Here is a 144,179-nt window from a genome sequence, read left to right as displayed (position 1 = left end):
ATAGTTCTATCCAGAGAGCCCACTATTTGACACGAAGTTGAGTGTGAGCAATCCCTGGAAATTATTTTTTATTATCATTCTGCTTTTAATAATATAAAGCAGGCATACACCATTGCTGAAACTGCTGTGTGAGTAAAATAATTATATGTACAGTACCATGTTTTAAAAGCACTCATCATTTGGTTATTGTTTACTTTCTGTGGTATTTCCCGAATAAAAGCATGATTGCAATAAGCTAGAATCATGCAAATTGCAATCATGCTTTTATTCAGAAAGTACCACAGAAACATCATTGCTGACAACTCATGAAACACCCACCTGAATTATTGTTAAGAAAATAATCTTGCATTTCATTTGGAATTGCATTTTGGTTGAAGTTGTTAATCTTACTAAAAAACCTTTATAGTCAGAATTCTGTGGGTGCATTGAATATTGAATCAACTCAATCAAGGATGTCTGGGACAGCAATTACGGAAAGGGTGAGAGATTATATTCACCCTTTAACAACTATGTACATGTATACTCTGCAAAAAGGTCAGTCTTGGAGTTGTTTCTGTATATATCCAGTTTGAATGCATTTTGGGACAGAGAGAGAACCCTGACTTTTCCTGTATTTTTCATGTATATTATTGCCATTTTCTGTCTTCCGAGTGTTCTGGAGAACAGTGACAGTTTAAGTTCATGATTTCTGGCGATTTGTGTTAGTGCTAATCATTTCCTGATGAAATGTATTAAATTAGTGGAATAACTCTCCAACCCTTACCCCCCACCCGAATGCTACATGTAACCCTAAAAAAATATTGGATGGCTCCTGTAAATTGATCTTGGAAAGATTGATGGGAAAAACAAAATAAATGTTGAATCACATTTACACAATGCTTTCTGTTAAAAGTTTCTAGAGATCTAGTTCTATATATACACATTGTGGGTGAGACTGGTCTTGAGGGAGACATGCTGCCTGCAAAGGAATATTATCCCCATTTTTACTGTTAGATCAGGGCAACATGGCCCTTTTGTAAATGTAAAGGGCAGCAATTTCAATGTTCGCCGAAAGTAGAATCAGTCAGTGTAATGTGTAATTCAAGCTCTTTAATAATTCATGTCCATTTCCCATTACTTTATTCATGTATAGAAATGTATTCCTGACAGTTGTCACGCCATTCAGTACTGCACACACAATATTGTGATTGGATCAAAATCAGCTGAAATTATGGATATTTTTATCATGGAGCAATTCATTAGAGGTGCACAGTGACAGTGGAAAGATGATTGATCTCATTTGTGTGTATCGGGGGGGGGGGGGGTAACTATGAATACATCATATGCCTAAGTTGCCTATTATTATATTGTGCTCATTGATAATACAGCTGAACTGTGGAGGGGGGGGGGGGCGTTTCATTAATGGACTTATTGGACGTTTTTTCCGACAAATCTCATTTATCTGACAGTTACCATAGTAACAGTACTTCTCAGCCAATCAAGATCAGGGAAAGATATCAGATCTGACAACTAGTCGTATGAAAATGTAGATGAGACGCTCCCTCGGTTCTATTGTGACATTATTGAATGTTGAATAATCAATGAGAAAAATGTGTTTATAATATATCTTGTCTTCAGAATGGCTCTTGAAGGTAAGAATATAAGATATTACATGTACAGTATATGAAGGTTCACAGCAGCTGCTATGTACAACACAAGTACCTCTTGAAACTCATTTCATATCTTCATGAGATTACTATCTGCTGTGTGGCATCTTGTTTGTATAATTTCTGTTTCCACGTGCAGCAATGGAAATACAGAGTTTTCATCTTTCATAAGCAATCCATCTGCATCGCAGCGTCTTGCGTGTTGTGCACAGTTGCACATCGAGATGGAAAGAGCTCTGCATGTATGTATTCTTGGCAATGTTAGTAAGCATTCTTTGGACAGCATGACTTGGTGCCTCTGATGTCATCTCTTGCTGTGATACTCCAAAGTGGATGGTTTTGATGGTTGCTCCCATGCTGGGAAAAAGGGATGCAGGAATGTGATGTGAGACCAGAGGTCAGGTAGAGGACGATAATGATTATGAATGACGATGGTGATGATGATGGTGATGATGATAGCAATAATGGTATTGTTTTACAGAGCACACACACTATCCAAAGGTGCTCATGGATAACTATGACACCAGTAATGCTGTTGATGATGACGGTGATGATGATGACAGTGATGATGATGACGATGCTGTTGATGATGGTGATGATGATGCTTATGTTGATGATGATTGATGAAGATGATGTTTTGATGATGATGATAGGGATGATTATGATATTTATAAGATGGTGATGGTGATGATGATGATGATAATGAGGATGATGATGATGCTTATGGTGATGATACATGTAATGCTTATGATGATGATGATGATGATTTGATGATGTATATGATGATAGGGATGATAACAATATTGATATTAAAGATGGTGATGATGATGATTTTGGATGACATCAATGGCAAATTGGCAATGATGATTATGGTGTTGGTGGTGATGATGATGCTGCTGAATGATGGTAACGTTGAAGATGGGAAATGTGGTGATGATGATAGCGATGTCATTGTTGCTGCTGCTGCTGATGAAGATGATGGTGAGGATTGCTTTATTATTGACTTGGGGGAGAAAATGGAAGTTTTATCTGTCAATGATCAGAACAAAAGGAGGACCAATTTCCATTCTGCATACATGTTAAGAGATCCTCTCTGTGATGGATTAGGGCAAGAGAGAAGACATTTCATCTTCTTAAGGATGAGGGAGAAGATGGTTCATTCTTAAAGAGGAATTAGAGATGGATGGGAGGCAGTGAAGGATGAAGGCTGTGATGTTAAAAGGGGGCACCTGATCCAGTAAGAGGGTGCATGTACATGTAGCTATGTAAATTGGACCACCTCTATAGATGCACAATATGTGATAAAGGGGAAGTTCATCATGACTATGGTATCAAAGATTGTCTGATAAAAGCATAAATTTCAGACATGACATGATTTCCTTCAGCATGAAATTTATCCACATTGTGCTACACTACACCCAGGTGTGTTTAATGGGCGTCTGGCAGGAATTTTTTCCTTCAAACACTTGAGTGTGTAACAGAAGCGCTGCTAACGCCAGGGTAATTACAGTATGCTGCATGTACTGGAGGCTACTGTAGTATAGATGAGTAGAGCTCCTACAAATTGCCTCACAAATTGTTACATACATGTATGCCTACATGTACATGTTCAAGCATTTGATGGAATTTCGCATTGCATGGCATATGGCGGGAGCTGCTTGAATATGTGTCGTCATAAACTTAATCCTTAAATCGGCCACTCAGATATTCATTTCTTATGTCACTGGTCATTTTATTTTGAAATACCCTGTAGAATCCAATTACCATACCCGTCTTGATGGGGAATGATATTTATCAATCCCCAAATCAGAGTCAGATATGCTGATTTTAGATAGCATGCATTCCAGTGGAATCAAGTTCAACCCCAACGGACGAGTACCCTTCTGATGATAGGAAACTGTCTGGAGTTTTGTTTATGGTAGCATGTTTGGAGTCAGAAGCCTTTAGTAGGGAACTATTCAGAAGGGCCTTCTGCACCATCCCGAGTTTTCAAATTAGCGCACTATTTCTGATCCGGCAAATTATCCCGATCTGAGCAACCTCAAGATTATTTGCAATGGAGACGCAATTATCGCGCTAGTTCGTAGGATTAATCTCGAGATTGCAATCCCAAGTCAACTTGGGATTATTTGCAAAATAGCACACTATTTTACGAATTATCGCGCTAATTCGCAGGTGCAGACGCACTCAGGATTATTTATTCACGGCGTCAGACCATAATGCATCGAAGCCATCGATGCCTCGCTCGAGCAGGAATCGCTCCTCTTGCGATGGTGGAGATGGGGTTTCTTGAATCTTGAGATTAACCGCGAAGAGGGCCGATTGGTCGAAAATCTTGAGATTGGGTAAACTCGGCATGGTGCAGCACTGCCTAGAGTGTCTTTCGAATACCTTAAAACACCATTCAAACTTCAGGTGTCTGTTATTGCGTTATGAAACCTTCAGTAATTTGATACAGATAAATGTAGTTGCCCTCTATGAAAAAAGCTAGTTAGTGTAGGGTTCATTTCATGGTTTCAAAATGCTATGAAATTAACCGAATAAAATAATTGTACATTCATGTTTTCATCAAGAATCAGATCAAAATACAATATAATTATGTAGATTATCAAGTGTTCAGAAAAATGTACAATCTGTTGACTAAATATTAGGCCTGGGATATTTATCAAATTGACTAAATTATATTTATCAAGTTGTTTTTAGAAATTTTTGAATATTTCTACATGTATCAGTAATGAGCGAAAATGTATGAGGGGCCAGACATGGCAGTCTGTGTTAGCCTTCATTTGAAATATGAAAAAATACCCCAATATGTTGATGATAAAATATTTGATCGTAAAATAATTTCAGATTGGTAGATAGCAAGTAACAATTGAAAATAAATATACTGGTACCAGCATAAAATGACTGTAGGCTATATATAGAGTAATGTTGGACTATATACTCCTACTCCAAGGCAAGTACATGTAATGTAAATCCTGTCTTTTATTGTTATTTATACTTTGGTCACATTTGCTCTATGGCGGCCGTATACGGCGAGTCGAAAACAGCCGTTTTTATTCATTTTTATTCAAACCCCACTGCATGCAGCTGGTACAGAAAATTTAAAACGGCTGTTTTCGACTTGCCGTATGGCCGCCGTAGAGCAAATGTGACCGAGTTATTAGTGTCTGCATCACTGTTTCTGAGAGCAGTGTGTAATTGGTCTGCCATTTTTGATAGATACATGGTTTTGAAAGATTTTCATATTTGAACACCCCCTTATGTCACTTTTCAAAAGCAGAAAATTAGAAAACATAATGAAGTGGTAAAAATTCATTATCCGGTGATATATTTTTTATATGGGGGGGGGCTGGGGAGGGGTAGCTGATGCACGAGCTACTCACCATGCTGTTTAAAGTATCATTAATTCCATAAATCTCAAAATATTTTTTGACCCATGGAAATCTGTATTTTTTTATATGATCCCTTTATAATCCTGAAATAAAAAAAAACCTTTGTTTCCTTAGGCTTAACATTTGTGTCTTGACCATGTTTAATTGTGACAGAATGTCATTGTTGTAACATAAAAAAGATAATGAATTTAAACAATGTGACCTGACAACAATGTAGGGCCTATGTCTGGAGTATTGTTTTTGATTGACACTATTAAAATAATGAATGTTTTTTTTAATTGATATTGAATTATTGATAGTATTTGATGTACATGTATTCCCAATATTGTGAATCATTTTAATGAAGCTGGTCATTTGCTGATACATGTGTAAGAGATAGGAGCTCGGTATATTTGCATGATTTTTTTGCATCAATAAAAAAATTGCAAATAAAAGTTGTGAGTTTTGTTCTTGCTACCAGGACACAGCACTTAAATTTTGCATAGTGTAAAAGTGGCATTTGGTGGAAGATTGACTTGTCAAGTTAGATAGATGGGTTGATAACTCATGGGTGACAGGCCCAGATTTGTAGGGTTGATCAAGGTAATCACTGAAAGCATGATGCCATGTCAACAGCCAAGCTTGGTTACCAGTCACCAGCCAATCTCATTATCACACTTCACTAGAGTGCATATTGCCATGGGCGGGAAGGAGGAGACCCATTTCCATGTTTTTCAAAGTTTCGTCCATGAGCGTCGTAAACATTTGTAATACACATTTTCCTTTGATGCGAGCCCAAGATCTTGTGCAAACCACTGTATTGCTGGTATGACATTCTGACATTGGGTTTGATTCAAAAATTCATTTGTTATTTTAGGGGCTACTTTTCAAAATTTACGGCCTAAAATCTCCAACAATGGATAATGTTTAACATTGCAATGAATGGGGATCTTCCAGGGCTTCTTTTTTATGGTGGTGGGGGGGGGGGGGCTGGAGCCCTAGTGTAATTTTTTCCCTCCTGGAGACCCTATCCATATTTGTATGAAAGTGTACCTTTTCAGCTTTAATAATAGATTTTTTTCTCGCTTTATTAAGTACATGTATATTTACCATTTTTTCATGAATTTCTCAAATGGCAGAAAAATATGAAAAAAATCCTTTGCCATTGATATCGCCAGCTTCCTGCATGTCTCATGTCAAGGTGGCATGTTAATAAAGGAACCTATTCTTCACCCTCAAGTGAGCTGTAACGCACAACAAACAGAGGTTAATTGCTTTTCTCACTTATCAAATATAAGTTAATTGCGAGGAACCAGACAAATGAATAAAATAAATTTAACCTTTTTTGTTGTACATGTGAGTGCATGAAAGTACAAATTACAAAACATGTTCATGTACATGTATACAAGGTATTTGTCAAACCTTTACATGGAATATTTTTGTGAGGGTGTTTGGTGGGGTAAAGGAAAAAATATAAATGAAAATCAAAAAGTGATTCAATGGCATATAAAGCTGGGGTGTTCAAATTAAACCTGAGGATGGTTTAATAGCATTTGTCTTTGTAATTGGTTGTGTCTAGTGGCAATTACTTGACTTTTCCAGTGCATGTTTACCGGAAATTAAACATTTTTTACAGTGGATGTGAATGAAAACAATGTAGGCCTAACGTTTCCCATTTATGCAAGGCTTTAACATGGCCCTGGAACCATTTTTTTTGCTGGAGGTGCTGAAGAAAATTTGACAAGACCCCCCTCATAAAATGATTTTCACTATGAACTGAAGGTTGTTTTGGTCACAAGAGATTTGACAAGCAAAAGAGAGGGGGGGGGGGGTGTAAATTGTCAGAGTATTCATTTATTCAGATTAACTAATTATATGCCAAATCCAGTGCTATGATTTGCTCAGACGTCCCATGACGTCAGAAGCGAGAAATCTTCAGTGACAATTTTGGCCTTGTCGCTTGGAGGCGCTGTGTAATCTGAGCAGTAAGAATTGACACGTGTGTTGATAAACATAATCACGATAATTCCATAGATTCACCGCTATTTTGTCGTATTTTGATGAGCCAATGTTGTAAGTAAATAATTATGAGTTGAATTTGAGGTTTCATTTATCATGTGTATGAGAGACAATGAATTATGCTGTTTTTAAACACTATTAATTTGAGTACAAAAATTACAGCTCATTCTAGGTTTCAGAACTAGGTGTGAGTTCGCTCGTAATAATGTAGCCTATTGGGAGAGTGCCTAAATGAAAGTGTTAATTAGTTCCCCGTACGTTGTACAGTAAATATAGAAAGGTTTATACATGCACAGAAACGTAATTTCTGAGTATTTATGAACACTTATGAGCCAGCCTGTAAATGCTGGACATATAAATGTATTATTCATATTACATATGTCAAGGATGCCAGTTTCTAGGCAAACAAAGCCTGAATTTATGTTGATAAACAAAGCTTAGCCAGATATTTTTTATGCCATATTTTAGGCTGTTTGGGGTTTGAAAACCATACAAGCTATATGGCCAACTGTCTTTTTAGGCACACATTAATTTTAACTGGCAACCCTGATATGTGTAAGCATGAATTTATAAGTTGTAATTTAGGACAAGAATGTGTCATTTTAGTGCATGAATGATAATTATCACAGCATGTATATTTAATGAGGTCAGTAAAGATAGGCCAGTGTGCACTAAGCATACAATGTATTGTGGTTGTTGTTTTTGTGCACACAGTGCGTTGTGCTGGTGGTTTTTTATTTTTATTGCCAAACCTAAAGATGATATGAGGATTTAATAGTTGACACATTAGTTTATTGACTTGCTTATTGTGAGACATTTCATAGAAATTATTAGGATTACTGATGGAATCTAAAAGAGTGTTTCATCAGGTTAGATTATAGAACTCAGCACACAAAATGACACCAAACTGAAGACTTATATCATATGCATATGCAAAGGCATTTATTGATGATATAATGAAACTGATGAAGTAACTGAAACTGATGTAGCTGATATAGCTTTATGCAAATGAGGTTATTTAAAGGGACAACAAAGGATAAAGAGTTGATATTTGTTTGATACAAAAGAATGATTTTTTATTTATACCTGCAATTTATATTCATGTGACATAACATGCTACTGAGAAGTTGACTCACATGTATGTATGTATACAAGATAATTTATGATTCTTTATTTTATATCTTATTAAATTGCAGGTTGAACCTTGCTACTTGCATCTTTATATTGGACGCATGGTCTCACAACTCTGGTTTATTGTTGTCACGGTGGTCTGTGGGGAAATTAGTTAACGTCACCTACAGTTCAACAACAACGCTTATGCGTTAGTCACCCTACCATATGTCACCCTGATTATTGACACCCTTTATCTGAATGTGAATCAGGATGTGTGCTGCAAAATCAGATGGTAAACCGGATGGTAAACGAAATGTCAAACCAGACGTCAAATCAGTCACCAAGCCGGACGTCAAACTGGACATCAAACCGGAAGACTCTGTCAGCCAATGTGGGAGCAAGACTTCCGCAGCTACCTCGACTTCTAGTTCGAGTACCCATTTACGAGCCAAGGCAATGGCCAAGCGTGCAGCCCTTGCAGCAGCGGCTAAGGGATTGCAACTTCAGCAAGAACTAGAGGCAGAGCAACTTCGATTAAAGCAGAAGCAGGCACTTTTGGAACTCCAGACTAAACTTGAGATTGCAAAGGCTGAAGAGATGATCTACAATGAACTCTATGAAGAGAATGATGATAAGAAGCCACAAACAAGTCACACCAAGAATACCACTCAAGAACACACTGAGTCTGGCTTAGATACTAACCCTCAAGGTCAAGGTAAAGGTCACGTTAAATTGGAACCAAATCTAGATGACACAATTCCTTATCCAATTTCAGCAAGATCGCCCTCATTCGGGCAAGCTGAAGGACAATACCAGATGCCAGATAACTTCCAACAGATGTCCCAGGCTCAACTCAACAATCAACGTCTTCTAGAGGCCATAAGTTTGTCCAACGCAGATGTCTTCAAGTTCAATGGGGACCCATTAAGATACTTTGAATTTGTCCGATCTTTCGACAACCTCATTGGACGTTCAGCACTCGACAATGGTGCTAAACTCTTGAGGCTGTTTAACAGTTGCGAAGGAGAACCGAAGAAGATCGTTCAGTGCTGCATGATTATGGACCCTGCTGTTGGATATCACAAGGCCAGGACACTCTTAGAAGACAGATTTGGGAGTAGATTTAAGATCAGTCAAGCATGGGTGAGAAAGGTCACAAGCGGACCAAACTTGAGACCTACTGACAAATCAGGACTACAGAGATTTTCTGATGACCTCAAGATCTGCAACACCACCCTTCAAGCATTGGGAATGATGTCTGAGATGAGCAACCAACAACATATGATGAAGATCATTGAGAGGTTGCCGTATTACTTGAAGAGTAGATGGCTACGAGTCGTGAAGGACATTCGTCACCATGGACGTGCACCAAACATCACTGACGTGGTTAACTTTGTCTCGGATGCAGCTGAAGAGGTAAATGACCCTGTGTTTGGAGCCTTGGTTGAGGTGAAGAGAGAATATCCTCCCTCTAGACAGCCTGTTAAGCAGAAGACTACTACTAGTTCCTTCACAACATCTGCAGATGACAATAACAACAAGACATTCAAGCGCAAATGTTATTTGTGCAAAGCGGAACACAGTCTCTTTGGATGTGATACGTTCAAGAAGATGACTCCTGCTGAAAGATTGCAGTTTGCGAAGAAGGCTGGTGTCTGCTTCAATTGCCTGGTCAAAGGTCACATGACAAAGGATTGTTATTTGAAGAGGACTTGTACAGTTGACGGATGTGGCAGGAAACACACAAAGTTCCTTCACATAGCTCCTGGTAAACAACAGCAATCAGGAAATTCCCAACAACCAGCTCAGTTTGATTCTCAAGCCCAGCCTGATCAGCAACCTCTTGGTACACAAAGTCACGTCACAGGGGCCGGTAAATTGAAGGTGGCTCTTCCCATTCTACCAGTACGGGTCTATTCATCTGAGGATGACTTTACTGTTGACACATTTGCCATGCTTGATCCAGGTTCGACGACCTCCTTCTGTACAGAAGACTTACGCAAAAGACTTCATGCTACCGGGAAGAAAAGAACACTTTCTCTGTCAACTCTGGAGCATGCAAACAATCAGTTGGAATGCCTGGAAATTAGTCTTACAGTTCAGGCCCATGATACAGATGAACTCGTCACCCTTCCTCATGTTTACACCAAGAAGGCTATCAATATAAGCTGCAACAATGTAAGTCAAGAAGACATATCAAGATTTCCTCATCTCAAGGATTTGAATATCTTAGATTCTACCAGCTTCGTGAAGGTCGACTTATTGATTGGCCAAGACACCCCTGAGGCATTGATTCCTTTGGAAGTACGACGAGGGGAAGATGGTCCTTTTGCCATCAAGACAAAGCTTGGCTGGACACTCAACGGACCTTTGGTAAACATAGATGAAGGAAACACACAGGCATCTTCAAGTTTCATATCCAATGATGATAGTTTGGAAACCCAGCTGAAACTGTTCTGGTCTATGGAAACTGTGAAGGGTCCAGAAGATGCAAGAGGAATGTCCGTCAATGACAGAAGGGCATTACAAGTTTGGGACAATTCTGTTTGTCTTAAGGAAGGACACTATGAACTCTCCATCCCTTTCAAGGAGGACCCTCCTAGACTACCAGATAGCCGTCCTATGGCTGAATCAAGATTGCAGTCACTTGGTAAAAGGTTGGCAAAGGATGAACGACTGCACACCAAATACAAGGAGGGAATTGCAGATTTGCTCCAACAAAACTTTGCAGAAGAGGTCCCAGATCAGGAAGAAGACAGCAATTGTCCTACTTGGTATCTGCCCCATCATCCTGTGTTTAACCCCAAGAAGCCAGACAAAACAAGAATTGTTTTTGACTGTGCTGCAAAGTCTCAGGGACGGTCTTTGAATGATGCTGTTATGCAAGGCCCAGACATGACAAACAAGCTGCTTGGAGTTCTCCTGCGCTTTAGACAAGAACCTGCCGCCATGATGGCTGATATCCAAGCCATGTTCCACCAAGTCCGTGTACCACAAGCAGAGCGTGATGTGCTCAGATTCCTCTGGTGGCCAGAAGGTAACTTGGAACTACAACCCAAGCTATTTCGAATGTGTGTGCATCTATTTGGTGGAACATGGAGCCCCAGTGTTTGCAGTTACGCTCTGAAGAGGACGGCAGAGGACCATCAGGAAGAATACAGCCCTGAAGCAGTGACAGCTGTTGCGCATAACTTCTATGTTGACGATTGCCTTATTTCCTGTGAAAATGAAGAAAAGGCAATAACTGTTGCAGCAGAGTTAAGGAACCTACTGGAAAAGGGTGGTTTCAAGTTGACGAAGTGGGCAAGCAATAGCTCGAAAGTCCTTACATCAATTCCTGAGGAAGACAGAGCCAAGCAAGTTAAAGGTTTGGATCTCAACTGTGACACCCTGCCTATTGAGAGGGCCCTTGGAGTTGAATGGAATACTGAACTGGACTGCTTTAGCTATAAGATCACTCCCAAGGATAAACCATTGACTCGTCGAGGATTGTTAAGTGAAGTAGCGTCTGTGTATGATCCGTATGGATTTGCTGGCCCGTTCATCTTGTATGCCAAAGGATTGCTACAGGGACTGACAGCCATGAAATTGGGATGGGATGATCCCATTCCAGATGAATATCGGGTCAGATGGCAAAAATGGAAGGCTGAGCTATCTCAGATGGAAGATGTAAAAATCAATCGATGCTACAAGCCTTATGACTTTGAACAAGTGGTGGAAAATCAACTTCATCATTTTTGTGATGCTTCAGAGAAAGCATATGGGGTAGTGACGTATCTACGCATGAAGAATGAGAAAGGAGAAGTCGACTGCAACATCGTCTTGGCCAAATCTCGTCTAACCCCCCTCAAGAAAGTGACACTTCCTAGATTGGAACTCATGGCTGCAACCTTGGCAGTAACGATGGATGGAATGATCAGACATGAGCTTGATCTTCAGCTCAAGGAATCAGTCTTCTGGACAGACAGTGCCATTGTACTGCATTACATCAGCAATGAAGACAAGAGATTTCATACTTTCGTCGCTAATAGAATTGCCGCCATAAGAGAGGGATCAAATCCAAAGCAGTGGAGACATGTGAGCTCTGACCTGAACCCTGCAGATGACATCACTAGAGGACTGACACCAAGAGAATTGAATGGCAGATGGCTAACAGGACCAGATTTCCTGTATGCTGATGAAGAAGAATGGCCAAGATGTCTTGAACTTCAAGGACACAAATTGAACAATGACCCAGAGGTCAAACAAGGTCAAACTCAAGGAGTATTTTCTTCTACGCACTCAGAAGATGTCATTGAAGCTCTGATAAGAAGGTATTCATCATGGTTTTGCCTGAAGAAAGCTGTAGTGTATATGCTGAGACTCAGAAGCTATTTGAGATGGAAAGCAGGTCACAAGGTCAATTTTGAAGGATCTCAAATGAATCACCCTTTGTTTTTGTCAGAGATGAAGAAAGCAGAAGAAGCTGTCATACACTATGTGCAAAAAACACATTTCAAGACTGAGTATGAATACCTTGAAGGAATGCCCCAAATCAACAAAGAAAATGACAAGTCAGTGAAGTCAAAGGAAAGAAAGGTAATGAAATCAAGTTCCTTGTCAAAACTCAACCCAGAAATGAATGAAAACGGACTCATTTGTGTAGGAGGCCGACTGCAGCATAGTACTCTGAATGAAGGACTCAAGCATCCACTAATTCTTCCCAGGAAACATCATGTCGTTGAGCTGCTTGTAAGACATTTCCATGAACTCACTGGACATTCTGGACAGGAACATGTCTTAGCACGCTTGAGAGAACGCTATTGGATAATTGGAGGACGTTCTGCAGTAAAGGAAGTACTACGCAAATGTTTTGTTTGCAGACGGCAATCATCACAGCCCATGGAACAGAAGATGTCTGATCTGCCTCGAGAGAGAATCACCCCTGATAAGCCTCCATTCACTAATGTGGGGGTAGACTGCTTTGGACCATTTACTGTAAAACAGGGACGAAAGGACGTCAAGAGATATGGATGCATATTTACATGTTTGGTTCTGAGAGCCATCCATATTGAGGTTCTTCATGCTATGGACACAGACTCGTTCATCAATGGTCTGGAAAGATTCATCTCGAGACGAGGAAGACCAGAGGTTATCTGGTCAGATAATGGCAGTAACTTTGTTGGGGCTGAGAGAGAATTGAGAGAAGGAATCAAATGCTGGAATCAACGCCAAATTCATCAATTCCTACTTCAGAGGGAAATCACCTGGAAATTCAACCCACCTACAGCATCTCATATGGGAGGTGCTTGGGAGCGCCAGATAAGAACTGTACGCAAAGTCTTGGGTGCTCTCATGATGCAGCAAAGTCTCCACGATGAAGGACTGACTACGCTAATGTGCAAGGTGGAGGCGATTGTCAACGGGCGCCCGCTGACTGTGGTGTCTGCAGATCGGAGGGATCCTGAACCTCTGACGCCTAATCACCTCCTTTTGATTAGGCCGAATGCTGAGCTACCTCCAGGGGTATTCGACCAGAGTGATCTCTACTCACGCAGAAGGTGGAGACAGGTGCAGTACCTCGCTGATGTATTTTGGAGGAGATGGACGAAGGAGTATCTGCCAACATTACAACACCGCCAGAAGTGGGTCAAAGAAAGAAGAAATCTCGACGTGGATGACGTCGTTCTCGTCGTCGATGACATGCCTCGTAACAAATGGTTGCTGGGCAGAGTGGTTGAAATCTACCCCGGCAAGGATAAGCTTGTGCGGTCAGCAAAGGTGAAAGTGGTCACAGGAGAATTGACAAGACCGATTCACAAATTGTGCTTGTTGGAATCCGTGGAAAGTGATGAAAAGTAATGCCATTTGTTTGAATAATCTATTTGAAATTTCCTGAATTTGAGAGAAGAATATTCAACATATCTTGGGAGCGTTGGAGAATGTGATTTATGCATACAAAATATGTGAAATAATGTTTTTTGATGGAAGAAATTTCATATTGCAAATACATGTAATTCAAATATGAAAGTTTGATCATATGCAAAATTTGTGTTCTAACGATTTGGAGCAAATTGGATGTAGATTCGCGAATTTGAATTTTGGATCATGGAGATATGCATAATTTTGAGCTTGGATCCGCACATTCAGCATATCCGACCCCGGATTGATTCGCGAAATCAGCGAAGGATTCATGAACATTGTTGATATCGCGATTCGCGAAGCTTATGGATGAGACTTCAGCCAAGAGATGAAATCAGAGCGGTTTCAATATTTGAAAGAAAGGAAGAACAATGCAGCAAGATTATTTAATGATGAGATGAAAATGATATTCAGACTCTAAAGAAACTTGCAGACTCTAAATAAATCTTGCAAAACTTTAAAATCACAGAAACATTACATTTTCTGAGACTGTGAACATTGACTCTGAACTCAGAACTTTGAAAACAACTTTCAGACACTCAGATGGTTGAAACAACTGAACTTTTGAACTTTCGCGATTTGAGGAATGTCTTATATTCTTGAGTTGAATTTATGCCTGTATGCATTTTATGCCTTTATTCATGTGTGAAAATGCATTCAATAAGACAGTTAAAGAAATTTGAAGTGAAATACATAATTTTTCTTTGATTTTCTTAGTAAGTTAGTGTCATACAAAAAAAACAAAAAAGCAAAAAAATACATGACGCCACTTTTGATATTTTGAACATTGAATATATGCAAGAGGAACAAATTGAATGCCTTTTCACTATTTGACATAATATAGACATGATTTTTGCATGAAATGTCATTTGTGTCATTTTTTATTTGATGAGTATGAATTTTCTGCAATTTTTTTTTTTTTTTTTAACCTGAATATTTGTGATACAGAAATCTGTGCAGTTTGACAAATATTTTTTGTTTGATTTATTCTTACAACTCCAGAATGATATGTGGAGTACAGATAAATTTCTTTCAATTGAGGAAATTTGTATTTCAAGTCCAGATAATTTTAGGTTTATTTCTGCAGAATTGAAGATGTCATATTAACAGAGGTTATATATTTCTTCATTAGTTTGTACACTTCTTTTGAATGACGTGCAATTATTGTCAGGTAGTAGCAAAATGTGTTTCTCTTCAAATTTAAAGGAGTGAATCAAGCAGATTCTCATTCTAGAAATACATTTGTAGCTTAAGAAACTATGTGCAATATTTATATAATGCTTATAATCAAAGGCAATGTAGGTTACACAAGTTGAGGCTCATTTAAGACTAGAGTGATGTTTAAAGGCACTCATATGAATATTTATCAAAAACGATACTATTTTTGATGTATTTATTTTGGTCTGTCAATTTACTTAAAGAAAATGTGGTAAATGTTCAGTGATTTGAACTTCTCATTTAAGGGGCCGGGATGTAAATTGTCAGAGTATTCATTTATTCAGATTAACTAATTATATGCCAAATCCAGTGCTATGATTTGCTCAGACGTCCCATGACGTCAGAAGCGAGAAATCTTCAGTGACAATTTTGGCCTTGTCGCTTGGAGGCGCTGTGTAATCTGAGCAGCAAGAATTGACACGTGTGTTGATAAACATAATCACGATAATTCCATAGATTCACCGCTATTTTGTCGTATTTTGATGAGCCAATGTTGTAAGTAAATAATTATGAGTTGAATTTGAGGTTTCATTTATCATGTGTATGAGAGACAATGAATTATGCTGTTTTTAAACACTATTAATTTGAGTACAAAAATTACAGCTCATTCTAGGTTTCAGAACTAGGTGTGAGTTCGCTCGTAATAATGTAGCCTATTGGGAGAGTGCCTAAATGAAAGTGTTAATTAGTTCCCCGTACGTTGTACAGTAAATATAGAAAGGTTTATACATGCACAGAAACGTAATTTCTGAGTATTTATGAACACTTATGAGCCAGCCTGTAAATGCTGGACATATAAATGTATTATTCATATTACATATGTCAAGGATGCCAGTTTCTAGGCAAACAAAGCCTGAATTTATGTTGATAAACAAAGCTTAGCCAGATATTTTTTATGCCATATTTTAGGCTGTTTGGGGTTTGAAAACCATACAAGCTATATGGCCAACTGTCTTTTTAGGCACACATTAATTTTAACTGGCAACCCTGATATGTGTAAGCATGAATTTATAAGTTGTAATTTAGGACAAGAATGTGTCATTTTAGTGCATGAATGATAATTATCACAGCATGTATATTTAATGAGGTCAGTAAAGATAGGCCAGTGTGCACTAAGCATACAATGTATTGTGGTTGTTGTTTTTGTGCACACAGTGCGTTGTGCTGGTGGTTTTTTATTTTTATTGCCAAACCTAAAGATGATATGAGGATTTAATAGTTGACACATTAGTTTATTGACTTGCTTATTGTGAGACATTTCATAGAAATTATTAGGATTACTGATGGAATCTAAAAGAGTGTTTCATCAGGTTAGATTATAGAACTCAGCACACAAAATGACACCAAACTGAAGACTTATATCATATGCATATGCAAAGGCATTTATTGATGATATAATGAAACTGATGAAGTAACTGAAACTGATGTAGCTGATATAGCTTTATGCAAATGAGGTTATTTAAAGGGACAACAAAGGATAAAGAGTTGATATTTGTTTGATACAAAAGAATGATTTTTTATTTATACCTGCAATTTATATTCATGTGACATAACATGCTACTGAGAAGTTGACTCACATGTATGTATGTATACAAGATAATTTATGATTCTTTATTTTATATCTTATTAAATTGCAGGTTGAACCTTGCTACTTGCATCTTTATATTGGACGCATGGTCTCACAACTCTGGTTTATTGTTGTCACGGTGGTCTGTGGGGAAATTGGTTAACGTCACCTACAGGGTTCGCTAAAAAATGAATGTAATTTTTGTCCCCAAAAATTTTGACAAGCAAAAAATAGGGTTTAAAAACAAAATGTATGTAATTTTCCATACATTTCTCAAATTTGACACACCTACTAGAATTCCAGGGGATGCTGCCTCTGGAGAATAATAGATGCAGCAACCCCAGGGTGAGAGTAATACCTTGGTCACATTTGCTCTACGGCGAGTCGAAAACAGCCGTTTAAATATTTTTTTTGTATCAACTACATATAGGTGGCTTCAATCAAAATCAATAAAACAGCTGTTTTTGACTCACTGTATGGCCGCCGTAGAGCAAATGTGACCAAGGTATAAGTCAGCAGCCCCTTCCTCGGGCCATGGGCTTTAAACTTGAACCTGTGTTCAGTATAGCATTCAGTCAATTATCTTGATTTCTCTCAAGGACAATTGGTACCCATATCTGTACAGTGCCTGCCCCCAACTCACCAGAGTCCTGTCCTGTACAAAAGCAGTTCTTTGCTAAGCTGTTATCAAGTGTGAAAGGTACATCTCTAGGCGGTTTCAAACCGCCTCGATCACAAGAATCCCCGTTAAATTACGAGAACTTTTTAGGCTGAAAAATACCGGTTAATTATTCCTGCATTCACACCGCCCTGAAACATACCCTTCGGGATAAGTTCCTGAAGTTACGAGCATGCGCAGTATGGTCTGATAAGCAGGCAAGGCGCGAGATTCAAAATCACTAGCCCAGCAGCCACCCACATCTCCCGCGCCCAACGACACGCTGGGCTAAAAGTTCCTGTAATTTGCTTTCACATCGCCAAAATACCTGCGACCTTGGAAAAATCCCCGCGAAAGTTCTTGTAATTTCGCCAAGTACGTACTATTTAGCGGGTATTTTCTTTCGGGGAGATTACGCGTAGTTTGCTTTCACATTACCAAAATACCTGGTATTTTCTGATCGGGGTAAATTTCCCGATCAGAGAATACCTGGAACTGGCGAACTTCGAGGCGGTCTGAAACCACCTTATTTCTACAATAGGTACTTTAGAGAATGCATGGAGATAGTAGTCTATTTTTAATGACCCATTCTTAATCCTATCAAGGAGGTACCTCACTCTCTTTTCTTATTGTCCTTTTATACATCAGAAAAGAAAAGTTTTTAGTCACTTCTTTCAGACTGTAGAGGTTAAAATACAACCAATCGGCCTGAAATAAGTGGATTCTTTTTGCAAGTTTTTTTTAGGTATTGTTGAAAAAGGTTGAATCTTTATGTATTTGACTTTACTGATATTTGACATGACTGAAATTACAACCTCTCAGTTGCATGATGTTTTGATGGCTTCTACAACCCATCTCAAACTACTAAATCATGATGCTTATTTATTTTTTATTGACCTTGCCTTCATGATTTTTTACAAATTTGTTTTTATGGTTTATGACGACAATATATTTTCCATTGAAACATAATTATACAAGTGCAGTGGACAGAATTTTTTATGAGGTGATAGATTAAATGATTGATAAATTCAAAGAAGGCATAGCCAAGTTGAATTAATCATTTCATCTTGCTTGGAAATATTATGTCGATTGCCTGAATGCAAAAAATATTTATTATTTGTTTTATATGACACTTGAAGATAGATCCTTGTCATTTGACATTTATGAATTGGGACAAAAAAAGTAAGTGCATGCAATGTATGCAGCTGAGAAAGCATGGGATTGCATGTTGCATAAATGTAAAACATGCCAACAAGTGTTTTTATGTGTAATGCTGATGGCGTTGTAAAATGGGCTAAATTATCAATATCAACTTTCAAACAACCAATCAAATGAGAAGGATCTATCCCGGTGTCAGAATAAAAGGTCTGATGAGCACACTTACAAGTAAAATCATTTTGATTTTTTTTGTTGAGAAAAATCATACATGTATTTTATCACACAACGGTGATAGGCAAATAGTGTAGAAAGAGGCTTCGCAGCTCATATAATATCTTGAGCGAATAATCTAAACTACTAAAAACAAAACAGAACGACTGAAGCTTACAATGTATGTTTGTCTCACTTCTTTTGGAGGAAACAAGAGGCGAGAAGACTTGAGTACAGGTCAGTTTGTATCAATTCATGCATACATTATTTCGTCTATTTTGAGACAGAAGGCTATTAAAGGAATACTTTATTTAACAAACAAATATCACCTCTTTAGTTTGTACCTCCCAAATTCACCTTTTCATGCTTCTATGGTCCATTTGCTTCTTATTTCCACAGTATACATGTAGAGCTTAATGGGGTATTTCACCCTATAAAAAAATGAATTGAAAAGAAAATCAAGCATGCATAATGTTACATGTAACAATTCATCAATATTGGATGTAAAATAAAAAGTCATGAAGTTTCAAATTTGTGCTTATTTTTCTTAAATCAGTTACATGTTTGCACAACAGTGATATGCAAATGCGAGTCAATCATGTCACTCAATCTTTTTTTTTGTCCTATGCAGTATTGTATGTTATATCAATTTTTGCAGATTTGATGAGATGAATCTTCATTTAATCAGGTAACAGTTAAAAATCCATATGTTGAGGGAGCAATTAAACTTTGCTTGTTTCAAATCATAATAAGGAGAAAATTAATATAGTTCACAGTATATATAAGAATTAGTGAATGGCTAATGCTATCCCTTTTTTGTACCCCTCCCTCAACATCCATAAAGATGCTTTTCTCTCTTCTCTTTCTACATTCATAATGATGCTATCCCTACCCCTCTCTCACCATCCATAATGATGCTATCCCCACCCCTCTCTCAACATCCATAATGATGCTATCCCCACCCCTCTCTCAACATTCATAAAGATGCTATCCCCACCCCTCTCAACATCTATAATGATGCTATCCCCACCCCTTCTCAACATCCATAATGATGTTATCCCCACCCCTCTCTCAACATCCATAATGATGCTATCCCTACCCCTCTCTCACCATCCATAATGATGCTATCCCTACCCCTCTCTCAACATCCATAATGATGCTATCCCTACCCCTCTCTCAACATTCATAAAGATGCTATCCCCACCCCTCTCAACATCTATAATGATGCTATCCCCACCCCTTCTCAACATCCATAATGATGCTATCCCTACCCCTCTCAACATCCATAATGATGCTATCCCCATCCCTCTCTCAACATCCAAAATGATGCTATCCCCACCCCTCTCTCAACATCCATAATGATGCTATCCCCACCCCTCTCTCAACATCCATAATGATGCTATCCCCACCCCTCTCTCAACATCCATAATGATGCTATCCCACCCCTCTCTCAACATCCATAATGATGCTATCCCCACCCCTCTCTCATCATCCATAATGATGTTATCCCACCCCTCTCTCAACATCCATAATGATGTTATCCCCACCCCTCTCTCAACATCCATAATGATGCTATCCCACCCCTCTCTCAACATCCATAATGATGCTTTCCCCACTCCTCTCTCAACATCAGAACCATCTTCAAGTTAGGAAGACTGCTAGAATGACACATTTATTCCTCTGACCCCCTCCATCGTCATAGCAACCATATCAGTTTCCTATGGAGCATCACCCCCTTATCTTCTCCTATCCTGATATCAGTGTATTGATACAGTTACAGTACATACATGTACATGAACATGTAGTTCATTCCTATATTAAAGCATGGAGGTAGATAGAAAGTAAGGGATGAGTTTTATACCTTGCTTTATTATACTTTGTTCCTTATCCAGAAATGTGTATATGGGACTGCATTCAAATGTTTATTATGCTTCTTTTTTTTAAAAGTTTTTTTCTTTATAGTTATGAATATGCATGCAGTCATTAGTCTTAGAGTAGCAAAGTGTAATGGGTATTTTGATCTACATGTGTAAAGGTCTACCTTTCCACAAAAGGATTTGTTTCTTAAAGGAGTAGTTTAAATTGCCCCGTTTTCATATCATGAAGCTTCTAATATACCAAGGTAGGAACTTTATGGTTGTATGTGTTATACATTTTCCTATTTTGAGGGCTCTGTAACACGAAGGTTTGCGATGAATTTCAAATATTTAAGAACCGCACTGATTGGTTCCTGGTCAGAATTTTAAACCAAATGTGCATGTAACAGTGACATTGATCGGTCAGTTCATGTCACGACTGATCACTAATCTTTGTGTAAGGGAGCCCAGATCTAATTAAATAAGTGCAATTGAATTCTGCTGCATATTTGCACAGATATTCAAACCAACAAAAAAAATATGTCAGGCAGATTTTACATTTCAAGCGCCACTGTGCATCAGCATTGGAAGAGAAATACACTTCTGAACTACGTGTATGTTGTATTGATTAATTTCTCTTCTTGGAAGAAAGCTTAAAGCTAAATAGAATAATAAAGAGGATATAATGATTGATGTTTTCTTGGATCAATTCAACATCAACCAACCTGAAAAAAAGGTGAAAGGATTTTATTGATGAATGTCTGGGCTCATCTCTCATTCTATAAGAAGGAAGGTCACAGAGCAGAATGTCTTCACTTCAATAAGTACTTCTCAATTTGCAATCTTCACTAGTGGTTTGTGTTATGTTTTAACATCATACAAAGTTGAGTCTATGGAGTGCAGCAAATTATGGTTTGAGTGACTGCAGTGATCGTATGGAATTTCCATTATAGTACAGTAACTTGTGATTGATTAATGAACTTCTTATTAAATCTGCATAATTGATATATTTCATATTAATAAAGAGAGATTTTGTGATATCATTGACTCAATTTTACATGCAGCCCATTTTGTGCAATCAAGCGAAAGTTTGAAATGTTATAATTTCTATTTTACATTCAGTTTTATGAATTGTATATTTGAATCTTAATGTCAAGCTATTTTTAGTGAAGTTCTGGACAAAGAATTAAGAAAAATGGACTTTATTATTATTGCCCTTTTTCTCAGCTGTTTCGACTTTACAATTTCTATTTATCCCTATTTGTATTCACAGCACAGAACCGTTATCACGTTTCTAGTCAGGGGAGGGAATGAGATGCATAGACGTTTTAATATTATGCTGCATGTAGGCCCGTGTCAAGGCACTTGAGTCATTCTCTGAAGGGATACATTTGCCATGGCATACTTGTAGATGAATTGCAAATTTATGGAAAAAATCTTCACTGATCCTCTGGAGATATGTGATTAATGACCATCTAATGATGTTATGAGCATGGAGAATGGAGAGAGAGAGGGTAGGGAGGGGGGGGGGGGGGGGAGGAGGGGAAGGGAGAGGGAGATGGAAAGTTTGGAGGATAGCGGATAAAGGGGAGTAAATGTAAGGAGGATGGGAGTTGATGTTAGGAGGGGAGGAACGGATGACAGATGAAGATTCAGAAGTGGTATAAAATGGAGGGAATGCATTTGGTAAAAAGAGCATAAGATAAACCACTGAACCCTGGGTAAAATTTATACTCACTTTATTCCCATTGAAACAACGAAAAAGAAATTGGTGGAGGTGATCTGTTGCTGTCATGGGTGGAATGTATGAAGAGCCTAGAAGGGACACAATCTTCTCCCCTGTGTGTTGGTATGGGATTTGTCCCGGCATACCTCTATACACCTCATCTCAGTAGGTCCATGGTCCAATGAAAAGCCCCCCTGTGCTTCTGGGGGAGAGTGGAATGCCTCATTCAGGCCCACTATCATCCATGTATTGGAGGAGTGAGTGAGTTAGGGAGAAAAATATCTCCATGGTGTATGAATGCATACATGTCTAAATCTATTGGATTTGGGGCAGCAGGGTTACTACAACTGGAACAAGCTTCTGCTTTCTGGTAAATAGAGTGAAGGAAAGGCATCTCTAGTGAGTATTGAATGAAAAATACCATACATAACTAACAAGAATATTTCTTTGTGGTTAGTTTTCAATCATTGTGCTAATGAGCAGTACTGTCCAGGCCAGTGGTATAGGCTCTTGTCACCAGAGTGGGATACTATATCTATGAAAAATAATGATGGGGGATGTTGGGGAAATGAGTGTTGACTTTGACGCCAGCAGCAGCTTCTTTTGTTTTCAAGGAGATTACACATCCTTACAAAACAAGGGTTATTTTCTCCAATTTTTCCTTTTCCCCTCGATTTTTTGTGCATTCTGAAAGTGATGACCAGTTGACCATCCATTTGCTGACAGTCACACAAGGGCATTCTTTCACGTAGTCCTCACTATCATATTTGTGAGTTATCCATGAGTATACACCAAGACACATTTGCATATATGATCCCTGTAATGTCGATACTGATTATCTTTTTATTTTCAACTGATTTGTGCCATCATTGTCACCTACACTCCATGTGTTGTATAGATTGAAGCACTTTTTCCTTCTTGTATGTAGATGCAAATTAGACCCATTCTGTTCAGCAGTAGAATGCAGGATGGAATGTCACTTAAATTTTATAATTTCAGCTGGAATGATGTGGACGCAGTGCTTTTAAATACAGGGTTCCCCAAGTCTCATAGCATTGAAAACCAACTAGGCTGTAGTGTATGGACTCGCAGACACCACTAGTGTTGAGGTATGGGATCGTGTAGAGTAAATTTTGAGGCCGCTTCGACCGTTTTCACTATGCGTTAAACTAGTTTCTATTAAACTAATTTCCAGTTTCCTAGTTTTAGGGAGGTAGTGAGAATGGTGTCTTTGTATTGTATGATTGTGTGCATGTTGGGTCATAATCTTCCGTTTTGTGCTTTTCTTCACACTACATTGTAGGCCTATATTGTGTAGTCCATGAGTAAACTCCAAAGAGGACAGAGGTCTTTGAACAATTCCCTGATTGAAATATGGTCACAAGACACAATGTCTGGCATGTACTTCACTTTGGCATTTGTTAGGGGATCATGTTTCTCTGGACATTGTTTGGAGAGGATTGTCTTGGTATCACTCTGTCTGTTCCCACATCATGACTTACGACTTTTGAGAGTAGCCTGCATGCTGCACAGTTGGTAAACTGTACTCGGCAACACCATATACTGATGCAGTTGTTCTCCCGATTTGTGCGAATTCAGGTTCTACTTTTCAGTGTCTTTAAAAGAAAATAGTTCAGTTTCTTCACACCATCTGTCATTTTCAGGCTTGAGTACCTACCCTTCTATCCTTAATTGGTTGCCTTGCTACATAATATAGGCCTGTGTGTTTTTTCATACGTTTTTAAGCCAGGGATTCAACCAGAGGTGAGCTACACGATGTTTCGAAAAGACATTTCTTCAGCAACCATGAAATAAATATAGACACATTTCCAGTTTGTACAGTCAGAGTCAGATCTAAGCATCAATTGTTCTTACAGTATTTATTTTCACAATTTTTCTTTTTTCTCCTCAATATGCAGGAATACAGAGTTCAACCATGATCTGTAGTTATGGAATTCTGAGCTTGATGTAGATCTTGATTTTTGGAATAAATACTGAGGATTATACACCTTGCCATCATGTCTTCTTCACCTTATCATGGTAAGTGGATATTAATTGGTCTTGTAACAACTTGATTAAAACTAAAAAGTAGTTATTTAGGCTCATATTTTTCATGAGATCTCATCAAAGGGGAAGTTTATTTCACAGGATAAATTTTTATCAGGGTTTTGGTAGGCCTATGTCTTGCATGCATAGCAGAAGTGAGATATACTAGTGCCGCTATTTAAAGGTATCGTTTAACTTTGTGAGCAGCTGATTTAAAAAATTCTCAAACCAAGATGAAACATGTGTACAAGTGCATGTATTAGAACTACTAAACCCTGAAAACAACCATTATTGAGAATGAAAATCTAAAACTACAAGGCAAACCCCGATTTTGTAAATAGGCGTCTTATAGACGCCTAAATAGTACACATAAGTGTATGGGATGAAATGAAGATGGTGTTTCCGGTCACTTTATATTTCAATTTCTGAAGCACTAAATAATCATTTTCGAACACAATTTTTCTGGGCTTCATTTTTGTAACATATCACAGACACAGGTGACAAGTATGACCTTCTAGCTCAGATTTTTTAAAAGTCAAACCAATGTTAACCAATCACTTTAACAGTGATCACGGCAGCATCGAGATTAAACTCTTAACCAAAGTTTAAACTTGAAATGAAAAATATGTATGAATTCAAAGTATGCCTTTAAAGAGAAATACCAGTAGTTGCAGTAAACACTGATTTCACGAGAAAGTCTGTAAAACAAGGCTTAATTGTCAGTATATCATCGAGGATCTAGATCTGGTACAGTTACATAAACTGAACATTGTGAAATCTTGAAATCTATGCTGAAAAATGTTCAGACTAGAGATCCCCAACACAGATAAGCGCACGTGGGACAGTGTATAATTATTGCTTTGAATGTCTGGCCCGACGCTCTACCCGAATCCTGTGCTTATTTGCTGATTTCTCAGCAAAAAATACACAATTTCTTCCAGAATCCTTTGGCACATATGTTTTATTTATACAAACAGACACTTAGGTGGTCATTTCATTGGATTCTGTACGAACTCAGTTTGATATCGTAACCAAAACTAGCATTTACCTTTAAATCTAAATGTAAAAGGTTTATTTTACTTGCATATCGATTCTCCTACTCTTTTTCAATATTTTTTTATGAAAATTATTGTAGAATCTCTGATATAAAGTGAGCATCATATTGAAGAGATGTAATGATGATTTTTCTTACGTATACTTGAAATATATAATCTTCATAATCCTCATGGTCGGGTTCCCCATCTGCGAAATAAAGATCCTTCAGAGTTGACTGTGGTCAGTGTGGTCAAGACTGGGGTATCAAACACTTTTAATCATTGGTATCAATTCAATTTACAATTCATTTACCCCCCCCCTCCCCCATCTTCTCAAATTTTACCAGAGGAAAGGGACTTTGTTTCGTGGCTCCTGGGAGATTGTTGGTCTATACCAAAAAAAAAATTGACCGGAAGCAGTCTGGTGGTTTCTGAAAAGCAAAACTCTTTGTATATTGGCCTGAATATAATTCTCATTTCCTCTTTTTTGCTTTTTTCTTTGTGAAATCTAACATTCTGCTATTAACTTGAACTTTCTTGCATCAACCTGTAGGAATCTTCAAACTCTTTAGGAAATACATACTTGATTTTGAACCCATGCAGTTCTCCCTTGATTGCACTTCTGATCATTCTGAATTACCAATTTCCTTTTTCATTTCCATATCCCCTGAGTTTAAAGCTCACTGATCAATCTTTTTATGCTCCAAAAGAAATATGCTTTTCATGTTTGAATTAATCAGACCACTTGCCACTCACTCAGCAAAGTAATGTTTACATTGCAAGAATTTAAGGGCCTTTTCAGACAAGACTTAAAAAAAAAACTTCATTCGATTTAAAAGTATGGAAGTGAATTAGAATGACATGGGGACTCACATTCTGATATTATAATGTGTCATCCAGGAGGAAACTATTGAGTAATGAAGTAGGTAATTGTTAAAATTGTTATTCTTTTATCATGATTTCAGGGGCAGAGCTTCTTTGAAAAAAGTCCTTTCATACTTTTTCATCACAGCAATCACATAAGCCCCATGCATCTTTTATCTGCAAATATACACAAGGACTATGTTTCATCGATTTAAAAAAATCCTGAAATTTTGAAACTTATGTAATGCGATTGATGGATAAAATGTCTCTCCTATTGGAAACTCAAATAGGAAGTAATTGTAATCATCTTTAAAAGTTCTATGTGAAAGCACTTTTTAACAATTCCTGTGTAGTTGACACACAAGTTTAACATCAATCATAGGGGATCAAATTCTTTATGTTTGCATGTTAGCGAACAGCTTCGAGAACCCATAATGTTGTTTTTCTTTTGTGCGTGCCTAATAAAGTAAAAAGCAAGTCTGATTTCATTTCATCAAAGATAAACATACAGTGATCTGTTCAGGTATTTTAGTTGTGGAAGAAACTGTCTTGAAATTATTTTGAAATAAGTAGGCCTATGTATAGAGGGCCTTTTTGAAGGATGTTTAAGATAAGTATTTAGCTAAATAAAAAAGAAAATTCTCACAAAGAATTAGCGAATAAAAAAAGATTGTTTGATGATATTCATATGATTTGAATTTGTTAACCTTTATCAAAACTTTATTCAGCTCTGTGACTTGTACCATTCTTTCTTGTATTGAATTTTTTAGACTTTGTGCAATTAGTCAGTTAATGTATTCACTTAAAATACACAATAGACATGATGGAGCGAAGTTGCCGACAGATTAAATCTCCTATCATTTATAAATTTAGTAAACTCAACCTTTTTATGGGGATGTAGTTTATTTTTTCAGGTGTTTCAGTATAAAGATATATTAAGATAAAAATGTTTCAGATGCTAAACCTTCCCAGGATGAGATTTTGCATTTTTTTGAGTTGATGTGAAAGGGTAACACTCACAAGAAGGATAGCATATAAACTATCAGTGACCCAGTACACTTGAAAAAAACATAAACTAAGGTTGACCTCAGATGAACTTTTGACCTCTTGACAGATCCTCTGAATCAAGACACATGTTGTCTGGTCTGTGTGTTACCCATGGAAAACAAGTTAAAGGGGATGTTCACCCTGACGAAAATTTGATGTAAACATAGCAGAAAATGATGAAATATATTGCCAAAGCAGGTTTGAGGAGAATTCATCAAAGACTAAATAGTTATTAGAATTATTTGATTTGTGATGTCATATGCAAGCAGCTTTCCCTCATTTCGTATGGTAAAAAAATCAATGACATGTCTTTTTCTCAGAAAAATTGAAAACATTTTTTTACTGTACCTTCAGTATATCAATAGACAAATAATTTCACACCTGTTTCTAAAAAACGAAAATAATAAGTCATCACAAACCATTAAAAATATTGAAATTCATGCACTTTATATTACATAACAATATGTGGCACCTGATCGGTTCTGACATCACAAATCCAAAACTTGAAATTCTAATAACTTTTTAATCTTTAATGGATATTCCGCAAAGCTTTTCCAATATTTTTTATTGTTTTTTCTGCTATTTTTAAAACAAACTTTTCTTACGGGTGAACTTCCCCTTCAAATAGAGTTACAAAAACATTCTCTAGAGTGAAGCGTAGATTAAATATTGCTATCATACATTAACCATTTGGATGTTATAATTATCATAAATAATCAACAATCTTTTCATTTCTATAGGCCTTTAATAAATGATAATTCTCCTAAATACCCAGTCAGACAAGACAGGAATATTGATGTGAAGTGACATGAGATAGATGGATGAAGGAGTCGAGATGATTTCTTCACTCATATATTTTGCGGGATTTCATTTTGAAGATTATAACTCTACCTTGATTTACCTTGCTATTCGGCATGAAGTAAAAAAATAGTAATGTGCCCCTTTGCATCATTATTTCCATTTATTTCATGGTGTGACTGACTGAAAAATGTGGTGGATTTCATTCAAGACTGATCACCTATCCAATCTTGTTTATGTCCCACTTTTGAGACACACAAATCGATCACTGAGATACGACACCAGTCTTGATTTCAATCTAGTTTCAGAGTGCATTTCCCCACAGGGTCAAACCAGAGTAGTACCATTCCCTCTTCAGTATCAGAATGATAATACACACTTCTACTGTCAGCATCTTAAAGGGGGATTCCACCCTTTGTTTTTAAAACCAATCCCCCCCTCCCAAAAATGGATTTGTGAAAAATCCTTTCAAGAATTGTAAGGTTGAGAAATTATATGTTTTGAGGTAGAAAATAAAGTTCTAAGTCAGCAAACTCAATTATCAAACTGAAGGGGAAATAGTGAAACTAAGACGCAAATAAAGAGAACTGTAACCGGGATAAGCCCGTCAGTCATAAGGACCATAAGTCATAATACTAACTGGTCATAAGGACCGCTAGTCATAACGTGTAAAATCCTATACCCAAAAGCTCGCTAGTCATAATAGGCAAAAGGGGTCGCTAGTCATAAGGTCATAAGGACCATGGGTCATAAGGTCCGATTTTCATAATGCAAGATAAGGGTTGCTATTCATAATGGACCATAAGGGTAATTGATCATAAGGATCGCCAGTCATAATCAACAATGAGGGTCGGAATTCATAATACTAGATGAGGGTCGCTAGTCATAAAAAGGAAGAGGCTACATTGATCATAAGGGTCGCCAGTCATAATAGGGGATGAGGGTCGCCAGTCATAATGGTAGAAGGGGTTCGCCAGTCATAATAATGGATGAGGGTCGCCAGTCATAATAATGGATGAGGGTCGCCAGTCATAATAGGAGAAGGGGTTCGCCAGTCATAATGATAGATGAGGGTCGCCAGTCATAATAGTAGAAGGGGTTCGCCAGTCATAATGGTAGATGAGGGTCGCTATTCATAATAATGGATGAGGGTCGCCAGTCATAATAGTAGAAGGGGTTCGCCAGTCATAATAATGGATGAGGGTCGTCAGTCATAATAATGGATGAGGGTCGCCAGTCATAACAATGGATGAGGGTCGCCAGTCATAATGGTAGAAGGGGTTCGCCAGTCATAATAGTGGATGAAGGTCGCTATTCATAATAGAACAAAGGGTTCGCCAGTCATAATAATGGATGAGGGTCGCCAGTCATAATAGTAGAAGGGGTTCGCCAGTCATAATGGTAGATGAGGGTCGCTATTCATAATAGTAGAAAGGGTTCGCCAGTCATAATGATAGATGAGGGTCGCCAGTCATAATAGTAGAAGCTAGGGGTTCGCCAGTCATAATGGTAGATGAGGGTCGCCAGTCATAATAGTAGAAGGGGTTCGCCAGTCATAATGGTGGATGAGGGTCGCTATTCATAATAGTAGAAAGGGTTCGCCAGTCATAATGATAGATGAGGGTCGCCAGTCATAATAGTAGAAGGGGTTCGCCAGTCATAATGGTAGATGAGGGTCGCCAGTCATAATAGTAGAAGGGGTTCGCCAGTCATAATGGTAGATGAGGGTCGCTATTCATAATAATGGATGTGGGTCGCCAGTCATAATAGTAGAAGGGGTTCGCCAGTCATAATGGTAGATGAGGGTCGCTATTCATAATAGTAGAAAGGGTTCGCCAGTCATAATAATAGATGAGGTTCGCCAGTCATAATAGTGGATGAGGGTCGCTATTCATAATAGTAGAAGGGGTTCGCCAGTCATAATAATGGATGAGGGTCGCTAGTCATAATAATAGATGAGGTTCGCCAGTCATAATAGTGGATGAGGGTCGCTATTCATAATAGTAGCAGGGGTTCGCCAGTCATAATGGTAGATGAGGGTCGCTATTCATAATAGTAGAAAGGGTTCGCCAGTCATAATGATAGATGAGGGTCACCAGTCATAATAGTAGGAGGGGTTCGCCAGTCATAATAATGGATGAGGGTCGCCAGTCATAATAGTAGAAGGGGTTCGCCAGTCATAATGGTAGATGAGGGTCGCTATTCATAATAGTAGAAGGGGTTCGCCAGTCATAATAATGGATGAGGGTCGCTAGTCATAATAATAGATGAGGTTCGCCAGTCATAATAGTGGATGAGGGTCGCTATTCATAATAGTAGGAGGGGTTCGCCAGTCATAATAATGGATGAGGGTCGCCAGTCATAATAGTAGAAGGGGTTCGCCAGTCATAATGGTAGATGAGGGTCGCTATTCATAATAGTAGAAAGGGTTCGCCAGTCATAATAATGGATGAGGGTCGCTAGTCATAATAATAGATGAGGTTCGCCAGTCATAATAGTGGATAAGGGTCGCTATTCATAATAGTAGCAGGGGTTCGCCAGTCATAATGATAGATGAGGGTCGCCAGTCATAATAGTAGAAGGGGTTCGCCAGTCATAATGGTAGATGAGGGTCGCTATTCATAATAGGAGAAAGGGTTCGCCAGTCATAATGATAGATGAGGGTCGCCAGTCATAATAGTAGAAGGGGTTCGCCAGTCATAATAATGGATGAGGGTCGCCAGTCATAATGGATGAGGGTCGCCAGTCATAATAGTAGAAGGGGTTCGCCAGTCATAATGGTAGATGAGGGTCGCTATTCATAATAGGAGAAAGGGTTCGCCAGTCATAATGATAGATGAGGGTCGCCAGTCATAATAGTAGAAGGGGTTCGCCAGTCATAATAATGGATGAGGGTCGCCAGTCATAATGGATGAGGGTCGCCAGTCATAATAGAAGAAGGGGTTCGCCAGTCATAATAGTGGATGAGGGTCGCTATTCATAATAGAAGAAAGGGTTCGCCAGTCATAATAATGGATGGGGGTCGCCATTCATAATAGTAGCAGGGGTTCGCCAGTCATAATGATAGATGAGGGTCGCCAGTCATAATAGTAGAAGGGGTTCGCCAGTCATAATAATGGATGAGGGTCGCTAGTCATAATAGTAGATGGGGTTCGCCAGTCATAATAGTGGATGAGGGTCGCTATTCATAATAGAACAAAGGGTTCGCCAGTCATAATAATGGATGAGGGTCGCCAGTCATAATAGTAGAAGGGGTTCGCCAGTCATAATGGTAGATGAGGGTCGCTATTCATAATAGTAGAAAGGGTTCGCCAGTCATAATGATAGATGAGGGTCGCCAGTCATAATAGTAGAAGGGGTTCGCCAGTCATAATGGTAGATGAGGGTCGCCAGTCATAATAGTAGAAGGGGTTCGCCAGTCATAATGGTAGATGAGGGTCGCTATTCATAATAATGGATGAGGGTCGCCAGTCATAATAGTAGAAGGGGTTCGCCAGTCATAATGGTAGATGAGGGTCGCTATTCATAATAGTAGAAAGGGTTCGCCAGTCATAATAATAGATGAGGTTCGCCAGTCATAATAGTGGATGAGGGTCGCTATTCATAATAGTAGAAGGGGTTCGCCAGTCATAATAATGGGTGAGGGTCGCTAGTCATAATAATAGATGAGGTTCGCCAGTCATAATAGTGGATGAGGGTCGCTATTCATAATAGTAGCAGGGGTTCGCCAGTCATAATGATAGATGAGGGTCGCCAGTCATAATAGTAGAAGGGGTTCGCCAGTCATAATGGTAGATGAGGGTCGCTATTCATAATAGGAGAAAGGGTTCGCCAGTCATAATGATAGATGAGGTTCGCCAGTCATAATAGTAGAAGGGGTTCGCCAGTCATAATAATGGATGAGGGTCGCCAGTCATAATAGTAGAAGGGGTTCGCCAGTCATAATGGTAGATGAGGGTCGCTATTCATAATAGTAGAAGGGGTTCGCCAGTCATAATAATGGATGAGGGTCGCTAGTCATAATAATAGATGAGGTTCGCCAGTCATAATAGTGGATGAGGGTCGCTATTCATAATAGTAGCAGGGGTTCGCCAGTCATAATGATAGATGAGGGTCGCCAGTCATAATAGTAGAAGGGGTTCGCCAGTCATAATGGTAGATGAGGGTCGCTATTCATAATAGGCGAAAGGGTTCGCCAGTCATAATGATAGATGAGGGTCGCCAGTCATAATAGTAGAAGGGGTTCGCCAGTCATAATAGTGGATGAGGGTCGCTAGTCATAATAGTAGATGGGGTTCGCCAGTCATAATACTGGATGAGGGTTGCTATTCATAATAATGGATGAGGGTCGCCAGTCATAATAGTGGAAGAGGGTCGCCAGTCATAATAGTAGAAGGGGTTCGCCAGTCATAATAATGGATGAGGGTCGTCAGTCATAATAATGGATGAGGGTCGCCAGTCATAACAATGGATGAGGGTCGCCAGTCATAATGGTAGAAGGGGTTCGCCAGTCATAATAGTGGATGAAGGTCGCTATTCATAATAGAACAAAGGGTTCGCCAGTCATAATAATGGATGAGGGTCGCCAGTCATAATAGTAGAAGGGGTTCGCCAGTCATAATGGTAGATGAGGGTCGCTATTCATAATAGTAGAAAGGGTTCGCCAGTCATAATGATAGATGAGGGTCGCCAGTCATAATAGTAGAAGGGGGTCGCCAGTCATAATGGTAGATGAGGGTCGCTATTCATAATAGTAGAAAGGGTTCGCCAGTCATAATATGGATGAGGGTCGCCAGTCATAATAGTAGAAGGGGTTCGCCAGTCATAATAATGGATGAGGGTCGCTAGTCATAATAATAGATGAGGTTCGCCAGTCATAATAGTGGATGAGGGTCGCTATTCATAATAGTAGCAGGGGTTCGCCAGTCATAATGATAGATGAGGGTCGCCAGTCATAATAGTAGAAGGGGTTCGCCAGTCATAATGTTAGATGAGGGTCGCTATTCATAATAGTAGAAAGGGTTCGCCAGTCATAATAATGGATGAGGGTCGCCAGTCATAATAGTGGATGAGGGTCGCTATTCATAATAGAAGAAAGGGTTCGCCAGTCATAATAATTGATGGGGGTCGCCATTCATAATAGTAGCAGGGGTTCGCCAGTCATAATGATAGATGAGGGTCGCCAGTCATAATAGTAGAAGGGGTTCGCCAGTCATAATAATGGATGAGGGTCGCTAGTCATAATAGTAGATGGGGTCCGCCAGTCATAATACTGGATGAGGGTCGCTATTCATAATAATGGATGAGGGTCGCCAGTCATAATAGTGGAAGAGGGTCGCCAGTCATAATAGTAGAAGGGGTTCGCCAGTCATAATGGTAGATGAAGGTCGCTAGTCATAATAGTAGATGGGGTTCGCCAGTCATAATAATGGATGAGGGTCGCTAGTCATAATAGTAGATGGGGTTCGCGGGTCATTTATAATGGATGAGGATCTACAGTCATAATAGTACATTGTAAAAAATGAGGTGCTAATCTAGCGCTTACAGTGCTTCTATAGTGACTGCACTGGGAGTGTTGATTTTCTAGTTTAAATGTGAACTAGAAAATCAGCACTACTAGTGCAGTCACTATACAAGCACTGTAAGTGCTGAATTAGCAATTCATTTTTACAGTGTTGTAGGGGTTTGCTAGTCATAATAGTAGATGAGGGTCGCTAGTCTTATTAGTAGAAGAGGGTTGCTAGCCATGATAGTGGAAGTGGTTCGCATGTCAGTAGAAGGGAACTTTGCTACATAATAGCTGAGGTGGGCGCAAAGCGTGAGAACACAAAAAAGGTGATTTTCAAGCCTAATATGTATTATGTTGTAGTTCAAGAAGGGTATTTAATTTCGAATAAGAGCACATTTTTATTTTGAAAAATGGGATTTTTTTTTAATCATAACCAGCAGGAGCTATTAAAAATGACACCCTTTAAAAAGATAGATTATCTCATGTTATTGACATTACTTTTGTGACCATCCTGAAATGTTTTATGTTGGACTTCAAGAACAGTATTTAGTTTTGAAAAAAGCGCACTTTTCATTTCGCCAAAAGGCTTTTTACTTTTGAAAAAGGGCATTTTTTTTTACCTACGGCGATTTTTTTTTTCATCATAACCAGCAGAAGTTGTTAGAAATGATACCCTCCCCTAAAAAATCAAATTATCTTTAGGCGAAAAGGTGTAGATTGTGAATAATTCCAATAACAAGGAAATCTTCTTTGAATATATGCATTTAAGATAGTGTTGACCTAAACCTGTACCACAGTACTTTCTAAAAGCCTTTTTTTCAATAGAGGTTGGTTTTTTTTACAGAAAAATGTCTTTTCTATCTATATTATACTTTTTTTTAGTTGATGTTGAATATGATATGAGCATGAAATTATTCCTTCATATTATATATTTCATTTTTTGAAAAGGAAAAAAACCCAAATATTTATTGTTTACAGGACACTCATTTTGTAAAGGATTTGGAAGAAAACATATTAAAGGAGTGGGAGGAAGGTTTTTTCTCATATAAATCATCTAATGCAATGCTATATTATTTGATAAAAACATACAACTTATTATTAAGAGAGTAAAATGCGATACTGATGGAAACTATGTTGCTTATTTCATTGATATCATTGTATAGGCAAAATGACCCTAAATTTTTTAGATGTATAGAAAATATCTTATTGGACTATGATGATCCTCATAAAATCCTATGTGGTGATTGGAACCTGGTCCAAAGTTTTGAGTCAGTGAGTTAATTTAGTTGATCCATGGCGTCAGTTAAATCCAAATTCAAAATGTTATACTTGGAGACAGTCCACACCATTGAAGCAAAGTAGAAAACATTATTTTTTGATATCTTCAGATATTATTTCTTTGGTTAGAAAATGTGATATTGATTTAGGATATCGTACCGATCACACAATGATCAGTTTAGAGACTGTGTTAGATGAATGTTTTTACAGTATCTTGATATTGATTGTCTTCATGATAAAGCTTTTGAAACTGTTAGAAAAGAGAAACTCAGATTTATTATTGAATATCAGTTGTTTTGTTTATACACTGTTCATAGGCGGATCTAGGGGGCCCGAGGGGCCCACCCCCCCCCAAAAAAAAAAAGTAAAAGGGGTAAGAAAGAAAGAAAGAAAGAAAGAAAGAAAAGAAAGAAAGAAAGAAAGAAAAAGAAGGGAAAAGAGAGGAGAAAAAAGAAGGGGAAACACAAGAAGAGGAAGACGAGTGAATAAAATAAGATGAGGGGAAGCCTAGAAAAATGATTTTTAAAATCCTTAATGTCACTATAAAAAAAAATCGCTTGCGCTTCGCGCCCGCATTGCATGTTAGGTGATTTACATATCAATATGGAGATTGAAATATCAAATTTTGAAGTCAACATAGAAAACATATTTCAGCTCAGAAATCGTACTTTCATTATTTTGTTTGATTTACAAATTGATTTTTAAAAAGTGCTCTGCAAAACTTTTTGTTTTATGGTCTGAATTTTTTAAAATTTCGGCTCGCGATTCGCGCTCGCATTGATTGTTGAAAATCTATCAACTCACGCATCTTCTTCATAAATCATAAATACAAAAGTGCTTTAAATGTACAGTTTTCAGGCCATAATATTGATAGATTTCACGCTCTCACATTAGGCTTATTAGGTTAATAAATAAGATATTAATTCAAGAATCAAATTGTCCCTTTTTCAGAATGCAATATCGACAAGTTTTATCTTGCATTCAGGAAGAGAAATAAGAAGATATAGTCATAATTTTAATATGATGACATAATGCTCTTGGAATGTCCTGGTCCTATGTCAAAACTCAAAGTAATAATAATGAAACTTTTGAATGAAATTAAAATAATGAAACTCTTTTTTTTTTAATGTCATCCATACACACCTCACAATTTTTCCTACAAAGTGCTTGAAATACAGAGCTTAAATTGACCCTTTTCAGATCGGAATATCAAATGTTTTAAGCTCCCGCTTCGCGCTCACTTTATCGATTTTAACGATCAAAAAAGGTATTTAGAATGCCCACTCAGATTCTAGGTCTAAATCTGAAACACGCGCGCGTTTATTCAGATACGCAGCTTGTGCTCTGTATAAATCATTATCCAGTTTTAATCCACAATATAAAAATTTGTGCTCGCGCTTTGCGCTCGCAATATCGATGTAGAAAGATATCCAATTACTCATCCTTTTCACGATTTACAAAACATGAATGGAGTGTCCCGTTTTTAGGTGTAAACAGCGGCGTAACAGGGGTCGGTGGCCAAGGGGGGGGGGGGGGCAAGAGCCAAAAATTTCCCGGTCATATCATGGTATAAACAGGCGCAATGGTGTAATTAGGCGACGATTTCGAAAGGGCAAGACATTGTGTATCAGGCAGAATTTATCTTTTAAAAAAAAGTTGCGAGAGAGCGATGCGAGCGAGCGATCAAAAATTTTGACATTTTTAATACAAAAATCCAATTTTGTGATAGATTTTGACATGATATCCAGAGAATATATTTCACTCTTCTCTCTTTCCATCCCTTTTTTGTGATCTGTACGCCACTGTTAACAGGATTATTTGCGGCAGTAGCGTGCAGAGTAAACAAAACAAAAATCAAGGGGCGCAGTATGGCGCATGTGCTAAAAAGCTGTTTAATATAAGTCCCGAGCGAGCGAAGCGAGAAAAAATCACCTTTTCATGAGAATCTAACTTTGAGATATCTTTTTTTACATGGTAAAACTTTTGGGGACCATGGCCCAACCCTTCCATACTCATATACGGCAGTGCTATGCGGTTGGGGTCTGGGGCGGAGCCCCCGGAACTTCTTGATCTCAAAGCCATTTAAACCTCGCAGATTGCCGCTATTTAATCAAATTGCGGGTATATACAGAATATAGCTTTTACACAACACATTTATTCAACCCAGTTGAACCAAATATTTTGAGGGGGCAAAACATAGCAATGTGGGGGGGGGGGAGTCGCAAGCGAGCAAAGCTAGCTGGAAAAAAATTGCCTATTGAAATTAAATTCTAATTATGTGATAAATTTCTCCATTATATTCAGCAAATAACACATTTCATTGTTTCCATTCATTTCATTATACGTTGTCTCCCATAAATTCTTTTATTTCCTCTTGGGTGTTGAACCAAGACCCCCCCCCCCGCGCCTGTACGCCAGTGATTGAACGTAAAGCTTAATGTAGGAAGGGTCCCTAAGGGGGGGGGGGGGGCGTAATAGAGCCATTTGAAGGTCATAGATGAAGAGCCCCTACTGCTTGGGGTCTGGGGCAAAGCCCCGGTAGCTTTTTTTGAATAAAATTTAGCAAGCTAATAGCACAATGTTGTAAGCAGTTCCTCTTTCTTCCCGCTCTTTATTTTCTATCCTCGTCAGCCCGGTCGTGTTATTAAGTTTTTATTTCTTGTCCCTTTTCTCTTTGTTTTCCAATTTAGCTTTGGACTAATTCCATTCTACCTTCATTTCCCGCTATTGTTTGCCATCTTTTAATTTATTTCCCATCATGCTATTGCACTCTATAGGTCTATTTCAGAATGATTTGTTCTTTCTCAAATGTTTTTCTTTCGTTCTTCTTCCCGCTTTCCTTCCTTTTCTATTTCAAAAAATACATTTTTCCTTGTTTTCTTTCCACTTTTCCCTTTCTCTTTCCTTTTCCTCCTTTCCTTTCTCTCTTTCCTTCCCTTTCCCTTTCTTTCTCCATCCCTTTTATTTTTCCCGTTTTTTTTATTTTCCCGGTGAAATCCGCCGGGGGGCAGCTTGCCCGCTGCCCCCCCCCCCCGCCTGTTACGCCACTGGTGTAAATCTCGAATTTTTCCGCTTGCACTTCGCGCTCGCATCAATTGTTTAGTTACATACTTATCCTTTTTACGATGACAAAAAGTGCTCAGAATTTCGTTTTTCAGGTAGAAATGTCAAAATTTTTAGCTCGCGCTTCGCGCTCGCATTATTTGATTATTGAAATATATAACGTTCTTAGGCTAACTGCAAGCAGCCGTTAACAGATCATTTTTTATTACATCAAAACGTATATATTAAAAATTTCTGCTCGCGCTTTGCGCTCGCTATATTAAAGGTCAAGTCCACCTCAGAAAAATGTTGATTTAAATCAATAGAGAATAATCAGGCAAGCACAATGATGAAAATTTCATCAAAATCGGATGTAAAATAAAAAAGTTATGACATTTCAAAGTTTCGCTTATTTTCAACAAAATAGTTATATGAACGAGCCAGTTACATCCAAATGAGAGAGTCGATGATGTCACTCACTCACTATTTCTTTTGTTTTTTATCGTTTGAATTATACAATATTTCAATTTTTTCGAATTTGACGATTAGGACCTCCTTGCGTGAAGCACAAAATGTTAAAATAATGGAATTCCACGTGTTCAGGGAGGAATGAAACTTCATTTTCACAGACAATGACGACAAAATAAAAATATTTCATATTTCATTTAACAAAATACAAAAGAAATAGTGAGGAGGTCAGGAGGTGATAATGTGAAATATGTAAAATAAAGGGGAAAATCTGAAAATATGTGTACAAAACAAATGGAGAGTTGTCCACAAAATCAGCCATTCAGTCATTTCTGCTCGTGCTTCACGTTTGTAGTAGTTATTCATTTGCATGCACATCTTTTTCAGAAAAAATACAAAAGATTTCCCAAAAAATTAGCTCGCGCTTCGCGCTCACATTATATAAATAAAGATATGATATTGTCTATAAATGTTTATTCATAGGAATAAAGCTAAGAAGTGAGTATTAGGATTACCCCTTCAAAGAAACCAAAAATCATCTTCGAGTGGCCGATCGGGGAAAATATGTCTGAAAAAAATCCGCCCCCCCCCCACTATTGGCGAAGGCTAGATCCGCCCCTGCTGTTGATGGAGTTGAGAGCAGCGACTATATTGTATGTAATAAGAGAGAAGAGAAAAGAAGAAAGTGTAGAAAAAAACCTCGAAATTGAAATACTTAACTTAGAAAAACTTCTAGACCAAAATATAAATACTAGAGAAAATTTACAAAAAATTAGGCAACTTAGGAAATAATTAGAACAATTTAGATAAGACTTCAAATAATGCAATATGGAGAAAACCGTCTAAATATTTTTTTATCTTGAAAAGCAGAGGATAGCAGAAATAAACATTTGTTGAATTGATTCATGATAATGGTACAGTATTGCAAAACAAACAGACATTTTAAGAGAAATTGGCTCATATAATGAACAGTTATATAAATATGCAAATAGTGATGCTGAAGAACTTTTTTTTATCTTATTAGAGAAGAGAGTTTCCATAGTCTTACAGAGGAAGACGATTCTTCTTAAGGAGAAATATCTTACAGTGAAGTTGATTTAGCATTAAAAAAATATGAAAAATAATAAGCCTCCTGGACGAGATGGATTTTCAACTGATTTTTTTTAAGCATTCTTTCAGGACTTAGGTATATTCTTGGTACGAAGTATGAATTTTGCTTATATTTCTGGAAAATTATCCATCTCACAAACAATAATGGCTTGATAACATTAATTCCTTAAGGTGACAAAGTAAGACATTTCATCAAAAATTAGAGATCAATTTCATTGTTGAATGTTGTTTATAAACTGTTGTAAAGTTGTATTGCTCACAGACTTTAAAAAGTATTACCATATAATTATTCATAATAATTATTATGACTGGCGAACCCCTTCTACTATTATGACTGGCGACCCTCATCTATTACTATGACTGGCGAACCCTTTCTACTATTATGAATAGCGACCCTCATCTACCATTATGACTGGCGAACCCCTTCTACTATTATGAATAGCGACCCTCATCTACCATTATGACTGGCGAACCCCTTCTACTTTTATGACTGGCGAACCCCTTTTAGTATTATGACTGGCGACCCTCATCCATTATTATGACTGGCGAACCCTTTCTTCTATTATGACTGGCGACCCTCATTCATTACTATGACTGGCGAACCCTTTCTACTATTATGACTAGCGACCCTCATCTACCATTATGACTGGAGAACCCCTTCTACTTTTATGACTGGCGAACCCCTTTTAGTATTATGACTGGCGACCCTCATCCATTATTATGACTGGCGAACCCTTTCTTCTATTATGACTGGCGACCCTCATTCATTATTATGACTGGCGAACCCTTTCTACTATTATGAATAGCGACCCTAATCAACCATTATGACTGGCGAACCCCTTCTACTTTTATGACTGGCGAACCCCTTTTAGTATTATGACTGGCGACCCTCATCCACTATTATGACTGGCGAACCCTTTCTTCTATTATGACTGGCGACCCTCATTCATTATTATGACTGGCGAACCCTTTCTACTATTATGAATAGCGACCCTCATCGACCATTATGACTGGCGAACCCCTTCTACTATTATGACTGGCGACCCTCATCCATTATTATGACTGGCGACCCTCATCCACTATTATGAATGGCGACCCTTATGATCAACGAACCTTTTTCCTCCTTATGACTGGCGACCCTCATCCATTATTATGACTGGCGAACCCCTTCTACTATTATGACTGGCGACCCTCATCCACTATTATGACTAGCGATCCCCATCCATTATTATGAATAGCGACCCTCATCCATTATTATGACTGGCGACCCTCATCCATTATTATGACTGGCGAACCCCTTCTACTATTATGACTGGCGACCCTCATCCACTATTATGACTGGCGACCCTCATCCATTATTATGACTGGCGACCCTCATCCATTATTATGAATAGCGACCCTCATCCATTATTATGACTGGCGACCCTCATCCACTATTATGACTGGCGAACCCCTTCTACTATTATGACTGGCGAACCCCTTCTACTATTATGACTGGCGAACCCCTTCTACTATTATGACTGGCGACCCTCATCCACTATTATGACTAGCGATCCCCATCCATTATTATGAATAGCGACCCTCATCCATTATTATGACTGGCGACCCTCATCCATTATTATGACTGGCGAACCCCTTCTACTATTATGACTGGCGACCCTCATCCACTATTATGACTGGCGACCCTCATCCATTATTATGACTGGCGACCCTCATCCATTATTATGAATAGCGACCCTCATCCATTATTATGACTGGCGACCCTCATCCACTATTATGACTGGCGAACCCCTTCTACTATTATGACTGGCGAACCCCTTCTACTATTATGACTGGCGACCCTCATCCACTATTATGACTGGCGACCCTCATCCATTATTATGAATAGCGACCCTCATTCATTATTATGACTGGCGAACCCTTTCTACTATTATGAATAGCGACCCTCATCTACCATTATGACTGGCGAACCCCTTCTACTATTATGACTGGCGACCCTCATCCATTATTATGACTGGCGAACCCTTTCTCCTATTATGACTGGCGACCCTCATTCATTACTATGACTGGCGAACCCTTACTACTATTATGACTAGCGACCCTCATCTACCATTATGACTGGAGAACCCCTTCTACTATTATGACTGGCGACCCTCATCTATTATTATGACTGGCGAACCCTTTCTACTATTATGAATAGCGACCCTCATCTACCATTATGACTGGCGAACCCCTTCTACTTTTATGACTGGCGACCCCTTTTAGTATTATGACTGGCGACCCTCATCCATTATTATGACTGGCGAACCCTTTCTTCTATTATGACTGGCGACCCTCATTCATTATTATGACTGGCGAACCCTTTCTACTATTATGAATAGCGACCCTCATCGACCATTATGACTGGCGAACCCCTTCTACTATTATGACTGGCGACCCTCATCCATTATTATGACTGGCGACCCTCATCCATTATTATGACTGGCGAACCCTTTCTCCTATTATGACTGGCGACCCTCATCCATTATTATGACTGGCGAACCCTTTCTCCTATTATGACTGGCGACCCTCATTCATTATTATGACTGGCGAACCCTTTCTACTATTATGACTAGCGACCCTCATCTACCATTATGACTGGCGAACCCCTTCTACTATTATGACTGGCGACCCTCATCTATTATTATGACTGGCGAACCCTTTCTACTATTATGAATAGCGACCCTAATCAACCGTTATGACTGGCGAACCCCTTTCACTATTATGACTGGCGACGCTCATCTATTATTATGACTGGCGAACCCTTTCTACTAATATGAATAGCGACCCTCATCTACCATTATGACTGGCGACCCTCATCCATTATTATGACTGGCGAACCCTTTCTCCTATTATGACTGGCGACCCTCATTCATTATTATGACTGGCGAACCCTTTCTACTATTATGACTAGCGACCCTCATCTACCATTATGACTGGCGAACCCCTTCTACTATTATGACTGGCGACCCTCATCTATTATTATGACTGGCGAACCCTTTCTACTATTATGAATAGCGACCCTCATCTACCATTATGACTGGCGAACCCCTTCTACTATTATGAATAGCGACCCTCATCTACCATTATGACTGGCGAACCCCTTCTACTTTTATGACTGGCGAACCCCTTTTAGTATTATGACTGGCGACCCTCATCCATTATTATGACTGGCGAACCCTTTCTTCTATTATGACTGGCGACCCTCATTCATTATTATGACTGGCGAACCCTTTCTACTATTATGAATAGCGACCCTCATCGACCATTATGACTGGCGAACCCCTTCTACTATTATGACTGGCGACCCTCATCCATTATTATGACTGGCGACCCTCATCCACTATTATGAATGGCGACCCTTATGATCAACGAACCTTTTTCCTCCTTATGACTGGCGACCCTCATCCATTATTATGACTGGCGAACCCCTTCTACTATTATGACTGGCGACCCTCATCCACTATTATGACTAGCGATCCCCATCCATTATTATGAATAGCGACCCTCATCCATTATTATGACTGGCGACCCTCATCCATTATTATGACTGGCGAACCCCTTCTACTATTATGACTGGCGACCCTCATCCATTATTATGACTGGCGACCCTCATCCATTATTATGACTGGCGAACCCTTTCTCCTATTATGACTGGCGACCCTCATCCATTATTATGACTGGCGAACCCTTTCTCCTATTATGACTGGCGACCCTCATTCATTATTATGACTGGCGAACCCTTTCTACTATTATGACTAGCGACCCTCATCTACCATTATGACTGGCGAACCCCTTCTACTATTATGACTGGCGACCCTCATCTATTATTATGACTGGCGAACCCTTTCTACTATTATGAATAGCGACCCTCATCAACCATTATGACTGGCGAACCCCTTTTACTATTATGACTGGCGACGCTCATCTATTATTATGACTGGCGAACCCTTTCTACTAATATGAATAGCGACCCTCATCTACCATTATGACTGGCGACCCTCATCCATTATTATGACTGGCGAACCCTTTCTCCTATTATGACTGGCGACCCTCATTCATTATTATGACTGGCGAACCCTTTCTACTATTATGACTAGCGACCCTCATCTACCATTATGACTGGCGAACCCCTTCTACTATTATGACTGGCGACCCTCATCTATTATTATGACTGGCGAACCCTTTCTACTATTATGAATAGCGACCCTCATCTACCATTATGACTGGCGAACCCCTTCTACTATTATGAATAGCGACCCTCATCTACCATTATGACTGGCGAACCCCTTCTACTTTTATGACTGGCGAACCCCTTTTAGTATTATGACTGGCGACCCTCATCCATTATTATGACTGGCGAACCCTTTCTTCTATTATGACTGGCGACCCTCATTCATTATTATGACTGGCGAACCCTTTCTACTATTATGAATAGCGACCCTCATCGACCATTATGACTGGCGAACCCCTTCTACTATTATGACTGGCGACCCTCATCCATTATGACTGGCGACCCTCATCCACTATTATGAATGGCGACCCTTATGATCAACGAACCTTTTTCCTCCTTATGACTGGCGACCCTCATCCATTATTATGACTGGCGAACCCCTTCTACTATTATGACTGGCGACCCTCATCCACTATTATGACTAGCGATCCCCATCCATTATTATGAATAGCGACCCTCATCCATTATTATGACTGGCGACCCTCATCCATTATTATGACTGGCGAACCCCTTCTACTATTATGACTGGCGACCCTCATCCACTATTATGACTGGCGACCCTCATCCATTATTATGACTGGCGACCCTCATCCATTATTATGACTGGCGAACCCCTTCTACTATTATGACTGGCGACCCTCATCCACTATTATGACTGGCGACCCTCATCCATTATTATGACTGGCGACCCTCATCCATTATTATGAATAGCGACCCTCATCCATTATTATGACTGGCGACCCTCATCCATTATTATGACTGGCGACCCTCATCCACTATTATGACTGGCGAACCCCTTCTACTATTATGACTGGCGAACCCCTTCTACTATTATGACTGGCGAACCCCTTCTACTATTATGACTGGCGACCCTCATCCACTATTATGACTGGCGACCCTCATCCATTATTATGAATAGCGACCCTCATTCATTATTATGACTGGCGAACCCTTTCTACTATTATGAATAGCGACCCTCATCGACCATTATGACTGGCGAACCCCTTCTACTATTATGACTGGCGAACCCCTTCTACTATTATGACTGGCGACCCTCATCCACTATTATGACTGGCGACCCTCATCCATTATTATGACTGGCGACCCTCATCCATTATTATGACTGGCGACCCTCATCCACTATTATGAATGGCGACCCTTATGATCAACGAACCTTTTTCCTCCTTATGACTGGCGACCCTCTTCCTTTATTATGACTAGCGACCCTCATGTTTGATTATGAATGGCGACCCCCATCGTTGATTATGACTAGCGACCTCTATGAACAAAGCCCCTTATGAATAGCGACCCTTATGACTATTATGACTAGCGGTCCTTATAACTAGCGGGTATTATGACCAGTGGTCCTTATGACTGGCGGGTGGACCCCCTGTAACCGAAGAAGTCTGGTAGTGCACTGTTTAATATCTGGGCTGCTTTGCCTCAGCTAAAATCAAATCATTCTATAATTTACATAAATATTTAAATCAGAAATAACAACCAATCAAAGTAAAGAAAATGGAAGGATCGAACTAATATGTAAGAACCCAATTCATAAGATAAACCAATAAGGAATGAGATGAGATGACAAAGATGTCTGGTGATTATGTAATAATGGAAGTAGAAACTAAGGAGTCAGGTGAGGGATGGAATGAGTGGAACACCTGAAGAGAGAATAGAGAAGGAATGAAGATGACAAAAGAGAAGGAATGAAGATGACAAAAGAGAGGGAAAGGCATTCAGAGAAGAATGAATGAATGACAACTGAATATCATTAAACTCAAATAACCTAAGTTCAGACTGCAAGGGCAGTGCTGAAAAGAAATGCAAATGAACTAAGTCTAGACAGAACAGAAATGTACAACAGCTGAAGAATAAAGGAAATAAACAAAATGGCAAAATGGCAAAATAACCATCCTACATAAACTTTCTCCTTACAAAAAATTGTCCTCAATTTTTAAAAATCAAGAGTAAACTGAATATCAGTTTCTGCAAAACCAGATTTTAAAAATTTTAACATTTAACATTATTTACATTAAATTCAAACAAAAATCACATAATAATAACATTCAATATTTACAATGCATAAATACAAAACCAGGAGAGAATGAGAGAATTTGAAGAAAAAAATAATGTAGTAAAATTTTGACCTTTTCATTTTTGGCATGATATGCTTAACTTCATTAAAAAAATTACTACATGCTTCAGTAAAAAAAATAAATGAACATGCAAATAATTTCAATGTATCTTTACTTGCATGCAATGAAATGAAATACTGTTTTAAGGAAAAAAAAATAACTTTTTGTTTTATTTCAGAAAAGATAAAATTTGTTATAATCAATGAATTATATATTTCAAATTTAATCTAAAATTTCCTCTTTGGTTAAAAGAAAATTATGCATGTCTTGCCAACTTGAAAAAAAAATCATGTCTCCTGGACTTTTTTATTTATTTATTTTTTTAAAGCATATGAGAGCACTACAAGACAAATGAAATAATTGTGACAGCTCAAATGAATAGTGAATATTAAAAAGTACAAGATAAAATACTACTGAAATTTGACATTGAAGTTGATCAAATAAACTAAAAATTACTGCAGAATAAAAATTCATATAGATAACAGAGTGGGTGTGGCAAATATGTAATTACGTTTACTTTACCAATTTTACTTTTAAAAGACAATTGAGAATTTTGTAACTTTGAGATACATGTATAAGCACAAATGTTTTCTAAACTTTTCAAAAGTGAATGCTTCAATAAACTTGTTTAATGAGCTGTAATGAAGGTAAAAATAGACGATAGTAATTTTGAAAATAAAAAAACAATTTTTTTGATGTCCCTTTTTTTTTGGGGGGGGACAAATTCAAAACTTCGTAATGACTGTATCACAAAGTTGAAATTCTCTGTTAAAGTTTTTTTTTTTTAAATAATGCCCTTGTAAAAGGTTCTTGAAGCATTTTGAGAACATTAAAAAAATACACTCAAGATACATGTATATTTGCGTTCAGAGTAAAACACACATAAACGCACATGAAATGCTTGGCACCTTCTGAAAAGGTTCTTAAGCAATAGGTTTTCTTTTGAAATTGCACATATATAGTTCCGAAATCATACCAAAGATCATTAAGACTTTAAAAAAGTTTGCAAATGGCATAAGAGCACCGAGTTCAAAGAGTTTCTCATTTCAAGAGTAATTGTTCAAACTGGGGAATGTTCATGAAAGGAATGACGATAGGTATACCTGCATGGAAGATGAGTCTCTAGTTCTATCAGGTGAGTTGGTGTAGCAGTCTTTCCATCTATCAGGTGAGTTGATGGCATGGTTCTCAGGATACAGTTCTCTTGAAGGTGAGTAATCTCGGTATCTTGGTGGCGAATGATAGTGGTGATGGTCCCTTGTATGAGGTGATCGCGAACGGTAGTCTCTTGGCGATGAGGATGTACTGTGATCTTGATGAGCGAAATAAGAGCGCATGCGAGAGAAATCTTTCCAGGGGTTCTCTGGTGATGGCGGATGGTGAACTCTCGGAGGTGAACATGGTGGCTGGAGATCTGCTGGTGGTTTGCGAAAGTTGTTGTGCCGATTCTTTCGATGTTGTTTCCCCTGGCAAAATGACAAAATAACCATCCTACAGAATAATATAGTTGTGAGCAGCACAACCAGTGCTAAAGTGGCGTGCTATGCACCTCTTTAGAAATAGTGTCAGAAGGATATTAAACATTTCAAGCACCAAGCCCTGCCTCGTCAACAGATTTTGGAAAGTTAGCTTGCTTTTTCACTACCATTTCCTCAGCAATAACCACTTGTACCCTTTTTACACACGCTAAAATTTCCTTAACCCCGTACTATAGGTTGGGCTAAATTGCCATTTAGTCCCACCTATAGTACAGGGTTAAGCTTAGCCCACTTTCTTTTTACACAGCATTTTTGCAAAGTGGGCTAACCCCACCTTTAGTACGGGATTATTTGGCCCTGCAAAAAAGTAGGGTTATCCCAGCAATTGCGGTGCTAAGAGCTATAGTACGGGGTTAAGATCGCTAGTGTAAAACGAAAGTGGGCTAAGCTTAACCCCGTACTATAGGTGGGGCTAAATAGCAATATAGCCCCACCTATAATACGGGGTTAAGGAAATTTTAGCGCGTGTAAAAAGTGTACGAGTTTAGTTCTTGTCTTGATCGACAAAAACCACTAGTCCGGGGTTAGTGAGTTTCGTGTGTAAAAAGCAAGCATTCCTTATCCGGGGTTAGCAATAACAATTTGGCATGTGTGAAAAGGAAAAAAAGTAGTACGGGGTTAAGGATAGTACGGGGTTAGCGATAGTCTGGGGTTAAGAAAATCCTGTGTAAAAAGGGTATTGGAGTAGCCTTTTCTGTCTGGGCAAGTCATTTTGGTATTTTTGAGTCAGCTTGACATGGATGGGTACAGGGTAATAGCATGCCATGAGGAATTGAGGATAGTGACCCTTCCACTTTCCTTTTGATAATATGAATATTTTTATGCAATATTTATATAGGCCTAGCACTTCTAGGCATATACATGTAAGGGCCTAGCACTGCAAGGCATATAAAGGCCACCGTACAATACGATTGGTCTGCGACCAGATTTTGAATGACATGTAGTAGGATTTGATGCTGATATTGAAACATGGAATATTTTACTGCGTAATGTTCTAAATCATCATAAAAATACATATGTTCAAATTTGTGACTATGCTATCATCCTGACTAGAATAAAAGCGAATTTAATATCTTATTGTAATGATATCAAAGCAATCGTACAATTCGCTACGATTTGAAACTAATTTATCCTTTACTCCACAATAAAGACTTGCAGTCATCCAGAGTTGTTAAATTAGTATTCTTTTATTTAATTTGAACCTATTATAAAAAGATACTTTACATTCACATTTTCAGGAAATGAGCAAAATGCGATTTTGTTCCAAAATGGAATCATGGAATAGTCATAAGGTGCGCGGTGGGCTTTATTACCCTGAGCTCAAGCACAGCTGCCATGAACAATCTCCCATGTTGGAATTTCTGCCTACATGTACAAGGCATCCATTTACTGCTCCTGGATTGAGAGTGAAAAATGTACATTCATGCCTTGCCATAGAACCTGAATGCGAGTGCTGCAGTGGAATTTGAATCCTAGACCTTGTTCAAATTTTTGAGATCTGTCCGCTCTTTGCCATAACTAATGTATTATCATATTTAACATCTTTACTCCTATTATTCCATGCCCTTTTCTCACCATTTTCCCCATTAGTTGTCTCTTTCTTCTGCCAGTCTTCCAGTCATCTCCTTCATGTTTTCTTCCTGCTTCTTATCATTTTCCCCCTGAGGACTTGTGGGCCTTGAACCCTTAAATATAGACATCTGTAAACAAGAGACCCATTTACACTGCTCCTAAAATTCAGGTTTAATTCAAAGTATGGTTTAAGGTTGTGGTTTAACTGTGGAGAGCCAATTGTGACACAAATCTGTAACACAGGAGAAGTTCAGCTTTTGTGAGATATAGACCTAGCCTCTAGCGAAGCTTAAAGATAAATACCAGTTGTGGTAATGATCTCAAAATGAGTTCGATCAGAATCCAATAAAATTCCCACCAAGTGTTTGTATGCATGTGCCAAGTGGCTCTGGAAGAAAATGTTTTTTTCTGAGAAATGTGCAATGTAAGCGCGAAATTCCATAAAATGTTGGGTATTTTCTGATTAATATTAATACACTGTCCTTCAAAAGCTTTTCTGTGTTAGTGATCATCTTCACAAAGATAATTTTACATTAATGTACCAAATCTAGATCTATGATAATATGGTGACAATTAACCTTGATTTTAAAGACTTTCTCATGACATAATTGTTTGCCGCAACTAGTATTCATTTGCCTTTAAAGAAAAATTCCAGTAGTTGCAGTAAACACTGATTTCATGAGAAAGTCTGTAAAACAAGGCTTAATTGTCAGTATATCATTGAGGATCTAGATCTGGTACAGTTACATTAACTGAACTTTGTGAAATCTTGAAATCTACGCTGAAAAATGTTCACACCGAAGATCCCCAGCACAGATAAGCGCACATGGGACAATGTATAATTATTAATAGAGCGTCGGGCCCGTCACCCTACCCGAATCTTGTGCTTATTTGCTGATTCCTCAGCAATTACACAATTTCTTCCAGAATCCTTTGGCACATGCGTTTTATTTTATACAAACAGACAATTTGGTGGTCATTTCATTGGATTCTGTACGAACTCATTTTGATATCGTTACCAAAACTAGCATTTACCTTTAAGACAGGTTTTGGATTTTTATGCAGTCACCCCCTCGCTTGTTTTGCTCAGAGTAATAATTAGGTCAATGACCTAAATTGACCTCTGAGGGAAGAATGGAAGGACATGTCCTAGTGAATTACTTCCTCTTTGGATCATAAATAACACATTTCGTCTCTCACCCCACCCCCTATAAAAAAAACCCTTGCAGATATTGCACTTGCACTTTCAAGGTGCAAAGTGAAATGTATTTTATTACTACCAAATGTGACTGCTTTCACCATCATGTTGTAGTATAGCAGAAGTATGAGCCAGTTGCCCAACATTATTCACATTGCAGCATGCAAAAGTAAGGGATTTTCCAAAATTGCCCCCAAAACATTGTAGTGAATTACTTTTTAGGGGTTATTTTTCTATTTTCGAGAGATCTCTTTTGAGCTTTTCGGAGGCAAAATTGCCCCAATTTTTTGCCCTTTCATCAGTTGCATTGTTGTAGTGTGAAAAGAAACAAAGTTTAATTCTGGCTTGGTTCATTGGATTTGTCCTAGAAAGTTTGAATTGGGTCATGGAACGATACAGAAAGACTGATAGAAAGACAAGGAACAGACAGATAGACATGGTAAGGGACAGACAGACAGGCAGATAGACAACATGGAAAGAGACAGACAGACAGACGATTTAATTTGAATTTAGTCAATATTATTTTTTCCCCCAATTTTTATTAGTAATTTGTAATGAATACCTTTATTGGAAACCACATCTTAATTCAATCTGTACTAAAATTTATTGATCTATTGGAGTTATTTCTAAACTTATGCAGTTTGTTCCCCATACACAATTCTGATTACTCTATGATCACTGTATGGGGTCATACCTTCAAAGCTCATTTAGATCAAAGCTCATCCTACCCCCTTTTTCTAATAAGATTTTTGCCTTTATTAATTTTTGTCATCATTTGATCTAACCTTGTCATATTTGATTGTGTTTTTATGATAAATAATGTTATTTCTATTTTTTGATTATATTATTTGTAATGTTTTCATGTCTTATGGTGACACCTCTTTATAAGCATCGCTTCTCAAGGGTGTCTGAGCCATATTTGCTTTTTTTTTTCAAACCGCCTCGATCACAAGAATCCCCGTTAAATTACGAGAACTTTTTAAGGCTAAAAAATACCTGTTAATTATTCCTGCATTCACACCGCCCCGAAACACATCCTTCGGGATAAGTTCCCGAAGTTACGAGCATGCGCATTGTGGTCTGATAAGCAGGCAAGGCGGGAGATTCAAAATCACTAGCCCAGCAGCCACCCACGCCGCCGCGCCCAACGACACGCTGGGATAAAAGTTCCCGTAATTTGCTTTTACATCGCCAAAATACCTGCGACCTTGGAAAAATCCCCACGAAAGTTCTCGTAATTTCGCCAAGTACCTACTATTTAGCGGGTATTTTCTTTCGGGGAAATTACGCGTAGTTTGCTTTCACATTACCAAAATACCTGGTATTTTCTGATCGGGGTAAATTTCCCGATCAGAGAATACCTGGAACTGGCGAACTTCGAGGCGGTCTGAAACCGCCTACTGTGAATCTTTTATCTCGTTATGTTTATACTTTAGATTTTGATGGTTGAATAAATATCAACCATCCCTTTCTACTTCATATAAAAACTCATCTTAGTATTCCTTGACCTCTTTTAAAAGTACTGGTTGCAATAAAATAGGTTGTTTGGTTACTCATTCAATCAATGACCTCATTTATGAATTAGGATTGCCGCAATAATCACAATTCATCCTTCACAGAATCACAAGGACAGTTGGCAAAGTTGATAATGTGCAATTTTTTCAGCCAAAAAAAAAAGGTTTTAAATCCATGTGTCCTGAATGAATTATAGACCTTTCTGGCTCTAAGCTGCTTGATTTGGGATGAAGCCATAGCCTCCAAGCATAAAATGACAATAATTACCAAACAGGATTGAGGTAATAGGATGTTATGGACAGTTCCACAGTATTGGTAAAGGATACAGGATTCAGTCATAGTCCTCAATAAATGATTTGACACTAATCTCACTGGTCAAATCATAGCTTCAAATGAATATAAAAATACATTCAACTTTACAGACTTTGCTTCTGTATCAACAGGAGGAGATGTAATATTTATCTAAAATAATTTTATTTTTTTTAAATAGTACTATTTACATGTAAATGAAATGGGATAGAATCTTAAATGGAAAGATTGATTTTATTATCATATTCATTCTACTTATCATAATTATAAGGGCACATTTTTTGTGGCTCCCATTGAAGAACAGAGAGAATTCAGTGTAAAGTTAATTTTGCTGACTACAATTGTTGGTACAATTTGTTGTTTCTCTAATTGCAATTCAAGCATTAAATGTATACTAATAAAATAGACCTTCTGGTTTGTTGTACTTTTAAACCACAAGCTTTTGTTGTATGCTGTCCACTTAGAAAGGAAATCTCCCTGTGATGACAAACAATCATTTGAAAATATTTGGGGTCTTTATTAAGCTTTTTCATGTTTGCATTGGCACAGCTCTAACCTTGATTTTGTGTTACAACAGTATTGCCAAATATTGCTTCTCTGATTAATTTCCTTTAGTAATATTAATGATGTTCATGTGTGGTTGGATGTGGTTGTGTGTGTGTGCATATATTTGTGTGTTTGTAATAGTTTTTCCATTCTATTTTTAGCATCTTAACCTTATTATAATTTTTTCTCTCTCCTTTGTATCTTGTAGATTAGTATATCCTATGTTTTATGTTAATAATCATAAGTATTTCAGTGCCCTACTCACAAGCTTTGCTTTTAAAGGGGTCCTAAAACCAATTCATGTATGCTATAGTCTGATTGATGTTCATGTACTCATTTATGTTGTATGTACATCTATTTTGATTATGATGTGATGTTTTTGGTTTTGAATAAATAAACTTGAACTTGAACTTGAAACTTGAACTTGAACTTGAACTTGTACATGGGTACACTATCTTTCATTAGTTACATAATATCCTCAGGGCTCAAATTAATCCAAGGCCATCCAAGGCCATGGCCTTAGATGCCCTCAGAAATGGCCTTTTCAAATATTTGTAGACTTAAGGCCAAAATAACCGCCCTTTTTTGCTGTGGCCTTGGTGCCCTGCGTTAATCCAGTGCATGTGCCCCATTGAAAAGTGCATTTATTATTGATGCCCTTTTTTGGTGGCCTTGGATGTCCCATAAAATGAAAACTGCCTGCCCTTTCCCTTAAGTGCCCTTTTAAAAAATGGCCTTGCCCCTTTAAATTCTTAATTCGAGCCCTGTATCCTGTATAGTGTGTGGAGATATGTGCTCCATCCACCTTCAGATAACATTGCTGAAAAGTCCCCCCCCCCATAAAAAGGTTGATTTAAATCAGGAGATAAAATAAAAAAATCAAACTCTCTCATTTGCATATTGGCCTGTTTTGTAAAATTTTACATTCGATTTTTGATAAAAGCTTTCAGTGATATACTTGTTCATTATTTCTCTCTTTACTCAAACCAGATTTTTGTTGGGGTAGACTTGCGCTTTAATGTGCTATGAATATTCACGATTAGGAATCGTGGAATGAGCATGGAGTTGTCCCAATTTACACTGTCTGGAACATGTCCACAGTATTATATACCTTATGCATATTCATGTGAGGGATTACAAGAGAGCCTGTCATGCACAAGGGGACAAACATTCCATTCAGTATTACAGACAAGTGTTTACCGTAGGATAGGTTTACTGCTAGTCTGGTTCTCTACTGTAAACATGAGAACATCAAAGGTAAATAATTCAGCTGTAACAATTACCACTCCAAGAAGAAGAGGCCTTGCTCAACTGCAAGCAATAGATACATTAGAGAACCTGATGGTGAAGGGATAGAGACAGGTGTAAATCACTCCATGGGGGGCTAAACAAGGATGTGGTAAAACCATTGGGGGAAGAGCACGCTCCAACCCATTTAACCCTGGCTGTGAACTTGAACTGAAGCTTAGAACATTTGCGACACAGCGACGACGACTCATCCACGGTGAGGGGTTCCATGCCTGACTCCTCTGGCTGGCTCGCACACGGCACCAACTCTATTTAGCAGTCTGTTTTTGGACTTTAAACCCGGTACCTCTGTTGTCATTTTTTTGTTACATGATGGGGATCTGTTTGTGAGCGTGTCAGTATACTTTTGTAACCCATTGAGGAAGTATCAGAACTACGCCTCTCTCTCTCTCTGGCTCATTCCATCTGTTTATCTCGTTCTAAAGAGGTTTCCTTCACATCCAGTCTTCATTATGATTAATCATTGACAATTAGAGAGAATGACCTCTTGATTTCACCTATTGAAGGAGAAGGCTTTTGAAGAGGAACTCCAAGCTGTCAACAGGACAATTAAGTAGTCATGAGAGATTTTCATATTGACAAATTACCTTGTTGCCTATAGTGGTGAATCATTTTGCTTTGCTAGTTTTTCAGTAACACCCTTGCCTCTGATCATCATCATACTTCCCTTGAGCTATTGGAATAAGTTGGAAAACAAGTCAAACGTCAAGGATCTGGACATAGGACCTAGGACTCCCGAATTTGATGTTAACAGTGAAAACTATCCTGCAAGGTAGCGCAATCATCTCATGAAAACATCTGAACATCCATGGTCGGAATCAGATTGAGCTAGTTTACTTCTCTTGGATGAGAGTTTGATGAGATAGGAAGCTTGATTGGATGCAATTGACATTGAATCAGGACTTGATGATCATTGATCACCATCATGTATGCGAATGGTACTATGACATTGGGAAGAATGAGAGCAAGACCTACGCACTCCCAGTATAGCACCTACATACAGTCAAATCCTCCACCACAACAACATGGTAAGAAAATAGTTTTTAATTCGGTGTAGCAAGAACTGCCTTAAAGGACAAGTTCACCCTGATTTGAAGTTGATTTAAAAAGAAAAAAATAAAAGTATTGGTGAAGATTTGGGAAAAATCCATTTTGGCAAAAATCCAATCCAAGATTAATTTAGTTACAGAGTTTTAAATCATTGTTTTTGTGACGTCATCTCCCCAATTGGTTATTACAATGTGATAAAATTCCATAAAATATTGAGTTTTTTTTAAAGAAAATTTGAAATGTATTTACATGTGTATTATCAGACAAATTGTTCCATATCTTAATTCTTAAGAAACATGTTTTCAGTGGTGTTGAACCATTTTATATCAGGAATATGATTTGAATTAACAAACCCTAGTTTGACGCCAATTTGTTCAGTAGATAAATCATGTCTCGTCACATGCTCACATGATCATTAATAATCCTTTGGTAATGGCTCAATAGACTTGGCTTTCAACAGTTCAGAAAGAAGGATTATTGATTTTATTTTCTAGGGCACAAGATAACTTCCAAGATGGAAGAGATTTCTTGAACTAAATTACAGGCTTTTTATTTTCCCCCTAGAGTCAATGGAAAGATGCTCAGGATATTTGTACACCTGTTTTCCTGTGTATAATGCGTATAGAGCCAAGCATCTCTCATTCCCTCTTTCTACCCTTTTCTTTCTCACTCCCACTCTTTCTCTCTTTATGTCTTTCTTTGTGTGTTTCTCTGTCTATCTGCCTGTGTGTGTGTGTGTCAGTCTGTCTCTCTCTCTCTCTCTACCCCGTCCCTTCCTCTGTGTCTGTCCATCTATCTACCCTCCTCTATCTGCCTTTCCGGCTTTCTTTCTCTTTCTCTCCCAGTGCTGACTCTTTCAGCTACATTTCGCAGACTTTCATGTGAAAATGGCAAAAATAGCCACAAGGCAAATCAATATATTCAAATTTATTCAATTATTTTGAGAGGATGTAAGCTATCACTGCCTTGGGCTTAAGCAAGAATGAGAGAATCAATTTGTCAAGAAGATCATTTTATCAAGCCACAGTAACTTTAAGGAAGTCAGTCAGCTGTCGTTTCTTGAAATGCCAAGTCTACCCCACCAGCAAGTCTATTGGATCATGGACCCTACCACCATGATTGGATAAATAGCAAAAAATCAAACTCGCATAATTCTATAAAAATATAGATTTGGAGGTCATTTTTTTATAGTCTCAGTAACCATACTCAAACAACATGGGTGATAAGTTCAATCAGAAAGCATATTATCATTTCCCACACTTGCTATGAAAACCATATTTAATTATTTGAATTGTCATTTATGTAGGGCCTACCTCACCCCCCCCCCCCAATTAATGTAGTAGGCCTACATTGAAACAAAATAAGAAATCTGTTCTTCATTAATAATTCTTTTCATATCGCGTTCTATAAATTTCTTTGAATGCAAATTGGGGCTTTATGTCGATAGATACAGATGTTTTCCTTTGGCCTCAAATGTCTAGCATAAACCTACCTTTAGGTCTAGGATGAATAGAAACGTTTCCATGTTGAAAAGAAAGTAACATAGTGTGGGAAAGGCTGTTTGAGTCAAAGGAGAAAATGGAGCGTTCAAAAAGGATTTATCAAACTACACGCTCCGGGATACTTAATGAGATATTGAAGAAAAATCTCCCATATAATGCACATTAATGTTCATACCATCAGATACAGTCTGCCACAAAAAATGGAGATTAAAGCCACTATAATAATTGAGTGTTTTTTTTAATTTTGTGATCAACATAATAAATAAAGAGAGAAGAGCACTGCTGCAATCAGCATGAATTATATAATGGTACTACACTACATCACTACTACTACTACTACTACTACTACTACTACTACTACTTCTACTATTACTGCTACTACAACTACTACAACTACTACTTCTACTACTACCACTACCATGGCCATATGTAATGGGGGGGGGGGGGGGTAAGGGGGAGTTAGCCCTAGAAGTTTGTTTTCCCTAGAGGTCGACACTCGAGGTGTTAACGGTTTGACACCCTTGATATTGAATAGTACACTAATCAGAGTGTAAAAATAACAGTTGACACCAACAAATTAATACTTGAGTAAAATGATTAGTGTGATCTTAACAGCAAATTGCACTGCAGATTTTGCTGTTTATCTTTCATGCTTTCTGACAGATAATGCATTTTCATGAACAGTGCTTGGTATGAAAAGAAAAGTGCCTTTTTATTTATGAATCAGCCTTCTACAATATAGTTTGAAAGCCTCCCATCTCTGATTTCATTTCATTGGTATTGATAGAGTGAAAGGGTTGGTTATTTGGCAAAGTTCTCCCTTTTTTTTCAGTTTGATGGGACTTTCTAAAGCAAGGAAGAGTGATGTGAAAGTAAATCTGGGGTACCCAGGCTACCCTGGAATATTGTTACACACTTTCATTGTAATAATAAGTGCTTCTTGTTTTCCCAAAGGTTAGTCATCTTTTGTACAGCTTCTGTTACCCCCCCCCCCCCTGTAGATCAGACCGAATTCAGACTACCAAAATTCAACAGTATAACTACTTTTATGTAGGCCTACCAGTAAATGAATGCCATTTAAATTATGCTTCTAATACCCTTTTCTACATGTCAGTTTCCCAACCTCGGACTATTCTTAATTTCGTACTATAATTTCCTGTTTGCACAGGCCAGATTGTCTGCCTATGACCCCGGCTCTGGAAACACTTGCTGTTCGCACACATATTTTATGCACCCTGGGCTACAGCGCTGGCCTTGTGTCTTGGGCATGCATTGAACACCACTCTTGGCTTAGCCTGGTTCTTGTTCTTATAAAACCTTTAATATGCTTTTCACACTGCATTTCCTTAACCCCATACTATCCTTAACCTTTTTTTTTTTTATTCACACTGTCTTTCTTAACCCCATACTATTTGCTTAGCTGGGGTTAACGCCTTAACCCTTGGCAATCACACAGCTCATAAATATTGATGATTTTGCCATACAGAGCACGTTTAAAATGCAATTTCTAATTGTGATTGGCTAATGCTTAGACCTGTTTCGTTTCGCACTGCATCTCTTAGCCGGCTAACCCTGCTTTTTTGCAGGGCCAGATAGTACCGTACTATTTACCGTGCTAGCCCACTTTGCTAAAACGTAGTGTGAAAACGAAGTGGGCTAAGCTTAACCCGGGAAATTGCTTAACCCCGGGAAATTGGTGGGGCTAAGACCCCCCTAAGCCTCACCAATTTCCTCGGGTTAAGTGAAAAAAGTGCACTGTGAAAAGCATATTAGTCCCCCCTTTTTATGCCCGGCTAACCCTACAATTGCCTAGCTTACCCTTCTATTTTGCAGGGCAACAGAGACCTGTAGTTGGTGTAGTTAAATCACTTTGCAAAATGTTGTGAGAACAGATACTAGACTAAGCTTATCACCTTAGAATATAGGTGGGGCTAAATTGCCATTTAGCCCCACCTATAGTGCAAGGCTAAGTAAAAATTGGCTCGTTAGTAAAGTACTGTCATTAAAAGGTGGACAATTTGCACAGACTTTCTAAATGTACCCTGAACATGTATTACTTTGATTTCAGAGTACCATAAACAATTAGGACCTATGCTATTGTGTCATGTTTTATATACCTCATATGGAATGCCTAAAAAATGCCTCAAATGTTAATTTTAAATAGTATAGGGACATGACTGTAGTTCCGTTATTGGCAATTTCGATACACGTTTTATTCTTTTTTTTGTCATCAAATACTACTTTTACATGCTTTTGTTAATGAGCACGGTGTCCACCTTGCCTCCCCATCCCTGTCTTTTCCAGACTCTCCCCTCTATTTCTGTCTCCCTCCTATTTTCCCCATCTCCTATAACCCCCCCCATCTTACTTTTCCCCTCTCACATTTTTGGTATAAAGCCCTTTTGATAATCCTGCATGCAACACGATGCCTATCCTTTAGCTTCTTGTGATCCATTTCAATGGGTTCTCTACCAAGTTCAGTATCCAAGAACACATGAAATATGATCTCCCTGGCATCAAATATTAAAGAGAGGGATTTGAGGATGAGTCATCCTCGTCAGGTTTCCACCATTTTTAATCCTGCATTGTCATCTTAATTAAAGAGCAAAATACACGATTGGAATGCTTGTCATTTTATTAGCAGTCAAATTACCAAAATTTGCACCGTTGTACATGTATCACCAGCCGCATCATTACACCATGGACCTACCTAAAAAGGGATAAACAACACATGTGGTGACTCACAGATAGGCAAAGAAAAAGATGATGAAAAGTGATGATTTCAAAATTATGTGAAAATAAAAATCTGTTTGCTTGAGTGCCAAAGTGTAATGCCCTTTACAACATCACACACACAAGGAGATATATTAGTAAGAATATATTAGATTTAAAGCTCATAAAAAGCAATCATGAATTCATATGCCAAAGCATCAGTCACTACTGAATTAATTTAATTTCACCCTTGTTGCTAGTCTATAATTGTATAGTCTGGTGGGGGGGAGGGGTGATTTCGCTTTACATGGACGTGATTTAGTGATGGAAAATATAATTAAAGCACAACAGTTATAAAGAAGCTGTATCAATGACTCACGAGGCAGCACATTTACACTTATCCTTTCACCCTCTTCAAATGCAGTCTGTGATCTTCCTAGTCGTCCCTGTTAAGATTTTGACCCGAATTAGAAGCGCTAATCGTGGTAGCCCTAAGGGTACCGTGCCCCATCACCAGTCTTTTCGTGCCAAATTGGCCATGCTTTGCAGCTTTGTCTGTTATGAGATAGGTTCACACGACATATTTTGAAAATAATGCAGACTATTTTTGAATTTATGAATGTAATTTAGTTCCGTATTCTGAGCCACATCCAATCCCAACTTTTTAGGACAATTTCATGAAAGGGGTATAAGTTAATGTGCAAACTTGGTAATAACTTGATACTATACATACTATAGGTAGTTAGCACTGAACTTCCGGTTTTGATATGAAATAAATGATATTTTTCTAATTTTCATAAATCAGTTGATAACTACAAGTAGTATAGTATCCTCACTTGAAATTACTGAGCCAGTCGAACAATGTTTACAAATAATCCCATTGGAATGAAGAAATCATATTGATTACTTATCTCCCCTTGTATTACATGTATATGGATCACTCATTTCTGCATCATGTTAACCTTTAGACTCTTTAAAAAAAACACCTTTAGACTCTTTGTAAATGTTATCTTTGTGAATCATATCAAACATGTATCCCGTGTGAACATAGCTACTGTTTTCTGCCCTATTCTCAGATCAGGTAGAGGTGCGTTTAGGAATATTGCCCCGAGCTCTTCCATGTAGCTATCAAGTATTCTGCTCTCATTCACCGTGGAATACAAACTACCTAGTATTTTAATCTGTGCTCCTACTGCAGTACATGAATAAGCTTTTGAAATGAGCAATTAGGGAAAGGGGGATGATCTTTTTCAATCTCTGCACTTTGCAGATTGGATTTAAAATTGCCTAAAAAATATTTTGTCACATCTTTGACTGAAAATTGTTTTTTTTCTTCAGACTTAATTGCAGTGGGGCTGAAAGTATCATGGAAATAAACAAGAGGGATGGGGGTGCAATAGAATATAGATGTTTTTCTTCCATTTTTCTGAGAGTGTATTGTTTGGCAATTGGCACTATCCCTGTTTATACATCAGACCAAGGAGATATCACCTCCTTGATCAGACATAGGCCTTTGTAGTCAGTTCGGGAACGATGGATCTTGAAATGAGCACAACTTCAGTTATGAGTAACATTGCAATTAATCTAGGAAAGTATGCCAAGTTATTTATTGAAAGCCAGAAGGGCAAGAAGAGCATTCCTTAAATAAAAGAGTTACAAAGAGAGCTGATATTAAACCATATTTACAACGCTCATTGACTGATAAACTATGGAGCAATATTTCTATTTCAATCTCAGCATCTCAAGTATGGGTATGTTTCCACAGCCGGGAATACTCCATAAAAGCACTGTATAACCATGGAGCTAACATGGTATAACACATCAATATGTTTATTTTGGTAGTATAGGTCAGGACTAGGTCTATTTTCATAATTATAACACAGACTGTTACAGTTTGACCCTTATATTTCTGAATTTGAATAAAATGTGACTAATTATTTTATGGTCATGAGCATGTTAGCTTTTTAATATCGCAAGTTGTTTCACCATACTCCAGGGTTTTACACTGTAACTGATGCACTGTTCTGAGACTTGCGTGTTTTGTAATAATGAAAATAATATTTTTTTAGTTGTTGGCTTTGTTTCTACATGGAACCTACCTCCATGGTTTTTATGTCAACCATGATTAGTGATTTGAGCCTTTGTCAAGTAGGCCTATACATAATCTATTAAAGTACAGTGCCCTGTTCAGTACAAACTCTCAAATTTCAATTATAGTTAATTGTGATTGCATCAGTTACCATGGTAACTGGGCTCAGAAGCCAATCAAGATCAAGGTTACCATGGTAATACCATAAGTGCAAAATTACTTCAATATTCTTCAAGGGTAAATAAAGTTACCCTGACGATAGTTGGTTTTTTATAAAAGCAGGAAAAATTACAGAAAATAATGGTATTGTGTTTGATGAAAATCCATCAAAGAATGAGAGAGTTATGAAATATTGAATTTTTGAGTAGGCCTATATCTCCCATTTGTTAGGAAATATAAAATCCATAAAATCACATATTTTTAATAGTTAATCATAATGATGACTGAAAGTATTTTATTAGTATTAGAAGCAGGTATGGTATGATGGGGTTGATAATGTATATGCACAGCTAAAATCACTTTCATTTCAAAGAAAATGATATTTTATTGCATTTATATCAAGTAACACATGGGGGCACTACTTTCATGATGATGTCACAACTTAAGTCAGATTGAAAATATTTATATCTGTAATTCTAATTATGATTGATTTTTGTGAAACCTTCACCAATATGTTTTTTTTCCCGCTGTTATTAAAACAAACTTTACTGCACATCAGAGTGAACTTCCCCTTTAATGAGGATGTGCAGAGCTTCATGTACAGATGAAGAGGCTTGGTCAGTGGGAACAGGCCCTACTCATCGTATAGTGATGAATGATCCAGGCCAGACATTTAGATGAGGATGTTTTCTTTCCTAATTAAACTATCATAAATCATGAGTCAGGCATCTAGACATGTTACTAATCAGCTCCCAATTGGAATGGATAATTTGATGTTTATCATTGTCATGAAAGATGCCATCTTCAGAAATTTTTAAAAGCCATACCTTTGTGTATGTATTGTATTTGTATTGTAGTACATGTACATGTATATCATATATTTATGTCCATACTCCCATCCTCTTTGTGTTGATCAATCTGTGTTTTCACATTCAGTTCTATTAATGATTATGATTCAAGATTCAAAATATTTATTGTCTGTAAAAAAAACATTCTTGTTTTCACACTGACAAAATGCTTTTTTAGTACCCTGTGAATGGGGTAGATCATCAGGCTATATTAAATTAGAGAATACCAGATATTCTCAGTTTACATGTCTGAAAACAGGGTCCCGCAGATCAAAAACTGAAACCGGTGAACTTTTCACCTGACAATACCCTCAATAGTATACACATCAGACAATGCCTGGTCTAGGAAAGACTCGGCATTGCATGATAAATTTGAGAATAAGAAAAAAATGTGACAATAGGAGCCCATTGGTGAGAAAATAGCTAAACTTAATAGTCTTGAATAGGTGTTGAATGGATCCCTTTTATTTCATGTTGTATCAATGCATCTCTAGTAATTCTATGATTAAAATAAACTTGAATAGACTTTATTGATTCAATTTATTTACCTGTGCTGATTTTAGTGAGAATTTTCCCAGCATATGGGAGTCAAAGTATTATTTTACATGTAGGTACAAATTGATAAGGATACTGCACTTTTTACTTTAAAAAATATCAAAATAAACAGAACTATTTTTAAAAGCTTTTTTTTCAAAACTTGGTTCTAAAAAAAATTGAAAATAATATGGTTATGAGTGAATGATGGTAGTAAAAGGTTGAAAATGATATGGCTAGGAGTGAATGATGGTAGTTTATACTAGTTTTGTATCTTGTAGGGGGAATTAAGATTCCCTGTATATTCCTGTGTGTCCAGTGAACTTCTCATTTAAATTGAGACGATGTCTGACAATAGGTGGTTTCAGACCGCCACGAAGTTCGCCAGTTCCAGTTATTCTCTGATCGGAAAATTTACCCCGATCAGAAAATACCAGGTATTTTGGAAATGTGAAAGCAAACTACGCGTAATCTCCCCGAAAGAAAATACCTGCTAAATGGTAGGTACTTGGCGAAATTACGAGAACTTTCGCGGGGATTTTTCCAAGGTCGCAGGTATTTTGGCGATGTGAAAGCAAATTACGGGAACTTTTAGCCCAGCGTGTCGTTGGTCGTCGTTGGGCGCGGGAGCTGTGGGTGGCTGCTGGGCTAGTGATTTTGAATCTCGCGCCTTGCCTGCTTATCAGACCATACTGCGCATGCTCGTAACTTCAGGAACTTATCCCGAAGGGTATGTTTCAGGGCGGTGTGAATGCAGGAATAATTAACGGGTATTTTTCAGCCTAAAAAAGTTCTCGTAATTTAACGGGGATTCTTGTGATCGAGCGGTTTGAAACCACCTAATGAGTCCATCAAAGTGAGCCAGATTGGCCGATCAGGCTACTAAATCAGCTTCTGGACCTTCATAGATGGAAGGCAATGAAGAATATACTGGCGCCATTTGTCCTTTTGCAGACAGAGATGAATTTGAAGGGCTTTGGATTGTGTTGTTTTCCTCTTTTGTGAATGACTATGCTGCAGTGTAGGAAGTGATTAGTCCAGATTGGGGAATTAAAATATCCGGTATTAGGGTTGAGCCTGGGTCAGGATTGCGGTTGTTGGTATCTGGATGGATGAGATAAATAGGAATGTGATGTCTTCATCTTTATCATGGTCATATCTTTGTTTTCAATTTAAAAAATGAAATAAATTACATTGTTTCATTTATCCCTTGAATGCTTTTGCAGCTCAGCTAGAGCTGGGGTAATAATATGATACTAATACCAAGTGAGCCTACATGTATCAAGCACAGTAGAGTATCCATATAGTTACTGCACAATGAAATGGACTGTATTATTATTTGTTTTGTTTGTTTTATTCTAATTTCTGCATTCACAATACATTATCTAAAATATTTACATTGTTTTCAATATACAAAATAATCCATAATGTATACATTATAAACATAATACATAATTAGAAAAAAAAGATGGTGAGAGAATTTACTTCACATTTTAATAATAATAAAAAGCAATTATTATCATTGTTATAAAAAAATCATCTTTTTCAGTGGAAGAATATTAGTATAAAGTTCTTGTTCTCTTGTATTGTTTCAGGGAGTCCTACAAGGATGGCGTTTCATCTTGAAATAGATGTATGGCTTCAGACGCTAGAGCTAGAGGAATACACTCCTCTCTTTCAGTCATACAATAATGTCAAGGTAAGATATAAAACTTTCTCCTAAATCTCATTTTTTAAAGGTCAAGTTCACCCCAAAAAAATGTTGATTTGAATAAATAAAGAAACATCAAACTAGCATTACGCTAAAAATTTCATCAAAATCTGATGTTAAATAAGAAAGTTATGACATTTTAAAGTTTCACTTATTTTTCACAAAACTATGATATGCACAACTCAGTGACATGCAAATGAGACAGTCAATGATGTCCATCACTCACTATTTCTTTTGTCTTTTATTGTTTGTATTATAAAATATTTCATTTTTTTACAGATTTGACAATAGGGACCAACTCGACTGCATCATATAGTTTTTAGCAATGCTCGTTCCAATTGTTCATGGAGGAATCAGTGTTGTTTCACTTGACAATGAGGAGAAAATTAGAATATTTTATATAATAGAATACAAAAGAAAGAGTGAGTGGATGACATCATCAGTCTCCTCATTTGTATACCGACCAGGATGTGCATAGAACTGCTTTGTGGAATTAAGCAAAACTTTAAAGTGTCATAACTTTCTTATTTTACATCCGATTTTGATGAAATTTTCAGTGTTATGTTTGTTGGATTTTTCTCTTTTTATTCAAATCAACTTAAAAAAAAAAACTCTTTTGTACTCAGAAGATGAAGCAGGAGGACTGGTTGAATGGAGTCATGGTCAAGCAGAAAACTTTTAATCTGTAGGTGTCGTATTTGGTTGCCTCGTGGCTTTTGTGTGAAGGAGAAATAATGAAAATGTCAGCCTCCTCAAATTTCAGTAGATTGAATTGATTAGTGAAGACAGCTCAGTGAGGGTATTGTATTTTCAGGATCCCCACAACCAACAATATACTCACCCCACATTAAACATTTATTTTGACAAACATAGGAGCAATGAGACACTTTGTTTGCACTGTACTTTATGTCTTTAGAACATGTAAGCCTCCGTATGAAATGGAAGAATACAACACATTATTTGTGAAGTTCAGCCCCCCCACAAAGTTTGTGCACTGTACAATTCAAATGTGAGAGGTGTACTGACCCAATATCAATAAATGAAGAGAAAATGCCATCGAGTTGCTGAGAAAATGTTTATTCAATCAAATATAAAAATATTTATGTTAACTTCTGAAGGTTTCCATGGCGAAGAGTGAATTGGTATTAGAGATTCCTGGTTCACCTTGTATATTCTCTTTAGTTTTGAAAAGGATCGCCCAAACACAATTTTCTGACAAGTATGTCCCGGCATTCTTTTCCTGAAGAATAAATATCAGTAAGATCATGAACTCTAATTATTGTGTTTTACTTATTGGTGCATTAAATCTTGTCATATTGTAATTAGTTTTAGTGATTGGTTTTATGTGCATGTATGTAATAGTTTTATGATGGAATTAATAAAACACCTAATGATATAAAAAAATAGATTCTTAACTAGATGTATATATGATAATGTTACTTTGTAGTACATGTTGATTGTTGTCTTTGGAGACAGACCGACTTTTTAAAGGCAGTTGAATCACTTCCTCTCTTGATTCTCGATCAATTTTGCTTGCATGATGCGTGGCTTTATCAACAATTCATCGTCAATGTTGGAAACAACCACATTATGTTGTTACCTCAATCCAGGGTGGGTAGGGGTTGAACATGGAAATGTCATGAAGTACCTTGCATACCAATGACATGATGTAATTGTCTTGGAATGATCAGGGTGTCGAGTGCAGAAGGATGTAACTGTAAGCCATTGATTTACGAATGCCTTTTTGACTCTCATTGTATCATTTGCAACTTTGCATCTTCCTTTATACTGAATAAAGAGTAAAGGATTGCCACATTTCCAGATTTCAAAACTTGCAAATACCCATCTCTCAAAACTCGTAAAATATTGTGTTAACGGATTATTAAAGAGAAATACAAGTCTAAAAAGACAAAAACAAATGCATTGGGAAGGGGGCATAGGTTGCCCCCTCAGACTTTATTTGAGGTCTTGTCGGTTTCTTGTTTGTTCTGTTTGGCAAGGGTCTACATTCTTGTGGCTGTGTTGTGGTTGATGATATACAGTCTTGTATATATATGTATATATGGAGCATTGAGAAAGTGAAATGAACATATTTTTCTTCTAAATATCAGTATCTTGACAATTGCTGAAAGATATGATTGATAGGAACAACAATGAAACACATTAGTCTTAAGGACAAATGCTGATGTTAGATCTGGTAATGGAATGAAATTGTGGAAGAATCTCAGGATGATTGAGGATTGTTTAAAGGTCAAGTCCACCTCAGAAAAATGTTGATTTGAATCAATAGAGAAAAATCAGACAGCACAATGCTGAAAATTTCATCAAAATCGGATGTAAAATAAGAAAGTTATGACATTTCAAAGTTTCGCTTATTTTTTAACAAATAGTTATATGAACGAGCCAGTTACATCCAAATGAGAGAGTCGATGATGTCACTCACTATTTCTTTTGTTTTTTATTGTTTGAATTATACTATATTTCATTTTTTACGAATTTGACGATTAGGACCTCCTTGCCTGAAGCACAAAATGTTAAAATAATGGAATTCCACGTGTTCAGGGAGGAATGAAACTTTATTTCACATGACAATGACAAGAAAATACAAATAAAATACCAAAGAAATACTGAGTGAGTGATGTCATCGACTCTCTCATTTGGATGTAACTGGCTCTTTAAAACTATTTTGTTAAAATTAGAGAGTCAAAAGGGGCCTAAGCTTTCGATCCTAGCAGAATCTTCGTCGGAGGCAAAATGACATTTTGCCTCCGACGAAGATTCTGCTAGGATCGAAAGCTTAGGCCCCTTTTGACTCTCTAATTTACTCCATTGGCTCTTTTTTTTTTTAGATAAGCAGTTTTCAGCAGCTTCTTTTTGCCTTTTATTTTGTTAAAAATAAGCGAAACTTTAAAATGTCATAACTTTCTTATTTTACATCCGATTTTGATGAAATTTTCAGTATTTTGCTTGTTAAATTTTTCTCTTTTTATTGAAATCAAGTTTTTGTTGGGGTGGACTTGTCCTTTAAATGTTGTTAGTTACAATGTACATGCCTAAGATTTGTGAATCATTAGTATTCAAGAGGGCAAAATAGAAAAAAAACTAAAATTCAACAAATATACAGAAATGGTCAAGGATATCCCTGACAGCCTTTAATTTTACCAGGCACTAACAATTCCCCCACCTCTATTTATCAAAACTTGTTTCTTCCATGAGAATAATGGACCAATATGATTTCATACCCAAGGATATCTGTCAATTGATAACATTATACTTCTCTTGGTGATGATTGGTCGTTATCCAATTACCTTGTCAATTATGAGCTGAGTAGCTCTGGCTTGTTGAAGTGTCTGTCTCCTAATCTAATGATGAAAACATTGACCTGCCATGACCTCTCACATGATCTGAGAGGAATTACAAGTACTTATGATGTACAGGAATCTTAATTGATATAACGCTACAGGATGTGACAGGTAGCAATCCAGCAACTTTATCTCCACTGGAACAAAATGAAATTGTCATTTGGCTGGCAGAAGGACTTTCAGATTTATGTGTAATTCTTATTCATGTTTGTCTGGCAGAAGGATGTTAGGATTTGATTATTTCTGAACAAATTTAGCCAAAGAAATGTCACCTGTGTTTAGTATTCATAATGTAGTGCTCATTCAGTCATTATTAGTTGGTACAACTAGTTATTGAATGCCAACTGATAACATGGTGAAATATCAAAAATGCAATTTCTTCCAAATCTTTCTTTGATCGATTTCAACAAAAAGTGTTGATTCAGTCATGTATCCTAGTTATTTGTCACAATATTTTTCATCCAGACTGTAAAAGTAAGAGGTCTCATTTTTATACATGGCCATCTTTTGAAAAAAAAAACACAAATCAAACTAATTCAAATTTCAAAGATTTTCTGGTGAAAAATAACCATTGCAATTAGTATGAATTTGAATCCCTTTTAAGTAAGGTAGAGCTTATGATTGAACCTTATATTAGTGCTCAGTAAATTGCATCTTGAATTTGAAATATAGATGTTAATTGTTTTTTATAGATTCCTTGACATTTAAACTTCCATATGATTGTTTATGCCTCACTGCAATCAAAGAAGGAAATACAGAGATGCGTGCAAGTGCATGAATTCAAATATTCGGGTATTGTTTACATTATATGAATGAAGTAATGATCATGCCTCTTCTTGAGCACAGACGATTCAATAATTGAACAACAGATCAGCCATTCTTTAATTCCTAAATTCAATCATGTAATAGCTGAAAGTCAAGATTCTGAAAACCAGGGATGATAATGACTGTAACAGCTTTGCAGTCTCCTCTGTGGTCCCATCCCATATTTGTCACATCGGTGGACCCTGTTGGGAAATCATCTCCAAATTAGGTAGCCCTCCCTCGCACGCTGGCTGACTGAACATTTTTCCTTTCTCTGCTTTCAAACTGTTCAGGCCATAAACTCAGCGCTGTTTTCATCATGAACTGCGGGACTGTTTACTCAGGAACATACTTCCTGTGTGTACTGTGAATGCAGCATGCACTCTTTTAACGCTCTGGTTCAACATTCATGAAAACATTTTAAAGGACAAGTCCACCCAAACAAAAACTTTATTTGAATAAAAAGAGAAAAATGCAACAAGCATAACACTGAAAATTTCATCAAAATCGGATGTAAAATAAGAAAGTTATGGCATTTTAAAGTTTCGCTTCATTTCACAAAACAGTTATATGCACATCTTGGCCGGTATGCAAATGAGGAACTGATGACATCACTCACTCACTATTTCTTTTGTATTTTATTATATGAAATATTTTATTTTCTCGTCATTGTCACGTGAAATGAAGTTTCATTCCTCCCTAAACATGTGGAAGTCCATTATTTTAATATTTTGTGCTTCAGGCAAGGAGGTTATAATCATCAAATTCGTAAAAATTGAAATATTGTATAATTCAAACAATAAAAAACAAAAGAAATAGTGAGTGAGTGACAACATCGACTCTCTCATTTGGATGTAACTGGCTCGTTCATATAACTATTTTGTTAAAAATAAGCGAAACTTTGAAATGTCATAACTTTCTTATTTTACATCCGATTTTGATTAAATTTTTAGCATTGTGCTTGTCTGATTTTTCTCTATTGATTCAAATCAACATTTTTTTGAGGTGGACTTGACCTTTAAGTCATGATTATTGCAGGCTCAGTTTATGAAGTAGGCCCACATCTATGTGTATATATTAGAATGTACTGCAGGGAATTTGTTTCATTTTCATTCTTTTTACTTTGCTTCATTAAATAAGTAAATTATAAATACTGAAGAAAAATGTGTAATTTTGATATTCCAGATGAAGAAAATCATGAATCAGGATTGAGTTCATCATATGACTATCATAAAATTAATTTTGAGATTTCTGTGTGAACTCCACAAAATTCAAACAGTTTGGGTATTATACATTTTTTATTCTGTGAGCCCCCTGAATTCTAGGATACCAACATTTAGTTACCATTTAATGCAAACAGTGGCATACAGATGGGGTGGGGGCTTGAGACTAAAAAAAAAAATCTTCACGACCAAGAAAAAGAAAAGAAAAGTAAAGAGAGAAAGGTGAAATATATTATTTTCTGAATATTATGTCAAATCTATCACAATATTGGATTTTTGTAATAAAAATGTCAAAGATTTTGCTCACTTGCAACTTTTCATAAAGTTTGCCCAAAATGCCATATTTGACCTGCCCCCTTATAAATTCTTGGCTCATTATGCCACTTTATGCACATGCTCTAAATGCAACTATTAACCTTCTTGAATTGTAAAGTTTCCAGAAATAAAGCTTACGTGTATTGTCACATGCGACATTATTTTAGTCTTATTACAAATAAAGCTGTTTCTTCTCCACCATTTTGTGTTGGGTATCTTTCATATTTTCATGCTCCCCCAGTGCTACACTTCTTGGAAAAATAATTGCTTCAGCATACATTTGCTTTGTTGGCATAAAGTTCAATGCCATTCAAACTACACTGTACATGCAATTTTGTTATTGACATTCAGGCCTTTATTATTTGCTCAATACATGAAGGTGTGTTTGAATACAAAATGAAACTAATTACGAGGAAGTTATTATGTATGTAGGATAATGAAATTTTAAAGATAATATGTTTGTATTCCATGGTTGACTACTAAGGGAATATTCAAACTGTTAGACTACTCTAACTCTATTTTCATAATAAACTATTATAAACAATCTTGAATTCTATCTCTTACATAATTGTTTGAAAATCTATGTGGATAACTGGCATTCATGTGAATAACATATACTCTTATAAATTTTAAACGAAACTATATAAAGTTGGTTCAAATGGCTAGCATTCAAATTGCATGCGAAATGATTTGGGATTTTTAACCAACAGTCAGTCTGTCCATATTTAACCAACTGCTGGGTTGCTTATAAATCTTAGAGTGTACAGTAATATCAGACCTTTCTTTTTAAAGCTTGTTACTTGCACGATATTTGCACTATCGATGAAAGACACAAAAGAAGAGCATTCATCCTTTTCCAAGTTTGCAATGGAGTGTGACCCTCTTCAGTGACGTAGGATCATCAACTTCAAAGACAATCCTATTAGCCTACATTCCATCAGGGACAATTGATCATAAAGGAAAGGCGATGAAGTCATTACAAAAGTAAATACATCTGGCCATGACTTCTGTTCTATTGAACAGGAAGGTGGTTTATGGCAAACAATCTGAACTATGAAGCAAGTATGATATCAAGGAAGTATATCACACATGAGGTGGGATAAACAATCGAGGGAACAAAAGAAATATGCTGTAGAGTTTGAAAATACAAATAATCATCGCGAGAGTTTGTAGACTTTAAGTTGTTCATTTTGAGATTTGAATATGCATTACAGATCAAGATAAGAGGAAAAATTAGAGAAAAATGTTGGTTAATGATTGATGAAAATTTGTCAAAGAATAGAATATATATACATCTATAGTTTTTAATTGGTGATAGGCCTATTGTATGTGAGCAGCTCCCCAATACCATGTATGCCTAATATAGATTATATAAATTCCAGTGTTTTAATGGAAGATGATGAATAAAAATAAGTTTTCTTATAGAATAGGGTATGAACAAGGCGTATGATGATACAAATTTAATTGTTGACATTTTTCAAAGAACTTTATATCACACAACATACTATATGGAGGAGCTGCTCATGTGTGGCATCATAAAACTAGTTTTTAAAAATTTGTAAACCTGTTATTATTTGATGTACCTTAAACCAATATTTTTTATTTTTTCTGCTTTTCATTGAAACCAACATAGGTGAATCCCCCTTTAAGGAACCTCCTTGCTGAGGAGACAACATTCCTGTCTGTATCAACAATATCAATTACAATCCAAGATGAAAATACTGTTTTTGGCTCCTCAAAATCCATTAAAAAACCTCCCTGAGGAGACCAATGAAGCTGGATCTATTTTCTTAACAGATAGTCTTGTGGTTCATACCTTAGTTGAGCACTTAGAGACGTTGTTAGTATGTATAAAGCACTGTATAAATATTATCATTATAAGTAGTACTTAGTATCGTATATTAAAGTGAAAGGCCAGAGCCTGTTTACCAATTTGGCAGTCTATGGTAGGATTGTGATCAAGTCATCACCAGTGACTTGAGCAGTAGGCCTATTTTATGACCTGGTGGGTGTTTCATAAAGCTGTTCGTAAGTTAAGAGCGACCTTAACGACTGGTGATCCTTTCTTGTGGTAAATGGTATATTCACTGGCGATGGTTTAGTGCGTAAGAAAGGTTCACCAGTCGTTCTTAAAGTCGCTCTTATCTTACGAACAGCTTTATGAAACGGCCCCCTGGTCCCAGTGACATTTGTGACTTGACTCGACTTGAACCCTGAAATTACTCGACTAGACCCCGATTGTCGTGACTTGTTACAATCCTTGACTATGGCCTTTTTTATTTACCTATTTTTGGCAGTGTTTAATTAAGATGGTTATTCTACCTTAGAACAAGGATTTCAACAATGTTTGGTCATACCAGAAATGGGCTGAAACATTTTTTTTTGTAGATCAACAATAAAAATATCTCTCACACCATGACTATAAAATCTTTGATTGATGTTGAGACAACTACTGTTATTTGTGTACTGTTTCAAAATGTTTATTTTTCAACATGGATATAACTACTGAGGTTTCAACTTTTGAATTTGAAGCTGAGGAGCATTTCTTGAAAGGACTTGTCAGATGTTTTATCCGACAAGTAGGCCTACTGTTTTGTCCGACAGTTACTATGGTAATGGTGCCTCTCAGCCAATCATAATCAAGGAAAGTTATCAGATCTGACAACTTGTCGGACAAAGATGTTGATGAAACACTCCCCTGGACATCAAAGCAATACCAAGATCATCATGTCTGAACTTACAGACTAGTACCCTATTTGGAAGGTATCATAAAAATAATCAGCGAAGGGATGGTTATTATCTCGTTATTATCCCGTAGGAATACCAGATTTCCCAAATCCTTGGTATGGCTAGTTGCTTCTGTGCTGCTAGGCTCTTATGAATTTCAAATCAAATATCCATGATAATCCTTCATCATGAGATGGAAGCAATGAATAATGAACATACTAATTGTATATGCAGTATATCCATATGACCTCCTTCATGTCTGGTCTCAGCTTTTACCTTGTGATTGATAATGGGGAAAAAATACAAGGGGGGGGGGCTGGGTGATATCGCCATTAAAATGCTCTTTAGAGCCATGGAAAATCTCCATAGTGTGGAGCATTGTGGCCCAGTGGATTAGTCTTCTGACTTTGAATGAGAGGGTCATGGGTTTGAATCCCAGCCATGGCGTAATTTCCTTCAGCAAGAAATTTATCCGCATTGTGCTGCACTCAACCCAGGTGAGGTGAATGGGTACCCGGCAGAAAGACTTCCTTGAATGCAGTGAGCACTGAAAGGCAGCTTGAGCTAAAGCCGGGACAGTGCACCTCGGAATAGGTTATTTTAGATAGATGGTGCTCTATAAATGCCTATTATCATTATTCACTGTAATGTTAACCCTCATCCAATGCAGCAGATTTAGGCATAAGGTTGTGAAAAGAACCCCCTGATGATGAATAATCATATAATACTCAGTTTTTATATACAACAAAGTTTCACAAACTATAATTAAGTCTCTTAGTGCCAGTAAAATAACAGATAGAAGGAAATACAAAATGATATCATATTGCTTCATGTTCATTTACCTTTGCTCTACAGAATCAAGTTGAGGGTTGATTTTGAGGTTTGTTTATGGATTACCAGATTTGTTTGTTGAAATTCACCATTGTTGTAATGATAATATAGCTGGATCTCTCACAATAAACCCGCTGGGATCTACATCTTTTTTTATTGTGGTAATTTGACAGTCAGCTGATCAATATTCGCCCACATAGCTTGCATTTCATAATATTTCTTATGATTGCTTGTTATGCTTGACTGATAGCACTGTGAAGGTATTTACAATGGAGCTGGCATGGTCTACTTTATCAGGATGTACGTGGATCACTTTTTGTGTGTGTGTGATACAATTCATTATAGACAGGGAAGAGCTTTATCTCACGCTGTTTAGTGTCTGCTATAGTCTGAGGAGTATAGAAGTTCTAAAAGATAAGAATTTTACTACTTGAACTGATGCCTGATAGAATAAAAGATAAGAATTTACTTGAAAGATGCTTGAAAAATTGAAAAATGCTATTTGTATTATTGCAATAATGTAACCAATTATGCATGTGTTTTACTATACAATTAATGCACATTTATGAGTGTGTTATGACGATGCAGCACACTCGAGGGTATTTACAATTATGCGAAAGCAAGAGGCGCTTGCGCCGAGTGCTTTTGCATAATATTGTGAATGCCCGAGAGTTGCTCGCATCGTCACTAACATCACGAATCTTAAAATGTGCATTAAATTGTTTTATAAAACGGGTCGGCAAAATGATTTTTTCATGGAAATCTTGTTCAAATCCCTCCAACTTGTGTACGATCGCACAGACGAAGAGATCACAAGACTGTCAATTATGACATCACAGGCGTATCTACTATGCGCGCCTAAGTAAGCGCATCAAAATCCTAGCCAGCCTCTTTTACTGAACGCGTATCAGTTTTTACGCGCTCCTGGAACTTTTAAATGCTGCACAAAAATTGCACAGTGCTGCAGAAATCATGCACAATGCTGCACGAAAAATGCATGACTGGAAGGTTGCGCATAATTAAAGCATGAACACCTGACTTGAATACGCACTCACCATTGGCTACATCCTTGAACCCGTTTTATAAAAATGTTTATTGTTTACCATTGTATGATGAGGAACAATGTATGCAGCAGCGAAGTGGGAGTTCCCTTCCTGCATTATGTTATGAAAGAAGACTTCCAATCGATCTGCCAAAGATGTCTTTATTTCATCAAAAATAACTAAAATTGCATCTGCAAAATTTTGATGATAGAAATATTCTGGTAGTATGTACATGTAGGCCTGCTTCCAAATATGCACCACCAACAACAACAAATGACAAAATTTTGGCTATTACCTGGCTCATAAACACTGTTGACAGTGTGTCCTTATTACCATACATGTACTGTATATTCTAATTAGTTTGCACACATATTGTTACAATTTAATTGACAATACAATAATACATTGAAAATGACTCATATTGACTGTGCTAATTGATTTCAAGTCAGATCATGGCGAGGTTAACAAACAAACCATTGGTTGTTTACAAACCCTTTCTCATACTTCCTTTGCTCCAGAATGCAGTCCTATTGGTAGTCATCATGTCATGGATCGGTAAAATAAAAAAATGCATTTGAAACGTCAACCGTGATATTGAATGATATATTTAGAAGAAAACTGACCGATTTCTCAATGACGAATAGGTAAAAACAGGAAAGGTATATTTTTGTGAAAAATCAGCCTATGTCTACAACAATTGGGAAATAAATTGTAAATATTTTTTTTGCTTTTACTGCATGGTCAGTCAAGGGCATCATGTATTGGAATGGTATAGTTTTAGTTCCATATCAATTTGGCTGTCTTTACCTTTGATATAGAAGCAGAATTTATGCAAATGTACATGTTTGCATCGATTTTGATCATAAACATCGGTCCATATCAAAACTTTAGGGAAAAAGGTGGAGTAAATCTGGGCAAAGATAATTGGGCTGGCTTGGCTATGTGTGTCTTATCACCCTCCCCCCTTATTTCTATTATAAAAAAGGATGTGTGTGTTTATATAGGACAATGACGTCAAGAGGGATTTAAAAAATATCCATTTGGGGATAAATTTTGCTTGAATAAACAGTGATTTTTTTTCAAATTGAATTGTTTAACACATTTTCTTTTCAGCAATAAAAGTCTTAAATGGTTGTGCCTAAACTACGATTTTGAGTATTAAAAAAGTACTGTATGTTTCATAATAAAAACTACTGCAAAAAATAGGTTTAATTCTTTGTTGAGCTATGAAAATTTATACCTTGGAGTATTGAACAGAGTATAGTTATATTGTTGGCCCCCTTTGGAATCAATTACTGTGCCTATATTAAAGACAAATAGACTTGATGGTATCATGTGGAAATAATGAGCCATTTATCTGCACAATTTCTTCAACTAAATAGCTTTTTATATGCATTCTTAGAATGTTACATAGAAAGGTATTATTGATTTAAAGATTCCATTTTATTGTGTCTACTGAAAGTGTTTTCTCCTGATGACCTCATACGTAAATATTCTTTCTTTTATACTGGCTAAAGAAAACTTAGCGATGCATTGTGTGCTTATCTATAGTCTAGAAAAGTAGACCCATCAAAATGTTGAAAGCTTACAATTGAGAAAACTATTCAAAGTGGTGGAATATTCCGAGAAAAATGAGAAGGAAAATTATATTTTTCTTGTCAAAATGATGATATATTCCATAATAGATTCCATAATAGATTCCATGATAGATTCCATACGTGTCGTACGGGACATTTTGATAACAATTTATAGTCTCTTAGCCAAATGCTTGACCAATAAAACTTTCTTTTTTGTCAATGATAAAGTTAAAGCGGGTAATGATGTGAAAAACTGATAACCAACTAAGAATGTTTGAGTACGGGTGAATTAAAGGTGAAATGTGTGTAAATGTCCCATACGACACACAATATTTTGACCTATAATTATCAATGGAAAACATATTTTTGTTGGTTGTCATATCTTTACATGATTACCCAGTAGTACTTTAATATGACCAGAAAACAAATTGAAGTTCCTCGTTTGTTTGGACAGCAGGATGGAAAGTGTTGTGAAAATGGGGGGATTTTTCTAGCATGTAATCGCCCAGCTAAATTCACCCGTAAGTATCCCTCATAGTTGATTCTTTTTTGGCTACCATTTTTTTCAGAATCATGCCAAAACTTAAACAAATCTTAGACTCCTTTCATAAACCCAATTATGCGGCTAATAGCAGCATAATTTGGTCGTAAAATTGGAGGAGGACCAGAGTTATCCGCATTATTTTGATGCTGCTATTATCCGCATAATAGCAGCATCGGGACAAGATTTTGAGTTTATGAACGCATTTCCAAATAATGCGGATAATTGCCATGGTGCGGTCACAAGGTCACCCTTTTCCAACACAACCGCATCGGAGGGGGCGTGTCCAGTTGTCATGACGATTATCCGCCTTTTTCAGTACGGGCGCTCGTAAAAATAATGCAGCTTATTTTCGGAGTTTGTGAACGCAATTTTTATTGAATTATCCGCATTACTATTAGGCATTACTATTATTAATAATAATACTAGCAACGCGCCTCGGAATAGAATATTTCTAGATAGATGGCGCTATATAAATGCCTATTATTATTATTATTAGGCGGCTAATTGGAGGAAAGGTTTATGAAAGGGGTATTAGAGGTTCATTATTTTTGTTTATCAACCATTTCTCTATCCAGCAATTTGAAAAGCACTGTCCCTCCCACTAATGAATTATTCAAAGCTTTCTCAAAACAGTACTGTCTTACGGCCGTTACCTGTGTTAGCTTCTAGAAAGCTTGCCCCATAGTCAGAAGTAAAAAGTTTAACATTGCAGACTACAATGACAATAGAAAGAAATGTGTGCTTTGTTTATGAAAGAGGGTGGGTGGACTTTAGGTTCACTGTTCAGATAGAACTATGTCAAAACTTACTAGTGCAGTGAAAGGTATCTATTGTGAACCTGTTTACACTCTTCTGCAGTTTTCTTGAAATTGTAAAGCTTCTTGAAAGTGTTGAAAAAAGAACCTCAGAAAATTTCTTGCTGTATTCTATGGCAAGACTTTGAGCCAGTGTGGAAGATTGATCTATATAGGCCTACATCTTCGTGAGTATACAGTGAGAGTTGAACTTTCTGCATACTTTTGGCTAAAAATTACCCCCCTCAGGATTTTGTGATTCCTCATGTTTGCTTTCTTAATCAGAACTTTATTTCATGAAGGGTAAGCAGTTCATTATGCTATCTCATCTGTTTAGTAATTCTATTGTCATGACTATACGACGGAAGTACATGTAATTTATGCCATTTCCAATGTAAAGCAACTGTCATCCCATTCGTGTGTAGTACATACCTGTACCCATTTCTTCATTTTAAACAAATCACCAGCTGGAAATGGAATGTTGATTTTGTTTCGCCATTTTGAACTTCATGAATACGCTGAATCAGTTTGTACATCATTACTCACCTTGGAATTCATGCAGTGTTTCCATCTAAATCAAGGTGAAAATCATATCTCTGTTTGATTTTATCCATCATGATTGACAAATCTTTTTTTTTCTCTTGTCCTTTGGATATGATGTAAGAGGGATCTTCATTTCAGCAGATCCTGTTTTTACCAAAGTATTTTACCCTTTCTTTTTTTAGATTTAGTTATTTAAAAACATTTCATTACATTTAAAATTTTATCACGTTTTTATCCCATGATGCCCCTGTACCAAGTGGCAGATTAGCACATAACTATTCAAAGAAAGTGTAGTTATTAGTTTGGGTTTATCAAATCACTTTAAAAGTCATTATGGGTAAAGGTTGAATATTTTTTAAGGCAATAAATCATATCTTAATTTTTGTGTTTTTTGTTTGCATGATTCTCAATATTTGAAAATTAAAAAAACAGCAGAAATATATGGTACATGTAAAGTCAAAGTTTTCTTGAAGTAAATTTTGTTGTGCTGATCAGTGATATGATGCTTTGGGTGACTGTCAACGATATACATGTATAAAACATTAAAACCTGTGATTATGTCTTCGCATTAAACAGTTATACACCTGACATAAATTTGTAGTATTTAATGGATTTTTATGGGAACCCAGAGAATCAGTATGACCCATGACATTTTAGTTTCCTCTGATGTTGTGATTTGTAGCAAAATTGTATGACATTGACTGATACTTCTTCCTTGGCTATTTCCTTTTCCTTTAAATGTATAAAACATATATGAGCATGTAATCTTTCCTTATATTTCTTGTTGATTGATGTACAAAAATTATTCCTAATTTTGATGATCCTTTGAGGTATTCATTTTCTCCACTATAGTGACAGCTGCAAATGGGGGGGGGGGAGTGAAGGTGTGGGCACGGGCACACACTAGTCTGCTGTGCAAACCCTTCACTCGAGTTTAAGGGTCTGAATCAGTGGCAGATCCAGTGGGGGGGGGGGCACATCCGGCCCGTGCCACCCCCCTTTTGAGAGCCATAATCAAAATTGTTAATGTAACTATGCTGTTCTTCTACAAATGTGCCTCTTCCCTTTTGAAAGTCGCAACATATAGTTTAGATGGGAATTTGACGTTCATACACAAGTGAGGATCTTTTTTCCCCAATTTGTCAGTGTTTTGCATTGATGAAATGACCTTCATTTTGGGTGAAAACCTTTTTTTTGCTTGTCAAATTTTCCTCGAGGTAAATTTGCCCCACCCCCATGGAAATCCTGCATCCACCCCTGGTCTGAATGTGCAGCCCACTTACATTATGCCTTGTGTACTGAAGAATTGCAACAGCAAGTTTTGTATGTGCTAGTCTTTGCATGGAGACCCACTTGTTGATCAAAGACTAGGCGCACCCTGCAACAGTCTACTTCTTATTTTGCTTGTCAATAATGAGAGTTTGAATAAATATATTTTATCCAAATGCGGCTGTTATTTTATTTCAAAAGCACCATCTTCTTCTACTCTCCTTTTTCAATTTGAATTTATAGTTCAACGTACTGCACTCGTACTAAATAGCTAACCAATAATAAAATGCTTTTCTTTGTCTTGTCTATCTTTACATGAAATTTGAGCCTTGCACACTGTACACTGAAGTTCACCTTCTCTCTCCTATGATTCTTACACAGGAACTACTGCATTGGACCGAGAAGAACTTATTAGATCTTGGTATCCGTAATGCTGCCCACCGTGCAAGACTGGTCTCCAATCTTGTCTACATTAGAGAGAAGCTCAAACGGACAAGTATAGCTGGTATGTAGATCGAGTCAACATTTTATATACCTGCATGTTTATGTCTACACACTTAAGCTGCATGTTTATGGTGGAAATCATGTGTTTTTCAGAAACATACTTTTCTAATATGACTGAGGACCTTTTATTCTGGTAGGAATCTGGTCAATAAGGATCATGCTCATGTGACATTTTACTATACAACTGAGGACATCTTTGTTATGATCAAGGGCTGTCATCCGACATGTAGGCCCATTTGCAAATCCTAAGACTTAAGCTATTTCCTGTGGTTCATGAACTCTCAGTTTAAATGTGAATGGGGCATTGCAAGAAACTTACATTAAGTTAAAAAATAAGGTAAGTCTCTTAATCAGTTGCAAATCTTTTGATTAAATTCAAATTTGTAGTTGACTACTTGCAACTACCCTATAAACTTCATTTTAAGGAATTTTGCTTGATTTTTATATTCATTTGGGCCTTTGCTTTACATGCAATACCCCAATACTAATACCCCTTTCATAAACCCAATTATGCGGCTAATAGCAGCATAATTTGGTCCTAAAGTCAGAATTATCCGCATAATAGCAGCATCGGGACCAGATTTTGACTTTATGAACGCATTTCCAAATAATGCGGATAATTGCCATGGTGCGGTCACAAGGTCACCCTTTTCCAACACCACCGCATCGAAGGGGGCGTGTCCAGTTGTCATGACGATTATCCGCCTTTTTCAGGACGGGTGCTCGTAAAAATAGTGCGGATTATTTTCGGAGTTTGTGAACGCAATTTTTATTGAATTATCTGCATTACTCTTAGGCGGCTAATTGGAGGATGGGTTTATGAAAAGGGTATAAAGTCTTTGGTTTTGAGCATGCACAAAGTACAAACACACGTACACCCTTGCATGTACCCACACATAATCATAACGATAATAACAGAAGGAGAATAAATGAACTAATGAATTGAAGCCATGTTTGTTTAAAATGCGATTGCCAACTGAAAAGAGGCCAACAACTTTTAGTTCATAGTCTTGATTTTATACTGATAAAAGTATAGCAGTGAAGTGTAGAGCACTGCTTTCGCAAGCTTGTCAAAGTCTTCAAAAAAAGTAATCTATCATATTCCTGAATGGATATTGGAAAGCCCGCCTCTGTTATAACATCCATAACCGTGGCAACATACTTCCACGAGTTTAGCCAAGAATTTTATGAGTGAGCCATTGAAGTGGATTGGAAAGGTTGAGTAAGTTTTATTAATGGAAGGAAGGGATGTGCACTTGATTAATTAGCTAAGCCTCTTATACACCTCAGTGCCATTACAGTATCTTCATTTTCCCTGACAGGTTATTGGGGAGCACTATAGATCCTCATTTCAAGATATTGTTTAGTACCGTTGTCAGAGAGGTGGCACTTTGAATATTTAAAGTCTTTGTCAGGTAAAATGAATATTAAAAGTGGCCAAGTCCCAAGAATTGACAGCAGTCATGCATTAATACATAACAGTTTCATGAAATGGCCCTCCTGATATCTTATCAACCATTTCTTTAAATCTTGTTGTCGCTAGGTTCCGGATTACCACCTCTTGCCTCGACTCCTCCCCGTTCACCTAGGAATGTTGGTTCACCCAGCCAAGGACCAGCATCGCCGTCCAGGATACATTTTAGATACAGGTACGTCATTCATTCCTGTATTCAAAAATTGTTGCCCCCCTGAATAAAAAAGGTCAATCATGGATTAAAGTTTACTGACATAGCAACGAACCTGCCCATTGTATAATCCATTGAAAATTCTTTTATCCTTTATAAGGACCCATACCCTGTTCTAGCTAATGACCATTCATAAGCAAGAAATCATATGCATCAAAATAAGTTTCTATACCAGGGGGCCGACTTGTATTTCATGATATCAATTCATTTTAGTTTACCCCCCCTTTTTTTGGTTGTAGTAATGTAAGATATAGCCTGCATAACAGGAAGTTTTAGCATAATATAATTTTAAAAAACATTACTCTTTTGAGCATGTGACTAAATGAAATGTCCAGTTGTCGAGCGAGGCATCGATGCATTATGTCTGACGCCGTGAATTAATAATCCTGAGTGCGTCTGCACCTACGAATTAGCGCGATAATTCGTAAAATAGCGCGCTATTTTGCAAATAATCCCAAGTTGACTTGGGATTGCAATCTTGAGATTAATCCTACGAACTAGCGGGATAATTGCGTCTCCATTGCAAATAATCTCCAGATTGTTCAGATCATGATAATTTGGCAGATCAGAAATAGTGCACTAATTTGAAAACTCAGGATGGTGCAGATGGCCCTTCTTAGACTTTCTCAGGTATATTTAAAACCTTCTTTTCTTTCGACTGAGATACTGTGATGTTTGGAAAGTTATAGACAGGGCAAGCCACAAGTCCAACAGTAGTGTAGAATTCCTTCACACTGTCAGTGTATTCACCACAGAAAACAGTTGGTTAAAAACCACATGTAGCATGTCTATAACCTTCAAGGTTCCATTTAGATCACAGGATACTTTGTATAACAGACAATTTGAGATTAATAATTTAGTCAAATTAGAAACCTTTCACTATATTTGTCTCGCATGTTTGAGTTATTTTCCTAATTAGTAGACAAATAATTTGTGATATCAATATTCACCTTGTGATTTAGACATGCAAACTTAGTTCTAGTGTAATTTTTTTTTACTTTATCCCTATTAGAGATGACACCAGGGTTTTTTTTATTGAAAAGACTTGAAAGTCCAGTTTATATAGATGATTAAAAAATAGTTGTTCAAGACAAGAGGTTTCAACAAAAACAGTTTGTAATTGTTCAAGACATTCAGACCAAGAAAAAAATGCAAATGCACCTTTTTGTACAAATTCTATTCATGTGAATGGTGACTACTGTTTGTTACCTCCATGGGCATTATAAGGTTCATGGTTGGGCATCCAGTGCCAGAATAGAAATTGAATGCGGTTTTAATCACAAAAATCTTTACAAAGGAAATTTAAATGGTGTCTGACTGATGTTTGTTGTGCAGTAAAGAGCTGTGTGAACTGGTGCGAAATGAATTATTCTATTCGCATTTCTTCCTGGTTGTTTTTTCGTTTTCACCTATCAAGCTTGGTCAGGTATGAAATTTCTCACTGAAATGAAAACATTGCCATCCATCTATGCAGGTTCTTTTGAAGTTGATCCTGAATATGACACAAAATTCAAATTTTGAAGTTAGGGCATATTCGAGATGTTTGCTATTTTGTCACAGACTCATGATTGAAGACTCAATTGAAGTAAAAATCAAATTGAAAATAAAAAGTGATGTATTGTTTTTCACCCTGAATCAGAAAAATAAAGCATTGTCATGAATGAAAGCAAAGGGTTGACCTTAATGCGAACGAACTAGATAGCATTCTGCATGAATTTGATGAGATTTTACTTTTTCTTTGTTACCAAAACTTTCATTCCTTTTATAGTTTCTTCCTTTTTGTAAAGCATTTCCAACAATATATTTGCTTGTCCTATCTGATGAATATGACAATGTGAAATTAATATTGTTGGAAATCTATTGTTAGAGGAATATTTTTTTCTTGTTTGTCTTGAAAGCAAACTTTTATTCTGTTAGGATGCACCCTTTTCTGTCATTACATAATGAAGAAGACTGATGTATTGATCCTTAGTTATATATGTATATTTTCCTTGATGGCATTTCTCTTCATGTCACAATAGGATCCAAATGGTTCAACTATACTCATTTGATATTTTTGTATTTTGTAGTACTCTGTGTATTTAATATTTTTAGCAGGTTTCGTGTGCCCCAAAAGATGAGGTAAATCGAGCATGATTGATTAGAAAGTGAGTCAATTTTTAATTGGAAACTTCTGCCTGTCTGTTCTGTACTCCAATTTAGGAACCATCGAGCTTTACCTTTTGTCCCAACAAAAATGTTCCTAAATTTATCATTTATTGGCAGACAACCAAGTAAAATTACCAGGCTACTGCACATGTCTTCTTTTCTAAAACTGTAGAGAATTCATCACAGAAATGATTTAAAAACTTTTGTCTAGAGAGATTGAGATTAGGAGGTAATGCCAATCCATTATGTTTTTAATAAAAGTTATCTCGCAAAATGCAGCTCCTATTCAGAATAGTTGCCTGGAATATTCGCAAAATATTTGTAACCTTTTGTAAGAAAAGTCTTAAAATTTCTTCTGCCGCAACACAGTCATTATACCTAGAAACAAAATATTTGTTCTGTTCAATAAGCTCTACTATGGAAGAAATATAAAGTGAAACTGATAAAACACAAGTTTTTGTATATCTGTGGATAACTATTGACAAAGTATGGTATTAGAAGAGACTTTCTTGACCCCAGTCCCATCTTGCGATTGCTCCTATAAAGTCCTAAGGATTTGTTAATCCTGATTGAAAACAGAAAGTGAAATTTCTTGCTCCTCCATTGATTTAATTAATCTCTTTGCCTGAGTCACCCATAAAACCATTCACTCCTGTTGTGTAACAGATGACGGACTCCCCTTTGAGTTAGCAAGAATTGAAATGCACACTCATTACTCAGTTTTTCTTTAAGATGCAATCACTCTGTTCACCCCTGTTGTGTAACTTGGGACTGAATTCCCATTGAGATAGTTAGTGGAATCTTTTGTAGTTCAGTCATTACGCAGGAGTAACTTCCAAATTGGAAGCGCGAGGATACCGGACCTCCTGGAGGAACCAGCAGGTTGAACAGGAAGAGGGTTATTTCCAGTCGCATATTGGTATTCAGAATATGGTGGTGGTGGTTTATGCATTTCAGGGGATTGGAACCCAATTTTTGAATGTGCTGTTTCTCAAAACTAAAGGTTTGTATTCGCATAATGATTTGATTTATAAAGCATTGTTTGAAACCATGGTTGCAGATGCGAAGTTGAGAAAGTTCTTTGACTGCATACTTGCCTCAACATACTAAATTTACTCTTGTTGCAATGGTTTATTGATAATGAAATGAATGGTAGGAGTTAGGTGTAAATGAGGTGGATATATTATGTCACATTTTAAGATATAAACTTGCAGATTTAAAGATATATTTTTAAACGAGATCTCAATTATTAATTGAAAATGAAATAAATGGTAGACCACTGTCTGTACTTTTTGAAAGTTAAGATTAAAGATTTTCTGATCCATACCAATTCACATCTTTACCTGAGCCCCTCTGATCCATACCAATTCACATCTTCACCGGAGCCCCTCTGATCCATACCAATTCACAACTTCATTTGAGCCCCCTGATCCATACCAAGTCACATCTTCACCTAAGCCCCTCTGATCCATACCAATTCACATCTTCACCTGATCCCCTCTGATCCATACCAATTCACATCTTTACCTAAGCCCCTCTGATCCATACCAATTCACATCTTCATTTGAGCCCCCCGATCCATACCAAGTCACATCTTCACCTAAGCCCCTCTGATCCATACCAATGCACATCCTCACCTGAGCCCCTCTGGTCCATACCAATTCACATCTTTACCTAAGCCCCTCTGATCCATACCAATTCACATCTTCATTTGAGCCCCTCCGATCCACACCAATTCACATCTTCACCTGAGCCCCTCCGATCCATACCAATTCACTTCTTCACCTGAGCCCCTCCGATCCATACCAATTCACATCTCCACCTAAGCCCCTCCAATCCATACTCAAACTGGCTGGCTACACTCCATGCCTTGCCTCAGATTGAGGTCATACCACCAGCTGTGCTGATGACTGCATGGTTATCAATAACAATCTGATTCACCGGTCTCAAGTTCAATAGTCCTGTTTCCATTAGTCCAAATACTCAGCGTAATTATATAATATTGACTGGCCTTGAGGGGAACATCAAATATATTGCCAGCAAATGAATCATATTGGCCCGAGTCTTTAGACGAGGGCAATATGGGTCATTTAAGGGCAATATATTTGATGTTCCCCGAAAGAAGAGCCAGTCAATATTTTTATTATCATCCAAATCAGATATCTAGAGCAAAAATCATGATAATGGGATATTTCTTTTAAAAATAGAGTTCTATTGTGTCATGTAAATATCGGTCTATGCTCTGCAGTTAACCATTATGACGTACTTGCAAGCGCTCGGATTCAGCGTTGTCTTTATTATGACGTATATTGTTGGTGGGCGGATCCTTAGGAAGCGTATCTCTTTATACGCATCCACAAATGCCCCGATGTGAGACCAGGGAAAATACAAAGGTATATTTTGCTTCGTCTCTGCATGCAAAGTAAATACGCGCATTGAGACCGAGGAAAATACAAACAATATACCTACCCTTCCCGATATTCAGAAAATGTAGGGCAATACGGTTTTGTAAATGACCAGCTCAGATGTCTGATACGGGTGATAATTTCTCATAATCCGTTCACATCATTCAAAGATATACCCAAGGAATAGCTTCATTTCTTTTTATACTTCTGCCTCCATCAATGCTTAAGTTCCTTGAATATGTAGGTGTATAGGTTTATACATACAGTACATTATTGTAATGCCAATTGCTATTATCAAAGGTGACTTTCTTGAGCATTGGAATCTTGTCATCTATACGCCCATCTGGAATTTAAGATTGTAATTGATTGATTCATTTGTGTCTCTTTGCCACGCAACTCATGGAACTTGACCTTGTGATATGACCAACATTATGGTATCTGTTTGGAAGGGCCTTGTGATCATGGGGTTTTCACCTCCGTGTTGTGATTGATCTCTTCTTACCTGCTTGTTTTGGTCTGGTGATGACTTTTCCAACGAGTGGAATACCACAGCGTACACACGTGCCTTCAGGATAACGGAGCCAGTTTAGTAACAGTGGGGGTGTTCAGAAGACTCGAGGCAGAGTTTCATTCTTAGTTTACAACTCAAAGAGTGAAGAGTTGCTTTTGGATTTTACAAAGAGCCTATTTGGTTGATTTTATTGATTTGTTTTCTCCGTTTGTAAGGATGGCAGTTTGTTTATCACCTTCATACGATTATGACTTCTTGCCGTATTGGTATGTCTTTCTTTCTTTAATAAGTTTGCAAATTCTGTATTACGTACATGACATTGTTGTTTTCTCTCTTATCATTCTGTTGTATTGTGGTATGTAGTAATGGATTAAGATTTTTCAGAGGAGTTCATTTTAGGTAAATAGATATGATTTTACCACCACGTTGTGAGTTAGTAATCTGAAAAGAAATCACAAATGACTGATAGTACCACAAATGTGTACATTACATACATTCTTATATTCTAAGTGCAAATCTAAAGAATCGACTTACATTTACAAACTTTTCATTGTTATTTCTTAAAGTACGGTAAATTTTCATTCACGTCCCATGATTCCTAAGAAATCATGATGAATGCTTGTAGGCATCTTGTACACAGTTGTGTGTTTGCAGGCTTAAAAGGATATATTCCTTTATTTCTGTTTTAATGAGAATTTTTTATAAGCAGAGAAAAAAATGTTTTTTTCTTTGTTTAGTTCATAAAGGTGCCTCAGGAAATCCTGTTATTTCATTTCCTTTTAATTGATTTGAGTGACATACTGATATGTTCCAAAATTATATATACATGTATGAATGATTTCACTTTAAGAGATCATATTACACTGTTATAATAACAAATGTTTATTTGTTGTTCTTATTCACAGTTCAATACCAGAGGATCAACTCAGTAAGGTTCGTACATCTAATTTTGATGTGATTCTATATCTCTTAGATCAAATATGATTTCTAATTCATCTCTGATCCATTTTCACTACTTTATTCCAATATTGGAACTAGCTGATAGAAATTTGTTGTTTCTGATATGTCCTCGAGATATATGTGCTATAGAATGCTTTTGACCATGCAATAAAATCTGCAGCAAATCAAGTACATTCATAGTTTTGCGTCTGCTGTTAATAGCTCATGCATACAGTATTGAAGAAGAGGTTGAGTCTGGCTGTAAATAACTTGATTTGGGCATATAAATCAGGATTTCTGTACAGCCCTTGAGAAATAAGAAAATAAGCACAGTTTACCAATCCCTTCTCCTGTATTTTGTAAGTGCAAAGAGAATTTGACAGAAAATTAATGAATATAAGAGGTAATTTCTTTTTGCTGGGATACTGGTAATAACCGGTAATTACAGTGAATTATACAACAAAATTATCCTGGAACTGTTTCAGATTCCAAAACAGAATTATCCTGGAAGTGTCTCAGATTCCAAAACTGCCAGAATTTCCTCCGGACCCCGGCTGTGATAACACAAGTTATGAAGACAACCATCATAGATGTAAATGATTTGATGTATTTCATAACCATAATCCAAACTGCACTCAAAATCAAAGGGAAGTTGAAGAGTAGTCCGTAACACAAAGCTTAACAATTGATTGTATAGTTGAATTGTGCAATTTGTTGTATATTACAGTCAATTCTATCAATCGTAAATTTGTGTTTTGCGATAAGTTGCTATTAAAGCTCTGTGCTATGAAGACGTGAATCAAAAGATCTTTTCATGTTTTGAGAGGCAAAAGTAACTTTACAATATGAAACATTACTAGTCTACTTCTGGTTCAGGCTGAATGACAGCCCATTAGACAGTACTCTGCTGCACTCAACGAGGGTTATTTTGAACATTTTGGGGATGATTTGCCCTTTGCCCTCTTGGATCATTTCTTTGTTGTCCTTGTATGGATGTGGTTCACGAGAGACACAGTCAGGAATGCCCTTTGCTGGAGCTGGATGTAAAATGTTAATATTTGATCCAAGGATTATCACTCTAGCTTGTTCTGTTTAGTTGTGCTATTGTCATTGCTGAGCAAATATATCAGGGATCCTACAAATGAGATCTTATGTGATCTGTCTGCTCATAGTCTACTGTGCATAGCAGAGGGCACATGTTCTGACAATTCTTACAGAAGATACTGTATGTATTTATAAAAATTGTGCACATGTTGATTCCAGAACATGACAAATCTCGTCTGTTGATATCACAGCATTCTGAAACAATTTAATTTTGCTTAGAGGAGCAACATGTTTGTGATTTTATGTTCTATGATCATCAGAATTTGCTCAGTTTTAAAAATCATATAATCTGTTTAAGCTATCATCCTCAGTAATTTTCTCCTTTTTATATTCTTCATGCAGCCGCCTCCGTCACCAGTCAGGACCAAGATGAGCCTTCAAGACATGTCTCCGGATGACCTTCGCAAGCTTCTTGAAGAGGAGTTCAAGCTTCCCAGTGAAGATGTTCGAAGCCATGCCTGGTTTCATGGGGGAATCAGTCGGGAGAAAGCTGAGAAACTCATTCGAGAGAATGGCGATTTTCTAGTGCGTGACTCTATTTCCAAGCCAGGAAATTTTGTGCTGACAGTCCGATGGAAGGCCATTCCAATGCATTTTGTCGTGAATAAGGTAGTCCTTAAGGCTCACTCACCATATGCAAGCGTCCAATATCAGTTTGAGAAAGAGTGCTTTGACACGATCCCTTCGCTTATCAAATTCTATGTTGGAAACTGTAAACCGGTGTCTCAGGCATCTGGAGCCATTATCCAGCGCCCAATTAACAGAACTCTACCACTGAGCTACACTGACAATAAATATGCTGCAACTAACAAGTCACACCCTGGTGGATACATCTATGGACAACTGCAGAAGAAGGTTGTAACCCCTCGTAGGGGCTCAAATGGACCTGAAGGATTGAGGCAGAGGTCTGGCAGCAATCCTACCCCATTTCATCTCAATGGTGGGGTGGAGAAACAACTTGTGAACCGTGCTGACAGTCATCCATTGCTTGGTAGAATCTCACCGTTATCTCAGTCAGAATCCTCACCGTCACCATCTCCATTGTCAAGGGAACAGAGGGGTTATACCAGGACAGGCAGTGAACCCATTTTGAGTCCCAGCAGGGAATATGGACAAGTAGGACCAATTGAAAGTGACTATGCAGAGACTAAACCTTGTTTGAATACATCAACTTCAGACGATGAAGGAAGCATATCAATGACATCAATCGATGGATCCTCAACAACTGCATCACCTTCCAGGGTTCCTTCTGTCTCACCTACACCACAAGTACAAGTGACTCCAGACCTAAGTGAACAATCTCAGCCAGAAGACAGTGCTGATGCCAATGACACAACAGAGTCAAAAACAGAGATATCAACCCAGTCTCCAACAGAGTCTGTGCCAGAGACTACAACAGAGTCGCCAACAAAGTCTTTGACAGAGACTACAACAGAGTCTATGACGGAGTCTACAACAGAGTCTGCAACAGATTCTACAACAGAATCAACATTACAGTCAACGTCAGAATCAGCCATACCTTCAACCATGGTGACCACTAGTGTAGAGACCAAAACTCCATCGCCCAAGATCACATCTTCTCTCGTGAGACCAATCATCAGAGAACATATTTACAGTGAGATTGATCATCCAGAAACTGTTATAGATCCTAAAGACTCAATTCGATATACAATGTTACATGATGAAGACACTAGTCCTGCTATCCCACCGACCATACAAGATCCTCAAGAATCATCGCCAGGCCAGATCGAAGGACAGAACCTTGATGTGAAACCAAGGAAACGTGTCAATTCTGGTACGCGATTCTCGGTTCTTGATAGTGACTACTCACGGGTTACACACCGGTCATCACCTAACCATCTTGAGAAGAAACCTCAAACCTTGCAAACTATTCTTCCTCTTAGAGAAACAGAATCTATCTTCCATCCCCAAGACTTTGTGTCGTCGCTCTTGGAACCTGAGAACAAACCTCTTGATAAAACCTGTATGGATACCATCAGACAGATGATGCTCGATGCAAATCCTTTAGCCCTTGCCAGACATCTTACACTTGTTGATACCGAGGTAAGGTCACAATTAATTTTAGTTTTAATACTTTGTAATCTTGAAGTCTATTGATAAAAGCAGATCCCCATTTGTAACAATTAGGTAGAACTAAACTTACTTTTTATGTAAGACCTAATGCCTTAATCACAATTGCGACAGCCACCGTGGATTCTGAAATATCTATGACCAACTTGTGATCTACAGCCCCAAATACATCCTGCAAAAATTAATGATGTGCCGAAAAGGGTGACTTTGAGGCCGCCATAAATTTTCTGTCATACTTACCTCTTCATTTTTGGTACATCCAGCTACGCACTTGCTAGCTTTTGAGCAATATGACTGAGAGGTATGAGCAGCTAAAAAAAAATAATGTAAAATCCCCCTTTCACTGATTATTGATAATACAAGTAATCTTTAAAAGAAATATTAACTTAGTTATATAATTATTTGCATATAAATGCCCATAACCCAGTTACAAACACAATTTATTGACTTTCTATTTCTGTCACCTGTAAATGTATTGCTCTTAAAAAAACTGTAGAGTTTTTTATTGGATCTGTAGGTTATTTTTTGTGAAACACCTACTTTAACTTTATGGTTTATGATCTTTATGTTGTTTCATACTGTTTCATCAATTTATAACTACCATATGGTCATGCTCCATTGTGTGTGTGTGGGGGGGGGGGTGGAAGGGGGTAAGGGGTGACTGATTTACTGTTTTGTTTTCCTTATTCTATGACCAGTTGACCTCATGGCCATCAGTTATTCACCACAAACAAAAACCATTCACCCTGCCCCTTTCATCTCTAAATCAATTATTAATACCACATCAATTATTAGTATTGGGGACCACATCCTGTATGTGTTGTGTACCTGACAGTCATTTCTGTAACCTTTCAGGAACATTTTGTTATCCAACTTTAATTCATTTAAACATTCAAAGACAACACTTATGTTCATTTACATACATATACTCTTCAATCGTGTTTCAGTTGATAGTCTACCGTACTCTTCATCCAGATGCATTAAGGAATCCTAATGTTGTACTACTTTACTATACAGATGAATCTGTCTTTAGAAGTCAAGTTTTTGACCATTTAGAAGTCTATTTGACTTTAGTAAAATTTGACTTATAAGATGTGAATATCATGTTTTGGTCCTGGTCTGAAAATATAATTTGACTTGTGCAAGAGTGACCTATATAGTGTCATCTTTATTGACATCTATCAGCTACATAATGAAATGGTATTGCCCAAGTACTAACTGTATGTACAAGATTTGTACACAAATGCACAGAAACACAGAATGTACAGAATGATATGTTTTCTTCGTGCATTCAACTCTGACTAAAATCCTCCATGGATTACCCTATTTGCCCATTACCTGGCCTTCAAACTTTGATGTGTGTTTTGGTTAAACATTAATGTCTGACACTAGTAAACATGTAACAAGAACATTATAACGTAAAGAAAGTATATGAATGGGTGTAATATTGAGACCTTGCTTGGTAAATTGTATAAATCTGTATTTCATAGATGGGCACCAAGCACCTTAACTACATGTAAATAATCAGTACCTTATCAATACAATACATATCATTATTATTAACTAGACATCAAGGAAATATCTGATATCTGCACAATTGAGAGACCTTGAAAATAAGTTTTTTAAAAAGGATTCTTCTAAAAACTGTTGGATGAACTTTTATCAACTCCCCACCCCCATGAAAGATACACCCTTGTTCAAGCAGAACAAATAACAAATGTGTTGTCATGTAAAGTATTCTGGTTCATATGGGGATGTAATCAGGGCCGGACACAGACATTTTGTCGGGATGGGGGGGGGGGCAACGCGCATATCAAATAATTTTTTAAGAAACTTGAAAGCTTGGGAGCAAAGCTGGTCATATGGGCACTTTTGCTTTTTCTAAAAAGTGAAATCGAAGTATTTCGTGCACACTTTTTGTGCATTTTGTGACCAATTTCAGCAAAAAAAGCAGAAGTTTTCAAAATTTCTGGGGGAAGGGAGCAACTGCCCCCCCACCCAATCCCCCTGCTTACGGCCATGTATGTGATATTTTTAATTGGCATAAAAGAACGGGAACATCCTCAAACTATTTGAGATTAGGAATAGGAAGGTAACCACCACCCCTCCCCACCCACACACACACCATCCAGACGAGTGAAGTAAATCTGTAAACAGTCCCAGCTGAATCTATTTATCTAACTTTGCCATTTTGATGTGAAGTGTTGGTACCTATTGTAGGAGTATTAGGTGTAAGCATCTTGATGTTTGCCAAGTCGGAAAGTCTTCATGTTATTCCCGAGAAGTATATATTTGTCAGATTTAACATGAGGCCTATTGGAGGGTATGAACATGTTTTCACAATTCATTCTAGAAGCATAGTTTTTTTAATGAAAATGTAGATATTTTGATCTCATCAGAAATCAAATGAATTGAATGTAATTGGGTTAAATGAATCAGAAAAGAAGATGATGAAATTCTGTAAGAATTTCCAAAATGCCACATTTTTTATGGAACAGTCGACAAACTATCAGTTCTTCATCATTGGGATTAGTCAAAAGTTTTATTCTTAATATGTTTCTGGTTTTTATATTCTTATGAAAAACTTTGTGTGTGGTTTGTGATGATTAACTTTAATTCAACAGAATGTGAGTTCTTCATCTATTTGCATTCTTTCTCTACATACAGGTATGTAGGATAGGACATGGTAGTAACAACAACTCAATGCCAGGTTTGGAGTTACTCTGCCTTCCTCATGGTGGCCAGTTTAGATTAGACATTATTGAAAGGTATGTTAGCTTTATATTGGATTTTCATCAGTCAATTGGTCATCACATTAAAGGGGAAGTTGACCCTGGTGTGAAGTTGGTTATAATGAAAGCAAAAAAAAAAAAAAGAAGAAACATACTGATGAAGAGTTGATAAAAGTTTGTCAAAGATTTATAGAGTTATGGAATGTTAAAAGTTTTAGTTTTGTGATTTAAAATGTGGTCATGTGATATAAATTCCATAAACGTGCAATTTTCGCAGAAAATTGAGAATGATTTTACTTGTGCTTCAATATATCATCAGTAACATCATTCTATATTCTGGTCTATAAGAAAGTATTTTCAGTCATCATGAACCACTAAAATACTAGAATTCATATGGGACGGCTGCTTGCATATGATATCATAAATTTAATTTTTTTTAAATTAATAGTTCTCTTATTCTTCAATTGATTGTCAATGTCATCAAACCATCAATATTTTTCTCTATTTTTCTGCTTTTATTGAAACATTTGTGTCATCAATATGAACTTCCCCTTTAAAGCGATTAAAGCTGAAAATCCTCCTTTGGGATGAATTTCCTTTTACTTGAATACTGACAAGATTGTAATTTGTAGATATCCTGTATTTTATGTTATGTATTCCAGGGCCCCGCTCACAAGCCTTGCTTATAAAGGGGTCCTGAAACCAATTTGTCTATGTTATAATCTAATTGAAATGTGTTTATGTACACATAGGCATTGTATGTATATTTAGTTTGATTATTATGTGATGTGTTTTGGTTTTAAATAAATAAACTTAACTTAAACTTGAATATTCAAAGTGTGAATTTCAAGAATTTGGTAAGGGTTGTGTTTTATACTTCTAGTGGTAAATCAAGACATTGATTCTAAAAAGATATTAGAAAGGTGGGTCATGGTTTAATCCCAAGTATCTATATTTCTATCTAACTTTGGGAATGAAAAGTGATTTTTGTCAGGGTTTATGACCTTTCCAATCATGATTGTCTTGATTCATTGTAACTAAATTACTTTTTTTTTAACTGTTTAAAGATAAAGATATTAACAAGCACTGGATGTAGTGCTAAGTTTTGTACGAAAAAGACATGTGATGCAATGATATGGGACCAAACAGATGTGAGGAACTTTATCTAAAAAAATAGCTATCTCATATATGAAATTATTCCAACAAGTATAAACAGGAAAGGAAAATTTCAGATATGTAATTGAACTGTATTTCAGATCTTGTGATTAGATTGGAAGGAAATGGATTATAAACACTATATCATCTTACTACCTTAAATCTCTGAATAACAAAATAAAATTCATTTTACCCCATGCAAAGCTTTCTTGGCAGTATATCTGGTTCTGAGTTTTAGAAAGTTCTTATGATCTCAACAAAAGTATTTTCAAAATACTGTAGATAACACAGATTTATTACTTTCTTGAGGTAATTTTTTCAAAACAATGTGATCATTTTATCTTCTGGAATTTTGATATAAACCGATAATTATGATGTTTATTATTAACGATAGTAAAAATGTTGATAGTAGTAAGTTGGTAATTATCAATAATACAAAAACCATGCATGAATTTTTACACTACCATTTTCTATTTTGGTGGAACTGAGAGAATAAAATATTGAAATCATAGTTCTAAAATTATTTTGTGCCGACACCACAACAACAAATGCTTTCTGGTATCGCGTGTCAAATGATAAGGATGCATCAAACATGTGTGTTGTTTTTATCAGTAGATTTTGGGAATTGAACAGAAAGGTTTGGTAAATTTATTCAGTTTAAAAATGATCAGTACTCTAAACCAGTGTTGTTAATCTGGTTCACCAATAGCAAAAAATGAAAATATGTTCTTTTTTTGATTGGTGACTATATTTCAGGCCAATAAAACATCTTAATGCATAGTCCAGACCAAGCAAGCTTCCTACTCTGCTTTGATAGATCAGTTGGTCATTTTCCGGGGTAGTAGCCAAATGAATGGGTTGGACCAAGGTGGAGTTTCCTGAATAGGATTTTAGTTTGAACCTGCACATTTCCTTTAAGTCTAGTCCATAAGAAAGGAAATTTTAGTTGTATCTAATATTGAGCATAAAAACACTTTTGTTAGTTGAAATGGGAAGCCGCAGTAGGGTCTTCCATCTGTATGGTCTGAGATTGTTTCATTGTTATTTTAAAAACACCTATTTCCTGACTAGATAATGTCCACGATGCTTGAAGATATACAAGGGCAATCAGTGATTCTTTGAAGAATGAAATATCTTCTGCATAAAGACTATGATATTGGAAGTCATTGGCACTTAAATCTTATCTTTTATTTCTTTTTCCTATCTCTGTCAAGTTTGCTTATTGGTGTGAATACTAATTATGATTTTATTTGATGGATAAGTTGAACCACATAATCTTAGCTTGGATGATTTTTAAGAAGTCTTTTGATGTACGCTGATTGTACACTTGCACTATAATTATGCTCAGTATAGAAAATAAATGTCTTTTACAGTCAGTGTCTTGACTTTCTGTTAATGCCCACAATCATATTGATTGTTATGGCATATGAACGTCAAGGTTGACTCAACCTGAATTTTGCCGGTACCGGCAGGTGCAATATACCGGGTGAACACCGTACTCTTTGACGAATAGTGTATTGGTTTTAACGTGCATAGGTTGTGACTCTCCTATACACGGGACCGACATTTGCGTCCTTCCTGATGGATAGAGTGTTTTCCAACTGCATTCACACCTGCACTGAATACAGTGGTTAGGCACGCTAACACACAACGTAATAGCATCAGATTTTTTTGTTAAATGCGTGTGACAACACTGATATATCTCTATAGTAGTGTTGTGATCCAGATTTTTGGATAGGTGAATTTTCATTTTTCAAATTCTCTGTGGAATTCATGCTGTTGTTGTTATATATCCATAAATACATATATTCACTTGATACCTGTTATCATATTCTCCAGGCACAATTCACTGAAGATGTTTTGTATGGCAACCCTGTTAACGTGTGAAGATGTGGAGGTTAGAGTTCAAATTCTTCACCAATGGATTCAGCTAGCTGAGACGTTACGTGGTTCCCTTGGTAACCTATTCAGTTTCTCTACCATCATGGATGCCCTAGCAACGAAACAGGTGATACATTCTTCTGATTGTAAACTTATCACATTTATCTTTCTTTTCAATTGCACACCTACATCAATCTGAAATAGTTGATATATGTAGCCCTGTCAGTCTCGGTTTTTTTTTTTTTTTTCCAGCAACTTGCAGTTTTGAAGCTTTTTTCCATCTCTCTAGAGCTGTCTGTTAGCCCCCTTTAAAAATCGAACAGAAAATGGTGAAGTCCGTCCATTTAGATTTTTCCATAAGTATTAATTCATGACACACCTACAATCAGCAGAGCTGCCAAGTAGTACGGATTTTCCGTATTTAGTACTGAAAAATACGAAGAATACTGATGGTTTCATGCAAAATACTGATTTCTCAAGTTTCAGTTTTATGTGTTGTCCTATGGTATTTCTTTGAAAATACGGATTTCCTCGCCAAAATACTGATTTTCAGCTTTAAAAATACTGAAATGTTCTTGTTCAGGTTGGCAGCTCTGAATAAGGTAAATTTTGTCTGTTATGAACAGCTTGGTTTACTGTGATATTTGATGTAGTATTGTTAATCTAGTCTGTCAGAGAGGTCTTGTTACTCTTACTTACTTTAACCCAAGTAGCTGTTTTCTAGCACTTATTGTATTCAATGAATTAATCCCGCTGGGTGACCATTCCCCAGTCCTTGGTTGAGTGCAGCACAATGTTGATATTCTTGCTGAAGGAAATAAGACATAGATGAAACAAACGGGATAGAAAATCTTTTTTAGAAATAATTACAAGGGGTTGAAGGACATTCAAGGCCAGAGCGTTGGCTGTCTTATGTTCTTGAATGTCTGTTGATTAGTTTCAATCAGGCTCTCCTTTTGATTTTCCCGACAGACAGTTTTGCATCTCATCAATTTCTATATCAATGCTTTTTGCTTATGAGAATAGGATTACATTACTGTCAAACTCAACTAAAAAAAAAAAATTAAATGTAAGTTCTTTTTCTCCCAACCAGAAGTGCGAGTTTGGCACTTATGAATTGGGTGCCTTTAGGCTGAACTCTCTCTGCAGCAGGCCCCAGCTCATTCTTTGTACAGTTTGCTCTAGGATATTCTGCTTATGCCATCTTTCTCCTTGATCTGTCCTTGACAGGTTGCCTACCTGAGAAGCACATGGGACCAACTGAGATCTCGTTTCACCAACACCGCCGTCAACTACGACACCAAGTTGCGTTCCTTGCTGAAGTCCATCAATGCTGGTGAGAACGTGGTCCCGCTTACCAAGACCAGCCTTCCACACATCCTACCCATCATCCAGCTCCTGGAACGGGACTGGTCCACAGCCCTGGACCGAGACTGGTCCCAGACCGCCACCAAGGATGTCTTAGACTCTGTTCCTAATGGCGAATCCTGGGAGGAGTCTGCTCCATCCTACGGCCTGGACATCATCCTGAGTCATCTTCAGAACGCTCATATGCTGGCCCAACAGACCAACCTCTACCGCATCAATGCTCATGCTAAACTTGCTAAACATCCACCAGAAGAAGGTCTCTTGGATGCGTTCAAGACAGAGCTTCATCTAAGGCTCCTATGGGGGAGTAAGGCCACCACTGACAATGCTATGGAACGCTATAGACTCCTACAACAGGTGCTTAGTATCATGGCTCAAAAACTGGAGTTTACGAGCAATAGTGTATGACGCAGGATATGTGCTACATACATCATTATAGAGAAACAACTTTCGTGTGATGCCTGTAAGAAAGATGCTCTCTTCAAGCTTATTCATGGACATCAAACAAGCTCAAGTTTTCTCCTTTTTTCAGAAGACTGTTATGAAATTAGGAAACCGGCAATTTTTAGAGACCGTTACCTCCTTAATCAGGTGTCATTTTCGATAAGCCTAATTGGTAATTGAAATATAAGAAAACTTTTATTGACCAAAATATCATTTCATTTTGTTTTTTTACTGAATGTTCATTTTTCTTTTAACTTTGACAGTGGTTTGATGCTCAGTGAACTAAATTTTAGCAGAATATAAGCAATCATTGAATTTTTAAGAGTTTATTTTATTATTGAAGAGCAACATCTTTTATTCTATTCTAAGGAAACTAAAAGTCATATTTTCCCTCCAATATTGCTGAGATATTAGATTGCTTTCTGTTGATATGTATACAGGTAAAATAGACTCAAAGTAAAGAGCAATAAATGTACCCTTTGTTATAATAAAAAAAAATGATTTTGAAACTTAGTTAATAAGTTTTCATCATGTGTACCAAATGTTGCATATTAATGTGAATAAATATGTTTGGTTTGTATTCATTTTAAAAGAAGAAGATTGTTAAATATATGTATGATTTACAGCATTTTGTATAAAAGGAAAGTATTGAAGTGTATAGAGAGTTCTTTATATTCAGATAAATTTCTGTTAACTGCCTCCGAGGATGTTTCACTAAGAGTTAAGTCTGACTAGAAATCATGCCTAAGTGCCAATGTCCTTGTGATATCTAACATGTGATCTCATTGGTAATTACATGATAGCATGCATCCCTTTAGCACAATCTGACCAATGAGGTGATGCGTAATATACTGTACCAGAGGCAACTTGAAATTTAAGTCTGATTTTCAGTCACACTTGAATCTTTGTGAAACACCCCCCTATTGATTAACTGTAAAAATAGTGTACAGATATAAACATTATGCAGAGTAGAAAGTATATCCATAGATAAAAGTACCAGTCTGTGCGTATATGGTGTGTTGAATGTTCATTTCCCTTTTTGGCATTATTTATATGTTTATTCTTGAAGTTTATGCTTAATCTGCAATTTGAAATATAAGTTTGTGACTGATTTGCTTTCCTCCGTACTTTTGTTTTCTCTTATGGTAATGTCAAATTAGAAATATGACTTGAAAGTGACTTGACTTTAAGGATTTTGTCATGTGAAGATATATATTTCCAGAATGGTTGTGTTTTTCTTAGTGAATAACATTGATAGCTATCATATGTGGTAGATTGAGGTAATCAGTAGGATAAAGGCAGCACATACATGAACTATAACCACCAGTGCGTGCAATTTTGTATGCATACAAATGAATATGTGATATTGTCATGATTATTTGATATGCGTTTTTTTAAAGCACATGAATAAAATAACCTACTACATGTAGAATGTGAGTGGAATATTGGATATAGTTTCTTCATTCGAGATGTAGAATGGAGACAAGTTGGCAGTAGGTTTGATGAAGTATGCCTTTTGACCTAAATTGTCAGATTTTCAATGTTCAGTTTCACTCGATGTATCTTGAGTGCTATCTTCATTTAAGAAATTTTAGTTTGCAAATGTGGATGTTTATGCCATACTTGATACTAGATGTAGTAATCCCTTTGGCAGCTCATACAGAAGCTATACTGGGATGACATCACCAAGATAAAAAAAAAATTTAGCCACAAAGTTGTTTTGTTTCATTCATTGTGTTAATTTGTGCGTAATGGTCGGCCCTTCTAAACTATTGTCTAATCTGGCTGGTCCCGTGTCTGCATCTAGAGACATCCAAATAAACAATGTATGCCATTTATGTACCTTATTTTCACATGCCTATAACATGGGGAGTGATAACTTCACTTCTTTGCATTAACTAGAGAAAAGGAAAAAATGTGAACTTTCTTGATGATGCATTATCTACCTATAATTGTTTTTATCATAGACCTGTTTCAAACAGGTGTGCTTTTTGAAAACTTGATAATCTGTAAAATACACGTTTTGTTAAAATAGCATTGAATTGAATTGATGCTCATACACACACACATTCTAAAGGCATCTTGTATTTCTTGCTTCGTTTTCTTGTTCCCTTTCTTCTATTTTCATTAAAAGCTGCCCATAATCATTTTCATTCTAGTGGTTTCTATTGAGCTGCCATTGCCATAACACGGTGAAAGATTGATATATGCTGCTTACTGCACTTTTTAAAATTTCATTTAAACTCACAAACGTTAAGGTTCATGCAAGTAGGTCTTTACTGCCATTGCTAACAGCTTACATTGTATTCTTTTGTGATGTCATTTTCCTTTTTTTAAACAACTTTCTTGCCATTTTTTTGTGCTTATCAAGCAGTGGTGCTTATTTCTAAGGTTGGAAGGTAATTGATTGATTTTGCTTGTTTTTGTCATTTTTGTAGCATAAGGGTTGCTGTTCTCTTTCGTTGTGTAATTTACTTGTTAAGGTTTCTTAAACATTGTGGGCATATTAAACATGTGTACTTTTTATCTTCAAGGATTAAGATTCCATCTGCGTTTTAATACTTAGCCCTGTGTTATTATCAACATTGTATTCTTATTCATCTGTTGTTATGGCAATAGTTTTTTAAATGTTTTATTTTCACCCTTTTGATTGTATTAGGTGAGGTACAATGGCAATTCAGTTTTGGTAATACCTAAAACAACAAAGTAATGGGAGACTGTCCAAGTTAATGTGTTGAGTAGCAAGAACAATGCTTGATAAGGATACTGTGAAGCTAAAAAAGAAAGAAAAAAGTGAAAAATGCAAGAACATTATGCACTAAAGTGGATGTTTGTGGTTGTATGTCTATTCAGAAAAGAAATGAGGGAGCGGTTTTACCATGAAGATGGAATGAAATGCCATTTTATTACACATTGAGAATGCAGTCATTGATATAGCACAATGTCCATGTAGGTCAAAAAAGTGTCCCAGCTATTGTGTTTATTTCAGAAATACACTGGCACTGAGTGATAGTCGTGAGTGGAATATCTTTTGATCTCGCACATGTATCTTCTTATATTCAATTCAACATCATATTTGATCAGTAAAAGATCAATGTTTTTATTTTGTTACTGATGTAATGTTATATCATTCTTTTGTTGTATACGGTAATTGTGTTACATTTACTTTTACATAAGTGGGTTTGATGGATTTGACAATAACTACAGTAACAACATGCACCTTAATATCATATATTCATATGACAATTTGAAACCATACTTTTGGTATGTGTTTTTTTTTAATGTGACCCTGTTTTTCTTTCATAATAAGCACATTTGACATCCTGATATTATCAGAATAAATAACTAACCTTTGTGAGAGTCTGAATATTTGTTTATCTATAAATATGTTTCAAAATATTAATGATCATATGTGAAATATATAAGCTCTGACTTTGCTTGAAAATACAGTCATTTTTCTTGTAGTTCAAATTGGATAGTAGGGTATCGACTAACATGTATGTGTGCTTGACATTGTGACTGTGGTTTTTAAGCATATGATATAATCCCAATATTCTCTTCTGGATGCACTACATTCTGTGTGGATGTAAATTTTTCTTATCTAAAGGGTTGCATTACATGACACTGTTGAATTAAAATTTGATACTGTGACTTTGAATCTATTAGGTCATGAAATATTACTTATTACAATTTGTAAAAAGAAAAAAAGGGAGTTTCTACCTTTTGTTAACACCCCCCCCCCCTCAATGCATTGCGCGATAAGTCCAGATTGCAGAAAAATAATTCCTGCCTTTACTCTTTTACTCTTGCACAACTGTTGAGACTAGCATTATAATCAAATGAGGAGACATTTCTTCATGTGCAATAATGAAAACAAAAACTGACTGGAGATTATGTCCTTCCACAGAACTTTCTTGGCTGAGTTGTATTTTATTCAAAATATTACATGTTACGCAGTGGATGTATGTCTTCGAGATTTATTAGTGAAAATAGTTTTGACCTTGCACATAAGTTTAGTTTCATAAAGTACACTTATTTGTTTTCTTCATGAATGGTCAAGTCCACCCCAGAAAAATGTTGATTTGAATAAAGAGAGAAAAATCAAACTAGCATAACTCCGAAAATGTCATCAAAATCAGATGTAAAATAGGAAAGACATTTTAAAGCTTTGCTTAATTCACAAAACAGTTACATACAAATCCTTGTCAGTGTGCAAAGTAGGAGACTGATGACATCATTCACTCATTATTTCTTTTGTATTTTATTATATGAAATATTTTAATTTTCTCTCTGTTGTCCTGTGAAACAACGATTAATTTCTCCCTGAACATGTAGAATTAGCATCTTTTAATACTTTATGGTTCAATCAAGTTGGTCCTTTCTGTCAAATCTAACAAATGAAATATTGTATAATTCAAACAATGAAAAACAAAAGAAATAGTGAGTGAAGGACATCATCGACTGGCTCATTTGCATGTCACTGAGTTGTGCATATCGAAAAATAAACAAAACTTAAAAATGTCATAACTTTATTATTTTACATCAAATTTTTGAATATCTCTTTTTATTCAAATCAACTTTTTGTTGGGTTGGACTTGTCCTTTAAGAAAAAGTAAACAAAATGAAATCATTGAAAATATCAGAAAATAATGACAGGTTTTTTTATATGATATTCTTGCTAGCACACATCGAGTATATATGTTATGTTTATTCTTGTACATGTGTCTGGCTATATTGCCTTATAATTGAGATATAGTCATGTAAATGCACTCACTATTCATGGTTTTTTATATTTCTTGTTATTGTATTTTTTTTCTTGATATACATGTATATGAAGCCAATGTGATTTTATTTATTTTCCAATAAAAGGAAGTATAAACAGTATGCCCAGTTGAGGATGCCTCCATTCTTTTACACATAAGGTCATAATACCGTTTGGGGGATAATTATTAGACTTTTTTTCTGTTGGGCTTCTATATGATGTGTGGCCTGTTTCATGAAACTTGTGACAAATTTGAAGTAACAGTTTAAAGCTACTGAAATCCTTCAATTTGATTGGCTGATAGTATACTTATAGAAATTGTGCATATGTTATTATAACAAGTTTTAATGAAACAGGGTCATAGTTTATGAATACTAGTCTAGTATTTCCCATGCTGTATATCCATCTATTGGGGGATTTTTTTTTCTTCGTCCCATTTTCACCCCCCCCCCCCCCCCCCCCCCCGCCTCTTCTTGTAGATTTTCTTTTCTTAGGAAATAGATTCCATTATTGTAATTGCTTTTTCCACAAGATGTATCACATACCCCCATGAACCTGACTTTGGCATCAAGAACAGTTCCAGTCATTTGGAATGTTACAAACAGCTTTATGAAAACACCACCACAGATGCAAATGTTTTTTTTTCTTTTTTGTTGTTCTCCCTTGGTTAATGATTCGTACATTTCAGTGCACTTTAAGGTGTTGTCAGACTTATGCACTGGTCATCTTAAAAAAAAAGTACATTAAGTACAAAGTGAGATGCATTTTAATCAAAGACTGTAAATTAAGAAACTAGAGCAAAAAGAAATGAGAGGAGAGAGAGATGAGGAGGAAGGGGGAGGGGGGGTTAATGAGGCAGAGAATAAGACCAGTGTGTGTAATGCAATGAGAAGAGTGAGAAGAAATAAGAGAGAGATAAGGGGGGGGGGGGGTTACAGGGGATTAAGAGGCAGAGTACAAGACCACTGTCTGAAAGAAATGAGTAGAGTGAGAAGAAATGAGAGAGGGGGGGGGGGTTCAAAGTAGATTAGGGAGGAAAGAGAGAGAGGGAGGGAAGAGAATTTAAGAAAGATCTATTTTAATCATTTGAAGAGATGAGACAAGAAAGAGAATAAAGCACATGTAGGAAAAGAAACTGGAGACATCACAAATTATAGGAACATCACCTGTTGAAATATGGAAGTGTGATGGCGCCATTTCATTATCAGTGCTGTATCGTGGCTGGCTGATAAAACCTTGTTTCTCAAAATTAAAACAAAAAATTGGTGGCAGTCTCATATTGCCTGAAAGCAGTCTCCTGATACCTGTAAAGAACTCTTTCAAGACAAAAGAAGGTTGCTATCCATGTTATAACTCTAATATCTAGCTTATTCTGAGCCATCTTAAAAATACTTAAATTTTGAGATACAAGGTTTTATCAGTCCAGCAGCAGTATGCTACCCCTACTCATATGATTCAACCTCTCTTACACAGCAAGCTCTCATAGTGGCACCTACAACCTCACATTACTTCAGCTCTATCTCTCTCATACCAACCATGAGAATTTTTCAAAACAATTTCATATCAAACATTAAAACCATTTATAAACAACAAAAATGAAAATAGAATAAAATTGTTGAATATAGATGCACATTTCGTGCATTTTTATTTCTACATGAACAAATTTAGAGAAAATCAACTGATCATCATGATGCGCAAACAATCCATAATTGATGATCACTGTCATATACACACACACACACTATACGCATTCAAATTTCTGTACATATATGCACATATTTTTAATGAACAAATTCTAGTTCTTATCATAAACAAGAAACTTAAACAAATATCAAAATCACTCATTAAGTAAAGTAGTTGCATGCACATAGAGAAACTTAAATGGAAAAATTAACCAATAAAGTCATTGTTAAATGGTAAAAATTTACTTTGTTTCCCTTTGAAATAAATTCTACTTTATTTCCCTTTGAAATAAAATTCACATTATGAGATAGATATCTTCAATTGAATATGAGGAATCAAGTAAACGTAAAACGCAATGAAATAGTTGCTCATTTATACAACTTTCAAATAAAAACATAGAGATATAGAAGACACATGGCAAATCTCATCCAATTTCAAATCAGTGGTGTACAGGAGAAAATTGGCTGAGGGCAATACGGCAGAACATTACCCTCAAATTTAATACATTGGTCTACACGAAAAACTTGGATGAGGGCAATATGGCAGAACGCAACCCTCTACTTTCATAGTGGTCTACAGGATAAACCAGGATGAAAAAAATTTGATGAGATTACCAGCCTTGGTTTTTTATTGTGATAAACTGCCTATAGATATAACAATGATGATGATGATAATGATGATTATGATGATCATGGTTGTGACAATTCAAATTACCAAGATTACATAACACTTTATATAGAGAATTAGAGATTTACCTAAACATGACAGCAGATAATAAAGTTGGTTTCTTTGTGTATAAATTACTCAAATTCTATCTGATTTGTATATCATAAGTGAAACATTTTGGTACCCAATTGAAAAAATAAAAATTTAATCAAGTTTACAAGAATAAAAAAACACACCTAGTTTTGTTTGTTATAAACCATATATATTCAGTAAATAAATCATACTTCAATGCTTACAGAGGCGCTAAAAAGTTAGTGAACTAACCAGTAAACTCAAATATCCAAAAGTCTTCATGTTCTGCCATGTTCTAGATATTTAATTGTGAAGTTATACATGTAGGTGACAAAATATTACATTCAATAATTTTTTTTCTGGACATTGTAGTGCTGTTGTCTACATTCAACACACAGCAGCATGAAGGAGTGCATGAAGGGGGCAGGGGGGGGGGTCACTAACTTTTGAGCACAACTGTATAGTATAATAGAGGGTAACAAAATTACAAATCATACCCATTAAAAAAAAAACGTCATCAAACTCAAACACATATTTCAGCTTTCAGCTGGGATAGCTCATATAAATTCAGGGTCAAGTCTTTGTGCAAAATATTTGCCCTGCCCAACAAGGACATACTGTTACATAACATATATAAAATCTATTTTGTATTAATTATATACAATTGAGTCAAAACACACCAATGTAATAATAAATTTTGCATACCACAATACATACCAGGAATACAATTTATCACTTTCTAGCAATTTAAACCCTCCAAAAACAAAAAACAAATGTCTGGTGATTGAGAGTGGATTGCACATGAACAGATAATAATATTGTAGATGAGTCTCACAGTAATGATACTATTAAAAGTCCATTTAGTTAAACCTGAATTTTTTTCACTGTTTTGTTGAAAATAATAATACTCATAGTAATCTGCTTTTATATAGCGCTTAATACATCGGAACGACGTCTCTAAGTGTTTTACAGATATATTATTAGGGAAAGTGTATTAATGAATCAGACATAACTTTATAATACATGAGAAAAAGATAGGTGTAAGTTTTATGATAGCCTTCTCAGTCATTAGTGAATGTACTTTGATTTTATATTTTGAATGTGAAAGCATAATAGGAAAATAATAGGAAAATAATAACATATAACTACTGTAAGGTGCTAAATAACATCCTTAAGATGTAATACGTTCTACACAAACAGGAGGGACTAAGAGTATGATTTTATTAAGATTTGAGATTCGAAGGGCTTTAATCATGACAATGTTCTGTTAAAGACTCCTAACTCCCAACTGAACATCTCTTTACATCTTTGTCGGTGTTTGCTTCAGTATTGTACCTTTATAATGATACCCCTCTGCAATTTCTATAATTCGAGCATTTCATTTTTTAAGTGATTACATGACTGTATTCCTTAGATATCACTTATATTCTATAAATCCTTTCTTTTCACTGAAAGTGGGATTCCTTATTCAAATGAAAATTTATTCAATTTCTCCATATTTACTTGCAGTGTATGCTAACAAGGTAAAAGTTGTCAACCCACACAGAAAGGTAGGCCTCTCGCAATTACAATTGTGATGTATGAATTGTGAAGCAATTGAATTATGTGAGTTTGGCAACATTGACTTATCTTTCAAATCAAAGGGAAAAATAAAATACGAACCCTTCTTTCACTCAAAATGTTTAATATTGATTACTTAACTTGTATGTTACTCAAATTGAAGAAAGTAAATCACTAAGACAGTGGCCCAGGCTGTTCCTATGAACATTCAGAGAATAAATTCCTTTAAATGCTTTGAGATGAAATCAACTTTGAGTATTCCCATTTTATTGTAATTCCTGAAGCTCATGGTGATATGAGTGAGTAATAATTTACTATACATTGAAACTTTCTCCACATCCACATGTTCCTTTTATATTGGGGTTGTTAAAGACAAATTCACTGGATAGTTCGGTATTTACAAAGTCCATTTCCGTTCCAAGCAATGTCAGCTGTGCCTTCGAGTCAATGAAGACCTTCACCCCTGTTGACAAAATATAAAATCAAAGTTAATTTCAACATGTATTTACATGTAAGTAAATACTTTGGGAAAGTTTGAGTTCCATTTCGATTGAGAACGAAATCTGCAATATTAAGCTAGAGAGCGTTGAATCAACAGTTGGTTTCTGACAAGTTGTCAGAAATGAGAAAAATGGGTGTGTACTGTCTAACTGTTATTATTGATGTAATGTAAACTTGAACTTAATTCAATTGACACTTTTGAAGTATAAAAAAGAAAATACACCATACATGAATAGCAAAGATAAATAAAATCTATAAAAAAAAAACAACTTTGAAATAATTTATTTTCTAACATATCCAGATGACTGTTTCAGAAGTAGTTAAATTAAAAACATGGTAATTGGTATTTAAGTCCATGGTACAGATTATCAACAGATTTGTGCTTGCTGCTGAAAGGGGTACTATCAGCTTAAACTAATTATATCTAAATACACAGATTAAAATTCACCAATCAAAATCTGATACCAAATTTCTAAGTTTAGCAGTATTTTGTAAAAACTGTCAAATGCCATCATGCCATCATGAAAATTCAAAAGGTGAGTTAATGTCATGTGGCCACTTTTCTTTTTCTTTTTTGAATTAATAATTCAATATTTTCATACAGGTACATAGGAGTATGATTGTCTCCCTTCTAACAAAATATATTGCAGCAAGAATTACGGTACCCTACTCACTATATTAGTTGTCAATCCAATTTCGTTCATCCATGGTGGACAAAATTTCAAGGAAAAATGTCATTTCATAAATTCATATCACAAAATACAGAAGACTAAGAGGGATATGACATTATCAGCATATTCATTGCATATTCATGAAGACACGCATATATATCACTGAAATAATGCAAAACTTTACAATGTCACAACTTTCTTATTCCTTGTCTGATTCTGATCAAATTTTCAGTGCTTTGCTTGTCTGGTTATGAAATCTGCTCAAAGCACATCATTTTCAGCCTGGAGTATCCCTTCAAAATCAATGCATGCATTCTATGCTTCTAAGTCCATGACCAATGACAGTCTAGTTTACACATTCCCTTACCATCTTGAATGACTTCTTCATCAAACTTCTGCTTTTCCTTGGCGTAGTCTAATGTGTAGCTCAGCCCATTGCATCCCCTTGTTTTAACTCCAACCCTCAGTCCTTCCACATCTGACTTATTCAATAGTAGTGTTTTGATTTTCTCAACAGCTGCTTGAGTCTAGATGCAAGATAAAAAGATAAAAATGAATCAGACCTGGCAAATTTCAGATCTGAGAGGGTCGCTTCAGATTTTTTAAATTCTGGATAAAATTAGGATCTCACCAGGTGGAACCCAGTTGAGTATTCTAGTTGATGGATGATGCCAGAAATATGAACACAGAACAAAAATACAATTTCATGGATTTCATGAGCCCAACAACTAGAATTCTTTATAAAAAGGCAATACATATGTTGATTTCCTAGGCATAAACAATGAAAGCCGAAGCAAGATTACATGTAGCATAACAGAACACATCTTTGGGGGGGGGGTACTTAAAAAAACCCCTGTTAATATATAGACTAAATACCAGTTGTGGTAACAGTCTCTTAATGCGTTTGAACATAATCCAATAAAATTACCACCAAAGTGTTTGTAGTATAAATGAAAAAAAATATGTGCCAAATGGCTGTGGAAGAAAATGCTGGGAAATAATTCCATGATTTCCATCAAATATCATATATTTTTCTAAGCCATATTAATATACTGCCCCACATATGCTTTTATGGGTTAGTAATCATCAGAATTATTGCTTTTGAGCTTATATTTCAAGATTTCACAAAGATAAGTTTCCATAGATATATGATAATATTGTGACAATCAACCTTGGCTTGATTGAAATAACTTTCTCATGAAATAACTGTTTGCTGCAACTACCGCAAGTAACAGTGTATTAACCGCACCCGTGTATTAACCGCACCCCCAACTTTGGACTAAAAAAAAAAAAAAAAAAAAATTCCTCTCACATTTACATGCATATTTGAGGCACGAAGAAACAAAATCTAAGTTTTTAAGATTTCAAAGTATCCAAGAGATTACCGGTATGCGGAAATATGCTGTTCTTGATCAATTCATCTACAAATGTTAGAAAGAAAGAACGGTCCCGACAATATTGGCAACTTACACACTCACTCACCTCACAGTGTACACAGTACACACACACAGCACTGCCATTACATTGCAAACTACAATATAGTACACGTACCAGTCATGCCAGTATCTTATCAAATTATGATCTGTGTCTTTCCCAGCGTAGGAGGAAGAAACATTCACATTTCTTGCATCACAACCTCACAATCACTTCTCAGAAATTTGATGTCTTTGCATGAATTTTGGATACGGGAATACAGGAAGGTTCGAGAAACAAAGAAATTGACATTTTTCCTGTTGTTTTTAACGGCTTCATGCCGTCTCTCTCGTGCGTGGTTTACATGGTATCTTATGAAAAGCAAACAGGAAGGAAAAAAAACCAAGCTGGCGCGAAACGGGACTTTGAATAGCGCCAGCTTAAGTCGCACTATAACCACATTACAACGCAATCTCTAAGCTCACTGCATTCAACTCTCGCTCAGCAGTGACAAAATATTACCGAGTATGCTTGGCGTCTCTTTTAAACTAGCCAGGGAACTTCACTACTTTGAATCGAGAATAAAGTCAAAATTAGTGTCATGAAGGTGGGTGCGTTTGTTATGGACAACATTTAATTGATAATGTAATAATCGCTTTCCATTACCCGCGGCTCATACCCCTTAAACGGCATTGCCTGGGCGGCTACGCCCAACCACCCGATGTGTTGTGAACTGGCAGACATCGAACATGTACGGGAGGGGTAACGGCGGGCTGGCTCAGACCCGTCACCGTGTATAAACCGCACCCCCGACTTTTGCTTCTATCCCGCCGAGAAAAAGGTGCGGTTAATACACCGTTACTTACGGTACTTTCTTTTATCTAAGTTTAACTTTAAAACGCGCGAATTGCGTGCTGTCGCCAAGAGGAAGACAAAGAAATCAAGATGGCGACGTAAACACGGCCGTAAGCTCTTCCCATCTTTTCATAACATTTTTCTCGTTTTTTGAATGAATTCTGAAGTTGAATCCCATGTACATGTTTTAGGGCTAGATCTTATACTAGAGCCTAGAGGGAAAGTAGAAATCTCGTGGGCGAAAGTTTCAGGTTTTGTGGCCCTTCGTGGGTGAATAAAGCTTGGCGTCCCAGGCGTCAGTGGGGAGTACTTGAGCCTACGTAGAGTACGGTAGATGACTTTTACTCCCCAGACGCCTCAAGGCTAGCGCGATTATAGCGCAGCCTGCGCCTGCAGCTGCACTCTGCAGGCGTAGCCGCCTACGCCGGGCCGCCGGAATCGTACCGGTAGGATAGGCCCCATGGCCCATACTGCTGCATCAGTGCATGCCCAGCCCGTTGCGGTACGAATCATGTCTCATTAAACTGTCTCTAAGTTTGCTCATGAACTCTTGCTCTCACTCAAAACACAAACCAACAGTCAGAAAAAGAGATGGACATCAAAAAGCTATCTCGATCACTTACCAAAACTAAAGCAGCCCTTTGAGGAATTAACCTCTTCTTGCCTTGAACGGCTCGGACCGTCGCTCTTCCAAGTGCAGCCATAACACATATGACGTAATACAGGTCTCGGGGACAACGGGCACCGCACCCGGGCCGACTGGTCTGGCCTAGGCAAAATAGACCGTCGATTGGTCCGCCGGCCTTTAATTTGTCTCGCTCTCGTACGATTGTTTCTGCAGCTTTAACTCGGGTTTCAGGACAAGCACGTTTTCATAGCAAGGTGTCGTCAGCTTAGCAAGGTCAAGTTGGTTCTATTCAAATGGCATGCCTTAAAAACTATTTTTGTTTTTATTTATTTCTTGAATCTTCATTTTTTTTTGCCGAGTGGGTTGAGCCAGCTCAGCCTCAGGAGCCGGACCACGGCATTTCTATTGCTGGCGTGTGCAATTTCTTCTGCACACATTTCCAATGCGGATATCACAATTCTGTGACTGCCACTGATCTCTCCCCTAACTGGATATGCGGGGAGGGTCCTTTGTTTGAAGCCCGCGAGTTCTATTGTCCGCCATACCAGTTCCCCCAAAAGGAACGCGATCGCTCCATTAGCATGTGCATTGTGAGCGATATGCTAGCTGTCTGCACACTGAAGCACTCATTGCTTTTTATACAAAACTTCATATATTTAAGGTGCCAGAATTCGCAATTTTCTTGAAACCATGTACTTTCCCAGTATACAATTCGGAAACATAATTTTGAAGGGGTTGGTGTTTTTCTCACCTACGGAAGAATGGATGAAATCCTTGACTTGTCTAGGGGTATTTTGGAGGTTTTCGAAATAACCATCTTAGGATCGCTATGGCGAGGACTTTCTAGGTTATGAAGGCTTATAACACTGGGCTTGAACCCCCCTTTAATTTAAGTCTACCCCACCCCCCCCCAAAAAAAAAAAAAAATCAAACAAGTCAAGTGTAACACCGAAAAATTCATCGCTTAAGTGAAACTTTAAAAATATAACTTTCATATTTTATTTCTGATTTTGATTAAATTTTGAGCATTATTGTGTGTTTTTCTCTCTATTCAAATAATCATTTCATGAGCTGAGGTGGACTCGCCCTTTATCATTGCGCGTCGCCAGAACAAGTCCACCCAATAAAAACTTGATTTGAATAAAAAGAAAAAAATTCAACAAGCATAACCCTGAAAATTTCATCGAAATCGGATGTAAAATATGAAAGTTATGGCATTTTAAAGTTTCGCTTCATTTCACAAAGGCAGTGTATACAGCCACACGCGTGTGTCTTTACCATCCAGCCACACGCGTGTGGTTATATCCAGAACACCTATCTGTGGATACCGCCACACGCCGCCAGTAATAACAGTAAAACATGTACCGCGGTATGTAGGTCTGACCGTCTATATCACGATCAAAATAACCTCATTTCTTCATTAAATTCTTACATTCTAAACTCCTTTGATTTCTTTAAATCGTTTCAATTTCATTCTCACCGTCTTCTTTCCTTGCTTTTCTTGTCTTGTTACAAAAGGCCGCCTGTTAAATAGCAAATTTCCACACTTTTTCTACTTGTGTTGATTCTACTGAATCTAGGCTATGTGCGCGTACGTACGAAACCCAAACTGTGTATGTCTACTACTGCGCTGCGCTAACGCTGTATGGGTCTGCCACCGCGAAGGAAGCCAGAATCGACACAAGTAGAAAAAGAGAATTTGCTGTTAAACAGACGACCGTTTGTAACAAGACAAGAAAAGTAAGGAGAGAAGACGGTGAGAATGAAATTGAAACGATCTAAGGATATCAAAGGGGTTTAGAATGTAAGAATTTAATGAAGAAATGAGGTTATTTTGATCGTGATATAGACGGTCAGACATACGGTACGTGTTTTACTGTTATTACTGGCGGCGTGTGGCGGTATCCACAGATATGTGTTCTGGATATAACCACACGCGTGTGGCTGGATGGTAAAGACACACGCGTGTGGCTGTATACACTGCCTTTCACAAAACACTTATATGCACATCTCGGTTAGTATTCCATTATTTTAACATTTTGTGCTTCCGGCAAGGGAATCCATGACACATGCTCCGGCGACGATTGCTCCGGTGACAAATGCTCCCCAAAATGCGACATTTGCTCCGCGACATTTGTCCTCGACATTTGCTCCGCCGACATTTGCTCCGCCGACATTTGCTCCGCCGATATTTGCTCCGCCGACTGTTGCTCCGCCGAAATTTGCTCCGCCGACTGTTGCTCAGTCGACAGTTGCTCCGCCGACAGTTGCTCCGCCGACAGTTGCTCCGCCGACAGTTGCTCCGCCGACAGTTGCTCCGCCGACAGTTACTCCGCCGACAGTTGCTCCACCGACAATTGCTCCACATTTAGCGACAAATGCTCCGGCGACAAATGCTACCTGAACGACACATGCTCCGGCGACAATTGCTCCGCCAATATTTGCTCCGCATGTAGGGACAGTTGCTCCACCGACATTTGCTCCGCATGTAGGGACAAATGCTCCGCCAATAATTGCTCCGTCCACAATTGCTCCATTGACAGTTTCTCGGCATGTTGCTTTAAAAAAATAAATATGGGACCTAAATAAAATACCTGCGACAAATGCTCCTCGAATAACAATTGCTCTGCTCACGATTGCTCTACCGACAGTTACTAGGCCTAAAAGAAGACAAGACACTTGCTCTGACGAAAATATTTGTTCCTTTTTTTTGCGTTACATACTTTTTTGTATTGTTTTGTTTTACCATTCAAGTTGTTGTGCCACTTTATATCATAGGCGGATCCAGGGGCGAGGGGCCCGGGTCCCACCTATTGGCGGAGCAAAAAAAAAGAGAAAAAGGGGGAACAAGAAGTAAAAAAACGGAAAAGAGAGAAAAAAAAAGAAGAGGAAGACAAGTGAAAGACTTGGAAAATAAAAAGAATCTTTCATATTTCACTATATAAAATTTTCGCTCGCACTTCGTGCTCGCATTGCCTGTTTGATTTACATAATTATCTTGTTAAATATGGAGCTTAAATATCAAGTTTGAAAGTCAATATGTAAAAGATATTTCGCCGCAGATATCGAACTTTCATTGTTTTGTTTGATTTACAAATTGATTGTTTTAAAGTGATTTTTAAAAATGTTAGTTTTATGAACATTAATGAACATTAATATTTTCTGCTCGTGCTGCACGCTTGCAAATGTTAACTTATCAGTTACCTTTATTAATTTCGTGTATTTCATAAAGATTTCAAAGTATCCCTTTGCAGGTCTGATAGTCAAAACGTAACAGCTAGCGCTGCACGCTCGCATTTTGATTGGCAAGTAATGTATGTCTCAATATTGATTATACAACAAGCTTCTTAAAATCCACATTTCGTGACAGTCTATCAAAAGTTTCGGCTCGCGATTTGCGCTTGCATTAATTGTTAAAATGTATTCACTCATTCATCTTATTCATAATTACCAAATTTCTTGAAATGTCCGGTTTTCAGGCCATGATTTCGTGCCCTACTTAGGCATATTAGCTTAAGAAAGAGATAGGAGAATATGGAAAAGGTTGTAAAAGAAATAAGGAACAGAAGTCATGAATGTAGAGAGAGAGAAAAAAAATTATTACAGGAGAGAGGGACGGGGGAGAAAGTGGTTTTCAAGGAAAGAAAGGGAGAAATAATCGAGATAAAAGCGCTGATGGATGATTTAAGTTCAGCCAAACTATTTCTTTTCGCTGAGCAATTCAATTAGGAATGTTAAAAATGTATAGAATAATGATAATAACCATACAGCTTTTGAGAAGAAGCGTTGTTAGTTTTACAAAAAAAAAAATGTTGGCGGAGCAACTGTCCCTACATGCGGAGCAAATATTGGCAGAGCAATTGTCACCGGAGCATGTGTCGTTCGGGTAGCATTTATCGCCGGAGCATTTGTCGCTAAATGTGGAGCAATTGTCGGTGGAGCAACTGTCGGCGGAGTAACTGTCGGCGGAGCAATTGTCGGCGGAGCAGCTGTCGGCGGAGCAACAGTCGGCGGAGCAACCGCCCGGTGGGGTCACTCAGCCGCAGAGGGGGACACGTATGACCGTTACCACAAATGCAAGTGACCCCCTATTGCAGTCAATTTCAAGGACATTTTGTGAAATTTACCCCCCTATTTTCACGCAAAATAAGGACAAAATTGCGGGAAAATGGTACCTTGAAACACCCCTAATTATAAGATTGTAAGGACACTTTTGCCCATTTCGCAAATTTACCCCTATTTACCGTATTTCAAGGACAGTTCATTTAACACCCTTTCCTCATTAGAGCTAATTGCAACACAGGCGTCAGAGTGCTCAGTCCTTAAAGATGACCAAGAGCCAAGTCATACTGATACAATAATCCAAAAAAACTTTATTTTTCTTGAAAAATAAGAAAAGTAGAATTCTTTGTAAAAATAAATGTAGAGTGATGCCCATGCCCCCTGCGGCTGGTGGCTCGGCGACGGATTTTACTTCCCGTAATCGTTCTCCCCTTTTTCCTGACCCCTATTTCCATCAGATCGAGGACGGTGAGCACCCCTATTTTCACTACTTCGAGGAGTGTTCTGTCCGCGGACGTTCCGTGAAATTGACCCCTTTTCCCGCGATTTTGGTAACGGTCATGCGGTCCCCAAGTCATATTGAGTGACCCCACCGGGAGCAACCGTCGGCGGAGCAAATATCGGCGGAGCAAATGTCGGAGGAGCAAATGTCGAGGAGCAAATGTCGCATTTTGGGGAGCATTTGTTACCGGAGCAATCGTCGCCAGAGCATGTGTCGGGTTACCCGGCAAGGAGGTCCAAAACGTCAAATTCGTAAAAATTGAAATATTGTATAATTCAAACTATAAAACACAAAAGAAATAGTGAGTAAAATCATTGACTCTCTCATTTGGATGTAACTGGCTCGTTCATATCACTATTTTTTTTTAAATAAGCGAAACTTTGAAATGTCATAACTTTTTATTTTACATCCGATTTTAATGAAATTTTCAGCATTGTGCTTGTCTGATTTTTCTCTATTGATTCAAATCAACATTTTTCTGAGGTGGACTTGACCTTCTCTCTCTCTCTCTTTCCTTCTGTCACATCGATCGACCCTCTTCAATTATCCTCTACCCAATTTGTTCATATACACTGTAGGCAGCGGAAGCGGGGGGGGGGGGGGGGTCCTGGTCCCCTAAATAGTAGGTGGGGGACAGACCCCCCAAAATTTATGTTGACAACTTTTTTTTTGTTCTTTTTGCTTGTCAATTTTTTTCCTGCATCCCCCCTAAATTCAGGTGGACCCCCCTAAAATCGCGCGAAGCTTTTAGTGTTTCATAAATTAAAATGAAAAGAAGCCGTTTTTCTTGTCTCTAGTACCTCCAATTCGGTTGACTATATTGCGATTTTGAACCTTGTTTTTAAAAGTGATTGTGAACGCACAAAAGAGGTATACAATATTAAAATGATAATAACTCCGCGCGAAGCGCGGAAGCTTAAGTGTTTTATCAATTTTTCTTGCCATAAAAATGGTCCCGAGAAAAGGGTATTCTCAAAGACATATTGAAACTTTCTTTGGAAAGATCAGATTTGATTACAAACAGTTTAGCATCAGTGCATATTTTTAACTCGCAAAACAAAGGAGAAGATTGGTAGAGGAAGATATTCCTCCCCGCGCAGAGCAATGAAACTCTGAATTTTCAAAGGGCGGACGTTTCATCAAATGTAGATATCTCTAATACCCAATCGTCTCTAATTCAATTGACTTTCTAAGATTATTGAACTTCATTAGAAGGAAAATAGTGCGCATAAAGTTGAAACTTCTGTGATTTATTGAAATTATCTATCTATATAATAAAGGATGATTATTTTTTTTTACTTATCCTGAAGCGCTTCATTTTGAATATAAAGAAACTTAAGTGTCATTCAAAATTTCAAACTGAGGGCGCAAAACAGGACAGGAGATGAATGTATACAGGGAAATGACATGAAGTTTAATACAATTTGATAAAAAAAATATTGTACTTTTTTATTTAATATGACACGAATTCCATATACCTTCCTCTTTTTTTAATTAGGAACCTGTTAATTTGCCCCCAAATTATGGTTGTTTATAGTAATGAGCTGAAAAGCGGGAGAAGCTGACTTTATGGAGGTGTGACGGCAGAAACTGATATAAAGATTTTACCCGCTCGGAGCCGACCAGACCAGAAGTTGCGCGATCAATTGAAAAAAAAGATAACTTCATATATTTACTTCGGCCTAACCTTACTCAAATTCATGCCCTAATGTATACAATTTTAACTTTAACTGACAAGAAGCACATAGCTGACGTGGAAAAACAGGGTTAGAGAAAAGGTGGGGGAACAATGGAGAACTTCAATATTGTCATTTAACCGCGCGCAGCGCGGAAGCAAAATTCATATATGAATTTAGAGCAAGAAGAGTGAAGGAGTTTCTCTTTTGAGAAAAAAATAAAGAATAAAAAGAAAAAAAAACACAAAGCTACCTTTCTTCGCTTTCCTCCCTTCCCTTTTCCTTTTCTTCTCTCTTTTTCCCTTCTTTTTTTTTCTTTTAGGGGACGTTTTTTTTTTTTGGGGGGGGGGGGCGACCGCCCCCCTGGCTACGCGCCTGCCTAGTCCTATACCATACATGTAGCTTGTAAATTTATTGTCCTTTCACAAATGAAAGATAAATAATTTTCAGAATACCTTGTAGATCCAGTCCTTGTCCCAAAAATCAGTCTATTTCGGTCAGGATCTATGCTTTGCAAAAATATTTTTGTTTAACTCCTCCGAAACGGCAGATTTTCAGTCTTAACTTAAGTCAGGGTGACCAGACGTCCCGTATTTCCCGGGATTGTCCCGTATTTTGCTTCTTTGTCCCGGCGTCCCGACAAACCCTTCCCGGGACGCCTATTTGTCCCGCATTTCAGAATATTGAACAAAATGTATTTAAAAGTGACGAATTTTCATCCAAATAACCAACATATGACGAAGCAGAGACAACAATGAAATTGATGAATAAACTTATGCAAGTTCTGCGGTGATTTTCTTGCTAACCCCGATATATACATCGCGAACTGGCCTCCTGCCATTGTGTGGCAGCTAGGCTACTATAGCTAGGCAAGTAGGATCGGAGCAGATTCTCTCCATCAAACATGCGAAAATAATCACAAAAAATGTACACAATTTGTATAATGATATTTTGGGTTCTCAGATTACTGATTTGGAGATGTGATCGGAGGAACAAGTTCTTGAGTTTATAGATCTAGTTGTTTAAGCCTTCGTTTTGAGTCTTGTTGTGTATGATGCTGCGATGCTTCATCTAATTTTTAAATAAAAAGAAAATCACTTTGAAATTTTATTCATTTCTAAAACTTTTTTTTAGTTTTATAATATATTTGAAAAAAACCCAAATATCATTATGAATTTTTGTTAGATGATTGGATTTTTTTGTTTGCTTGAAGTCTGAACTTTTTTCCTCTTTCTTACTTTTCTATCCTTCTTTCTTCATCATTCTACCCTTCCTGCTTGCCCGTTTTTGTTCCATCTATCTTTCTTTCCTGATCCTTTCTCTCTCTCTCTCTGTTCATTTTTCTTTCTTTTCTCCTTTTTCTTACCTGTCTTTATCAAATTTCCCTTTTTTTTATTTCCTTCATTCTTTCATTCTTTAAACTTTTTTCTCCCCCTCCCTTCCTCTCCTTTTTCTTTTAATTCTTTCTCTTCTTCCATTATGTTTTCATTCCTCCTTACTTCATTCTTTCTCCCTCTCTTTCCTCCTTTCATTCTTTATTTTATTTTCACTTCTAATTCTTTCCCTTATTCTTTCTCTTCCTCCCTCCCTTAATTCCTTCCTTCCCTCCTCACTTACTGTTTTCATTCTTTCTGTTCGTTTCTTTCAAAGAATGAAGGAAACATTTTTATTTCCTTCATTTTTTCTTTCCTCCTTTTTCTTACTTTCTTTTTTTCTCTCCTTTATTTTGTCTTTCACACATGTATTCTTCTTCCATTCCTTTCTTTTTCTTTCTTTCGGTATTCCATTCAAAGAATGACAGAAACTTTTTTCGCTTTTTATTCTTTCTTTCATCGTTTTATTCTAACTTTCTTTTATTCTTTTTTTTAATTTTCCCTTCATTTTCCCCTTCATTTTTTCTTTCTTTCTTCTCAATTCATCTTTTTTCTTTCGTCTTTTCTTTCTCTCCTTCATTCTTTCGTTCACCCTCCCTTCCAATTCTTTATAATTTTTCACAGGTGTAACACTGTGTAACCTTCTTTGTTGATCTTTTTTGTCGATTGTCCCGTATTTCATTTTGTGAATCTGGTCACCCTGACTTAAGTTTCACAATACATGCTATACACGGTCATTATTTTCGTGTCTCAGTCTTGATATTCTTCTGTCCAAACATGATTGATAAAGTCATAAAACTTGGTGACATTTGTGAATATTAATAAACTGAATATTTATTTGAATCATGGTTTGAATTTATCACGCTTCCAGAGAAATCACAACAATCGATAACCCCCCCCCCCCCCCCCCCCCCGGAGTTTTAAAGTTTTGGAAACTTGCTCTGGTAATTTAGAATTACCACACATGTATTTGAGCACATGGGACTACATAAAGTCTACAACCATGCAGTTCACCAGCTTGTCTTATCTGTGAAAAGTAATCCCATTTTCTCTGTTTCCACGGTCGTCACAATAAGTGCAATTATACGTGGCACAGAACGACATCTTAAACTTTGTATCAGGTATAAATTGGGCACAATTTTTTCATTCACCAGAGCGCTCAAAAACTTGAATTTTGGGCATATATCTGTGTACGCCCTCTATTGGTGGAAAGTAATATGGCAAAAATTGTTTAATTTTTTTATCTCTATTTTTAATCAAGAAAAAAATGATTGACAGAATCAAATTTATTACGAGCCAAGTTGTATGAATAATAGGTGTAATGGAAAATGTTAGTGTAAAAAATCAAGCATTTGCCCCAAAGAAAAAGAGAAAATAAGCCAAACATTGCCACCCTTATTTTGCCACACATGGAGATATAACTGAGAACAAGGTTTTATTATAATCTTGTTCATTGAATGAGTGTATGATGGGGTGATCATAATGTGCGCACATTTGAAAAATTATCATGAAGTTGATTTTCAATCAAAAATTTCTCACAGCTCACAAAAAAATTAATCAAAATAATAAATACCAGACGGAAGGCAAGATCCCAAAGTCATATTCGTCTGACGGAATTATGAAGTATGTCAAGAGTTTCGCTGGCATCGTGATCTGAAAATTCCATGGCGATCAACTAATGCGCGCTCGGCTGAAAAAGTGTCATAAAAAAGTGTGACCTTAATTTGCGCAAGATTGTTTTGCAAGGCTTTAGAAAAGAAATCAAGCAGACAAAGGTAAGATAATTGTATCAGATGGAAACTAAAATGCCATGAATTCGGTTGGTATCACATTTTACTTACTTATTTGGAGACTTCTGCTTGCAAACTGGTGAATTCTTGATGCTTATCGGGAAGGTCGGATTTTCTCGGAGCGGATGCAAAAGGTAACAAAATTTGCCAATGTTTTGCCAATATTTTCATTAATAGAGACCTTACCTTAAAGAAAATGACTGTAGTCAGTCAAGAAGCCATATGCTTGTAGAAAAAAAGTTATGGTATTCTTTCCTTACATATCAAGGAGTGTTTGAAATAATTCCAATTACTTGGGTAATAGTAATTGCAATGTAAAGCGCTTAGAAACTCCAGATTAAGCAGTATATAAATGTAACTATATAATTTTGCAGGTAGTAACGATGGCAGATTCACAATCTTCTCAACTCCCAGAGGATGAGCTAACTGTTCCTCGTGCCCCTCTTAACAAGATGATCAAGGAATTACTACCCAATGTCAGAGTTGCTAATGATGCAAGAGAACTCATTTTAAATTGCTGTACGGAGTTTATTCAGTTGGTTTCATCAGAAGCAAATGATATTTGCAATAAGCAGGCCAAGAAGACGATATCACCAGAACATGCACTTCAAGGTAAATGGTTTCAGAGTGGGGGGTCTTAAAGCTGTTTATAAGTTAGGATTTTCGACAACTGGTGACCTGGGAATGGAAACTAAATGAATACCTATGAGAATCCGATGTCGTTGTAAACTCCCTCGTAACTTTTCAAAAGCTTTATAAATTATCCACCATAGGGACTAACAGGTAAAATTGTTAAATACATTTGACCAGAATGAAAATAATAATAATAAATTATAGTACAGTTTTAATACGCATAACACCTACAGGTCTCTTTGCGTGAACAAAGCGAGAAATGTGAATAGAATTGTATATTTAAAAATTAGACGTCTAATAATTATACATAACATCAAAGAATAATAAACATGGATTGAACCTACATGTGACTAAGTTGAAAATTCTGAAAGATGTGGGTTTTTAATTGTATTTCTCAAGCTGGGTTATATTTCGTAATGTCGGTGGTAGAGAATTCCATTGTGCTGGTGCAGCTTTTTGGAAAGCCCGATCCCCATATGATTTGGACTTGAAAGTAATTTCAGAGAGATTTTGTGAGCTAAAACAGAGATTATGCCTGGGTTTATGAATTTGGACAAGTTAAGCAGGGGCAATACCATGAATACATTTGAATGTTAATGTGAGAAGTTTATATTTTATCCTTGATCGAATGGGTAGCCAATGAAGGTCAGATAAGATAGGGGTGATATGTTCAAACATTCCTCTTTTTTTTGCGAAGAAAATGTGTAGAATTTGACTGGCATCATGCAATGCATGCATTCATTATCAAACTTTATGCTCACATTTTTAGTTTTTCTTTTGTATGTTTTTCAAATGATTTGTAGCATTGGACAGCCTTGGATTTGGAGATTACCTGCAAGAGTGCAAGTCAGTTCTAGAGGAATGTAAGACGGTGGCAGCAAAGAAGAGGAAAGCAAGCACTCGTCTTGAGAATCTTGGTATACCTGAAGAAGAACTCCTTAGACAACAGCAGGAGCTCTTTGAAAAGGTACTTTCAACAGCTTTGCACTTCAAAGGCTACTATACATGTAAACCCAACTAAAGGGAAGAACATACATAAAGTATGCCATTTGGAGCCTAATTAGGGGGGGGGGGGAAGGTAATAGTGTAACATAAAGAGTTGCACTTAATAATAATATCCACAATTTATAGTGACTTTTTGTTTATGGTCTGCCATAGATTAATACAGATACGCTTTAGTAATTGAATGATTGTATCTTTTCTTTAACAGAGCCCATTATGTAACAGAACTTTTTGAATATTTGGTATTAGTATGTGACATAATCAGCTCCTACATGTGCACACTGACCAGGATGTGAATTAAATTGTATTTTGAAATAAAGAGAGATATTTAAAACTAATCTAAGTTAACCTTTTTACATCAGATTTGATGACATTTTCTGCATGCCTGTGTGATTTTTCTGTATGCGATCAAATCAAATTGTTCTTGAGATGGACTTTGCCTTGAGAGTTGTTGATTTTTTTCACTTCATACATGTACATATATGTGATTGAATTCTTACAGGCAAGGCAAGAGCAAGCAGCAATAGAACACCAAGAGTGGTTGCAGTTGCAGGCAGCACAGGCGGCTCAGGCTCAGCAACAAGGTCTCCAACAAGCTCTCCAACCAGGAATGCAACCTGTTGCTGCAACAGGGGGCAACTTGCAATCTTATCAAGTTGCGGAGGGCATACCCCAGCACGGAGCTGTGCCTTCTCTCAACCTTCCTAGCAGTGGGGCGGGGCAACTACCCACAGAGTCCGCCAGCAACCAACAGATCCCGCCCTCATGACGTTCCTGATCTAGGAGGGGGCACTCAATTCTGATTTAATCAGAGGATTTTTAATGCAGAGACATAAAGTGTTGGATCTGTGGAGAAGAAATCTGGCACCTTCTCAACTGATGAGGTTCCTTCCCCATTCATCATGGTCTCCTGGGGTCGGTTTCATTAAACACAAATTTATTAACAACAAGTTGTTATGATAAACAAGTTGCTATAACAGTTTAAAGCTACTGAAATTGTTTAATCTTATTGGCTAATTGTAAACTTGTTATAGATGTTGTGCATTTGTTGTTATAACAAATCTGTATGACATGGAACCCTGAAGTAGATTGCTCAGATGAAGGTATTAAGGTAATATTGTTCTTAATTCAGAGATTCGAATTGTACTTCATAATTGATGGTAGATTATTTCTCCAAGTACCCACCTAAAATCATGTGGGATAGAGTTGTGGATCCAACCTCTTTATTCTTACAGCATAACCTTGAAGTCTTCAAACCTGAACTAAAAGACCCATCTTTTCCAGCAACTGTTGATGGTAGATTACTTCTCTAAGTTCCAAGTACCCACCTAAAATCATATGGGGATAGAGCTTTGGATCCACCCTCCACTTCTGCAGCCTCAGTAGACCTAGTCTGCTATGCAGACTCGTTGAATCAGCTGAGGTACACACACTGCAGATGCGGGTCTACATTTGTAGACTACCCTCCTTATTCTTACAGTATAACCTTGAAGTCATTAAACCTGAACTAAAGACCCATCTTTTCCAGCAACTGTGTGTATTATGTGTGCCATACTGTGGGAGTTGGCAGCTTTGAATGTTTTGCACATGTGTAATCGGTGCCAGACAAATGCTGTTCATTATCATCATCATTAATTAATTGGTGGTGATTTTTTACCTGATTGCTAAGAAAGCATGAATGCTTGTAAGCAAGCAACCAGAGGACCGACATCTTAATGTCCTCTCCGAAGGACCTGATACTGAGTATTAATGCCTTACCAAAGGGCACTAATAGTGGGAATCGAACCCGGGTCACCGGAATACAAATCCCCCGCTCTACCGACCGAGCTATCGCGCCTATCATGGTCAGATAGTACTCTGCAGGCAAGACCTTTGGTTTTTGAATGTCGTACAGTGCATAATGCAGAGTCTGAAGTAGCGAGACTAGATTCACAGTAAAATTTGACTGCCTCTCAGAGAGTTCAGAATCTAGTTTTCACTCTAGACATGGTATACAGGTAATTGGTTAAAGTGTCAAATTTGAGTCTGTTAGATTGCAGACTAGGTCAGAAGATTGAAAGCAATGATATCAAGCATTGATATGCATGTACACTTTGTTTTCATTTTAAAAGGCCATTAATCCAATATGTGATTTATATGGCTTGATGTGTCACGTCGTTATAAAACTCAGTATTAGTGCAGCAACATTGTATTTACAAAGTGATTGGGGCATGGGGCAAGATCATGACAATGCAACAAAATTTTCTGCATTTACTTTTTTATAGTGAAGCATCAATTTACTCTAAAATAGAAAAAGAAACAGGAACTTCAACAAGAGGCTTGCAAAGCTATAGATAGCTTGAGATTTTATGGAAGTATGCTTAAGTGCTATGATGTGAGCCAATCATTTTTCATGACTTTTTGATAGTGTTTCAGACCTGGCCCTGTTTTTACACAAAGAGTTATGATTAATCCAATCAATCTCAAGTACCGGGTATATGGAAATCCATTAATGTCATAATTTTTCTTTAGGAAGTTCGCTCAATGTGCTTTGAAAACAAAGAGAAGCATACTGAATTGTCAAGAAAATAATGATTGTTTGAATATACCTTTAGATAGAAAATATTTTGAACAAACCTGTAATTTTAGGTGTTGACGTTGCTGGCTTTCCATAGTTGCAATTGATCGGATTAATTGCAACTCTTTGTAAGACGGGGCCCCGATTTAAGAATACAATCCATAGACTTTGAATTCAGATGCTTGTTGATTTCAAGAAAAGAAAGATTGGGTTTTAGCTTTAGCTGATGGGAAAGATTATGACTGAGAAACTTATGTTGCACCCAAAAACAAACTATGTATGCTTGTATTTGGTTTACTTAAAGTTAAATATTTATAAATAATATCCAACAGTAACAAATACTATGACCAACTTATTCAATTTAGGCAATATTGAATTCAACTCTTTTGTCAATTTAAGAATTTATATCATAATTTGGCTTGCTGTATTTCGCCCACTATGGATGCAAATTTCTTAATAAATCATTTCTTAATAAATCACGGAAGAGCCGTGGTGTAGTGGTTCTGACTCTCGCCTTGTAAACAGAGGGTCGTGTGTTCGAATCCCACCGCGGTCTAGCATCCTTTGGCAAGGCGTTAATCCACACTTTGCCACTCTCGACCCAGGAGCTAAATGGATACCCGGTAGGATGCGAAAGTTATTGTATGTTTGTTTTTGCCAGCGCCATAATGTGGCTGCGATGAATGCAAGGAATGCTCCCCAGGGAGTGGAAATTGTGCACTTTTCGTGCTTGATTGAAATTAATCCAATGACCGGGGTAATGATATGCTGTAACGCGCTTTGGGCCATTCTGGGAAAAGCGATTTATGAAAATTGGCTATTATTATTATTAAATCATTTAATGTAAACAATGGATACTGACTTGAATTTTCTGGCATCTTTGAGCCATACTAAATGATATGATTTAAACATTAAGGATGTGTATTCTGATTTTTTTTCCTCGTTTACAAGAACATTAGGAATGATTGCTAGAGGCCATGAGTAGTTCACAGTTTGATTTTATGGGGATATTAGTATCTCTATAAAATTGATATCAATATCACTTTTGTAAATAACGGGAGACGTTTGATTGAATGTTTTATAAAACAGTAATAAGCTACTGAAATCCTTAACTCTGATAGGCTGATAGTATATTTTTTTGTAGAAACTGCATTTATAATGAGACCCTGGTTTGCAGGTAGATTAGGATGCTGCTTGGTAAAGCAGGGAGGATGTGGGGGGGGGGGGGAACTTCTTCATATCTAGAATGCAAAAAAATTAATATGAAGGACAAATTTTCAATGTTCCAAATGTGCACGTTAGTGCTTAGAATTTCAGACCTGGGCCCCGTCTTACAAAGAGTTACGATTGATCCAATCAATCATAACTCTTTGGAAATCCATCAGTGTCATAATTTTTTTCTACAGCAAATATGCAAAATGTCCTTTGTAAACAAAGGAGAACACACCAAACTGTCAAGTAATCAATGAATCTATGGATACACATTCATATCTAGAAAAAAAAATGAGCAAACATCCATTTTATATGTTGACTTTGCTGGCTTTCCATAGTTGCAATTGATCGGATCAATTGCAAGTCTTTGTAAGACGGGCCCCTGGCCATGTTTTTATACGAAGAGTTACGATGGATCCGATCAATCTCAAGTATATGGAAATCCATCAATGTCATAATTTTACTTCAGGAAACTTGCTCTTTGAAAACAAAGAGAAGCATACTGAATTGTCAAGCAAACACTGAATGTTTGAGTATACATCATTTATAGAAAATACTTTGAACTAACATGTAATTTTAGATGTTGACATTGCTGGCTTTCCATAGTTGCAATTGATCGGATCAATCATAACTCTTTGTAAGACTGGCCCTGGTCCCCGTTACATAAAGCTTGCTGATTGATCATATGGCTGATTTCTATGATTGATTACATTGATTACTGTGTGTGATCAATCGTAAAAATCATCCTTTCAATCAAGCACCAAGGTTTATGTTTTGGGGCCTTGGTCTTATTTCAAGAAGCTGTTTACCATTTATCAAAAAATTAAGCACAACAAAAAGGTAATCACATTTGGTAGATTGTTCTTTCTCTGATTCCTTTTATGATCCAAGCTACATGTTGACTTATAGGCTTATATTCTGAAGTCAGGTTGGATTTAGGGCATTTTCATGCTTCCACTTTTCAGGCCAAAATCAGCGTTTTCATACGTGATTAGTCCAAAACACAGTTGCCTCCATACTTTCTTTCATTTTAAAACGACGTTTCAGAACACCCATCATAAACTTACCAAAAGGTACGTTTCAAAATGTCGTTTTGAAATGGCGTGCTCGATTTGACCTTGCTTTCCTGCTAAACAAAAATGATGTTGTTAAGCCAGCTGCAAATAGTGATTTTGCCTCTGAAAAACAAAGTATAAACAGCACTCCTAGAACCACGTTTTTGATCGGTGATCTGAAAAGACGTTTGAAAATGCTGATTCTGTCTCCGTAATGGAAGCATAAACACACCCCTTAAACTCTTGTCTAAAGTTAAACTATGGTCTAAGTTGAACTGGACTTTAGAATACAAGCCATAGACTTTGAATTCAGATGCTTGTTAATTTCAAGAAAAGAAAGATGGGGGTTTTAACTTTAGCTGATGGGAAAGAGAATGACTGAGAAACTTGTTGCACCCAAGAATAAGTTTTTCAGCTGTTCAGAACATTAGTGATGGTGATTCACTTAATTCTATTGAGTCATGTATCATGTATACCGGTAAGCAAAATTAAAGGTGCAGCATTCCTCTAAAAATAATGTATTAGTAGTATACAAATTACTTGTGTATGGAATGCTAAACTCTTGGCTTAGTAATGTAGTTGGCTTCCCTTTTTTTATAAATAAAGCAATTAATATTTGTGGCAAATACTAAAACTGCATTACGGTTGATGATAAAAGTGCATGTTACTCATCATGTTTGAACATAAGCTGTAAAATAGTGATTGAGATGCCCGTATTGCTTGTCATGTTGGTTTCAGCTGTTGTAAAGTCTTGCTTAAATTCAAGTGTTTTAAGTTTTGGTAGGTCACCCCAAAGTCAATGTCACTACTCCAATTCATTAATTGATTATATGATTATCTGTGCGCTCTAGAATTATTATGATGTGAAAAATACAAAATGACGATGTGCTTTATTTAATGAATTTACAGATTTGGGGTCGGGGTCCAGTGGTTAGAGCATTGGACTCATAATCGCAAGGTTGTGAGTTCGAATCCCAACTCTGCCATTGTCTCCACTTTGATAAAAAGGCCCAAGAGTGATATCTGTTGTCTATTACGTCAGCCACTATGACTGATTAACCTAGACGTAAAATGTTTCCAAGGTAATTGGTTATATACCAGCTTGGCGTTTACCAGCAAAAAATGCTGTCCTGCCGAGTTCCTACTGGAGTTACCACAAACAGAAACAGATAACACAGAATATTTTTTATCAAAATAGAATATCTGCAAATTTCTTTGCTGAAGGAAATGACGTCATGGCTTGGATTCAAATTCCTGACCTTCTGTTTCAAAGGTGAGAGTCAGAACCACAGAAAAAGATGCTCTACTTTGTAAATTGAACTAATTTTGATGTCCACAGTACAGAGAAAACTCTGTAGTCTTTTTTTAGGCTTTATGGTTAAGGACTCGGGGAAAATGAAAACTTTAACTCTGCGAAATCAACCATTATTGAATGTTTTGTACAAAGTAATTTAAGGATTACATGAAATACATGAATGGTTACCATTTCCATATTGATATGACTAATTTGTATTCTTCCTAGAACATAGCAATCAGTGTGGGGTGTGGCAAGAAACTTGTGATCAATCGCAAGTCAATTTTTGGTCTCTAAATCAATCGTACGTCTTGCAGTTAAGTGCAAATTAGTGATTGATTGCTAATCTGCTCCTTGAAACAAGAAGTTTAATCTGAGTTGCTACAGCTAAACATTGATCTATCAGTTGTAAAATTGCAACAGAATATTTGAAATTGATCGCAAATGTTTTCTTGCAACACCCCCTATGACTGAATGATTAATGACTTGCTATTTGATTACCGGCAATCGATTGCTGCCAAGTTCACCATTCCATACACTTTTTGCATTCTAGATGGCTTGATGCCTTCTTTATTTTCGCCTTTGGCGATCTTGCAATCTTAGACGTCAATGCGTAGTAAAATCTAACATTACAATGCAGGTAGACTCGGTTGAACTTGTACAATCGATTATAGGTCGTTTCATTATTTTGCCTCTAATAATGGATACTAAATATAAGTGACGACATTTTCTAATGAGTTGTGTTATATTAATCAATCCGCTTTATTATATAATCATGTTAATGCAGAATGGATTGTTCTAAAAATATATATCTTACCAAGCTACCATCATGAAGCACCATCAGACAAGTTTAATCGAGACTGACCAAAATTTCAGCATTTAGTGTATTGATTATATTGCTCATCATTTCCGTTGAAATCATACCTCAATAAATTTATATCTGTAAAGGAAATTGGTCTTACCATGTAGGCGATTCGACTTATTTTCAATCAATTCTATTCTAAATTTATATCAATATAGAATATGTGTAAAGTGAAAAGTATCAACTTACCTGTTGTGATGTTGCCATGTGTGCTTTTCGTATGATGGTGAATTTCTCAATCTTTTTTACGAAATGGTCTATATGTTTTCATACACCAAAAGAAAAAAAAAATATCCAGGATGTGTGCCTGTACATGTTTTGGATTGTTTTGGTTTTAGCCTGTTTGCCGAAGTAAGTTTAATACTTCCAATCGATTACTAGCACTTATAAATTTACCAACGAAATTTACATCAATATAGTGATAAAAAAGTACCAAGTTATTTTTGTAATGTTGCCATGTATGGGTTTCGACTTATGGTGAATTTCTCAACCATTTTGTATTGAATGGACAACATTTTTTCATTCATTAAAGTACATAATGATTCAAAATATGTAATGGCTGAAGAAATACTTACAATCGATTGCTGGAATTCACTCTTGAGAAAATAACTTTCATGATTAATGGCTTACTATTTGATTTCCAGCAATCGATTGCTGCCAAGTTCACCATTACGTACACTCTTTGCATTCTGGACGGCTTGATGCCTGATTTATTTTTTGCCTTTTGTGATATTGCAATCTTTTAAATTAATACATAACAAAATTTAACATTACAACACAGGTAAAGTCAGTCGAACTTGTGCAACCGATTACAGGTAGTTACATGTACTTTGCTTTGTTTATAATAATGGATACTAAATTTAAGAAAAAAAAAAAATCAATGTTAAAGTGTCAGTGACCTTACTCATTATGATATTTTTGTGTACGTAATCGTTGAATGATCTATGTAGCTATACTTGTTAGGTACTGTATATAGCTAATTATTGTAATGTTGTAGGAAAAAAACAATTTGTCTAATTTATTTTCAATATACGAAAGAACCTTTAAATACTTTTTGCTGTCAATATTCTTGCATGTACATGCTCAGTGGTATTTATTTTAAATCACTTTAGTATATAACTGTCTCTGTATCCATTTTTCTCAAAGGCATTGTACTAGCCTTGCCTCGCACCACATGTTTGCTTAATTTCGTTAATTGTAATCCAACAAGAAATACTCTTTAATACCTGTACTGAATTTAATCGATCTGTTACCCGCAATTTTACACTGCATGTATTCCGATTTTTACTATTCTTTTTAATTTATGTTTGGTTCTTTGACTAAGGTTTATCGATAGATTTTTATAGAATTATTTAGACAGGTTTCATTTCTTTATTCACTTTTGTGATTACAACAATTCTGGTTCTACTTTCTGTTAACGTTAAGGTGGCCAGATGCTCGCAGGTTAGGACTTCATTGACCTCCCGTATGATTTGCTATCATTGTCATCATCATCATTACCACCACCACCATCATCATCATCATCATCACCACCACCATCATCATCATCATCACCACCATCATCATCATCATCATCCTCATCACCACCACCATCATCATCATCATCATACTGTTCCGGCACAGAAAATTTACATACAAATCAGTTATCATATCTTCGATCTTAAAATCTTGGTAATATCGTTTTTTCTTCACGAGTAATGACATAGACATTTTTTCTATTTTCAATACAAACAATGCATCATGTAATAAATATTACTCAACTGAAGATTTTACTTCTAAATTTAGAGACACAGAACACAAATTCAGTTTGCTTCACGTTAATGCCAGAAGTTTGAACAAAAACTTTGAATCATTGGAATCATTACTCTTTACTCTAAATAATTTCAAATTCTCCATTATCGGTGTCACGGAAACATGGCTTCATAATAATTCACCTAACATATTCAACTTGCAAAACTATAATCTTATAAGGCGAGATCGTGAAGATCAAAGAGGAGGTGGTGTAGCATTTTACATCAATGAACATTTGCAGTTTAAAATAAGAAAAGAAATATCATTAAAACAAAGTGAAACTCTATTCTTAGAAATCATGAAGCCGAAAGGCAAAAATATAATTATTGGATTAGTTTACAGACCCCCTCATGGCAATGCAAATTTATTTTGCGAAGAGCTTGAAATATGCCTTCATACCATAACAAAAGAAGATAAACAAATATATCTAATGGGTGATTTTAACATTGACCTGTTATCCCAAAATAATGACAACGATTTATTCCTACATACTATGCATTCATTTGGTTATTATCCCCACATAGATCAACCGACCAGAATTGATAGCCATTCATCAACACTTATCGACAACATATTTTCAAACATACTAAACAGAGATACTTCCAGCGGACTAATAATATCTGATATAGCTGATCATTTACCGGTTTTCTTATTATGTGATAATGATATTTCAAAAGAAAATTCACCTAAATCTACAATGTATAGTAAAGAATCCCCAATAAATATTGAATCGTTTAAAAGTGATCTTGCGATTGAGGAATGGTTAGATGTATTTAATGAGTCAAATTCAGATATTGCTTACACAAATTTTAACCAAAAATTGCAGAAATATTACGATAAAAATTTTCCTCCATCACCTATCAAAAAAAGAAAAGCAAAAATGCCATGGATTCCCTTATAAAAAAAATTGAATGGTATACCATTGACTACCATTTATCATACACCATTGATATACCATTGGAATACCATTCGCACAGCACCCACCATACACCAATGGTATACCATTCAAGCCTCAATGGTATACCATTCAAACTAATTTAAATAATTGGGACGTTACTATTACCATATTCATGAGCACCATTTACCATTCATATACCATTGATCAAACACCATTCACCATTGATCTACCATATGGCCACTATAGACAGGTTTACCATTGACCACCATTCACCATTCAGCCACCATTCACTGGCCTACCATTTACCATTCAGCCACCATTCACTGGACACCATTGGCCTACCAATTGCCTTTCACCATACACCATTCGCCTACCATTGACCATACACCATACACCATTCATGTACCATCCACCATCCGCGCACCATTCATCGTACACCATTCGCGTACTATTCACTGTACACCATTCACCGTAAACCATTCGCGTACCATTCAACGTACACCATTCGTGTACCATTCGACACTCACCATTCAACCACCATACACCGTTCACCATTGATTGACCATTCACTTTACACCATTCTACCATACACCATTGACCTACCATTTACAGTACACCACTGGCCTACCATACACCATTGAACTACTATTCACCGTACACCGTAGGCTTACCATACACCATACACCATTGGCTTACCATACACTGTACACCATTGACCTACCATTTACCATACAATACTGTCATACCATACACTCTATACTATTAGTCAACCATTCAAATAACACCATTGGTCATACACTATAGACCACAAGCGTACATTCAATGGTAGACTAATGGTAGACAGAACAAAGATGTGCAATGTATAGTAAGCCAATAAAGTACAGTGAATGGTAGACCAATGGTGTACAGCATATCTCTGGGGTTAATGGTAGGCTTGATAATGGAATAAGTATACACAAGAAAAATAAATGAAAGCAGTTATTTCAAGAACGTCATTAAATTGTTTTTACTATAAGAAGTTTAAGTACAGCATAAATGGCACAGAGTATTCACAAGTATAGACTTTATAATTAAAGCACATAAGTTATTAATATATATGACTTAGTCTTAGCTACTCGTTGATATCTCTGTCAATCTTGTTATGAAAAAAATAAACATGTATCAAGACAGATCGAGTTTGATTGAAAAACACAACAAATGAAGACTAACATTTCCAAGAATAAACCTGTTCTCTCTTATTGCTTTTTACATGGATTGAGTACTTGGCAAAACCACTGTTCTGCGTACAAACCTGATACTTGATGTTAAATCTGTGTGTAATTGCTTTCAACAATATTAATAAACATTTTTTTACTGATAAGTTCAAGTACAAAAGAGTATTGACAGGTATGGCAAAAAAGCACCATATTATGAATACATGTGACTGCGCGACACGACAAGAGATCAATGATTACACTCCACATAGGTATTATGTTAATCTTCCTATAAACAAATTTACATGCAAGACAGAATTTGGACAACAAACTAATGAACACCAAATTTTGAAGCTTAAACTCAAAATGTGCGATAGCCTTCACATGGCCAAATGAATAAAGGGTACCACACCTAGAAGAAATGAAATATCCCCAAAAGGGGGGAAAATAGTACCCCCGTCCCCCAAATTGTTCCCTTTTTTCTTTTCACCTAAAAAGATATATCAATGGCGTGTTTCTACAAAGAATTGTTAAAAAGTATTACCCGCCTAAGTATCCAGAATCCTGGATAAGTTTCCTGTAGAAACAAACGCGATGCAGTTAATTGATAAATTGCATCGCGCAAAATACGGTTTCTCATAACCATCTTTGAGAGGTGGTTATTGCCATGTAAATCCGTTTAACTTTTCTGTAAACATGGGGCAAAATAGCATTCATGTCTGGCTTAAGTGCTTGAACCCAGAAGTGCGATCTCACAGTATACATATATTCTGGCCTGTTTAATCTCGCCAGCTGATCGCGAAACATGTATACCTGCTACAATGAGTGAGATCTACCATGAATTTTGAAAATTTTCCTGACGAGATGCAATTTTTGACATACCAAAATGCAATGTTGATGTTATAGGTTGAATTTTCCGATTTCTGCCGTATTTGCGAAGCGAAATGCAAGTTAATCAGATTATTTGGTCTGTAGAAACAGCCTGGTTTAAGAGCGATAAGGTTATTCGAGTCTGGAAAAGATAAACTGTTTTTAATGATTTACTGTAGAAACATGCCAAAAGTTTATCATAAATACAATAAAGATACATTAAGAAATAAATAATATATCACACATAGAAAGAAAATATAATGAAAATAGGGAAAGAAAATTATTCAATTTGGAACACTAAAAAACATAAAAAAATAGAGACCTCTTTTTGCAAAATATATAGAAAATAATATATACAAGATACCCACTTATTTCTTTTCTGTCTATTTTTGCTGTGCTGAATCAGATGAATAACTCAAGTATGTGTGAGAAATAATATGATTATTGTCTTACACAGAATCAGTAGTCAATTGTAATTTTTTACAACCTAGCTTGGACAAAATTTGAATTCATATAATACAAAAAATATATAAATTGTGATTTTGTATATTCATGAGGACTTGAAGAGAACAGTTTTACAAAAAAATAACAACTTTAATTCGTCATAACTTCGTTAATCCTCAACAAATTTTGATGAAATTTTAAGTGCTTTTTGTTTGTCTGATGTACACTTTGAATTGTATCACATAACTTTCAGTCTCGAGTACCTCTAGCCCTTCAATCGAATGGGTTGGACGACTGGTTACATTTTACACATAAAATAGTTATAAGGAGAATGAAGGGGACCATAGAAAGAAAGCATGAGAAAAGGGGAGATTTTGGTAGGGAGAGAATGAATCAGAAAAGCATCATGCTGAAAATTTCATTAACATCTAATAATAACAAAGTTATTGAATTTGAAATTTTAACAATATTTTGGTAAAAAAAATAACCTAATGTACACATGATCGTCAGGAATATTTGCTAGGCTTATTGTATAAAATGAAATCATAATTATTTAATATTTTCATACATGTGTGTATGATATGTCCCAAGTATCATCATTATTTCCAGCAACGAATATCTTCACATTAAAGGTCAAGTCCACCACAGAAAAGGTTGTTTTGAATCAACAGAGAAAAATCAGGCAAGCATCATGCAAAATATTTCATCAAAATCGGATGCAAAGTAAGAAAGTTATGACATTTTGAAATTTCGCTTATATTTCACAAAATAGTTATATGCACAATTTACCCACATGCATATGAGAGAATCGATGACGTCCCTAACTTTTTGGTTTGTTTTTCATTGTTTGAATTCTACAATATTTCAAATTTTACAGATTTGACAATAAGGACCAACTGGACTGAACCAAATAATGTTAAGCAATGGTAACTCCACATGTTCAGTGAGAAATAAAACTTTATTTCATAGGTCAATGGGGAGAAAATTATATTTCATATTCAAAAAAACAAAAGAAAAGTGAATGAGTGATATCATCAGTTCCCTCATTTGCATACCGACCAGGATATGCATATAACTATTAAGTGAAATTGAGTGAAACTTAAAAATGTCATACCTTTCTTATTTTTCATCCGATTTTTGTGTTTGATTTTTCTCTTTTTAATCAAATCAACATTTTGTTAGGGTGGACATGTCTTTGAAATAAATTTTCACTCCATTTTTTATAGTTCTCGGAGGACAAAGTGTAAATAAGCACGACTTCTTGTAATAAAATACAAAAGAACAAGTGGGGATATGACATCAGCTTGGGTACGTCATGGTCTAGTGGTTCTGACTCTCACCTTACAAACAGAGGGTCATGAATTTGAGTCCTAGCCATGGTGTGTTTTCCTTCAGCCCGAAATTTATCCACACTGTGCTGCACTAGACCCAGGTGAAGTGAATGGGTACCCGGCAGGATTAATTCCTTGAAGCTGTAATAAGAAATATTGGATGAAAACAATGCAAAGGACAGTATATTAGCTAAGGGTTCAAAACATCAATGCTTGTCGTGTGTGTAAGCTTTCTTTAGAAGTTCATATATTTTTTTAAATATCGAGCAATTTGCAGTATACACTACCATTCAATTGAATGGTGCCAATTAACAAATACCAACAAAACATTTTGTAAAATATGATAAATAAATTTATGTTTAACCATAGATGGGAAGAAAATAACCTATTATCTAATGGGAGGCCCCAATGATGACAAATACCACAACAAATGAATACCTGAGGACAAAGCGTCCACCCCTCCCCCTCAGCCAACATACTGATTTTTTTTTCAGCTATGCCACTGCAGGAATACAATCTGTTTTATCTCATGAAGCTTTGCAATATTTCCTACTGAAGAAAATTCTTACACACATACCTTTCATAACTCCATTTTTTTCTTGTACACGGCACGTTTTCTGTGTTCAACACCCGTCGTGTCATTCCCAGATAAGGCTGGACCATTAACCTTATCATCCAGTGTATCCGTCGTCCAAACTTTGAAAATGAAATAAAATCAATTTGAGTGTTGTAAAATCTGCATGTATGTGCAGATACAAACAAAAATAGAATACTAATATAGTAATAGAAAAAGAATGATCTTAGAACTTTAATTTTAGAGATATTTTTCATGGATCTCTGATTACCAGCCCAGAATTCAAGAAAACAATAAGGAAATGTGATATTGTTCAGCTTAGTTCAGACAAGGCTGTATTATAACTGTGCATGATTTATACTAGTAATAGCTATGTCATCTGAAATCAAATTTCCAGAGCAGCAATTTTCAAAAGGAGGGTAATCGATGACATAAATTCCATTTCCCTGGTATTGACAATCGCAGAAGCGGATCCAAGTGGGCACATTTGACCTGGGGTCCGTTGTATATTTAGAGTTGCAATAAATCGCAACTCTAAATATCATGCGCAACTTGATTTTCAACCAATCAACAGCGCGCATTTGGGACTTGCGATTGATTTTTTTACCTGCGTTTAAACGCAACTCTTTCTGCAATGGACCCCTGTGCCCCCACCTTGAGAGCAAGATAAGAATGTGGCTTTCTTACACAAGTGTTCCCCCCCCCCTTCGAAAGTTACAGCAAATATTTATATTGAAAATATTGTCTCATACAAGAGGATCTCTTTTTTGGTTTGCTTGTTATTCAAAGTTTCCTTGGGAATATCTGCCCCACTACCCCCTTTGAGAAATCATGGATCCGTTCATGGACAATCATATGTCAGTGGATGAATTCCAGACATTGTTTTAGGCAAGTTTTGATCAGTAAATAAATAAAAACAGATAAAATGTGATCACAGGACAAACTTAAAAAAAAGGATAAAATTTACTTTAAAAATTGATATGCCTAGCCCCATGAAAAAATCTAATAATACCCTCCCGCATTAATGCTTCACAAGTTTCACACCAGCCAACTTCGAGCAAAACTCCCCACCAGAAATTGTCTACACACATTTTGAGGTCAATACACAATATGCCCACCACTTTTCAAAATATTGCGGATTGCTTGGATTTGCCGTCATGTTGATATGGACCGAAGTTATGCGACCAAAAGATTCGCATGTGGCATGTTGGCTGTTTGTTCGCCACATGTAAGCATGATTTGTTCGCTAACTTCAGTCCCAATAAACATTACAGCGAATCCAAGCAATCCGCGAAGTGATGTCTACGGATTAGATCAACTCATCGAGATCGAAGACTAAATACAGCCGTTCCAGATATTTTGAAAAGCGGTGGTATTAACATCGAAATGTGACTGAGAGACCTGTCATGACATTTGGGAACAAATTTTGGTGACGAGGTATGCTGGTAATCAGCCGGTGCAAAACTGCATTAGCGCCATTTTTCTCTGCATAATTATTGCAGCCTCTGTAGAAAAATTGAATAGGAATCATTTGTCACTCTGTCCAGTCACAGTTCCACACACAAAGTGCACATTTCACCATACGTGCCATGAGTGGTAGAGTGTAACTTTATACTAATTATAGGGGCTGCGTAGCCTTTATCATTTTTTAAACTTTTTTAAGTTTAGGACCCCTTCCATGTTTCACCTCCATTTTATCTCATTTACCAACATCCATCAACAACAACAAATTTATAGGCCTAATTCCAAAACATTATTTGTCGCGGCAAGTTTTCAATTTCAGTGAATTAACGTTGTGCAGTATAGGCCCTACGTGTTTCACAATTAACGTTTTGACAGTCTTGACATTAGATTAACAAATCATTCATTCATGAATTCAACGTATTCAGAGACGGTTATTGTAAGACATTGACAATAAACATCTGACAATAAACATCAGGCAATATAAGCGAATTACTAATCTATTCAATGCTCCCCGAGCTAAACTCAGCCAACACAAAGCATAAGCACTCCCTATCGTCATAGCCACGTCCCGGCCGCGTAGAGCAGCGGCCAGCGCCAACGGGGCAATGGCGGTGGCAGTGTCGTGGTCGTGGCAGTACACCGACATCTAACATTTTGAGACAATTTGAGAAATAAATCAAAGAAAATTGTTATAGAACTTACTGTTTAGACTTCTACAAATGACTTTGAAGTCGCTGTCCGAATCTGACCCATGTTCCTTTAGTTTTTGATGAATTATCGACGGACTTATCAACAGCAAAACGGCGGTCCCGGTAGATGGAGTTTTCTTTTTCAAACATTGTAATTGGCGGTAGACGCACGTGCGCGCGCGCGTGCAATAGAGCTAGCTAGCAAGCAGCCAATTAAGCGGCCCGGCCCTGCTTGCCAACGCATATGGGGGGGGGGGGGGGAGGGGGGATTAAAACCAAATCAGGGGTGTCTTCTTTTTCCTCTCGATTGCTTCTGGGTTGGAAACCATGATGGCGTGAGTGCCACTGTTTTCCTTGGATCTTGGAATCTATGAAAAAAGTTTTCGATCCCTTCACTTTTTTTTCCTGTTCTCTCTCTTATTTTCTTTTTTATTTTCGTTGTCTTTTTTTTCTGTTAATCTTTCTTTTCTTCTTTGCCTTTTTTCTTTTCTTGTTTTTTCCCCTTTATATATATATTTTTTACTCACTCCTCTTCCCTTTTAATTTGCTTTTGTAATGATTGAAATTGAGATTTCATTCAGTAGATTTCTTTTCTGTTACATTGTACTATACCCTGTATGGCGGCAGGGAATTTTGATAGGGGTGAGGGAGCAAGACCATGTGGATAAATCATTTCAATCAAGTAATGCCGGCCTATAGAATAGCTCTCCTCTTTATAAACGCCGTCCACAAGTGGGAAAGAATATTTAGGGTCTAAAAATAGAATTTTGAAAATATCATTTGTAAAAAAAGGGTGAAATAATTCATGATTGGAAGCAGCTATAATAGCGTACAAATGGGTTCAGATGGGGCTTTTGACGTTGCAGACAGACCAAATCAGGGTTTGCGGATGGGAATTTGATAGAGGTTGGGGGACCAAGACAACCAACAGTGAATTCATTTTGAGCAAAATATGGGGCATTGCAAGAAACTTGCAATCGAACGCAAATCAATTTCAGACTCCAAAATCATGAGAGTCATACTTTTCATTGCAAACTTGCAACTGATCCATAAAAAAAATCCAAATTGATATGTTCTAGATAAACTTAATGTATCATCACCTGTAAATTTGCATCTGATCAAATTTTGGGATTGATTGCAAATATCTTCTTGAAACACTCAATATATAGTTCTTTTTACAAAAAGCGGCCATAAACAAGCAAAATGATTATAAAAATAGAATAAAACTTATTAATTAAAAATTAAAACCCTTTTTATCAAAAAAGATTTCATTGACCGATTGATTTTATTTTTGCACCCATTGCATCAGATTTAAATTTAGACGGTAATATGTACAATTGTAAAATATAACAAATTTATAATATTGTATCATAACCACTGGATCAATAATATTTAAACACATATAGACCTTTTACTTAATAAGGACAAAGACAATTTAAAAGAATGAAAGAGACCATGTTTACAATCATGAGCGATTACACTTGATTTGGGGAAGCTGCTCGCATAAAAGTCACAGGTCAAATATTTAATTAACTCTAAATACCTTTTAATCTTTGATATATTTTCTTTAAATCTTCGGAATTATGTTAATGGGTAATGCAATTGGGCATATCATTCACCATTAACACAAATGGCATTCATTAGGCAAACACCACTAAGCCACTATAGCTTTACAATTATCCAACATGATTATATATACCACTAGGCACATACTACTAAGACACCATATTGATACCAATCATACCATTATAGAGGCACATACTACTGAGACACCATTGAATACCACTGAGACACCATTGTATACCACTGAGACACCATTGGGTATATAATGGTATACCATGCAGTCATACCATTAGAGGCACATACTACTCAGACACCATTTGACACCACTGAGACACCATTGGGTATAAGGTATACAATTCATCATACCAGTCATACCATCATAGAGACACATACTACTGAGACACCATTGAATACCACTGAGACACCATTGTATACCACTAAGACACCATTGGTGCATGGTATACCATTCATTATACCAGTCATACCATTAGAGGCATACTGAGACACTATTGAATACCACTGAGATACCATTGTATACCACTGAGACACCATTGGATGTATGGTATACTATTCATCATACCAATCATACCATTACAAGCACATACCACTGAGACACCATTGAATACCACTGAGACACCATTGTATACCACAGAGACACCATTGGGTATATTATGGTATACCATGCAGTCATACCATTAGAGACACATACTACTGAGACACCATTGAATACCATTCATTATACCAGTCATACCATTAGAGGCATATACTACTGAGACACTATTGAATACCAGTGAGACACCATTGTATACCACTGAGACACCATTGGTGTATGGTATACCATTGATCATACCAATCATACTATTACAGGCACATACTACTGAGACACCATTGAATACCACTGAGACACCATTGTATACCACTGAGACACCATTGGATGTATGGTATACTATTCATCATACCAATCATACCATTACAAGCACATACCACTGAGACACCATTGAATACCACTGAGACACCACTGGGTAAATGGTATACCATTCATCATACCAATCATATCATTAGTCACATACCACTGAAACACCATTCGGTATATGGTATACCATTTACCATTAAATAAACTACCAATTACCATTAAGAACTTACCATTGAAACACCACTTAAATACCATTCGCGTACCATTTACCATTCAGATCACCATTCAACTACCATTCGGCACCATTCAAATACCATTGGCGATTTTTATAAGGGTTACTAAAGCTATTCTACGATCCATACATACCAGAAATAAACTATACAAGACATTTTTAAAGAACCCTTCTATTCAAAACAAAAATAAATATAAAACTTATAGAAATAGACTAACCAATATAATTCGGGCTTCTCGCAAATTGTTTTATTCCGAGAAACTTAACAAAGTTAAATCAAACATGAAAGCCACATGGGAGATCATCAATGATTTGATTGGCAAGAAACCCAAAGTATTACCTAAAGACAATTTCACAGTTCATGCTGCTGCAATAAATTCAGATGATGTAGCTGATACCTTTAATTCCTTTTTCGTTAACATAGGACCCTCTTTGGCAAACAACCTTGCCAGACCAAACCAAAGTTTTGCAAAATTTCTTCCCACACCCATCAATTCTTCCCTATTCTTTAACCCCACAAATGTTCAGGAAATAATTGAAATAACAAAAAATCTCAAATCCAGCAAATCAAAGGGATATGATAGAATTAGTACTTTCCTCCTTAAGCAGATCATACATTATATTGTCACTCCATTGTGTCATATTTTTAATCTGTCGATCAGCACCGGTAAATGTCCAGATCCCCTTAAAATTGCAAAGGTAAATCCTGTTTTAAAAAAAGACAATCCACATGAAATAACAAATTATAGGCCTATTTCTATTCTCCCCAGCATATCCAAAATATTAGAGAAGATTATTTACAAAAGACTTTATAAGTTCCTAGATACTTTTCAGTTTCTAAATTCAAACCAATATGGATTCAGGAAAGGGCATTCAACTGATCAGGCTTTAATACAAATATACGATAAAATTACAAATGCAATGACAAATAAAGAACACATAATAGGAGTATTCATGGACCTAAGCAAAGCATTCGACACTCTTGACCACCAGATTTTACTTAAAAAACTTGAAAATTATGGAATTCGGGGAATCACACTATCATGGTTTGAGAGTTATTTGACTGATAGAAAACAATATGTCACTCACAATAATATTTCTTCTAATTTTCAGACAATAAAATGCGGAGTTCCACAAGGATCGATCCTTGGCCCCCTACTTTTCCTTATATATATTAATGATTTGACTACTGTAACGCCTTTATTATCATTTGTATTATTTGCCGATGACACAAACATTTTTTGTTCACACACTAGCTTAGAAACTTTAGTAGATACATTTAATCGTGAATTACCTAAACTATCTTTATGGTTTAAATGTAATAGGCTATCACTTAATATAGACAAAACAAACTTTATGTATTTTAAGCATACAAGTTCACATATTACTGAGTTTCCATACGACATAAGCATAGATAATATTCCACTCAAAAGGAAAAAAGAAACAAAGTTTTTAGGTGTCACAATAGATGAAAATTTAAATTGGAATGAACATATACGTTGTATAACTACTAACATCTCCAGAAACGTAGGTGTACTTTACAAAATGAAAAACATAATTCCTCATACTACACTCGTTTTACTCTACAATTCATTGATATTGCCGTATATATCGTACTGCAATATAGTTTGGGCAACGTGTGCAAAAACTAAAATTAATACAATATATTTATTACAGAAAAAAGCAATTCGAATTTGTACTAATTCGCAATATTTATCACACACAAATCCATTATTCCATAAACTAAAGACTCTAACTATTTTTGACATAAATTCATTTCAAAGCTTACTGCTTATGTTCAAATACGTAAATAACATGCTCCCACCTTCATTTCACAATTTTTATACTATGAACACATCTATCCATTCATACCCTACGCGGAACTCTTCTAATTTCCATTTAATCAACCCCAAATTGCTTATTGCGCAGAGATCCATAAGACACCATGGTCCTGATTTGTGGAACTCTCTACCAGAATCTATAAAAAGATCCACGTCCCTTTACTCATTTAAAGCAAACGTTAAATCCATGTTGATATCAGAATATTTGAAGTAAAATTTCTGTGTCGTGTCATTAAAGCATCATCACCATCATCATCCTCTCCATCACCTTCATCTTCACCATTTCACCGTCATCTTCATCCTTATCATCTCCATCTTCAATGCTCAAATTAGATTACTGCTGTTTTTCATAAAATGTACTGTGTATCGATTCTGCTGTATTAATGTATTATATTAATCAATGAGTTTTAACCTGGGGTTGTCATTTTTTCAAGCAATCTGCTTATGATGACAATCCTTCTCCTGCAAATTGTAAATGTTAACTAATTTGGTATGAGATCAATTTTGTTTGTAATGATAATTTTAGTACATTTAGTTATGATTCATGCCAAAAAAATTATCAATATACTATGTTTGTTATGTTATGGAAAATGTATTCTATACGAATGATGTAATTGCAGAAGTAAACAATCAAATCAAATGGGAGAGAGAGGGGGAGTGGAGACTAGAGGGAAGAGAGAGAGAGAGATAGATAGGATAGTGAGAGGAAGAAGAGGGAGGACAAAGATAAGAGGAGTGATAGAAAGAGAAAGGAGAAACGGTGAAAGAAAAGAGGGGAATAAACAGAACAAAAGGGATTACAAGAGAAAGGGGAGAGAGGAGTGAGGTTCTCAATTGTACAAAATTAATTGTAATAATATTTTTTGTTTCACAATCCTAGCAATCATTTCAAGTGCTTATTGAG

General features: G+C 36.7%; 4 protein-coding genes and 1 long non-coding RNA gene across 6 annotated transcripts; 4 read left to right on the top strand and 1 right to left on the bottom strand.

Moving 5' to 3' along the window:
* Positions 1–6,856: 6,856 nt before the first annotated feature.
* On the top strand, positions 6,857–13,993 carry LOC121428992. Its single transcript, XM_041625889.1, has 2 exons — positions 6,857–7,093; positions 8,236–13,993. Exon 2 carries the CDS (start codon positions 8,423–8,425, stop codon positions 13,991–13,993), a length of 5,571 nt encoding a protein of 1,856 aa, XP_041481823.1. The 5' UTR covers positions 6,857–7,093; positions 8,236–8,422.
* Positions 13,994–14,807: 814 nt separating this feature from the next.
* On the top strand, positions 14,808–16,941 carry LOC121428726. Its single transcript, XR_005971825.1, has 2 exons — positions 14,808–15,766; positions 16,909–16,941. It is a non-coding gene; the product is annotated as an uncharacterized LOC121428726 (long non-coding RNA).
* Positions 16,942–53,695: 36,754 nt separating this feature from the next.
* LOC121429219 (breast cancer anti-estrogen resistance protein 3 homolog) lies at positions 53,696–102,410 on the top strand. Its single transcript, XM_041626179.1, has 9 exons — positions 53,696–55,067; positions 64,529–64,632; positions 80,058–80,181; positions 81,724–81,829; positions 87,835–87,862; positions 89,315–91,036; positions 93,731–93,831; positions 96,790–96,958; positions 98,062–102,410. Exons 1-9 carry the CDS (start codon positions 54,965–54,967, stop codon positions 98,605–98,607), a joined length of 3,003 nt encoding a protein of 1,000 aa, XP_041482113.1. The 5' UTR covers positions 53,696–54,964; the 3' UTR covers positions 98,608–102,410.
* Positions 102,411–105,017: 2,607 nt separating this feature from the next.
* Positions 105,018–111,565, bottom strand: LOC121428544 (iron-sulfur cluster assembly 1 homolog, mitochondrial-like). The gene is made up of 3 exons (XM_041625237.1): positions 111,450–111,565; positions 108,926–109,085; positions 105,018–107,849 (listed from the first exon to the last, which is right to left on the bottom strand). The coding sequence occupies exons 1-3, from the start codon at positions 111,528–111,530 to the stop codon at positions 107,701–107,703; spliced, it is 390 nt and encodes a 129-aa protein (XP_041481171.1). The 5' UTR covers positions 111,531–111,565; the 3' UTR covers positions 105,018–107,700.
* A 61-nt stretch (positions 111,566–111,626) lies between these two features.
* LOC121428543 (protein Dr1-like) lies at positions 111,627–123,748 on the top strand. 2 transcript variants are annotated; one of them, XM_041625235.1, is made up of 4 exons: positions 111,627–111,727; positions 121,232–121,469; positions 122,294–122,457; positions 122,995–123,748. In XM_041625235.1, exons 2-4 carry the CDS (start codon positions 121,241–121,243, stop codon positions 123,259–123,261), a joined length of 660 nt encoding a protein of 219 aa, XP_041481169.1. In that variant the 5' UTR covers positions 111,627–111,727; positions 121,232–121,240; the 3' UTR covers positions 123,262–123,748. The 2 variants fall into 2 exon arrangements, with proteins under 2 accessions (XP_041481169.1, XP_041481170.1); XM_041625236.1 differs by having other exon boundaries at positions 111,639–111,733; positions 121,231–121,469.
* The last annotated feature ends 20,431 nt before the right edge of the window (positions 123,749–144,179 follow it).

Source organism: Lytechinus variegatus, chromosome 15 (assembly GCF_018143015.1).
Source record: "Lytechinus variegatus isolate NC3 chromosome 15, Lvar_3.0, whole genome shotgun sequence".
NCBI lineage: Eukaryota > Metazoa > Echinodermata > Echinoidea > Temnopleuroida > Toxopneustidae > Lytechinus > Lytechinus variegatus.
Note: the sequence above shows the minus strand (reverse complement) of the source record. Positions and strands in the feature narration are given on the sequence as shown.

Excerpts from the sequence above, each read along its gene's own strand:
- LOC121429219 (XM_041626179.1), top strand. The coding sequence starts at position 54,965 with ATGTATGCGAATGGTACTATGACATTGGGAAGAATGAGAGCAAGACCT. Across the intron at positions 87,863-89,314 it reads CAGAGGATCAACTCAGTAAG|CCGCCTCCGTCACCAGTCAG; the intron begins GTTCGTACATCT and ends TTCTTCATGCAG. Across the intron at positions 93,832-96,789 it reads AGATTAGACATTATTGAAAG|GCACAATTCACTGAAGATGT; the intron begins GTATGTTAGCTT and ends CATATTCTCCAG.
- LOC121428992 (XM_041625889.1), top strand. The coding sequence starts at position 8,423 with ATGTGTGCTGCAAAATCAGATGGTAAACCGGATGGTAAACGAAATGTC.
- LOC121428543 (XM_041625235.1), top strand. The coding sequence starts at position 121,241 with ATGGCAGATTCACAATCTTCTCAACTCCCAGAGGATGAGCTAACTGTT. Across the intron at positions 121,470-122,293 it reads ACCAGAACATGCACTTCAAG|CATTGGACAGCCTTGGATTT; the intron begins GTAAATGGTTTC and ends AATGATTTGTAG. Across the intron at positions 122,458-122,994 it reads AGCAGGAGCTCTTTGAAAAG|GCAAGGCAAGAGCAAGCAGC; the intron begins GTACTTTCAACA and ends GAATTCTTACAG.
- LOC121428544 (XM_041625237.1), bottom strand. The coding sequence starts at position 111,530 with ATGGCTGCACTTGGAAGAGCGACGGTCCGAGCCGTTCAAGGCAAGAAG. Across the intron at positions 109,086-111,449 it reads AAAGGGCTGCTTTAGTTTTG|ACTCAAGCAGCTGTTGAGAA; the intron begins GTAAGTGATCGA and ends TCTTGCATCTAG. Across the intron at positions 107,850-108,925 it reads TGAAGAAGTCATTCAAGATG|GGGTGAAGGTCTTCATTGAC; the intron begins GTAAGGGAATGT and ends TTTTGTCAACAG.